This window comes from Amblyomma americanum, chromosome 1, assembly GCF_052857255.1.
Source record: "Amblyomma americanum isolate KBUSLIRL-KWMA chromosome 1, ASM5285725v1, whole genome shotgun sequence".
NCBI lineage: Eukaryota > Metazoa > Arthropoda > Arachnida > Ixodida > Ixodidae > Amblyomma > Amblyomma americanum.
Window position 1 is genome coordinate 44,294,375 of NC_135497.1, and position 144,179 is coordinate 44,438,553.

At 46.6% G+C, this 144,179-nt stretch overlaps 3 protein-coding genes, 1 long non-coding RNA gene and 2 pseudogenes across 5 annotated transcripts; 2 read left to right on the forward strand and 4 right to left on the reverse strand.

The window, feature by feature from the left end:
* Nucleotides 1–6,175: 6,175 nt before the first annotated feature.
* LOC144112710 (HEAT repeat-containing protein 1-like) lies at nt 6,176–27,482 on the reverse strand. The gene is made up of 7 exons (XM_077645538.1): nt 27,391–27,482; nt 25,597–25,723; nt 22,996–23,192; nt 19,829–19,957; nt 18,990–19,227; nt 10,726–10,771; nt 6,176–6,361 (listed from the first exon to the last, which is right to left on the reverse strand). The coding sequence occupies exons 2-7, from the start codon at nt 25,610–25,612 to the stop codon at nt 6,319–6,321; spliced, it is 669 nt and encodes a 222-aa protein (XP_077501664.1). The 5' UTR covers nt 25,613–25,723; nt 27,391–27,482; the 3' UTR covers nt 6,176–6,318.
* Nucleotides 27,483–32,835: 5,353 nt separating this feature from the next.
* Nucleotides 32,836–61,747, reverse strand: LOC144112711 (uncharacterized). 2 transcript variants are annotated; one of them, XM_077645540.1, is made up of 8 exons: nt 61,613–61,747; nt 61,069–61,175; nt 58,481–58,630; nt 50,966–51,155; nt 50,168–50,328; nt 48,191–48,329; nt 43,601–43,866; nt 32,836–33,002 (listed from the first exon to the last, which is right to left on the reverse strand). In XM_077645540.1, exons 4-7 carry the CDS (start codon nt 51,116–51,118, stop codon nt 43,744–43,746), a joined length of 576 nt encoding a protein of 191 aa, XP_077501666.1. In that variant the 5' UTR covers nt 51,119–51,155; nt 58,481–58,630; nt 61,069–61,175; nt 61,613–61,747; the 3' UTR covers nt 32,836–33,002; nt 43,601–43,743. The 2 variants fall into 2 exon arrangements, with proteins under 2 accessions (XP_077501666.1, XP_077501665.1); XM_077645539.1 differs by lacking the exons at nt 32,836–33,002; nt 43,601–43,866 and having other exon boundaries at nt 47,893–48,329.
* LOC144129228 (uncharacterized) lies at nt 38,170–42,429 on the forward strand (annotated as a pseudogene).
* On the reverse strand, nt 61,613–66,290 carry LOC144112712 (uncharacterized). Its single transcript, XM_077645541.1, has 4 exons — nt 66,156–66,290; nt 62,823–62,915; nt 62,262–62,347; nt 61,613–61,798 (listed from the first exon to the last, which is right to left on the reverse strand). The coding sequence occupies exons 1-4, from the start codon at nt 66,288–66,290 to the stop codon at nt 61,768–61,770; spliced, it is 345 nt and encodes a 114-aa protein (XP_077501667.1). The 3' UTR covers nt 61,613–61,767.
* A 217-nt stretch (nt 66,291–66,507) lies between these two features.
* On the forward strand, nt 66,508–72,489 carry LOC144112714 (uncharacterized). The gene is made up of 2 exons (XR_013310389.1): nt 66,508–66,630; nt 72,311–72,489. It is a non-coding gene; the product is annotated as an uncharacterized LOC144112714 (long non-coding RNA).
* A 17,113-nt stretch (nt 72,490–89,602) lies between these two features.
* On the reverse strand, nt 89,603–100,451 carry LOC144129300 (uncharacterized; annotated as a pseudogene).
* Nucleotides 100,452–144,179: the final 43,728 nt, after the last annotated feature.

Genomic DNA, 144,179 nt, shown 5'->3' on the forward strand with positions numbered 1-144,179 from the left:
CTGAGCACAAGTGCATGCATTATTTTGTTTGCTAGAACTTACACTGGCCATTGCCCACATTTAGCCGTTGTCTGTAGGAATACGGCTTTATGGCAGGCTCCTTACCTGCCCGCGTATTTTGGGTGGGAAGGTAAGGAGCCGTAACCTGCCCACCGTGTCAGGCGGCCGCTCAATTAATCGTGAGGGGCTGCCCGGGAAGAGCAACCTGCATCGCAACCCAAGTCCCACCGATGGCAGCACCTGCCATAGGTCCAAACCATTACGGTTTCCAGGACCAATGGTCGTCGGTACGAATTCCTCACACAAGTCAGGGTTCAACTCGACTAAAAACTTTGTGCGCAGACTCGCGCAGTTTATTTGAAATCGCTCCAAACCCTCTGCGCCAGACGGGTGAGCCACAATTTTGTCACCAATGGCGACACCAAGTGGCACCACTTTCGGCACACGCTCGTTTTTTTTTTTCTGTGGATCAATGGAGATTATTAGTGTATATTTTATCACTTAAAAGTGACTAAAAAAGTAGAAGAAAAAGAACCACATGCTGCCGGTGGGAACGGAACCCACGCCCTTCGTATTACGCGTCCGGTGCTCGACCAACAGAGCTAAGGCGACAGCTGCCAGACCTTTTGCTTTCTTCATCACCGTCATCATCAGCCTGACTACACCTACTGCAGGGCCAACGCCTTTCCCACGTCTCTCCAATTATACCAGTTCTTTGCCAGCTGCGGCCATCCTGCTTTCGTGGGTATTTAAGTTCACATGTGACCTAGCCTTGAGAGTGCTCAACAGCGTCACCCTCATCCATAAGTGGCTGACGTAGTACGCCCTGCATCACTGCTGGTGTGACATGGAACGTCACCGAACGGCGAGGACGGAAGCTATGCGAGGACCCTCTTATGCATCCTAGGGCATCAAGGCTGCCAAAACTGAGAGCCTCGTTAAGCCATTAAGCAGACAAGAGAACCAGACATGAGGGGCTCGTTATCCATATGATGGAAGCCAACAGCCACAGAAAACAAGGAGCATAGCATTTTTAATTTGTGGCAATGATCAATGGAGATTGTTAGTGATATTTTATCACTTAAAAGTAATTGATTAGAAAAGCAGAAGAAATAACAACCACATGCCACCGGTGGGAAACCCAAGACCTCTGAATTACATGTCCGGCACTCTAAAAGCTAAGCTACCAACTACATGTACCCACTCTATATAGTGCTCTACCAAATATACATATATATATATATTATTACTCCTGTACTCTCACAGCCGAGGTTTATTGGATGAGTATTTGACGAGCAAGGCTTCCAAGGCATCACGCTCGGCACTACTCAGAGATTTACTAATCATCCAACGCAGTCGTGAGTCACTGGCTGGAGCAGCAGCAACTTTATCAGGTGCGTGAGCACACAGAGCCCCCGAAGCAGGGCCATCTTGGTTACATAAGGCGATCTTCATGTGAACAGGCAAAACCACAGGTTGCGAAGAACAGTTGATGGCCCACAATTGTGCCCTGCCCTGGAACACCGTGACAGGCAATGCGAAACCAGAATGAGTATCTTGGCGCACTTAAACGAGAGAGGCGCCACTGTGGCATCGATGGTATTGGAAACATGGCTGTGGCATAAATCTGTCACGCACATTATAAAAAGCAGAGGCACATTGGTATCCTCGGATGTGCAAAAAACACATCTTCTCGAGCCGGCGGCTCCTCTAATAGTCCAGACGGAAGGGAACCGTCAACGCAGAGTTCCCGAGAGTGACAGTTGACCGGTGCATCACTCATTCGAAAAAAGTCACTACCAAATATAATATCATGCGTGAATCTTCAAAGCACTGCATACTCCACCGTAAAAACCGTTCTGCCAGCTCTGCATACCCCCAGAGTGCACAACAACTCACCGCCCGCGCCATGAAAGTCCACAATGCGGTCCCAGAGAAAGATAAATTTGCAGTCTTAGCAGGTTCTTAAACGACCAACTTATAATAGAGACAGCTGCACCCTTATCAATTAAGGCCATTGCGGGAACACCATCCACACACACATGAACCATATTCTTCAACATAACAACCGATGGAAGAATCATTGCACAAAGCGCACAGTCTTCAGTGGCCTCACCTCTAGGGGCTGCGCTGACTAGTTTTCCGGTGAAGGCAGTGAGGAACGTCGCCATGGTGACGAAAGATGGAGCGCAGAGGAGGAAGGTGGCGGTGAGAAACTTCGGTCGGAAACAGGAGAGTGGCTGCGTTGTCTGTCGGGCAAGGGATAATCGCTCGAGGTCGAGGGCTGTTGCCAAGGAGAGTCGTAAGAACGGTTATTTGGAGAAGCAGGAAAGACGGGACGTTCGTATCGAGGCGATGGACGGTGACAGCAGTAGCGAGCGATGTGCCCCTCGATGCCGCAGCGGTGGCACACGGGTGTCATGCGAGCAAGACATTGTTCCCTAGAAGACTCCGACGAGGCAGGAAGCACTGATTACCCACACGCATCATCAGGCCTTCTGGCTGGGCGCCGGAAAGAACAGGCAGGTGTTCGTAATCCCCATCGTAGTGCAATTAGAAGCCAGCCACGTGAGTGGCGTGAGAGCCACGACCAAGGCCAGCAAACCTAAACATTAGGTCATCGGGGCAGGCGCCAATGTGTGCAACATTTACTGAACTTAGACCGGGCATCGAGGGGACTAAGCAGGAAAACCCTTAAGAAATGCAAACGTCAGACGGCACGGATGGTGGACACCGTGCATGAGGCTCGAACCACAGGAGTTCTTCGCGAATGATCTGTCGGGTCGTCGATGATAGATCCATAAAGCGCTCAACGTTGGCTACAGGCCTTTGGCCATCCACCCAAATTTGGGCGTAATACGAGTCTTCAATGTCTTGAATGTGCGGACATGCTGAATTACATCTGAGACGGCTCCCAGGTCATCTTTTGCAATCAGAAAATTGTAAACGTCTTCTGCAAAGCCCTTCAGATGATGTCCTACTTTATCGTTCTCAGTCATATATGGTATTCGTTACTCTGCATAACTTGAGAACGTCCTCTATGTGGAAGTCTCTCCCGGTAACTGAGCCCTGCGAGCAAGCGTTAGTTTGGCCCGCTTGCGTCGCTCGAGGCAGTCGCTAAAACAGTCGCAATCTGCTAACAAAGCTGTCCGAGGTGGTAAACGAGTAATCGTGGTTGTCAAACCAGACCAAAGCAGTATGTGTCAGAAAAAAAAACACGTTGGCAAGATGAGAGGTGACGTCCCACCGGTTACAGCTGCTCACCCTTTGATAATGGGCCAACCCCTCATCGACGTCCTCGCCTGCTGCTCCTGCGAAACGGCAAGGCTCCTGATAGGGCTGCAAGGAACCGGTCACTGTGCCCACAGGCCGGTCTGCAGCTTGGATTGCAGCATCACGTCGTGCTGCGGATGGCTCTTCGGCCGGTTGCATGGTGCTGGTCAGCGATTCAAGGCTGGAAAGACGACTCCGGCGAGGTTCCAGTTGCAGCTGCACTGTTTGCAGCTGCGATCGTTACCCAGCAGCTCCACCACAATGTTACGGCTGTAATCTCCCAATAGAGGCGTTCTATCCGGTTCAACAGGCCAGGGACAATTCGCGAGTGGCAAGCACAGTCGAACTGGCCTGTTGTTGTTCGTCTTTCAAAAGATGGCACATACCCACACTGGGGGATCAGCCAAGAAACGAGAGGCAGAGGTTGCTATTCAGCTGTACTGAATAAAGGCAAATGAAAAGCACGCGTGATTGCAACAAGAGGAGCATGGAATGAAAAGGGATAAGAGTTTGGATGTAAAGAAAAGGAGAAGGATTAAGCCAAAATATAAGGACGCATAGAAAAGTAGGCCAAAACACCTCATCTTTCTCTTCTTTTCTCCATCTTTCCCATCCTAGCTCTTCAAGCCCGTAATACATATATGCGAAGGTGGCAAACCCTTCATTTAGATAGGGATGCCAACGCCTAAGAGAAGCAGGAACCGTGTAACTTCAGTCTTGAGAAAGGACAGGCTCTCTATAAAACGTCGACTCTACTTAAATGAAGTGTTTCAATACATATATATATATATTGTAAGTCGACATTTTTTTAATTTGAAAATCCGAAGTGGGGGTCGACGTACAATCAAAAGGAAAACATCGCACTATAACTAAAGGTGAGACAAACGAGATATCGGGCATGCTCCAGCAAGGCTGCATTTTTGCTGTGCGGCTCCGTCGCATCGTTCTTGGTGCTGGCCTTGAGCAACTGCTATGTTAACACGTAGAACTGGCATACCCTCGCTGCTGACTGCAGTTGTTGATAAGCAGCAGCGGCCTGATAACGCAATCGCATTCTATGGGAAGCTCAAGCGTCCAACAAGTTCTCTTTTTACTTTCAAATGTGCGCTCGGTGCTCAAGGGAGCGTTGATAGTTGATAAAAGACCCGCTGTTTCAATCGAGGTGGCACACCGACTCTGAACGGCAGTGGTGCTGGGAGTGTTGATAGCCGACGGAAGAGCCGGTGCCATTCACGCGTAGTTTCTTTGGCTCTGGAACATTTGACTACTGCCAGCCGTGTGCTGGGCCGCAAGTTTGACATTCGCAACGGGTGATACAGGAGTGGCAGCTGCTGCGAGGAATATTTTCAGCAGTACCACGTGATGCCGTGATGTGGCTGTTTGCGAAGTGCGGGATTTCGCTAGATGACGACGTTAGAACGACGTGCTCTGGGACCACAGCAGCGATCACGACAGCAGCGTTAGTGAGGACGATAGCGCAAGTGTGGACGAGTAGTAACTAATACCTTTTCGCTTTGAAATGTGCCCACGGGCATGCCCGCGCACGCCTGCCGATGGCGGCTGGATATAAACAGCGGCCGCTGAATAATGCTATCGTGTTCAACTATTAAAGGCCAAGCTTAAACAACCTTGGAAGTTTTTTTTTTATTTTTCGGAAATGTGATTTGGGGGGGTCGATTTAAATTCTTGTCGACTTACAAGCGTTTAAATACGGTAATATATATATGTGTGTGTGTGTGTGTAAGTAATCCCTATGATCCTTGGTATCTGTGGCTGTTGATTTCTAGCACGCTTCTAGAACGCCTAACTGCTAATTAAGAACAGCTAGCGCACCTAATTCGTATTTGGCCTAACAACATAAATCCACGTTAGCTCTCTAGCCTAGGATTATTCATTTGTGATGGGTTTGCAAATACTGGAAAAGAATCTTATGATATCTGCCTTCTAAAGAGGCTGTGTGGAATAGTGAGGAACTTCATAAAAAAAATCCCAACAAACCTCCCTTGGGAACATGTCCAATCGATGCAAACGGAAAAAGCCGATGATGTCTTGTTTGCCTCTGAAGCACAGCTAGCAAGAAAAGGTTGTTTCCTTTTCTCGAAAACAAAAACTGTGAAAAATTCTCGTAGACAGAGAAGCACAGAAGGGCAGCTGCACCGGTTTGGGAATCGAAAAAGGGGTTGAAACAGATATCAAAACAAATTGTCTCCTCTCTTAGGCTCCATTTGTGACCTGCATACTAGGCTTGCAAAAATTATATTCAGCGCTACTATTTATTTCTTGTAAAAAAGAGCAGTTGCAATAACTTTATAGGCCTAGCAACAAAAAAAAACATGTAAGCTTGTAATAAGGGAATAATTACTCATTGGCATCCACCCAAGCGTAGCCATACGGCCCTTAAGTATTTGACCAACATTTAGAGCCTCCTATTGCTTACCGAGTGTAGGGGAACCCTGAGGCACTGCAGCATTTCTGAACTCCCAACTTATCCCACTAGTACGAATTGGGTTCGTACCCCGGTGACCTAAACAATACCCCTTTGAAATATCAAAGTTAAGAGCCACACCAAACCTTGCAGAATTGTGCAGGTAAATGAAAAGTGGCAAGCACATTCTTTTTATCAGAACAGAAGTGGGCAAAGTCATCAGCACAAGATAAAATCGTAATTCCACATTGAGGAACTGAGAAACCAAAAATAAGTGTTTCCAATTATACAGAAATAAAGGGGCTCGAGGTAAAAGGTGTGTGGTTTTAATATGGAAGATAAGCACGTTTTCCCGCCCATTTAACCACGGCTGACACAGTTCAAAACCGCCGGACCCCCGGCCGGACCCCGTGATCGCGCACGCCTACCACGGCGGGCCTTGCTCTGAGGGAACAAAGGATCGACACATTGGTTGACACAAGCAGGCATTTATTGCTAATGAATCGAGGTCGTTAAACTCACCACCAAGGTTACGAGCAAATGTTTACCCACGCTAGGGCAGGGTATACTCCAAGGCCGGACGGGACGAGATGCAGGAGAACGGTCCTTCCCACGAAGCCTCAACCCGCAGGCGGTACGTCTGCTCCCGATAACGTTCTACAGCTGAAAAACACACAAAACGTGTAAACAAGCATTAATACTTGACAAATGACTCAAGATAAGCAATCTCATTTTTTGTCAAGGTAATAGATTCTTCTTCCTTTTTACGTTTTTTGTCGCCTGTTTCCATTTTACATTCTGTAGCGATCCCAATAAAATCCAGTTGAGAGAAAGTGCTCGTTAGTGCCCCCTTTCTTTCATCGCCATCCTTTTTGCACTATTTTTCCAAAATGCAACTCGGAAATACCTTCCATCCTGCTCTACTCATCCAATTAACCTATACATGCACTACATTACCTTAACCTATAAATTAACCAATATACATCCTACATGTAGCACACTGTTTTTTTGCGCAGTAGCTCTAAAAATTAAAAAGCTTGCCTCGGCTAACGTACATTCAAGAGCATCTAAACTTTTCTTGTGCCATTTCTGAAATTCGATCCCATTGACATTATATTTCTGCAAGAAAAACAAATAATTTTTGGGCGCTGCCATAAGAAAAGCACCATGCATGATGAGAAATGTGATTTTAAAGTCGGTGTCAAATTTTTGAAGCTTTACCACAAGTAACAGGTGGCGAATTTGCATAGTATCCTACATTGCAGAACGGCTCAAAAGTCAGTGTTGAGAAAAATACTATCGCCGATAAAAAGATTCTGAATTGTGGACGTGAAATAAACATTTTATATCGAAAACTATTTTAATTCTTTCAAATTTCTGAAGTTTTGGCATATATGGGTTAAGTGCTAATTGTTTATTTTAAGGTATCACATTTCATGTTAGCACGGTTTTCGGTTTCATCCAAGTTGTAGAATTACTGCATCTGCACAAATAGACCCAGCCACGAGTATATGAAGGGGAAGTCTGATTCCATATGAAAACGAAGGCGCTGCGTGAACACGGCATTGTCTTCCACGGCCTCAGTGTCATTTAAGAGGCAATAATGAAGAATCGTGCGCAGCTAAACCCCCCTCCCCTACTGCTGCTTTGTGCTTCACGCTGTCCAGTGCTGCTACTGTTCACCCCCCTTTTTTCCTTTCCGTTCACTGCTCAGTTGCTGCCTTCCCCTTCTCAGCAGCTTTCTCCACATTCATAGCTAGTTTTTCTTTTTCTGTGCACAGCACACGCATTTCCTCATGGCCTCAAGGCCTTCAAAAGTTGGCTTCTGCTTGCAATCCTGAGAATGATGGTTAAGCCATTTCAAAGAGCCCCACTGCACTGCAGCCGACTGTTAACCTTGAGATTATGCCGTTGCATGTCTTGTTCCAAGACGTTCTTAATCAGGGGTCTCAAAACACTCTCCCAGTTTCATTTTTTAGTGCCAGCTTCACGAGTCAGATTCACCACCAGACTTAATTTACAAGTGAAATCGGCCAAAAAGTTACGTCCGTAGACGGCCCTCATTCTTTTTTTACTACTACTACTACTGTGTGGAAAGGAAAAAAGGGCCCCTTTACGCAAGTTACCTTCTGGCAGACATCAGCTGCCTTCAAGGGGGCTTAAGGAGCAAGGTGCTGCACAACCCTTTCTCTCGGCAATAGCCTGCTCAACTTGTGTTTCACTTTTGGCACACCTATACAGTAGCCGACGGGTAATTCGGACTCCAATAATTCGGACTTGTAGGATATTTCGGACCTCGATAAGGCCCCGTCAGTCACCCCATAGAAGCACGTACATATTCGTTACGGATATTTCGGACTTCCAAAGTCCGAAGGTTCGATTATTCGGACTAAATTCAGTCGCCTGCTGGCCCAAATCGGCAATCTTATTGGCATTTCGCCGGCAAAAAAAGGCGCCACCATGGATTGAGGTGGATTTACGCTGCAGTTGGATTAGTTTGACATACTTTCGGTACCTCATTGTTGCCAGCGGACGTCGCTGCGATCTCTGACACTTCGAGGGGAAAAAACAACCCAACGACAAAACAGCACGTAGGAGTACGGTGCAGCACTGCTGTAGAGGTGAACTATCATAGCTGTAACCGCAAACAGCAAATCACAACACATGTGGCAGCGACCTCCAGAGTTAGCGAGTGCTCATTTCACAGCATTGACTAGGAACGCACTAGGGTAATAATTGCGATCTCAAATATTGGCTTTTTTATGATACGTAATGGAATGAATAACGTTTAAGTTGTTCTGGATGCATCGATTCTGCGGGTTGACCACCTTGGCACTGAATTCTGGCAAATATGCCCAACACAGGGCTCTGGGTGTACCAGAAGTTCTCATTCATCAAAATTTTTGGTGTTGTCAATTGAATCTTCAGCAATTTTGTTTGCAGTGAGCTACAGGGCCTTCATACACTCAAAATATCCGGTATGCGATGTTTAGTTTTAAAGAAAGCAAGATTGCCCGAGCCAACATTTTCAGGCTGTTTGGTGTTTAACCAGGACGCTGCCTACTGGTTGTACGAGGCTGACCGGCAGTTACTTTACTTTACGAAATGGGCTACACTGCTTACCAGAAAATTCATCCATCAACGTGCATTTGTTGAGTCTAATTTTATACTGAGGCCCTTTTTTTCACTTCGAAAAGAATTATCTCGAAGCATCAATTTTCGCCACATTTGAGCAAAGCTACTTTTTTCCCCCTAAAGCCAACCTTATTAAGACATCAATTTTCACCAAACTTGGCTCTTCTGCACAGGAACCACAAGAAACTCCTAACACCACACACTTAACCTAACAAACATAGGTGGGAGTCTAATGAAGCAGAGTTGTAGAATGAACGCAGGGATTTCGTTTCACAAAATGATTACTGCCAAATCGGGCTTGAAGAGTGGGAGTGTCCAGCAGAAAAAATAACAAGAATAACGAATTGGTAATATGCTACAGTTTGCTTCATTATAAACAGCAAGGAAAGCTGGTCATAATTATACCGATGGGATGGCTCCAACTCTGACAGTAGTAGTAGTAGCAGTGTGAGGCATTTATTCAGCCAAGAGCTACAAGCTGAGTATATTTCTTGTAGATACTCGTAAAAAGAGAAGAGCTGCCAACTGCAGGGCTTCTTTTCAGGGTATTTAAAAATTACCAATAAAAAAAAAAGCTGCCCGAACTAAAATACTGACCTGAGACGTTACTGGCATCATCGTTTCAACTACTATACAAACACAACGACTTCTTACTATAATGCCGTTATGTGTTCAAACCAAAGCTATGACGTTGCATATTCTTTCACCGAATAAGCACGGACTTCTCTAAACACATTACATCAGCAAGCAATATACAGCCAGCATCATGAAACCCATTCGAAACAGCAAGTGCACTAAGATAAACAACCCGGGGCATTTGCCCGCAGAGCGGATGCTTGGGCCATTTTATCTGTTTCCCAGATTCTTCTTACATACAATACAGAAAGAAACTAGATAGTTGTAACCAAGCAAGCAAGGACTACTTAACCACTACTTCTGCCAAATTCACCGTTCACACAATGCTGTTACTGACCAGTGCCCAAAGCTGTCCCATGTAGCAACTTTAGTGTTACAAATAAATAAATAAGCAACGCTGTTACTCAATGAATAAGCCTGCCCTGTTTCTTAATGAACCAGCAAAATGAGCTCTCGCTAACACCAAAGGTCGGTGCCGCATGAGTTGTGATTTACCACTTGCGGTTATGGCTGTGATAGTTCACCACTCCAGCAGCTGTACCGTACTCCGATGTGCTGTTTGGTCATCGTGCTGTTTTTCCCCGCACTCTTCTGTCGTCATGCTGTTTTTTCGGTTTGCTGTTTTGTCACTGTGCCGTTTTTTCTGGCATGCTGTTTTGATGCGTGCTGTATTTTCCCAGAGCTGCTTTGTCACCATGCTGTTTTTTCCCTGTGCCGTTTTGTTGCTGCATCCTTTCTTTCCCTGCGCTGTTTTTTCGTGTCCCAGGCAAGCATCACCAGCCAGTGAAGAGACACCAAACTCCAACATCTAATGAATGGTACCAAAAGCCCCAAAGTAGCATTAGGACATGAAATGCACTGCCATGCTGCAAACATGTGCTTAATACTTAATACACATACATAACTAGGTACAACCACTACCGATCACTTTACATATGAGCAAGATTAGATTAACAATAACGAAATGTACAAGATGGAACTGTTTGCGTTGCAAACAGACCACACAAAAAGAAAAACTATGCTAGCAGACTACATTCCAGAATAACAAGCCGTGCCAAGCATGCTTACAATCACAACACCCAAATGATAAAACTCTTGTATCGTCTGACGTACCCTTCAAGTCATCATAACCTCTGAACCCATATGCAATAAATCAATGCTGAACACTAAAGATTCACTGGTACACCAATAAACCCATCAGAAAGAGATTACGAATTTCTATGAAACTTTGAAAGACACATAAAGCAGCACCTTACCATGAGCACCTCAGGGTCAGTCTGAATTTCATTCTTCCACTCATATCTGCAAGAGAACATTTATTTTTTATTTAGTAACAAATACTAAAATCTCATGACATGGGGACATTGCGGGAGTGGGTACAGAAATTTTGACATAAAACACAACATAAACATAAGAAAGTATGTACACGATTAGGTAATTCTCACACAAACTAATTGCCAAGCAGTTGATGTAGCATGCCATCAAAATTGTTGTGTAATTAAACTGCAAAGGCAAAAGAACACGGGAGAAATAAATTTCCTGGTTGATAATCTTGTGAAGAAGGATAATGCGTTCACAAATGCGTTGTGAATTTCAGCAAGGAAGCTTATACTAATACAGAGAGACAGACACAGCAGCTTTTGTGGTCCTTGCTGTGTGCCATTTATGCACATACGAGAGTTCTTACCACCGTTTCAGTAACCAATGTCGTTTTGGCCGCAGCTCATATCCCGAAAGTTGCCACCACCACCGTAGCACCCAGAGAGCAATCGTTACAACAGTTTTCCTTTCCACCAACACAAGCTATTGCAACATTATGTAAACCTATTCAGTAAGATATCCATCAATATAAAACCAACTGCAGATTTTGTACAGTTATCACAGCGCTCTTAAAGGCACAAACTCCTGACTGAGCACACTACAAGCTCAGAAATAAGCTTTCTCAACCAAGAACACCACTCACATGTGCCAGGAAAGTGTGTGGGCATTTGTGGATTTAAAAAGTGACAGCATGCAGAACAGTTTTATGCAAAGGGGTGCCTGTGGAGAGAGCAAAGCAGCAGAATAAACGAGAAAAAAGGAGTAAGGAAGATTACTGTGAAATTTAAGGAGCATATACGGAAATATTCAACAGTGCTGTAGACATCACCGGCCCCCATTCTTTCTTTTTGGATGGTTATTTCTGAAAAACCGTGAAAAGATTCGGTGCAAAGGTGAACTTGGTTGCTGACACCACGCTGTGATAATATTTGAAGCAGTAGTGCATTTAGATTGCATTATTTTATTGACTGTGTTGATTGTTTTATTGTATCGGCCTGCGTTTAGCTCAATTTGATGCTTGAACCCACTACTATGTTGGTTTGGATTGAACCGACAATATGTAGAAATACAGTCGAGCCCACTTATAACAGAGCTGACGGTCATGCGCATTCCGTTCTTTAGATCCCATGTTCGCAGTAAGTGGACTTTCCGTATAACAGCCAAGAATAATTAGTCTGCCAAAAGCAGCAGTTCTTTTTTAAAAACTGCGTTATGCGCGCCTACTTGTTCAAAGCTGTCCCTTCAGCAACTTTTTCCAGGCTCTCCAGGGTGGTCATCTTCTCTTCGCCTAGACCACTGCTGCCAGAAATCAGCTCTAGGGACAGCATATTGTAGCATGCAGCGTTGTGCCCGGCTCCAGAAGACGACATAACCCAGCATGCCCGGCAGGCGCGCACAGATCGGATCTCGGCACTGCACCTTCTCCGCTTGCCGGTGGCTGCGCTCCCACCTGGCTGAACGAGTCCTCTTAATAAATATGTGGACTCCAGACACCTTCGGCTTGTGTGCCATATGATATTCGTGGTTGAAGCACCCATGGTAGCTGGTGGCAGATGAGCCAGATTTACCAGAATCCTAGTGGTAGAGGAGTGCTCGTCCTATAGACGTTCAGAGGCTTCGTCAGAGTACGCAGCTTTGCGATGATGTTGCCTGCAGGAATGCAGTCATCCATAGAAACATGAGGCCAGCTATACATCAACAGCGCATTGCCACAAATCTACATGCGTCTGATCATAAGTGTTTTTGAGCGCTTCATCCATCCTTCCTAGGTCCATGCAGTGACGGAAGTAGTGCAGCGTTCGTGGCACACAATGTATCAGCTACATTGTCCACTGTCTGACGCTGCCTGCACGTAGCAACAGCATAAGAAATGGAGCTGAATGGGCAGGAGACGCATATCATGTGACCAGCATGGCCAGCAAGGCATTCAAACTTCTGAAATTGGTGCGGTTAGTTGATCCGCGGCCATGGGCAGTAGCTTCACTTGCAACAATTCCTTTGTCTCGCGTTCACCGTGCTCTCGCTTCTACTTGAGATGCTTTGCCCATCCAGCAAACATGCAAGCAAGAAGGGTTTTCTGGCGGGCTAGTTGGTGCTTCTTGGTCATGATTAAACTGCATGAAAGAACGGGGACAGACACAAGAAACACGTACACACACAAAGCTGGAAGTCTGCACTCTGTGTGTGTACGTGTTTTTTGTCTGTCCCCATTCTTCCGTGCAGTATAATCATGAACGCAAGCAATGGTTGCCCTTGTAGGCTGTTGGTGCAAGCTTGGATGATGGTTACTTGCTGTACCAATGGCTCCTTTTTATTGCTTTTTTGGGCCGACATGCTATTTCTGAGGCACTGTCGAGAGATGAGAGATCTTCTTCGATCTCTGCTTGCTGGAAGTACGACCTCAACTTCGGGGAGGAGAGTTCACAATAACCGAGCGATAAGGCCAAAGTTGTTCATTGTACAGTTGAACATTGTTATAACAAACACTGATATAGCGAATTATCGGTTATAGCGAACTAAATTCGAACTTTGGTAGGCCACGCTTCATTTTTACGACATTTACTGTTTTATAATAAAACTGCAAAAGCGAGATGCACCGTGATATTGGCTGTGACAAAGAAATATTTGGGTTACGCGAGGCTCAAAACGATAAAGGTAGCATAAAAAAAGAAAATAAATATTGGAAGCCAATTCACAAGCACACTTTTTTTTTATCGTTTCAAAAGGTTGCAGAAAGTTTGGCGGCCTGGCACATAAATTGCACGTTTTACTCATCGTGCCACCTATGAACAGAGTGCAAAAACTGAGAGCTCATATGACGACAAAGGGCCGAAGGGCGGCGCCACTTGTCCAGCGGTGAAGGCAAGCACAGCAACACTGGCAACGAAGCGGAAGGTGGTCTCGCTCGAGAAAAAACTGCAGATATTGAGAGCTGTGGACAGTGTCCGCAAGAAAAAGGGTGTTGCAGTGGAGTTCAGCCTTCCCCCAAGTACCTTATCCACCATTTTGGCCGTAAGAAAGAAGATTGAAGGCAACACCAAGGACGCTACAAATGCTGACCGTAAGCGAGTTAGGCCTTGCCATCACCCGGACGTGGATGTGGCTTTGCTTTCATGGCTTAAAGACATAAGGGCACGAAACTTGCCAGTGTTGCGAGCACTTCCTCAAACTGAGGTCAACAGCGTGGCCTGAGCACTAGGGCATGACGATTTCCATGCAAGCAGCGGTTGGCTGCAACATTTTAAAGATGATGATGATGATGATGATGGATTTTTATGGCGCAAGGGCATCTATGGCCAAAGAGCGCCATGGCACAAGGTATTTTTTCAAATTCTCAAGGTGGGGTCGAAGACTCATTTCCCAAGCATTTCACCCTAAATAAGCCGAGCACCAGACCAGGGGAAAGCTTGTACCCATTGTATCACCGGTGGGTACCCGGCGGCACTGGGGATCGAACCCCGCACCTCCCGCATGCGAGGCGGATGCTCAACCACTTGGCCACCGCTGCGGTGATGTTTTAAAGACAGACACGAGATCGCATGCCAGATATTGTCTGGCGAAGAGTCTGCTCTCGATGTGGAGACATGTGAAAAGTGGCTAGAGAACTTCCGGCCTCTGCTCCAGGAATACGACGAGTGCAACGTGTACAACGTCGACGAAACCGGCGTTTTTCACGTTGTTGCCAGAGCGGTCACTGGCAGTAAAAAACGAAACCTGCCATCGAGGCAAAAAGAACAAAGACCGGGTGACGGTTGTCGTTGCCGTGAACATGGACGGCTCAGACAAAAGACGACTCACCGTTATCGGCAAGTCTGCACGTCCGAGGTGCCTGAAGGGCGCCCGTAATTTGCAGGTTGCTTACTTGTCTAACAAACAAAAAAGCCTGGATGATGGCCAAGCTTTTCGAAGGCTGGTTCACAGCTTTCGACCAGGACATGGAGAGGCAGCACAGGATAGGTCCTGTTGCTCTGGACAACTGTTCGGCGCACAAAGTCTTGATCGTGCTGAAGGCAGTTCATTTGGTGTTCCTGCCACCAAACGCAACTTCTGCTTTGCAACCAATGGACAAGGGCATTATCCGTTCGCTCAAGTGCAATTACCAGAAGCGTTTGGTGATGTAAATGGTTTTTGATATCTATCGACGCTGATTAACAACCATCAACATCAAGACGACACTTGAAATGTTGTATGGATCACGGAATGAGGTGAGGCAGTCAACAATAAGGAACTGTTTCGCGGATGCCAGTTTTATTTTGCCTGCCATAGAAGACAAAGTTCAGCCTAAAAACCTGGTAGAGCTGGACAGAACTTGGAATCGACTGGCACTTCCAGGCATCGCATTTGACGATTTCGTTTCGGCTGATGAGAACTTGGCCCTGGCACCTGAGCTGACAAATCAAGAAATTGTGGATCGCGTTGTGGTCCACGCGGATAACAGCAGCAGCGATAGCGGAGGTGACAGTGAACGTGATGGACCATCGATAAGCAGTGCTGATGCCATGGACATGGCCAGGAGGCTGAAAGGCTATTTAGAAAAACTGCGGACAACCAAAACTGCTGAAGTAGAAAAGGCCCTCTTGTGCTTGGGCACTGTAGAAAACTTTATTCTGCTCAGTGCTGTGAAGTGAAAAGCCACCAGACGAAGACCAGATCCTTCTTCAAATAAACGAACGCATACCTGTTTTGTCGAACAAACTTTGTTTTTTTGTAATTCGACTTTCCCATACTCCGGTCTATTTTATTTGAAATGCCACAATCCACAAGGAGAGAGGTAAGGATTACCTCGTTTATAGAGGGTTCGAAGCCCAGAATGGATTTTAGTATTTAGAACATTTTGCGCGAGTCAAATTGTAGATTTGTCAGAGGCGATATTTATGTATACAGTTACAACGAATATCGGACATAACGAACTAATTTACGGTCCTGATGCTACTTCGTTATAACGAGGTTCAACTGTCTCTGAGACGAACTGCCACTGTCCTAATGCATATTTTGACAGTAGCAATGCACTCGTTTTTAATAAGCGAGCACTCATTATATCTGAGCCGTTATAACTGAGCATGACTGTAAATAAATATCAAATGTTTACAATAGCTGTGCCCAATGCACATGCCAAGTCGGATTAGCTACACTGTACCATACACAAAAAAATTTCTGGCTACATGCCTGCCGTGTAGTGCTGGGATGCGCTGTCCTGGACAATGACGACGAGGCCGTGATTTCAATGAGCGTGCTGGTGATAGATGTGGATTACAGCTATGCGTCCCTTTCCTGGTGAGCAACCTCTTATTCACTTCTTGCCTTGTGTTTGTATACAGTTGTGAAGGAAGGCTAAATACCCTTACAGCTGTTGAGCACATCACACAGCAAGAATTCATTTGCTTTTCTTAAGTCAACGAAAAGCATTGTTCTCCACTAAAACGAGAAACTGACAATAAAGGGGCATTAGGCAATAATAAATCAGTTGGTCTGCTGTGGTATGAGGCACTTAGCATCCTGCATCACGCTTTAAGGGGGGAGACAGCTCTTGGAGGCAAAAAAATCACGAAAAAAAACGATTTTTCAAAAACGGAATTTTCGAAATCTGCAGCTGTTTCTTTACCAGCCTGTGAATTTTAAAATCTCCAGAGCCAATATTTGAGCTGTAAAATGAGTAGAAAACTTGCATCCGAGCTCTCTCTCGGCAGATTTTCGCTCAACAACAGGGCTTCTTCCGCGATATGCTTTATCGTTTCACTGCAGCGATCGGTGCCATCTTGGTCTCATTTGGAAGAGCTGCTTTTCGCTTTGAATTTCGCGCAGTTGCTCTCTTTTATGCTTATTGGATGAGAGAGAAAATGCCGCCAAAAAGCAGTTGCAACGCGCAATGCTATTCGCTAGTCGGTGCACGTGACTGAAGGCTGCTATCTAATTGGCTGAAGGGCTTCGTGTCGTATGCTGGAAGCATTCGTTGAGCGCAAGCGGTAGCCATCTTGTCAAGGTGTGTTCGCTAGTGTGTCTCGCAAAGATGTCAACGCCGGCGCCAAAGTTTGGCACGACTCACAGAAACGGGAAAAAGAGGAAAAAAATCGCTCGTTAGCAACCTGAAAAAGAGTGCCACGGTCACCTCGAGCAACCGCAAGCCCTGTGAATACACCTCCGCCAGCGGATCGGGAGGTGCCGACCGAGCTAGGCCTAACTGCGGCGCCGGTCGCGGAAGCCTCATCGGGCAGCGGTCGTGTTCGTCATGATACCCCAATGCTGCAACCTTGTGAGATTGAAGAAAAGGGCAAGAAAGCTCAGGAGGAACTTCAGCAGACGGCATCAGCAGCAGCAACAGAGCGCAAGGCAGCGTTCTTCAGTGGAATGGGAGACTCCGCAACTGCCCCACTCGGCGACAGCTTCTCCATCGTCAGGTTGCATTTGGTGAACGAGATGCTGGCATCAGTGAAGTGCAAAGTATGCAATGGCGACGTGACGACTGAAAAATCCGACAGAGAGTACGGCCTCGCCACCAAACCGACCCTGACATGTGGGAACTGTGGCGACATCTCATCGCAATGGAGTTCGCCGCGTGTGGAGACCGACCGGACAGTGAGCCCGTTCGTGGTGAACATCCTCGCCGCGCCCGCAATGCAGTCAACGGGAAACCAGCGTGCCGCATTGAATGACATATTTTCGGTGATGAATATATCCCACTGCAGTCTGCATTCAAAAACTTGGCAGAAATACGTCAAAAAAGTTGACGCCCGTGGTGGACCATGCGGCTCAAATTGACTTCCGAATGTGCGCGATCAGTTCGAGAAGTTCACACGGAGTTGAATCTGCAGAAAATCTGCAGTGCACACTGAAAAAGCGCCATTTTAATCACTCTGGTCAGACACCCTACATCCCAGGAGGCTATTACGTGTCTGCTAGTGCCAGTTTGTGAATAAAATTGAAGTACTTTGCCATAAACAACACTTCGTTTGATTTTGCTGTTTTTCTCAAAATGGAAATTTTGGACTCATAGCAAATCCTAAACTTCCTAAACTAACATATCTCGGCGTCTATGGCAGATAGAAACACAATTCCTTTTTTAGCACGTAGCCATATGTGTAGACTAGGCAATGTTGGGAGCAGAATTTGTAATTATTGTTCAGAAATTTTTTAATTTGCTCAAGTTTTTGACTGCAAGTTAGGCATTTTTCGTAGTTTGAGTTTCAATGTCTTTAAAAACTACCTATGGTGGTAAAATTAAAAAACTGTTTCCAACATTTCATCCCTTTCTGTTTCAAGAACCTAACCAAGTCCTATTTATGAACGTTTATAATGTGCTTTTTCTCTTAATTATTCTTATTAATGAGAGCATGTTAATTCAGTGTACCTCAGGAACTAATCAGCCTATCCTGATACCAATGACATTTTTGGAATCAGCACGAAAAACTAGTCAAGGTGGTTTCAGTTCATAAAATTTAGTGCAGAAACAAAAAATTTTTCTTTAAGAGCAGTCTCCCCATTGAATAATCAGGAAACCCCCCTCATCGGATCTGCTCTGCAGAAACAGACGTCCATCACGGACTTTTTCGCAAAGAAAAAATTTACTGTTTTGACAAGCAACTGTCTTTAAAGCTGTGTTCCACTTACTACGAACTTCGGGATATAACGAACTGACGCCGCGTGGCGCTCATGTTCATTATAAGCGGGCTCGACTGTATTGAAGCCCGAATTACCCATCGGCTACTGTACATCAAAGACGCTTGCAAGTGCTCAAGTAAACGTTTTCAGAAATATCGCTTATGACTAAACTCTGCACCCCCTCATGTTTTTGCTGACAGTTCTAATGTTAGGTAGCTTCCGAATATTTTCTTTAAGCAGACATGACAGACAAGACAGATTTCGGTGAGAGGGAGAAGAGTGTCTTTTACGTTTTTAAGCCCCTAAAGAAATGAAACCAGGCCCATCCCAAGCTGCGTCACTTTTCCACTACAGGTGCGAATATTGAACGAGTACATGTGTCTTTTTTTGCACATACGCACATTGTCTAAGTGGAAAGCGAGGTATCCAGGTGGGAAGCGCAAGACAGGTTTTCCAGCTGATCAGCACACCGACGGCATTGACCCCACCAGTCCTTTTACATATGGCATCAAGACTGCCAGAACTGAGACCCTGTTAATTAAGGTGTTGAGCAGGCAAAGGCATGACAGCATGAGGAAAACTTAAGGTGCCAAGAAGTACCAACATCTGACAAAAGTCACCTCGTCCACGTCCGTGCCACCCATCTTGGTGACTTGGTGCTCTGCCATCTGGGCAGCTAGGATCCAGAGGTGATCCCCAGCGCCAAGGGTTGTGGCTAGCTTGGCAAACAGTGACAGCCACCAGTGCTCAGGAATGTCCAGAAATGGGCCCACAAACACTCGCGTCACCGATGCCACTGCGCTCTCTGCGGCCTCAGCTGACTTGCTCTCTCCAGTGCAGGCCTGCACAGGCAAGATGGCACAATGATTACATAAATACTCACAAGGTAGAGCTACCTGCCACAGTAAAATACTCGACGCAGGCACCACCTCATTCATATGCAGATCTACTTGAAGTGGGTTGCGTGCTATGGCATGTTTTAAAAATGATTTCATGACACGGTCTATATCAGTGCAAAAGCTGACATTGCTATTACAGAGATGGTTAAATGCTCTGAAGTGGAAGTGTCTATAAACAAATGAGTTAGGCCTTCATCACTATGGGACAATCATTAGCACAACTTTGGTCTCACATCGAACTTTAACACAGAGGCCACTTTAGTTTCTGCCGACGAGCATAGTCCCACATATGACACCACAATGTCCACACAAATTTTATTACTACAGCATTCGACTTCACTAGCTGCAGACCAAGGTTACTAAAGCCCAACATGCCTGAACAAATTCAAAGTGAAGTAAGGTTATTGATATGCTATGCAAGCAGTGTCGACAAGAGCACAGTTGACAGAAAACATCAAGTGCATCCATTCTGGGACTAATCAACCTATTCGCACGAATCAGCTGTTTCAAGCCAGAGAGTCCCAAGTGGTGAGCGATGACCTACTTGCAGCAGGGCGGGCATGACAGTCTTGACGGTCGGCATGACCGTCTGGAAGCTGCAGTTGTCGACCTGCCACAGAAGGCTGGCCCCCTTGTAGGTGAACACTGAGGTCACGTTGTGCAGAACCTCCTCCTGTGGGTGCACCAGCAAGGCATATCATTGCTCAGACATCATAACCAGGGGCATGCAAATACTAATTTCTTTTTATGAATCAAATACAAATAGAAGAAGAAAAAGTCTTCAAATATAGCAAATTTTTCAGCGCGAAAAAATTTTAAGAAAAGTAATACCATATTTACTCGAATGTTACGCGACTTTACAAGCTGCTCAGCAGGAAAAAATGAAACCACGAATGTAACGCCAGGCTTAATGACGCAAAACAAAGTACCTTTAATAGACATCGTGGCCAACATGTTTATTCATATTCCTTGCTTTCGGAGGCCGAGTTCTCGGAAACAGAGTCCTCCTTTTCGCTATCGATGTCTCCTGGTAACTTCTGCCTTATCGATGTTATTCACCGCAAGAAAGAATCCATTCCTCTTCATGAATGTTTGGGCCCACCCAAGAGATGCTCTGAACCTCCCATTTCCCGAGCAACATTAACTTTTCAACGGATCAGCTCAACACTGACCCCATGAGACAGCTGCGCTGCTGGCTAATAAAGTACGCCACTTTTTTCTCTAGCTCGACGTGATGGCCGTGGTGAGGCCCACGAAATCCTTTGCACTTGGGCTCACATTTAAAAAGCCCCTCCCGCTGCAGCCGACCTCCGCGGATGGTTGACTCATTGAGGTCAAGTCTTCGAGCGGGTTTCGTAAATTATTCTCATGCGAGACGCAACTTCTATGCTTTACACAGGATCTTAATTTCATTCTTGACCGAGGTTCCATAGCTGACTGTATACAGTAGCCGACGGGTAATTCGGACTTGTAGGATATTTCGGACTTCGATGAGGCACCGTCAGTCGCCCCATAGAAGCGCATACATAATCGCGACGGATATTTCGGACTTCAAAAGTCCGAAAGTTCGATTTTTCGGACTAATTTCAGTCGCCTGCGGGCAAAAGTCAGCCATCTTATCAACTTTTCGGCGGCGCAAAAGGCGCCATCTTAGATTGAGGTGGATTTATGCTGCAGTTGGCTTGGCTTGACACACTTTCGGAACCTCATTGTTGCCAGTAGAGGTCCCTGCGATCTCTGACACTTCGAGGTGGCAGCCGGATTGTCATCGCCGCCTACTTGCGTTTGTCACCGACATCGTCGCGGGCAGTTATCGCTTGTCCGATGCATTGAAAATTGGTTGTTGGGAAGGAAATTGTGCAGGAGCTATCTCACATCTCGGTAGGAAAGGGTAAAGGAGGGACTAAGAGAAGAAAGGAAAAAAAGAGGTGCCATAATGGAGGACTCCGGAATAATTTCGGCCACCTGGGGATCTTGAACGTGGACTGACATCACACAGCACACGGGCGCCTTTGCGTTTCGCCTCCATTGAAACGTGCCCACCACGGTCGGGTTCCAACGCACCCCCGGATCAGTAGCCGAGCGCCCTAACCACTGAGCCACCGCGGCATGTCTCATACGTTCACCATTCGCCGTTTCGTCACTTGGGTTTTTCTGACCGCGTTGACCGAGTGACGCTCAGTCTTCACGAAGTTACATCTGTTCACCGTTTTGTGATTGTGAACGGCGGTTTCGCCGCTTTGAAAGAAAAGTGCCTTATCTTTGCGTGTGTTTAACGAGCGATGTGGTGCACACTCGGATTGTGGACAACATGGCCCCACCAGGTCCGTTAAAGAAGTGTGGGAAGTATTCCAACTAAATGCGGTGACCTTGCTGCCTAGCGTGTACTGTGAAAGCACAACCTTGGCGCAAATACGGGTGCAAATCGTCGCCAGCAAGAGAAATTTGCCGCAAGGTAAAATCAGCGACATTTTTAAGCCGATTTCATCTCAATAAAGTAATTTTTTTGTACTTCGCGGATTTTTCGGACTACAGTAAAAGCTTCGAATTCCACGGGGCCGCCAGGCCAGTTCGAATTAACCAAAATTTGAACTAATGAAAGTGAGCAAAAATGGACGCGTTTGATGCACGGAGGGCACAAAAAATATTTATTTAGCAAAACAATCTGTTATCTCCTGCTTTTTATCTCTGAGGGCTACCGTAGTCACTCGGTCTTCTAGAAGACAAGATTATGTCTGTCTCGAAAGCGGTGAAACCATCCTTCGGAGGCGACAAAATCTTCCACATTCATGCGCAGGACGAAATCGGCCGCCTTCGCCATGATAATTGGGCTGCTCAGTGGAATGCCTGCGCTTCTCATTTCCTTCACCCATGTGATCACAGCGGTCTCAATTTCCGGATACTTGGCTAATCGGAGCCTTTTTCTGTTGCTGGCGAAATCTTCGGCTTCGTAGGCATCCTCGATGGCCTTTCTATTTCGGACGTAGGTCAACAACATGCTTGGTGGAATCCCGTGCTTTTTCGCGATTTCCACTTTGCTGGCCTTCCGTTCGTCCACCTTGCGTAAAATCGCCACTTTCTCCTTCACCGTCTTGGACCAGTATTTCCCACGCGAACACATCTCGCGGACACAAGCTCACAGCAAGCGGCGTGCAAAACGAGGGCTAAAACACTAAAACGTCGTTCCTCGAAGCAGTCGCGGCAGGAAAGACTGGTTAGTACTTGTTCCAGCACCCTAGCAGCACCCCGATGATTGTGCCATCTATGGTTCTGCTGTGAAAGCTTCCAACGATGGTTTTCAACAGCGGCGCGCAGTTCGAATTATGGGTGGCGGCGCCAATTTTTGAGTGAATTAACGAGCTGTTACGCACATAGACTTCTATGCACTGCAGACCGGACCACGATGACTATTTCGAATTATCCAAAATTTCGAATTAACGAGTTGTGAATTAACGAGCATTCACTGTATTCAATTATTCGGACCATTTTTCGGGTCCCTTCGAGTCCAAAAAATCGGTAGGCGACTGTATTTGTCTACACACAGGGTTCCATTGCTATGCCCGGTTCCACTGCTATGCCCAACAAGTGCATGCAACCTCTGCTGCCGTCACAAACAGGCACTGTGGAATGTAGCCACTGGAAACCCTGTACTGCACAAAATTGTCAAGACAGCAAGAAGGAGCGGTGGCAGTGGCACTGCATTTCACTCACGGGGTAGTGGAGGGCGGCAAGGCTGAGCAAGCCCAGGACAAGCTGCTGGGTCTGGGCAGTCTGGGAGATGCGCAGGCACTTGACCAGGGAAGCAAGTTCCTGGCGGGGTGCCAACAGGCCATGCGCCTGCAGGGCCGTCAGCACGCACTGGTGCAGGTATGTACTCGGCATGGGGGGACATGCCCAGCTCCAGGCTTCTGCACCACAGGGGAGAAGGGAGAGGAAACATTTATTACCCCATCGCCCGTTACTGCCAGCTGTTGTGCCCACAAGATTTGTAAGATGTGATAGCAACACCCTGTTATTCACTCGTTGTTTCACAGCGATAGCTGTTAATGAGAGGACCCTCCAAATCCGCAATGTTGGCGTAGACATTCCCACAACAAGGTAGGAAAAAAAGGAAGAAGGAAATTGCAGCTGCTGCATAGCAAGAGCGAGAGGGAAGCACTGCACTGCAGAGGCACAGCGCAGAAAGTAAGGCACCTGGAAGCTGCACAGTGGCATAATGCAGAGGTTCACAGCAACAACATGGCATGGAGGGAGGGTATGAGGCCCCAAGGCATGCCACAAGACAGCACTGCACTCGCTTTGTTTAACTGCAACAGCCTGCGAAAAGGCTTTCCGAGGCCCAAGAAAGGCCGCTTCCCGGAGTTGGAGCGTCGCCATGCAGAGTTCATTAGCGAGCAACGTTCCCGACTAGTTGGAGTAAGCATTGAAATGCTTCAGTGCAAAGCACAGGAGCTTGCGCGGGACACGGTTTTGGCCTAAAACCAGTTTAAGGCATGACGAGGCTAGGCGCAGAAGTTTATGCGAAGGGCCGGGTTCTCCCTTCGACGCACGACTTCTATTTGCCAGAAGCTGCCCGGGGACTTCGAATCAAAACTTCGAGAGTTCCAGCACTACGTCATCGATCTTCGTCGCTCTACCAACATGCCACTTGGACATATCGGCAATGCCGACCAGACCCCCGTGTATCTGGACATGCCTATGTCCAGAACAGTGCACAAGTCTGGCGAGCATGAAGTTCGCCTTAGAAGCACTGGCAACGAAAAAAATCGGATCACCGTTATGCTGGCATGTTTGCCTGACGGCCGCAAGCTCCCTCCATTCATCATTTTTCGCTCGAAGACGATCCTGAAGAAAACTTTCCCGAAAAACGTTATTATGCGCTGTCACGAAAAAGGTTGGATGGGCTCGAATCTTGTCATAGATCGGATTCAAAGCGTGTGGGACCGAAGGCCAGGCGCATTGCTGCATCCGGAACCAATATTGGTTCTGGACTCTTTCCGAGGTCACCTGACACCCGGCGTCAAACAAAAGCTGCAGCATGACCAAACGCATCTCGTTGTTATACTGGGTAGCATGACCTCCATTCTCCAGCCTCTGGACGTTTGCAAGAACAAGCCCTTGAAGGATTGCTTGCGACAGTTATACTGGGAGTGGATTGAAAGCGAATCAACAACAACACCTGCAGGCAGGCTGAAATGCCCAAGCGCATCTACCGTTGCCCACTGGGTTTCAGCAGCCTGGTAAGGGCTGCCTCATGATTTGGGCTACCGCGCATTTAAGAAATGCTCAATTTCAAATGCTCTACACGGAAGCGAGGACGACCTGCTGTGGGAGGCAGCTAGTGACAAAGTAAAGTCAAGCTGTGATGATGACAGTGACGGCGACAACTGCCGTGAGGATGACGGTGTATAGGAATGCCTGTTTGGCTTGTATTTCAATAAAGTTGTCTTTGACCCTCAGAACAGTGCGATGTCGGTTCCTCGCGTCACATTCAGGTTCTTTCGGTTTTTCTGTCGCACGCCCGAAGTCTACCCTCGCGTTACAATCATAGTTTTCTTTTTCCCCTTTTCACACCCTAAAAGTCGACCCTCACGTTACAATCGTGGTCGTGTTACATTCGAGTAAATACGGGACATAGCACAGCATGACGGGTATTGTTGGGTTCTCGCGTTACATAGCATAGCGCAACTGTATGCCAGTTATTTCTTTCTCAAAACATTGACAGATCCCCAGCATCGCAGGGTGCCCACCGGTGATGCAATGGATACAAGCTTTCCCCAGGCCTGGTGCTCAGATTCTTTAGGGTGAAATGCTTGGGAAATGGGCCTTTGATCCCACCTTGAGTAGAAGGAAAATACCTTGTGCCATGGCGCTCTTTGGCCACAGATGCCCTGGCGCCATAAAAAATCCATCATCGTCAAATCACTAAGCACAGAAGCAGAGACCTCTTAAAAAGTTTCCCAATGTGTCCATTGCACAAGAACTCCTCCAAGCTACATGGTTTCAGGACACAAAGGGTGTTAACAAAGCAGTTCTCTGTCAATGCCAAGAGAGTGAGGGTTTATTGACTTGAAAGGCAGAGAGGTTGGCCTGAAAGATATCTGGACTGCTACTCTGCACTGGGGAACGCAAAGAAGAGAAAAAAGAGGGTCACGATGGAGGTGATGATGATAAGAGGAGGCAGATGAAAAAATATATTAAAAAATGCACACTTTCTAAGATCACGAACGTGAGACAAGATCCGTGTCACTTAAAAGCGTTGTCAATGCCAATGTAATGCAGCAAGTGAACAAGGATATGCAATGACTCTACCTCTTGAGCAGCGCATAAAGTGGCCCAACCAGCAGCATGACCTCTTCGATCGACTTTCGGCTCTGGATCCTCTCCAGCAGGATGAGGACGCGCTTCCACTGGGGAGACTCTGCTGGGTCCTGTTCTTCTGTAGCATCCATGAGCCCGCCAGCAGGCGAAAGCAGGAACACAGATTTTTGCGAAAGCAGTTGGGATTCAAACACTACGAAGTTGCTAGATGGAAGTTTCAAGATAAGCAAGACAGTCGAGCCCACGTACAATGGCCGCATTTATAATGAACATTCGCTTATTACGAGTGAGAGTGATGCTAGTGTCAAAATATGCTTCTCTAATTACACTGAGTCTTTGCTGAAACAAACAAACAACCATGGCTACAACACTGTTAGGGCAAAACAAGGAAGCTTACACAATGCACCACAAGCCCAAACTTCCACACGGTGTGGTTCCTCTTTATCTATGGCACTCCTGCTAGCATGACTCACGTATAACGTCAACACTCTGGGCCTCTCTACCGTGTCGGGGCATAGGATTTACTTATGCACAGCGGCACCCTCTACATGTGCCGCTCAGTCGCTTCTGTTGCGGCCCCTTCATATACAGAATTGTCGTTCTCTGCTCCGGCACCTATCCCTGCCACATACCTCTCCTTGCCCTCTCCCTTTCCAGAGCCTCCTTTCCAAATTTTTTTTCCCCATTTCTTGGTAGCTATTTTACAGCCACCGCTGTAAAAGGAAGTGAGGCCACAACCCCTAGCAGAGTGAAAGCCTTCTAAGGCTAATAGCTGGCCAGCAGAAAAGCCCACATAGCTACACCCGTGCCCTGCAAGGAATGCCTAAAATATCACCACCACCATCATCATCATCACAACCAACTTGAATATGCCCACTGCAAGGCAAAGGCCTCTCCCATGTCTCCCCAATTAGCCCTGTCCTTTGCCATCCACAGCCGCCGTATCCCTGCAATCTTCTTAATCTCATCCGCCCAACTAACTTTCTGCCGCCCCCTGCTACCCTTGCCTCCTCTTGGAATCCACTCCGTCACCCTTAAGGAGCAGAGGTTATCTTGCCTTCGCAGTACATGCCCTGCCCAGGCCCACTTCTTCCTCCTGAATTTGACTAAGATGTCATTAACCCGCATTTGTTCCTTCACCCACTCTGCCCGCTTCCAGTCTCTCAATGTTACACCTATCATTTTTCTTTTCATAGCTCACTGCAATGTCCTTAACTTGACCTGAATACTTTTGTTAACCTCCACGTTTCTGCCCCATAGGTGAATACCGATAAGACACAGCTATTGCATACTTTTCTCTTGAGGGATATTGGTGAACTGCCATTTATGATCTGAGAGAACTAGACACATACGCTCCACCTCATTCTTATTCTTCTAATTATTTCCCTCTCATGGTCCTGATCAGCAACCACTACCTGTTCTGAGTAAAGTATGCCAGTTAGAAAACAAGAAACTGAACCTTGGAACCTCCTTTTTGTTCACAAGGTTTGCCTTGAACACATGTCAGCTCTAAGAAAAAGCAACTGTTTGCATGTAAAAGTGTGAAACTTCTGCAACCTCAAATTTCTGGCGTCCAAAAAGCTTGCTTGGCAGTCTGTATTATCTTTATTACTAAGTGGCTAGTGGGCAGGAACTTGCATGCAACTACGTTTCACCAGTACGGCAAGCTCATTTACTTTAACACAAGCATCAGTTTAATTCAAAATCGCCAATTCAACTCACAAACAGAAGCGCTGGTACCGAAGAAATGAACCTCAAAGCCAACCAAGAAACCAGCCTAGTCACCTCATTTTCTTGGCCTCCCGAACCGTCCGGGCTGGACACTGCAGTGACACGCCAGTACGCTGCAGAGGTTCCACGAGAAGGCTTCCGAAGAAACACACCTGCAAGAACACACAGGACACGCTTGAATGTCATGAGTGCTACGAGGCAAAGGCGAACTCTCTGTGCTGTAAAACAAATGTTGCCGCTCGACTGCAGCATCGTGACTGTCACAAGGTGTAGGTGTCATCTCATTCTCCCCTTCATCTGCATTGTTTTCTGTGCTTCTCCTCTATGAGCAACTGCCCCCTACTGTACCTCCCAACTATCCCGCAGCAGCAATGCTGTCTAGATTCAATAAGGAAAACACCAGGAAGTCCAAAGGCCAATTTCAGCAAGAATATTCTTTACCTGTAATGGAGCTAATGATGCATTTACCAACCACCAAACATCAGCTTACGGATACGCCAAATCAACGCAGATTGAACCAAAGCTGATTTAAGCACTCTCCAGGAAAGCAGCTATCCACTAAATTTCACTCCAGATCAGGAGCTAAAGAGAAGTGAAGTAAAAAAAATGCATTTCACAAAAACTTAAGCAGAGGTGCCGAATGAGCAAGCAGATTTTCATGAAGCATTTGACTCTAGCCCCAGTCAAATTAGGAACTTCTATGAGGCGTCCATACATGTAATGTCATACATTAGATACCTGTGACTAACATGTGCAAGAAATGATGTTTATTTTCCAAGCCTGCACCACACATCCCAAATTAATGCCATTTATCAGAATGAAAGCTACTCATAAGCTTGAATCCATTCACACCAATACTGCAATACTAAAATCGCCTTGCACAGAATAAAATTCTTTTTAACCTGGAAAACTAGTTTTAAGGGGGGACGCGGGTCTTGAAATCGCGAAAAATGGTCAAAAATGGCAATTTTCAAAAATTGCGATTTTGAAGTCTTTAATGTCCCAACTATGCCTCTACAAAATATTTTAGCTGAATTCCAACTCAAAGTATGAAAAAAACGGCAATTTAGAAACGTCGGTGAGCCGAAATTGAACGCCAAGCGCGAAGGTTTGCCCCATATTCAAGCTGCCGTAGCTCCGCGCGACGCGAACCGATCGGCGCCATCTTGGTCTCGTTTGAAAGCTGGTTTCCCGCTCTCCAATTTGGCGCCTTACGGCAAGCTGTAGACCCTCGCACAGCGGAGCTATCAGCACCCGTTCGCAAGGGGGGAAAGCGTCGCGAGACGGCCGCCGATTGGGTAAAACGGGCGCTCCTCGAGGCGCAGCCCTCTGATTGGCCGTGACGCATGCTTTGCCCCCCGCGGCCGCGTTGTTCGGCTCCTTCCCGTCGTCTGCTTTCGCCTGCACGCCCGTCATTTTTCGCGCTCCTCTTTGTTTCCTAGTATTTTTCGTTCTGCCGTTTTCCTTATCGTTATTGTAGACATTTTGGCTATTGAATCGCTTCTTTTAGCCCCGAATTTCGTGCTTTTGCGTGTATTTGCCTGCCTGGTGTCTTTGTTCCGTGTGTCACGATGGCCCGAGACGCGCGCTTGAAAGCAAGCACGCGAAAAACAGTCGGCAAAAAGAGACACGCATGGAATAAGTAGAGCGCTGCATCGTCGAGAACTGCAGCTTCGGTGATGCCGCAAGCTGCTGTACCCTCGGTGGATGCGGCTGGACTGAGCTCGCCAACAACAGCTTCGCCGGTGGACGCGGCTGAACAAACCCTGTTGACGCCAGCATCGCCGGTGGACGCGGCTGGACAATGCCGATCGCCGTCAACTTCGGCGTTACCGCAAGTCTCTGCAGTGCCGGTGGATGTGCCTGGACTAAGCCCGTGGAAAATATCGACTTTTGATACGCTGCAAGCCGCTTCGAATTCCGTGTCGTCGGAAGCGGCCGAGCCGGCTGACCTAAGCCTAACGTCGACTTCGGCGTTTGCGCACGCCGCTTCGTGCCGACGGACGCGGCTGAACCGAGCTCGCGTGCTCAACGCTTCGACAAGCACGCGCAGCGCGGACCTTGGCAGCGCGCCAAGCCGCTGCCGCCGCTGATAACGTCATTTGTTTTTTTTTTTAATATATATATATATTTTGAGGAGAGCTCGGGGGGGGGGGGGGGGGGGGGCGCTCGGCGAACTTGGCAGAGCGCCAAGACGTTGTGCGCTCTAAGCTGAAGCTTGAACATTTGAACATTCGCATTAGACACTCCTCACTGTCCTGTTTTTAACCTCGCAAGAAGCAGTTTCTCGCTTCAACCAAGGAATGGCAACAACCAGCAGAGCTGTTGCAGCACAGCTTGGTTACAGGCCTGGGAGCTGCCTCATTGGTAGGAGCCTTGAAAAAGATAAACAGAGGCTGTGCAGGTCTGATAAGGGTCACACCAATGCTGAAAAGGTGAAGAAGAGGATGGCCAAGAAGCACAAGCCTGACAGCACCCATGACTACTGCCCAGGACTTTTGTGAATGTGTGGCAGATTCAAAGAAAATAGCAAGTGATTTTCGGAGCTTTTTTTTTTGTCAAGTGCCAATGCAATACAGAGGTTTTCATAATCTTTACATGAACAGATTTCTGTAAATTTGGTGTTATTGTGTTCAGCAATGACTGGGCGGCATGCTAAAGCATTAAATTTTTCCATATGATCAGTAAACAAAAATGGCAGAGTAAGCAAAACTTTGAATGCAATTTTCTCAGCTTTGCTTTTTCGATCAAATGCCTTTGCCTTACGGAACTTTTCATAATGTTTGCATCGACTGATTTTATTGAAGTAGGTATCATTTTTTTCAGCAACACCTCAGCTACATCCTAAAGCTTTCCAATTTTCATTAAACCCAATAGACTAGCAATTAGGTCAGATCTAAGCTAATTACTCCCACATTGTTTTTTTCTTTCCTACTTTGTTATTCATTCATGACCTATGTGATGACTTTTTAAAAATTTCTTTAGCTTTAGGATGTGCAATGGGCCCTTAAGAATGACAGCATTACTTTAAAACTAGTTTTTTTAATTAAGAAACCACCATAATGGCCCGTAAGAAAAGACCTAAGTGGCATAAATTATTTTGCCATATCTTCATTTCTAGATGAGATTTATAAAATCTGAATATATATTTGGGATTAGCATTCAAAGATATATCTGCATGCCAATTTTCAGCAAGATATGTTAAGAAATAAAAAAAAAGTTTTCAAGACCCTCATCCCCCCTTAAGCCAGTGCACTAGCAAAACAGTACCAGTCGGAGATGCAAGCAGAAACGGTGCCTATATCATCAAGTGTGCTGTGGAGATGCCTCATTTGACAGTTATGAATAAAATTTTAGCTGCTTGATAAGATGCTGCTGGAAATTGAATAATATGCTACTGCATGTAGGAGACTGCAACTGCAGAACAGTACTCATTCCATAAGCGAAAGAGCCGAGGTAAATTTATCAAACTGTAGATACCTCATGCCAAATGTCATTGAGCTTGCTCACGCAGCCTGACATCGAAAGGCTTTACAGCTAAGGGCGTGAGAGGGCTAGAGTCAACTGCTGCTAATCTGAACCCTCTAAGAGGACCAAAAGTTTCTTAATATTATATGTAGTTCGTGAAAATCTTTTTTTAGGAGGACAGTTATCATAAGAGCCGAATATTCGAAAAATAGTTTTTTCACTTTCTAGATTACACGAGTTTGAATTACCCAGAGTCCACTGTAATGCTGCTGTAGAACCTTGTTAACATGAAGCCCGTCAGAATGCAACATATTCTAATTAGGTGGGTTTAAGAATTGTCGAAACCTGAAGGTAAGCAAAGGAGGCAAGTACAAAATGTTGTCTAACCGCTTGTGGCACTGTTAAGAGTCGCTATGACTGCACACAGTAAAGCTGCGGCTGAAGTTAAACGAACAACTCTTCCTCCATCGGGAGCTCATTTCGACTCATTATGGTTGCCACATCAATGCCGGTTGCCCAAAATTTGGTCAGGCTGGTTTCGATATCTGAGGGATATTTTCGATGTTACCAGCGCACCAGGGCAGCGGCCAAGGTCAGATACGTCAGGTTAATGGTGCAGAGCAGCTTTAACTAAGGTGCATGCGCAAAACAGCAACTGTTGGTTAAAGAGAAGCAACAAGAAGAGTGTGTATGCAGTCTATCTCGACTATCCAGGCACTGCACAGCACAGCGTATTTTGTATCGATGAACTCGGTGCACCACACGAGGTGCAAGAGATGAAAACTATATTCTTTATTGGTGCCGGAACCTAATGCCACCAAATGCTGATCAGGCACCGGTGAACCACAAAGGGTCGCCATGACCAGCACAATGTCACCGTGCTGCGCACCAGTGCTGCCACTAATTGCACAATGGTGTGGGAAGCAGTGAAAAGTACAATATTAGACATCGCGCTACTTAATGTAGCCTTGCGCTCTAAAATAAGCGGTATGACATTGTGTTACTATAGCAGAACTCAGGTGTTACCAAGTCTGGGTGACGGCAAACTTGGCAGTTCCCACATAGCACGTCTTTGAATTAACTGAGCCAGAGCAAGATGCTGGCTCAAATTATTTGGTAGAACTTACATTACAATCTAATGAACCTTAGAAACGTTTTTAATTATCCTGGATCTCGAATCAGCCGACGCTGACTTATCGAGGTTTCAATGTATACTTCTGTGCCTGTGTGGCATGGTTACACAGCAAAGAGAACCACGAAAGCAAGGAAGTTTTGGGCAGCTCAGCAGATCTTGCATACCTTTCGCAGTGCTCCGCTGACAGCTGAGTGCTGAACAGAAGGTGGGGTGTCAAGGGCCAAGTCGACCAAGGTGTCCAGAAGCATGGCCTGGTTTTCTTCGGGCAGCTTCTTCACCAAATCCTTGCTGACCTGCACATTGTGGAATGCAGAAGTCTCACTGCGTGCAGAAGCACTTAACAAACTAGTCGTTTTTTATATAAGAGTAGCAATCAGGGATACCTAATCATTTTAACCTCTCAGAACTCCATACTCCAAAAGATGCTAATAAACCCTTGTTTCTTGGCTTAGATTTCTTTGTGCCTAAGATGCATGCAAAAAAGGGCACGTAGATGCATGACCCGTCAAAAAGAACATACTGGCTAGCTGCCGAATGCTAGAACCTGCTGTGAGTACTTGTAGGCACGCATGAATTTATAGGTGCTCCTGCTGTGGAGCACTTAAGAGTATGAACAGTCCTCAAAACGAAATATGTAAAAGAAAGGGGCAGAAACATGCATAGATTCAGGTGCTCAGGGAACCTAAAAAAGCACTCCAAGGAACCAAAAGGTTCTGCAGGAACCATTCTAAGGAGCCATGCTGCAGGCTCGTGTCTTCTGACAAAAATAAAGAACCCACAAGCGCAAAAAAAAAAAAAACCTGCTCAAAGATGAGCAGGTGTTTAGCAATAGGCAAGATTCAATGCTTGAAGCACCACGGTGGCTACCAATGCAGCACCTTTTCCAGCACCTCCACTGCTCCCTCCGCATCGGCCAGCCGGGTTACCCGGGGGTGTTGTACTTGGCACAGCAGGCCCTCAGCAGTAGCGCCTGACTGGAGGGCAGCGGTGTCGCAAGTGCGACGTCACGGTCTTCTGGACCAAGGGTTGTCGAGCTCAACTTCACAGCTGCTTACAAGGCAGCCTGGAATTTATTTATTTATTTATTTACTCAAATACCCTCAGGGCCCGAAGGCATTAAAGAGGGGAGTAGGAAGGACATACAGTGGGTCCGATACAGTGCAGCAGAAAAGCAAGATAGAAGAAATGAAAACGCGGCGAAAAATGAACAAAACATAACACAAAATAAGGCAAGAGAAGGCAAAGGGGAAAAAACAGCAATTCCCAAAAAAAGAGATCATTTCCGGCCGACAGCAAAAAGACAACGAAAACGAACGCAAAACAAAACTGACTAAAACCTACAAATAAAGATTACATAGGGCAGTCTTAAAAGAACTTGGATTAGAAATATCGACAATGTGCCTGGGAAGGTGGTTCCAACTGTCAGAAGTTTCAGGGACAAAAGAAGAAAAAGCGTGTTTAGTATGGAATGACGGAACACCTACTTTGCGAAGATGATCAATGCGGCCTGAGATATATGTAGGGGTAGTTAGTAGCCAGCTCTTAAGGAAGGGTTTTGTAGTAATAGATCTTATGAAATAGGCATGAGCGTGAAATTTTTCTGCGGAGTGAAAGAGCTGGCAATGATAAAGTAGTTTTCATAGCAGTAACACTGGAGATATGGTGATACAGTTAAAACTCGATTTAACGAAGTTGAGGGGAGCCGTGAATTATTTCGTTAAATCGAGAACTTCGTTAAATTGAATGAGGCATTTCTTGGGCACATAATTCAGTACATTCGATTACAGTAAAACCTCGTTAAAATGTACCCGCTTAAACAGTACTTTCATTTTAAAAGTAGTAAAGTCAAGTCCCCGACTGAGCACCCATTGAACATAATGCATCCGCATAAACCGTACCAGCTTATCGCGGTCGTATCGGTTAGCACGTACCATTTTCACTTTTCGTCGCACTCGCGCGTGACGAATTCACGCCGGTAGCACCGACCCAAAGGACGGTTCGGCTAGCGGCGCAACAATCTTCCCTAAATACCGCCGACGGGACGGCAAGCCACACAGCTAATGACAAATTGGCGCCAAAGTTGGTAATCATACAACTAGCGCAATCTTTGGGGGTCCGTATGGTCATCGTCATGACCCCCCGCGCTACTTTCGAGTGGGTAGCGCCAAGACCACGACCGGCGCCGCTAGCGCGTATGAAAAGAAACAACAAAAATTCTTACTCGACAAGAAAGGCCCGAGGGGACTACAAATTTATTTTCCGCCAAAGAACTCGGTGATCTTTGCCTGCGTGCACTTTGTGAGCAACGGCCGCACCGATTTCTCGTAGGTCTGAAGTGCGTCCAGCGCGTCTTCCGTCCCCTCGTGTGCGCCGGCAAAATGTCGCAGCAGATCGAGAGCATCCATCACCTGACCTGGTGTCGGCACGGGAGCTTCGGCACCTGCAGGGTCGTCGGCAGCGTCTTCAGCTGTCACTCCCTCCACGCTTCCTACAAGCCGCAACATATCGGCATCAGTCAAAACTTCCGTTGTGACTGCGTTTGCGTCGGCGTTCACGTAGTCTGAGAAACTTATGCCTGTGGGCACTTCATCCACTGAGCGAAGGTGTTCCCAGGCATCTTCATCCTCGTGCACGAGCTCGCGCAGTCCGGACCAGCTTCGGCAGTTTCAGGGCCTAGTGTACCGAAACCGGCAGTCCTGAAGCCGTTGACAATTATCGACGGCCTCAATGCTCTCCACACACCACGTCCGCGGTCACGATAGCAAGGCTAGACTGATGGAGGCCTAACAAGCTGAGCTTGACAAAGACGTGCGTTCAAAGGCACGGGGAAATCCGCACAAGAGCGAACACAGAGCACAACACACAAACACACACACAAAAAAAACACGCGAACTGCAACAGCGCCATCTATGAAATGTGGCACTTTTTTACTGCTGGCGCCATCTCGTGAGCGCGACTCAAAATTAAAACTCGTTTTGCGCCGCGCAGTTTGAAAAAAGCGACGGGATGAAGATGCTCCGCGCTGTTACCGCTGACTCGCAATCAATAAATTTTGGGGTGCTGTCTACAAAATAGACCAAAAATTAACACTTTTTCACCTTTATTTCTCGAAAAAAGGTTCGTTAAATCGGGACAGATCACGGAATCGGTTTCGTTAGTTCGGGTTAGTCAAAGCATTGAACCCTATGGGCGTCTGAGGGGGAATTAGGATACCTTCGTTAAATCGAGATTTTCGTTAAATCGGGTTTCGTTAAATCGAGTTTTGACTGTAATTGGAAAGTATGAAACGTGACACACGGTTTTGAACAGATTCGATTTCAGTAGCTAATGATGACAGGTCAGGGTCCCAGATAGATGCTGCATATTCCAATTTAGGCCGAACAAGTGTTTTATATAGGAGCAATTTTATTGAAGTAGAAGAAAGGGAGAAGTTTCTGCGCAGGTACCCCAACATGCGGTTAGCATTGTTAGCAATAAATTTCACGTGCAGATTCCAAGAAAGATTAGAAGTTATGTGCACACCAAGGTACTTATACGACGGCACAGTTTCAAGAGGGATATTATTAAGGTCGTAAGTGGCTATTCCAGTGTTACATCGAGAAAGATGCAAATGTTTACACTTATTATTGTTAAGTTCCATGTGCCATAATTTGCACCATTCTGAAACTTGGTTGAAGGACAGAAGTGTCAGAGTCACTGTTAATTTCACGGTAAATAACGCAATCGTCGGCAAAAAGATATACGGAAGAAGCAATGTTGTTAGGCAAGTCATTAATATAAATGAGAAAAAATAGGGGCCCTAGGACAGAACCCTGGGGAACGCATGAGCCCACTGGAGAGTAACGAGAGTTGGATTTATTAGCAGTCACGTATTGAGAACGATTAGTTAGGAAAGACTGAAGCCACGAGACGATGTTAGGGTCGAGATTGAGATTATTTAATTTGAAAAGTAGCAATTGGTGAGAGACTTTGTCAAAGGCTTTGGAGAAATCAAAGAATACAGTCGCCGACCGATTTTTTAGACTCAAAGGGACCCGAAAAATGGTCCGAATAATCGAACAGTCCGAAAAATCCGTGAAGTAAATCACTTTATTGAGATGAAATCGCCTTAAAAATGTCACTGATTTTACCTTGCGGAAAATTTCTCTTGCTGGCAACGATTTGCGCCAAGGTTGTGCTTTCACTGTACATGCTAGGCAGCAAGGTCACCGCATTTAGTTGGAATACTTCCCACGCTTCTTTGACTGACCCGGCGGGACCATGTTGTCCACAACCCGAGTGTGCACCACACCGCTCGTTAAAGGGACACTGAGGAGAACTCTATCATTTTTTTTTGTTAGCAAAATCTGATACTTCGGCATTTCATGGCTTTGTTGCCGCTTGTCCGGGCGCGAAAGATGCATTTATTTCAAAGATATTTGGATTCGGAGTTGAGAAAGTTTTTCCCGCCGCTCTGATTCAAACTCGAGAACTCTTATGACGACATGGAGAACTCTTATGACGTCACAGAACGGAGTGACGTGATACGTGACGTAAACGCAGACTCCGTGATTTCTGACAGCTAGCGGTGCGGTGCGCAACCTTCCTTTGCCAGCCTCAGAGATTCGTCGCTTCCATGAAGTAAGGAAAATTCCTCCAAGGTGGCGCCTCTTGTCCTAGGAAGTCATCACGCTTGTACTTGCGAGGTTGGCCTGTGGCGGCGACACCTGTATTTTGGTTCTTGCTATTTTCTACATTACAAGAGCTTTGTTTTCAGTAAGAGTGGCGTTTTTGTGATTAGGAGCTGCTATTCTATCGATACAAGCCAACTTCAATTTCTCCTCAGTGTCCCTTTAAACACACGCAAAGATAAGGCACTTTTCTTTCAAAGCTGCGGAACCGCCGGACGCAATCACAAAACGGCGAACAGATGTAACTTCGTGAAGACTGAGCGCCACTCGGTCAACGCGGTCAGAGAAACCCAATTGACGAAACGGCGAATGGCGAACGCATGAGTCCCACCGCGGTGGATCAGTGCTTAGGGCGCTCGGCTACTGATCCGGAGTACCCGGGTTGGAACCCGACCGCAGTGGCCGTGTTTCGATGGAGGTGAAACGCAAAGGCGCCCGTCTGCTGTGTGATGTCAGTGCACATTAAAGATCCCCAGATGGTCGAAATTATTCCGGAGCGCTCCATTACGGCACCTCTTTCTTCCTTTCTTCTCTCAGTCCCTCCTTTATGCCTTCCCGCTAAGATGTGAGATAGCTCCGGCACAATTTCCTTCCCCTCAACAACCAATTTTCAACATATGGGACAAGCGATAACTGCCCGCGACGACGTCGGCGACAAAAGCAAGTTGACAGCGATGACAATCCGGCTGCCACCTCGAAGTGTCAGAGATCGCAGGGACCTCTATTGGCAACAATGAGGTAGCGAATGTGTGTCAAGCCAAGCCAACCTCAGCATAAATCCACCTCAACCCAAGATGGCACCTTTTGCGCCGGCGAAAAAGCCGATAAGATGGCCGATTTTGGCCCGCAGGCAACTGAAATTAGTCCGAAAAATCGAACTTTCGGACTTTTGAAGTCCGAAATGTCCGTCGCAAATATGTATGCGCTTCTATGGGGCAACTGACGGTCCGAAATATCCAACAAGTCCGAATTATTGGAGTCCGAATTACCTGTCGGCTACTGTATACAGTCAGCTATGGAACCCCGGTCAAGAATGAAATGAAGATCCTGTGTAAAGCATAGAAGTTGCGTCTCACATGAGAATAATTTACAAAACCCGTGTTGGCAATGACTGAAAAAAAGAATTTGACTCAAGAAAATTGGCAAGGTGAGAGCAAATGACATGTTCCATGATCTTACAAGAGATGCTAAGAAGTGAAATGGGTCGATAATTATTACGAGTTTGTTTGACACCAGCCTTGTGCACGGAAACCACCTTGCCCACCTTCCAGTCGCTAGGAGTACAGCCAGACACAAGAGATTGTTGAAAGAGTTCAGCAAGAATAATAGCACTGTACACTTTGGTATTTTTCATAATTTTCGAGTTTATGCTATCCACTCCGCATGATGATGACGTCTTAAGCTGATCAATTATTTTTTCGATGCCAACAGAATCTATTATAATGGGGTTCATAGACAAGAAGTCGTGGGGTGGGTAAAGAGGAATTGTGGTAATTAAATCGTTAGGAAAAGAAGCTGTAAACACATCATTAAGAACATCAGCAGACATTTCACTGGGAATTACTTGATCGTCTAAAGTTTTAAGATTAATTGTAAATCGATCAGTTTTCTTAACCACGTCCCAAAATTGTTTGGGATTATTTAATAGCATCGACGGGAGAGTATGACTAAAAAATGACTATTTAGCTAGTTTTAGTGCTGACTTATATTCAGATGCAGCGGAGTGATAAGCATCCAACCAGAGCACAGAATTGGACAGTTTGGCGGAACAAAACAGACGTTTCTTTTTGTTTGACAGCCTTTTCAGTGAAGAACTAAACCAGGGCAAACATTTGTTAGTTAATTAAAAAGGTTCCATTTAATTTCGTTTGGACACTCGTGAAAAGACGGTAAGTACACATCGATAAAACCAGCGAGTTCACGATTTATGGCCCTAAAGTTGGCATTTTTGTATTCACGGATGGATGTATTTAGAATCGTTATTTTGGCGTGGTGACACGACGTTCAATGAAAAATGAAGCATACAATGATCACTTAAGCCCGGCAAACAAGATATTAGAGCAACAAGATCAGGCAACATGGTAAGAATAAGGTCTAACAAGTTCGACGATGAAGATGTAATGCGGGTAGGCTTAGTAACAAGTTGGGAGAGATTAAAGTCGGCACATAAGCGCAAAACACCATCGCACTCCGTAGAAAAAGGGTCGGCATAAGAACGTACATTGGACCAAATAATAGTTGGAAATTTGAAGTCTCCAACCAAAAGAATAGGAACATTTGGAAAGCGAACGGTAATCGTGCAAACAGTGTCATGAAGTTCTTCAATGAAAGTGGCAATGTACGAGGGAGGGCGATAGCAAACGCCCAAAATCAATTTTTTCACGCGCGTGCGCAGTTCAACCCAAAGAAGTTCTAATCTAGTAACAACATGAACAGGAGAAGAAAAAAGTGTGTCAGCAACAGCTAACAAAACACCACCACCGTTTCTGTCGCCCCTGTCATACCGATAAGTGGTAAAATGTTTGTGGCAATGGAATATTTCCGAGCTATCAACTTTAGCTGAAAGCCACGTTTCAGTAAAGCAAACGATGTCGGCATCACATGCGTCGATAGTCGCACAAAGCTCATCACGTTTAGGCAGAACACTACTAATAATAGTACTATACAGAAATGATAATGAGCGATTGGACAGTGACGGGTGCCCACTACGCCTCGCGCATCGTTAATCTGCGGGCGATTCGGATGAAAGGCATCCAACACCGTGAACTTCAGAAACCCTGTCGTTAAGCTGATCGTAACAGTAACACCTACCGTTCATGTAAAGCTTATTATAGCGCAGTTTGAATTTAGACTTTTGAGCGATACCAAATTCAACGAGTTTTTTCCACGCCTGCCGAGTCATGAGAGAATAATCTTCACCTACACTAATGTCATTATCTTTCAGTTTAGAACTTCAGAAGAAAATTTTTTGCCTTGTTTTAAAAGATGAGAACTTCGCAATAGCTGGCCTGCTTTTCTCTTCAGAAAAAGCTCCAAGTCTATGACCCCGTTCAATCGATAGTTCCGACGGTGGCAAATTCAAGGCTGATGAAAGTACATTCACTAGTTTTTTTTCAGTCTCATCCCAGGACTCAAAATTGGCATCAGAAAGGCCATAAAACAGAAGATTATCAAGGCACTGCTTATGTTCAAGTTCCGCCTGATTAGCCCTCAGTTTCGAATTTTCACTAGCTACGCTATCAGCAATACATCGTAATCGTTGGCACTCCTTCTGCAAAGATCCACTGGTAGCAGGTTTGCCTTCAACCACAGTTAGCCTACTATAAATATCAGATAAACGATTCTGAATTGCCTCCTGACTTCTCTTGATTTCATTGACAGTACTGATTAAGGGGGGACATGGCTCTTTGGCACCGAAAATCGGCCCAAAAATCAGATTTTCAATCTTTTCATTTTCGTGTTCCTTGCACCATTCCGCATCTGTATGCAAATTTTCATCATTATACCCCACGTAATTAAGAAGTTATAGCAATTTAAAAATGCAGTACCACACCCACTGCCCTTTAAATTGTGGACAAACGACCCCCAATTTCGATCGCCCGGCGCATCGAAACTACGTGCTCTACAGCGGCCATTTTGGTCTCGTTCGAAAGCGCGGGCTTTCGGCTTATTTTTTCTTGCGAGCAGCAACCCTGTACATGCCGCCTTCGCCAAAAAAACGAAAGAAAAAATAAATAGCGGCGCGCGCTGCTATTGGCCGGTTTAGGCACGTGATCAAAATTGCGTCGTCTGGTTGGTTCCAGCAAGCTAGCCATGGAAAACGGACGCCTGGCGACGCCATTTTGTCTTTTTGCCGACCACGCTAGTGCAATGCGAGAAACATGCCAGGAGGCGCGAAGAAGTACCGCTCTGTGCACAAGTTCGGGCGAAAGCGTGCAAAAGGAAAAAAAACGTGTTAATGACGCGACATTGTTGAATACTGTGCAACAAGCAAGCGCCAGTGGTACGGGATTGCGTGACGGCCACGTTGTGGACGGCGACGCTTCTCCGTCTCCGCTGGATAACGGCGGTGTTCTTGGTGCCGATTGTAGTCGCGTACGAATTGACACCGCGCCTGTCACTAACAGTGACATAACTCAAGCGAGTGCCCGTGAGCAGTCTACACTTGATCGACTGGAATCAATGCCGGCGACGGCACGAAAGACCGCGCTGTTCGCCGATGCAAGTGGTGCGTCCGCAGGATCAGACGCAGACGGAAAAGCCTCCTATGCAATAATTGACCTCAGCGTTGCAAACGTCCTCTTGGATGCCATGCGGTGCAAAACGTGTCACGGATGTGTGCGGTTGATTACCAGCGATCAGAGCTATGGCCTCGCCGTGAAACTGATCGTGCTATGTGACAACTGTGGTGAGATTGCGGCCGAGTGGAACTTGCGGAGGGTTGACGATGAGAAAAAGTGCAATCCTTTCGAGCTCAATATTCTTGCTAGTCAAGCAATGCTGTCCACCGGTAACGCCCAGACAGCAATGAACGATATCTTTTCGGCGATGGGATTGTCGCGGTGTGGCATGCACAACAAGACGTTTCAACGGCACTTGAAAAACACACTGCAACCTGCTGCTACTCAAGCAGCCGCGGCAGCTATGGCACAGGCCGCGCAGGCAGTGGCGAAGGTATATGACGACTTGTGTTTTGGACACAGGGGGAACATTGCCATGTGTTATGACGGCACATGGATGACGCGCGGGCACTCGTCACATATAGGCGTCGGTGCCGTAGTGGAACTCTTCACTGGTTATGTGCTCGATTATGTGCTGCTGTCAAACTTTTGTCTGGGCTGCGAAACTGGCCCACAGCTAAACACTGACGGCTATGAACTCTGGAGATCGCGCTACGAGTGCCAAAAGAACACCAACTGCAAGGCTAGCCAAATGGAGGTAGAGGCAGGCAAAATTCTATTTGAGGGGTCTCTACAGCGCCACAACAGGCGCTACACAACGATGTTATGCGATGGGGACAGTCGCACGTTTAATGCCCTTCAAGATGCTAAAATCTATGGCTACATTGAAGTAGTCAAGGAGGATTGCATAAACCATGTGCACAAGCGTATGGGAGCAGCTTTGCGCAACCTCTTGCAGAGGCACAAGGGTGCAGGAAAACAAAGTCTTGGTGGCAGAGGAAGGCTCACAGCTGATCTAGTTGACAAGCTAGCTATATATTATGGCCAAGCGCTAAGGTCAAATGTAGGTAATGTGGATGCCATGAGCGCCGTGATGGCAACATATTACCACATCACGTCTACTGATGACTGCCCCAATCACACTTTGTGTCTCACTGGTGAGCAGTCTTGGTGCCGCCACAATGCTTCAAAAGCAAAAGAGGAGCCCGAACCGAAGCATAAGTACAGTCTGCCAAGCGATGTGGCTGAAGCTCTTTTGCCTGTGTACAGTCGCTTATCAGAGAAGAGCCTGCTGCAGAGGTGCATTCGGGGGAAGACCCAGAATTCAAACGAGAGCTTCCACTCGACCATCTGGACCTTGATCCACAAAGAGCGGCATTCGTCACTGTTTGCTGTGTAAGCAGCCACAGCAGAAGCTGTGCTGCGCTTTAATGCCGGCTGCAAGCATACAACAACAGCAATTCTGCAAGAATGCAACGCGAACGTGCCAGCAACTGTCTCCAGGAGAGCTGAAGAAAAGGACTTGCGCCGTAACGCGTGTTCTGCGAAGAAGCGGGCGGCTTCGCTTGGCTTTGCTAAAGCGGAAAAAAAGAAGCGCCGCGACAGCATGCACCCCGACTATGCTCCTGGTGCATTTTGAAAGCATGCAAAGGTCCTTGGGGTTTTCTTTCGTGATTAAATATGCTGTGAGGCTTGAGTGCTTCTCACAATCCTCCAATTTTGGTGGTGTTGCATTTTTGAAAGATTAATATCTCCGGTCTTGTTCTTGCTATTGCTATAATTTTTTTTTTTTTTGCTAGAAAGAGAACCTAGTGAGTCACATGACACCAAGGTAAATGCAATGACCACAAGAACAAATTTATTGAGAAGGTTATCTGTCTAGGGTACCTAAATGGACCTTTCCTTTCAAAAGTTTCCTATTGCATAACTTAGGCTGAAATTGGCATAAGCCACTAATTTTTGCTTTAGTTCACTTTCCACTAGTTTCTGATCATGTTGACATATCAATCATTGGCATAATTTACATGTAGATACTGTGAGATGTTTTTTCTCGTTTTCTCAAAACTGCAATTTTCAGGGTTCTGCAATTTTGGAGGAGCGATATCTCTTAAACTATTTGTGCTACAGTGCATTAAGACTAAAATATGTTCAGTTATTACAAGGCAACATTTACAAAATTAATTATCAATCTTGGGTGCCAACCGGGGCTTTTTGTCACTAAGGTTTTACTAGGTGTAACTTTGGCTGAAATTCTTCTAGCACATTAATTCTTGTCTTGTTGCACTCTATGATCCTTCTAGATCACTCTGGCAGGTCTATTCTCATCATGCCATAGAGTATTTAGTAATTAGCCCACCTCCAAATGAGCAACATGAATTAGGTGGAATTTTGAAAACTATTTCGTCTACAAGAAAACTAATCAGATATTTGAAATCAGCATGCAAAACTACACAAATGGTGCAAGCTTCAACCAGATCCACCTATAAATAAGGAAAAAAAGTTCTAAGAGGGGTGTCCCCCCTTAAGTAGACTTGGTCTTTCTCCATTTTGTTGGTTCGAATATTCATATCCTGTAGCAACCCAAGCATATCACTTAGCTGCCTCTGCTGTGCATCGTCGTCATCTCCTGCATCGTGGAAACCGGTATTCCATCGCGGTCCTGGGTTTTCTTCCACATCACCAGACAGCAGAAACTGCTCTTTAACAACAACGCAGTCACATAGCAAAGACAAAAGTATTCCCGGGCGTGGGAGCAGCAACAAGCAGGCATTGTCCGATTTACTTGCGTAAAGACAAGAGTCATGACTGACCTGGGCAAAGAAACGGACGAAATTGAAGAGCCGCATCACGTAGCCGCACCACTGAACAGTTCCGGGACACGCCAGCAGTTCTTATCGATGAGGAGTGTTGATGACATAGTTGATCCGGATGCCTTGATCCACGAGGAGGCGGTCTAGCAGGGTTGCCAGTGATGGTCAAAGTCTTCACCGTGAAAGCTGGCGAAACTTGTTGGCGAGTCGTTGCATTCCCGTGCTTCCGAAGTGTACAAGGCGCCAAGCTGGAGACATGAAGTAACCTGGGCAAAGAAACGGACGAAATTGAAGAGCCGCATCACGTAGCTGCTCCCACGCCCACTGAGGGTGGCAGGGTGGCAGTCAGTCATGCACCTATGAAGCAAACAGTGAAAGGAGGCAGGTGCTTCTGGCAAGAAGAATGTGATGCACCCTACCCCAAAGCAGGGCCACTGTCACTTGTGATGTAGCAGTGCCATACTCTACTTGAACACAGGGACCCCGTGATCAGTACCTTGCGCACTTCAATTCAATTTTATTTACCTTGGAACATACACATTTACAAAAGTGGGCAACAAAAGCATCTGGACCCTTAACCAGTTGCTAGTTTGGGTCCATGCAATGAGTGCACAAAATAGCATACCTGGGCACTAGTAACAAATAATTGTAAAACTTACTTGTTAGATCAGCAAGCCTGGTCCCATTTATATAATCACTCTCCTTTTTGTGTCTTCAGGCAGTAAGCACTCATAAAGAAAAAAATACAATGTTTGTTCATATGCTCCATAAGCATAGCTTGTTGAAAGTCCACTCTCCAATGTCATGGGAATGCAAGGAAGATGATGAAGACCATGCAGCCAAGCCACATTTCATCACCATCACTGGTCGCCTCCGCACGAGACTCAAGCTTAGGCTGCTGGCATACGTCGGTGGTTCCTGCCTACACTACCTTAACTGCTTTGTGCGCTAGTCTATTCTCCCCCGTCAATAAGTCCCCTCTTCAGAAGTTGCAGCCCGTCAAAAAAAGTCCATTTAGCGGGAAAAGAAGACTAGTAGCCATCTTGACTACAAGCAATACAGATGTACACAAACACACAGTTGCTCAATGACAATCTCACTGTGTCTGTACCATACATATGCTACACCCACTTCAGGCATGCTCAAAACAGACCAAAGTATCCACTAATGATTTTCTTATACTGAACATTAAACTCTTTTTCCACTAGGTTAATAAACTGCCAAGTAAAGGTAGACAATGCTGCTTTCTGAATAGTTCCTGAACTGCATTTGCCATTTAACTCAATTTACGCAGCCCTTCAACATTTCCAAGTATTTGAAGCTTCAATACCTTTCAAAATTAAAAATATCTCTGTTCATCCCACCTTGTAGCCAAATGCTGCGGCATTTAAAGCATCTTGCAGCTGTCACGTCTATTAAAAGAGTATAGACAACGCATTTTGGTGGCATGTTGTGTTCTTCGCAGTGATGTGTAGGACATTACTATAGATGGCTCACCACGTGGTATTTCCGTTCCGCAGCTAAATAACTTATAATATAATTTTCCTCCCATGCTCCCTTGGTTTGAGTTTCGGCAGCTCTGTGATGTCAGTTTCGCATGCGTAAGGCATAAAAAAAATGCAAGATAACTGCTGCTGCTTCATGCGTTGTCATTCCAGCTCTTGAGGTGGACTGGCTTTAACGTATTGAATTAAAATGATGAAGCAGTGATTACATCGCATTTTTTGTGATGCCTTGTGTGAACTGAAACTGCAAGTTGGCATCATTCAGCCACTGAAAGTGAAACTAAAACAGCATGAGAGAGAAATGAGATTTTAAATTATTCAGCAGTTGTAGGTGAATGCCATGTGGTACTCCACGTATACAGTAAAACCTCGTTAATTCGAAATCGCTTAATTCGAACTGCCGGTTAATTCGAACTGACGGCCGGGTCCCGGCAAAGCCCTGTGTATTTCAATGGGTCAAAGCTCCCGATAATTCGAATATGCCGGTATCCACGTCGGTTAATTCGAACTAGGCGCCGATGGCTGGCATTGCTCCTCGCATATAGAAGTCACCTCGTAGCAAATACAATGCGCTGAAAATTAAAAAAAAAAGCAGAATGATGAGAAAAAAATAAGCCAGCACGCATGTCAGCACGCACGAGGCGAGACGTGAATTTCGTTGCCCGAACCAACCCTCCGGTGCATGCCGTAGCAGGTTTTCGCTGCCGGAGCGTCGAAGCATTGGATTGGCTTGTCTATTTTTGGCTGACGCGCGGTCACGCGGGTAGCCACCCTACCGCGGGCGCCGCCTATGCTCCGGCCACGGTCGCTCCGGCGCAAGCCGTTGCAGGTTTCCGCTGCGCCGAGGCGGTCGTGACCGTTGGCTGTGCTGCAGCCTATGGACCTTGGGGTTATTAAAAACCTCAAAACACTGTACAGGCGCCACCTCCTAGAGCGGATTCTTGTGTGTATGGACAGCGGCAAATCGTACGACGTCAATCTCCTCGGAGCCTGCGACATGCTGGCAACATCGTGGAATGCTGTCAAGGCGGACACAGTCGCGAACTGTTATCGAAAGTGCGGCTTCATTGAAGGCCCAGAAGCCTGCAGCACGGCAGAGCTGGATGCTCAGTGTGATGACTCCGTCGCGCTGCACCCTGCCTACGCTGCTTTATCGAAGGGTGTTGACTTCCAGAGCTTCGTAGACGTTGACAGCGGCGTGGAGACATCGGGGTCGTTAAGCGATGCCGAGATTATTGAAGCGGCCTGCGGTGACCAGATGCCGCACAACTCCGGCGCGGCGAGCACAGCTGACAGCGACGACGAGTCCGACGGAGGCGACGATCCATTGCCACCCCCGAGTGCATGTGAAACAGCGTCAGCACTCGATCTGGCTGCGCGCTACTTCTCCGCCGATAATTCGGACGCTGCGTTGGAGCTGTTGGGCAAGTTGCAGACGATGCTTGTCGAGTCACGGCAAAGAAAACGAAAACAAATGCGCATCACCGATTATTTTTCTCTTTGATATGCTTTGCCAATCTGCTGTTAATAAACATGTTTTTGAAGCATAGCGTCATATTTAATCATTAAGCTTGCTGCTTACGCGAATGCATTTTGATGTTAGCTCCAACCGCATAAACAAATTAACTTTATTTCCTTCGACATTCGGGCTCTATGATTTTAATTCGCGCAATCGCCCGCCGCAAATGTGTAGTAGCGCGTAGTAAGAGATAACGATCTCAGATATGCCTGTTTTAGCTTCGGCCCATGCTGCCGGGCGTGATGGCCGCTTTTTTTAGCACCCGCTCGTTAATTCAAACTCCGCTTAATTCGAACAATTTTCCGGTCCCCCTCGAGTTCGAATTAACGAGGTTTTACTGTACTAATGCCTGGCGCATCATTAGAAAGAAGAAAACACACATCCAAAAATTAGCTGTCTATACAGCTTTAATTAACTAAATTAACCAACACAAGGAAGCAAGTCATTTGTTCTGACCACCAAAATGAACCAAAGGCAACCTGCACCCACATCTTGTAAGCAGCAACCAATGCCACTATCAGTAGTGGTGCGAATGGCGAAAGCTTTTACAGCGAGCTTTGTAGCAGAAAAAATGTCAATACAAAGCAGCTTCCCAGTGTTTTGCAACAACCTAAAGCTGAGAAATAAAATAAAAATGCTAAATTATACCTTTAATGTGAATGTATCTATTCACCACAAGCACAGATACCAGAGTGCCTCACTTCTGCTGAAGTATACTGTGTAATGTCAGCACCAGCTAAGGAATCTCCAGGTAGTCAAAATTTATCCGGAGTTCTACACTGCAGTGCTTCTCAGTGCTCGGGTGGAGCTTCAGGACATTACCTACTCTCACCAGGCCAGAAATATGCTAAACAGGCAGCTCAGGCACACAGATAAAAATTGACAAAAAAATTTGATACCGAGCTTTGCCTGCACATTCTAAATGTTCAAAGACTGTGACACTTCCAAGTGGCATTTACTGCACCTTGCTGCATACAATTGATTTGTACAGTTAAACTGCAAAAGGGGGCATGCCATTTGCTTTGACTGGCGATATGAATGGAAGGCAACTCACACCTATGTCTTGTAAACTACTATCTGAACCTTTATCTCAACGCAACCAATGAAAACTACTTTTGAGACAAGGAAGTAACGCAATGAGCAACTCAACCAATCTCAAAAGAAAGCTGTCAAAGCAAAGCTCTCTTACTTTCCATTCTGAAATACTTTGCTACACAAAAGACATTACATCAGCCTTAACACACGTGGCACAACCAAAAGCCCTCGAAGCAAAATAGGTAAAAAAACCAACACTGCAGTGATGGCCTTGACCATCTGCTTAGTACGGAGGAGGTGCAGGGTTCGATACCCAGTGCCACTACCCATCAGTTTTCTAGCAGATACAAGTTTCTCCTTGGCCTGGTGCTCAGCTTTCTCTGGGGTGAAATCTTAGGGAAAAAAAAACCTAGTCTTTGACTCCCACATCGTGCAGACCAAAAACATGACAGCCACTGTGCACCTTTGTCGCAGTGGCTTTCTGCCACCGAAATCAAAGCCCCCCGTCGTCATCATCAATAGTCCACACACCTTGGAGTCAACGTGCGTCACCAGTTGGAGTATGCCATTCTGCATCGCCACAGGAACCTGAGGGTGGTTCAAAAGCACCAGGAGTGTATTCTGCTTCTTCAGGCCATGACTCCATGTGACTATCAGCTCCAGCAGCTCCCTGCATGCAGGCACGACACAGAGCAAGGCTTTTCAGACACTTCATCAACAGCTACTGTTCATAAATGATGGCCAATTTTTCAAGCAGCTCCAGTCGGGGACTGCGGAACACTGTGCTGTCCTGGCACTAATCGACGCCTTGCTCGTTTGACATATATACTTGTGTAAGGGCTGTGTTAGTGCAAGGGCCGCAACCACGGCTTGGCAGCCAATAATTTAGAAAGAAATAAAGTCAGCCAAAAGAATTCCACTTCACGTATGTGTCATTTAAACACATGGTGCATTCCACCCGGAGCCAACAGATGGTGAAACCTGCCTACGACACTCTGTACAACCAGTGTGATCATGCTGATGACGTGTTGTTTCGTCAGACTGCCTCACTTTCTACTTGTGAGCAGGGTGTTACACCAAAAAAGGCAGAACGTTATTGGTATTATCTCCAGCAGCACAAAAGTCGGAACAGGGTGCTCCCATGCTAGTGCCGTACTTCCCTGCACTGCCCGCCTGGCTCAGACGCTAGCGGTTGGGCATGCTTCGCATAGAAGTCGCAGCAAAGATGCTTTGAAACTAGTCGCCGTTTATCATAAAAGGCATAACCATGCTACCAGTTAAGCACAACACAATACTCTGACATTAAAATGAAGGTACCACTGACGTTTTTCATGCCTTTGCCAGTGAAGCGATCAGAAAAGCGACCCAGGTAAGGCCAGCTCCCACCAATGGCTTCAGATCGCACAAGCTAAGCATTGTATCGAACCTTTGGCCAAACCATCATTACTCTCAGTAAGGTACTATGGCCCAACAGTTGTATGCACATACCTCTGCCAAAGAAGGGAAGGAAACTTTGGCCAAAAAAGTGGCCTACCAGCATCTTATTTTAGGTGGCTCGTGCTGGCTATCAAGTAATATAGCATGTCACTGTGCACTGTACCGTCCATACCTTTAATTAATGCACTATGTACTTAAAAGATTCATCACAGAAGTGCTAATACGTCATAAAAAAACGTGCCACCCCATAAACAGGGCACGGGTTCCATGTAATGGCTGCACACCGTCAAAATCGCAAAGATAAAGAGCAGTCCTTACACGAATGCCCACGGTACTTTTTACCTTTTTTAGTTTCTTTTCATTCTGGCACCTTCTTTGAATTTCAGTTTGATCATACTTCAGCACAATGCACCTGCAGGGACCCTAAAGACAAGCATTGTAACAAGCTACTGTATAAGAAACTTGTGTAAGGGCCGAACTTTTTATTTAAATTTGGGAGTGAATTTTGTAGATGCGGCTCATACACGAATTAAAAAAAAAGTACAGCCACATTTTTTTTCTCAATTATATAGTTCAGAACAGAGGGTGTGGTCCATACATGGGTGCAGCCCTTACATGAGATTATAAGGTATATATTTGTGGATCATCATTCTAAGAAATTTGTCACTCTACATAGGAACAATCGTCCACAGACCAGAAAAAAAAATTCACATCAAAGGCAAGTGCCAAATTAGGAAAAAAAAACAACAAATGCTATTTCACAAAAATGTGCTGGTTAAACTGTCCCTTCCAATAAAAACATTTCCCCAACTTCATCAATTTAACTCAACTTGGGGTAGGCATGATGCTTACGTAGCATTGCTCCTCATAAAAATAAAATGAAAAGAACACGTTGTGAAGGCAATGTCCCTTTACTAGCTGCAATTTAATGTAAAAAATTCTACCAAATTCTTGTCGGGTAATGGAGCAAGCAACCAATTACTTGTTTGGGGTGGCGAGCACCACCTCTGACCTCCCCTTGTTGTCATCACTGAACCTGAAACACCAGCATTCGGGTTAGCAAGCACGTACTCCGTGTCAGCGGCCACTTCTGCAGCATGCTGGTCGATCTCCTTGAAAAGAAGATGGGGCCTGCTGCACCCCTTGTGAGACGAGTTCAATGCCACCTGTGCAGGCTGACAGACAGCTCTCGGATCCCTTGTACTGGCGACAGTAGTGACAGCACGATGGCACTGCACATGCGGACAAAAAAACAGAGTTGTAACTCTCGCTAGTGGTGCTCGTAGTCTACTATATTCGGCTGCCATTCTGTGCTAGATAAGGTCACATGGTGTGGGAACGCAGGATGGCATCAAACATTTTTAGCTTCAAAAATCGAAAAAAAGAGTAAATAAATGAAGAAGAAGCAATAGTGACCTACACACGCAGAGAATAAGCCTCTGCATTCTGTGTTCTCCATACCTATCCACAATTCTTGATTATATTTTATTTCAGCAGAGTTGACTACCAATGTCTTCCTTTTTTGCAGAATATTTCTGCCAGACTTCTTGTGCACCATACAATGCACTGCTTCTGACACCCTCACTATGTAACTTCTTGCAAAAATACCGATCAATGACTTTCGCTGTTTGGCCCTGCGCATCACGGGAGTTAAAAGGTGTGCACTGCAACCAGCCACCACTTTTTCATTTCTCTGTAAACATTTTACTGTGCACAACATTCTTTTTTTCAGTCACAAACCGCCTAGATTACAAGAAGATCCTCCAACCACCGAGTGTATCCCTTAAGCACTCCCATGATTCCCGTCCCTTTTCACAATTCAAATATGCTTCCTTTATTTTTCTTTGCTGTACAGGCCACCATACCCACCAAGATTCTGTTCGGCCAAGATCCACTTGATGTCCTCGGCTGTCTGCAGCAGCTGGGCCGAAACAGCGAGAGCCAGAGACTGAAGCTTCTCCTTTGGAAGGGAGAGTGACGCCCCCTGGCGACCGCTGCTGGCGACGGCACAACAGCTGGCATCCAGGTGCAACAGCCACAGGCCACCCAGGAAGTGCACCTGGGGAAAGCAGGAAATTGAAACAGAACAACGGGCTTAGCCAGAAATGGCAGAGGAGTGCTAATATGTTCTCTGTTCAAGCAAACGGAAGTCAAATATAATGACAAACTAAATGACTCAGTTCAGCATTTAGAGATATAGTATATCTGCTTTCAACTCAGAACAATCACGAATGCCAGCGTGGCCTTTAAGCAACATACCTGTTTCTTTGTTCAATTATTCATTTAAAGTAAACATTTACATATGTATTCTTTTTCACCATGAGTGGTGAACCCAGTTGTGCTTACGGCACAAAATGCCCTACCCCCCATTTGCAAAAAAAAAACAGATAGAGGGAGAAAATAAAAGGCATCAGAATGACCTAATTGCATCATATTACAAGGAGCATTGCCAACACTGAAACAGCAAAACTCTCGGTTCAACGAACTACAGTCAACTCCTCTTGAAACAAACTCAGTTGGGATGAATTCTCAGATGAGGTGAACAATGTGTGATCATTTGGTTGGTTTCCCATAGGATTCAATGCAAAAGAAATCCGCATAAGACGAACTATTGTGCATGTCCTTCAGTTAAATAAAAAATAGTTTCACAGCAACTGTGAACCACAGCGATTCTGGTTTGGTTTATGGCGGTTTAACGTCCAAAAGTGACTCAGGCTATGAGAGACGCCGTAGTGAAGGGCTGCGGAAATTTCAACCACCTGGGGTTCTTTAACGCGCACTGACATCGCACAGCACACGGGCGTCTAGAATTTCGCCTCCATCGAAATTCGACCGCCGGGGCCGGTATTGAACCCGCGTCTTCCGGGACAGCAGCCGAGCGCCATAACCACTCAGCCACCGCAGCGGACACACAGCGATTCTGCACAACAGTACTTACAGAATGTCCGCGCAAAACCTCCTAGGAGCGGAAAAAAAAAAAAATGTTTCCACGCCAAAAAGCGCAACTCTACAAAGTAGCTTCTGTGCAGTACCTTCACTCCTGGCTGAGCACGGCGCAGGGATCTGATACGGCCAGAGCTCGGCATCGCACAAGCCACATGACGCAAGCTGCCCTCCTGCTGACTAAAAGGCGTGTAGGTACGAAGTGGAGCTGCTCATTGATTCAGGGCTGAAACAGTTGAGAGGTGAATTTTTCAACTGATACGGAGCCGCAACACACATTATCAAGGTGCTGAGGCGGCCAAATACTATCGGCATCACCGGGGCATTGCCTGACCCAGACGGAAAGGCATGTGGTGCAGCTGCTCATAAAATTAGCTGTACAACTAGGGAAGGATTGAGATGTCAGACACATGTGCATGCCTAATCATGCAGTTGTGCTTTTGATTGCTCAGAGCTAGGGGGAAAGCAAAAACAAAAAAGGACAAAATATCAGTCGCTGCGGAAGAGAGAGGAAGAGATGCCGCAAAAATAAAACTAGACTGGTGCCGTTTTCAAGTACAATTATCAGAGCTTATTTCATGCCCTCACTCATCTGCTCACTTGATCCCACAATAAATGTTGCATGTGTAACGGGGGCTTAGGTTAATGCTGAGGCGGCGGCGACCGAGTCTCTCATCTGTTCAGGTCAGCAGGCGCTCGGTCTGAGCGATGGCAGTGCGGCTACCTCTTCTTGTTGTTGTTGTTGTTGTTAGCCTATCAAAAGATGGCACATACCCACACTGGGGGATCGGCCAAGAATCTGCTTCTTTTCCTCAGTAAATATAGGATGATGCCCTTCTTCTTCTTCACAATGGCCCCGGGGAGAAAAGGTGCCATCCTGGCGACTCAGGGTGGCGACAACACAACCGGGTCATAGCATGGCTTCAGTCGTTGGACATGCCCAGTCTCGCAAACACGTCGGCGAAGATCGGAAGACGGTGTGAGGGGCTCAATAAGGTAGTTCACGGAGGATGTGCACTCCAGGACGTGGTAGGGGCCATGGTATTGTGAAAGAAGTTTCTTTGATAGGCCGGGATCAGTGGAAGGAATCCACAGCCAGACAAGTGAACCAGGTGGGAAATCCGGATCAAGCTGACCGTCGTCATGGCGGTGTTTCTGGCACCCCCGAGTGTCTGCCGTGAGCGACCGTGCAATCTGGCGGCAGTCTTCGGCGTGCTGGGCAGCTTCAGAAATAGTTGTACACACAGATGAGGCAGGGCGGTATGGAAGAACTGTGTCGACGCGAGCGGATGGATGTCGGCCGTAGAGCAGAAAAAATGGGGAGAAACCGGTAGTGGACTGAGTAGCAGTGTTGTAGGCGTACGTAATATAGAGTAGAACGAGGTCCCAGTTCGTGTGGTTGGCAGCAACGTACATCACCAGCATGTCGCTCAGAGTGCGATTAAATCGTTCAGTTAGACCGTTTGTTTGCGGATGGTAGGCTGTACAAGTCCGATGAATGATATTGCACTCGGCGAGTAGAGCTTTAACGACATCAGACAAGAATACGCGTCCTCTGTCACTGAGGAGTTCACGAGGAGCACCGTGGCGAAGTATAAAGCGCTGCAAAATGAAGCACGCCACTTCACAAGCTGTAGCAGCTGGGAGCGCGGCGGTTTCTGCATACCGGATCAGGTGGTCAATGGCAACAATGACCCAGCGGTTGCCAGCAGCGGTGCATGGCAGAGGGCCGTATATATAGATGCCAACACAGTCGAAGGGGCGAGGAGGACACTGCAGTGGCTGCAACTGTCCAGCAGAGTGATGAGGCAGTTGTTTACAGCGTAAGGCTATAGAGATAAGGTTGAAACTTTCCAAGGGCCCAGACAATGGCCAAGCTCTCTTATTCCGACACAAAGTAGTTGGATTCAGATTTCGTGAGGGTGCGGCTGGCGTAAGCAACCACATATTCCTCAAATCCAGACTTGCGTTGGGCGAGCACAGCCCCGAGGCCAATGCCACTGGCATCCGTGTGTACTTCACTTGGGGCTTGCAGGTCGAAGTGACGCAAGATAGGTGGTGCCGTGAGGAGACTGCGCAAGGTGTTTTAGGCATCGTCGCAGGCAGGCGACCAACTCGAAAAATCCACATTGCTGCCGAGAAGCTGAGTTAAAGGGGCAGCAATGGCCGCAAAGTTGCGAATAAATTGTCGAAAATAGGAACAGAGGCCTAGGAAGCTGCGCAGTTCCTTAATGCAAGTAGGTTTTGGAAACGCAGTCACAGCACGAAGTTTGGCGGTGTCGGGGCGGGCGCCCGCTTTTGACACAACGTGGCCTAAAATTGTCAGCTCACGAGCAGCAAATCAACACTTTCTTAAGTTCAGTTGAAGGCCAGCGTCCGTAAGGCATGTTAAGACGTGCTTCAGCCGGGATAGATGAGTGGCAAAGTCGGGCGAAAATATTGTGATGTCATCGAGATAACACAGGCACGACTTCCATTTCAGGCCACACAGAATGCTGTCCATCATGCGCTCAAAAGTAGCCGGAGCATTACAGAGGCCAAAAGGCATGACGGTAAATTCATACAGGCCATCAGGGGTGACGAATGCGGTTTTAGGGCGGTCGTCAGCTGCCATGGGGACCTGCCAGTACCCAGAGCGTAAGTCGAGAGAAGAGAAGAGTTCCGCTCCTTGAAGGCAGTCCAGAGCATCATCAATGCGCGAAAGAGTTTCATGTGACCTTATTCAGGCGACGGTAATCAACGCAAAAACGAATAGAGCCATCTTTCTTTTTCACGAGGACCACGGGAGAAGCCCAGGGACTGTGTGAGGCCTGGATCACGCCACTCTGAAGCATGGTGTCAACTTGGTCTTTAATAACTTGGCGCGCTCAGTGGCTGAGACACGATATGGGCACTGACGCAGAGGGGCGTGGTCACCGGTGTCGATATGGTGGGCGACAGTCGACATGCGGGTCAAAGCGGGTTGGTGTGAATTGAAGGAGGAACGAAATTCATGAAGCAGAGTGAGAAGTTGAGTTCGTTGAGGTGCAGGAAGAGAGGCGTCGATGGAGGGAAGGAAAACGTCTGGAGACGAAGTGTCGGGTGCAGGAACCGGCGGGCTGAGGGCATTGACGTCAAGGGACGGGGAATTGTCATTTTCATCGCGGTGGAGAATGAAGTCAATGATTTGCATGGTACCCAGGCACTCACCGCGACGCACAGCAGAAGCATATGTAAATGGATTGGTCACGAACAACGTGCTAAGGCGAGCTGACAGAGTGAGGTCGGCATAAGGTATGGAGCGGTACTTGCGGCACAGAAAGAGGGGCGATGGTGTAAAAAGTATGTTGCCGTCGCGAACAAGGTTAGAAGTGAGGGGCACAAGAACAGAAGAACAGGCAGGCAGTTCAGTGTCTTCGGCAACGACGGCTGTGGCAGGAGTAGCAGAAGGGGCATCGAGCGGCGAGGAACCGCTGAGCGCAAAGAACTCAAGTTCAGCACGAGCACAATCAATGACTGCGTTATGGCGGGACAGGAAGTCTCAACCCAAGATGATCTCAAGACAGCAGGTTGGTAAAATGACGAATTCAATCACCTAGAGGATTTCCTGAATGACGACGCAAGCCGTACACGCCGCTAACGGCGCAATAGCCTGCGTGCTTGCGGTGCGGAGCGAGAATCCAGAAAGTGGGGTCGTCACTTTTCGCAAGGAGCGGCAAAAGGAGGCGGCCATGGCAGCCGGTGTCGACAAGCGCCAGAACAGAAACACCCTCTACGGAAACGGCGATCAGATTGGCGGGACATAACTGAGGCCTTGGACATTTCGCTGGTGGCGCAGTTCTCGCCTCAAGAACTGCGGCGTCTAGTTTTCCTCTTGCGAAAGATTCGGGTGCCGACACATGGGAGAAAGGGAGCGGCGACGAGAAGGTGACCGCCGGGTGGAGAAGGTGGTGCGATCAGGGGAAAGCGGGCGACTCTGTGGCATCTCGGCTGGCGGCGAGTAGTCACTGGGAGGAGGCCAGTAACCGGCAACTGGGGAGATCAGCGCACGACGATGGCAAAGCCGGGCCACATGACCAGGCAGTCCGCAAGAGTAACAAATAGGCCGATTGTCACTAGTACACCAGAGACTGCCAAATTGCCGAAGCGGTCGCAAAAAAGGTGTCGGAGCATGAGGAACTTGAGGCACAGACGCTTGAGGTGGAGCGTAGGTTGGGCGGTAATTAGGCGGCCGCGGCCGTGCGACGGCGGCAGCGTAGGTCAGGGGTGCAGCGACAGGTGCGGGCGGCTGTGCTGGTGCGGGCAGAGGGGCCGGTGGAAGGGCCTCAGGCACTTGTTCGCTGATGGCAGTGCGAAGGTCGGGCGCCAGGAATGGAGATTGCACAGAGGGGGATGGCAGAAGCAACAGCTGACCTGCAACTTCCTCACGCACAAAATCTTTGATGTGCGCCAACAGTTGCGAGCGGTCAGGTGCAGCCGACAGGCCGGCAAGCGACTCGACAGCCGCTGCTGCGTGCTGGCGAGTGATGAGCCTCTGCTTACGCAGCTCGTCGTAGCTCTGGCAGAGACTGACGACTTCAGCAACAGTGCGGAGATCTCGCGACAGCAGCATCTGAAAGGCGTCATCCTCGATGCCTTTCAGAATATGCTTGATCTTGTCCGCATCGGACATCTGGGGGTTGACACGTGAGCATAGGTTGACCACGTCTTCAATGTAGCTGGTGAATGTCTCACCCGACTGCTGAGAGCGCTCGCGCAAGCGGTGTTCGGCACGTAGCTTGCGCACAGCAGGACGTCCGAACACTTCGATGAGGTTCGCCTTAAAAGCAGTGCACGTGGAGAAGTCTGCTTCGTGGTTTCGAAACCACAGGTTGGCAACGCCAGTCAAATAAAAGAAGACATTGTTCAACTTGGTGGTATCGTCCCAATTGTTATATGTGCTCACCCGCTCGTATGATGTGAGCCAGACTTCAGCGTCACGATTGTCAGAACCGCTGAAGAGTGCCGGGTCCCGCTGCCGGATGGAGCCGGAAGAGAGGCCTGGTGAGCCAACCTGCACGGCTTGGTGGTGGGCGGCATCAGGCATAGCGGGCATAGCGGGCGGCCGGTAGCGTGCGGTTGCACAGGTCCAGGGTGGTACGAGGATGCTAAACCGAACCTCCACCGAATGTAACGGGGGCTTAGGTTAATGCTGAGGCGGCGGCGAAACCACGGCGGTGACCGAGTCTCTGGTCTATTCAGGTCAGCAGGCGGTCGGTCTGAGCGATGGCAGTGCGGCGACCTCTTCTTTTCCTCAGTAAATATAGGATGCCCTTCTTCTTCACACATGAATGAATTTTTATGGCGCAAGGGCAGCTGTGGCCGAGTGCCACGGAACAAGGTTTTATTTTTATTTTATTCACGGTGGGGTCAAAGACCCATTTCCCAAGCATTTCACCCTAAAGAAGCTGAGCACCAGACCAGCAGAAAAATTGTACCCATTTTATCTCCGGTGGGTACCCGGCAGCCCTGGGGAACCACAATAAATGTTCCATTTGCAATTGTCCTCTCATTGCATGGCCACTTTATTCAATCTTTCATATAACATATATTCGGATACACTTAGCATTCTCACATATGCCTTTTATAGTGGTACATCTGCTAAAACAAACTTCTTATAAGACCCCAGACTATAGTCAGATGATGAAACAGTAAAATTCTGCTTCCAGGTGAAGGCCGAAATCTGCCAAAATGGTGGAAAAAAATGTGGTCCTTACCCACATATATACAATACTTCCAACTCCCTCTCAGGATACTGTACAATATAATGCAACAAATTTTCTTACAAATGAACGATTTCTGAAATGCGGGTTCTGCTTCAAAGAAGCATTCGCAAAACGAAACGAACTTGAAAGCTTATTCTGCAATACAACTGTTAACCAATTCTTCAGACTTTAAGATTGGAATGCATTTGATTTTTCTGACTTCTCTGTACCTCTGTGAGACATTGCAGTAAACTGTGACTGAAATTTCACATGCGCCACAACTTGCTGCTTGACTTTTCGGAATGCCTTCATGCTCACCTGCACGTCGCCCCAGCAATCATGAAGGCGAATTCTGAATCCTATTTGAACTAAAAAACTTAAAGAATTTGTTTAAATCAAACTCGTTAACATTGGTTTAGATGACCAGACTAACACGTTTCCTATGGGATGACACACAGCTCACTAACTGCACATTGTGCGCTTTTTTTTATTCTGCAACGCCTCCATTCTTTCATTTGTGCGAAGTGCCACACATGACCCTGTATTAAGCTTTATGTACCCACAGTTCCCAAAACTGGCTAAAGCAGCCTCTGAAACCCTAAGTAATTGAACACTTGCATTTCATCTCATGAGTGTGTTTCTATGTAAAATGAGGACACATACACACAAGCATGCAAGCACGCATGCACACGTGCAAGGAAGAAGGTTAGGAATGCACCTTGAATAACTTCTGCATCAGCTGCCGAAACTGATCGGCTGCTGCCCTTGCTGACCGAGTGCTCCACAACTGTACCAAATATGTTGGCAAGAAGGTCCAAAGTACTGCAGATGGCATCGCCTTGTTGCCTTAGAATCCACATGGGGCTTTCTGCAAGGTTTCAAATAAAAACGGTGCAGCACACGTCATACACAAAAGTTCACAGTAACTAACAAACACTCGCGCATCAAAGCAGAGGCAGCAGCTGTGAAGCAGTACGCTTGCTTTCGATCACTTCCCAAAGTGATTCAGACAATAAAGGACACCGTAATAGAGGGCTTCAGATAATTTTGACCATCTGCGGTTCTTTAATGTGCACTGACATCCCATGGTACACGGCCCTCAAGCATTCTGCCTCCATCGAAATTCAACAGCGGCAGCTGGAATCGAACCCACACCTTTTGGGTCAGCATCTGAGCACCACAACCACTGAGCCACCGTGGCAACTTTAATGACAACAAAGGATGGCTTATGTCATTAGTGAACTAATGAGAGTTCTGTCTAGAAAGCAGGAGGCAAGTAGCTGTTAGTGGCATCAGAACTGTAAACCTAAGCGGTCAAGTCCCATGGGTAGCATTTCAGCGCATCTTGTAAATCATCTGTGCTATGCAGTCGAGACCGCTTATAACAAACATGAGCGTCACACGGCGCCCGCTCGTTATATCCCGAAGTTCATAGTAAGTGGACCAGAGCTTTAAAGACAGCTGCTTGTCAAACGAAAAAAATTTTTCTTTGCAAAAAAGTCCGCGATGATCGTCTCTTTTTGCAGTGCAGATCCGATGATTTAGGTTTCCAGATTATTTTAAGCAGAAGCGTGCTATCACCGAGGCCCTTGGCATAGAAGAGTTGTCTGAGGCTATCTATGTAGCTCATTGCTACAGGCGCGCTTATGGGTGCTGGCTCCGAAGCTTCATCCTCATCTGAATCCTCTGCGTCACTCTCGTCCCGCACTTCAGAAACGATGCTCTCGTTTGTGCACTGTTCCGTGGTGTCGGCGTCATCAACAGAAATAAAATCATTCCAACCAATGTCATGACCCCCCATGTCGGAGTTGGTGACACGCCGCCACAAACTGCCGCTGGGCTGGTCATCTGCCGAAGAATCAGGCTCGGCATCAGACACTGTGTCGACGAAGCCGCCCTTGCGGAAGCAGTTTTGCTAGCCAGTGGCCGTCACCACCGCACAGGCCGCTTTCATAATCTCTACCGCTGAACACAATGGAAGTGGGCTCGGTGTTCCCGTCCGCCATCCCGAATTACAACCTGGGCCCAAGATTTGAACTAAGCCAACGAAACGTCCGCACCGCAACAAGAGTGACAAAAGCGCGTGATGGGGTGGGCGTGCAACATGCACAGGTGGCAATCAAGCCAATCAAGCTAAGGATACACACGCACAGCGCCATCGGAGAGACCAATGAGGGGCGTCCGTGAGTGTCAGTGCGGCCACCTCTTGGCTCCCACGGAAAGCCTGCTTCACAGTGCGTGGCCTCCGCGATCGATACTGGCGGCGGCGTGGTTGATCGCAGAGGCCACGCGTGGATTTGGAAGAGGGTGAGGATAAAGGAGTGGAGTTGCGAGGAGGGGCGGGAGGGCGATCTTGGAAGTCGCGTCAGCAACGAAAGGGTAGCTCGCTCAAGTGCGGCACGAAACAAGGCGGGCAGTTCGCTCGTGATGAGGCTTGGGAAAGCATACCGCACGCTGGGCGCACAAAGGGGTTGGAGGCAGGTTATCCCGCATCACAGCGCCGGGTTTTAACCGTCCGTTCGCTGTAACCGATCAGCAGGGCTTAATGACGTTTGTTATACATGTGATTTAGTGCCATTGAAATAATGTATATTTTGACGGTTGCGCAGGTCTCGTTCGTTACAACCGAAAGTTCATCTTAAGTGGGGCCGTTATATGTGGGCTCGACTGTACATGCAACAACTTTTTTAAAACGAAGATTTCCTGGGCCTGGTTACATGCAACACTGCACTGTGTTTTGCCGCTTGAAAATTCGTCATGTGGTATGAGATTACGGTGATCGTTGATGTTGCCAGCTTGCAGCTGGCTGTAATTTGAAGGCAACACCGAGGCTACCAGACAACCACGCCTGCACTCTATCACTCGTTCTGGAAGCAGCCAGTGGCAAGCTGCACTTGGAGCTGTTGCTGCATGCTGGCATTAACATTGCAGAACTCCATGAAACTAGTGCAGCCAAATCAAAGAGACCTTATGCTGTCAAAGTGTTCTCTGATATGAGGCCACCCGTTCGTCGTCCTGCCTGCCATTGCACGCCGTCAGAGGTAAGCAAGCGACTATGCAGCATGAAATTCAGGTTTGAGTAAAGCTATTTCGACGATCTCCTTCCGCACCATTCATACCTGGACACAGCCTCCATTCGGAAGTCCATTTGAATTAACCGGTGTGAGATCCATTGCGTCTGAATTAGCGAGCATCCGACACTCGCTGGGACCGAGCCGTCAGTTTGAATCATCCGGATTTCCGAATTAACGGAGGCCAAATCAATGAGCTTTTACTGTACTTGGGAAAAAAAAATTGTTAGCTCACCACAGTAAGAGGTTGGTCAATCTTTCCAGCAGCCTCCCCAAGATCAGCAAGAAGCAACTCCGCGATGGTGTCCACATCCTCAGTCTCCAAAGCGGCCGTTATCTTTTCTGCAACAAGAGTCAGAAATGAAATGGCAGGTGCAGCTTCCTTGGAACAGATCCTTCTCTGAATGAAGGAACAATGTTAATGAGCTTGCACTGCAAAACAGAGGGCATTTCCTTCCTTCTGTTGCCTCCTGTTAAGTACTATGTTCAAAGTCGTACAGTTTGGCACATTAGTAGACTGTGCTAGGTGCCAAACATGAGCCAAACATGTTGCACTCAACAAAATGCACAAGCAGAAGCATAAAAGCTCGGCAAATGCAGCAAGGCATCACACAGTGTCCTTGTCATGGGAAGATGGAAGCACTGCCAAGAACCAAGAAACCTCAAAAGTTCTACCCCAGTTCTTGGAGCCCTTCATTACACACATCAACAACTACTGCAGGTGATAATCAAGACCTCGCAGGTTCGTAACCGTGGCAAAGTAAAGCACTTGCACTCACTGTCAGCAGTGACGTTGGTGAGCTCTGGCAACCGCTGCAAGAACGTGCTCGCGTACGCCAGTCGAGCAAGAGACACCTCCGAGGCCTCCATCAGCATCAAGAATGGAAACACCGTTGTGAGAAGTTGCCCCTCGTCCAGTGACGAGCACAGGTCATCACACACAAACACCAGTGCGCAGGTCAAACCTACAACAAGCACGATGGCAGTTGTTGAAAAAAAGAATGGCTACTTCAAAAAATGGGCTCTGACTCGTCAGTTATGTGAGCCACTTTGATTAACTTTCTCCTTGCTTTCTTTCAATCTCCTTCTCCCCCATTCATGAAGAAGTGGGGTGAATGTATCATATTTGAAACTCCACCTACGTGCACACCTCAGGCATCAAACACACCACAAGACAAAGCCTGTGAAAAAACTTCTTAAGCTGGCATAAGTTATGCCTTACGCTAAGGCTCCATCCCAATCAACCCCAATCGAATGAACGTGTATGATGCCATTCTGACAACCCCTCATGAAAAAGAAAAAAAATGTGAAAGGAACCAGAGAAAAAGAAAAATATGCGAACCAGCAAAGGCCATGCGTCGATTAAATGCAGGACAATTATAAGAATACACGCATGCTAGGAGCAGAGAGGGGACATTCTGCACACACCATTTCTTGCTCTGCTCTGTGGGCTCAAACAGGAGGCGCCTCAAGGTGCCAAGGACAACTCCTTGCTCCAGAAACTTGCACAGATCCTGAAACAAAGAACCACTGCAGATTGAAAGAAACTGCAAAAGGATCCCACAGGTCAACTGGCATGTAGACATGACTGAAACATTACCCAAAAGATGAAAATTTACAGATGGGTTGTAATTCTCTTTCCTGGCTAGTTCTACCACCATGCAGCCACAATCAAAGAACCTGAACCGAGGGGCTACAACACAGTATTAAGTAGGGGAAAAGGCACAAACAAATAAAAAGAAAATCGGACTTGAATTACAGAAACATTTCTTTTTTTACTGTTTTGCCAACTGCTGTCACACTTATCCCTCACACTACTCCCAGTGCATATGTCATTCATAATAAACTGCTGTTAGCATGTTTTCTGTAATGCTTTTATGCAGCAACAGCAAAGCAAAGGTGAGTAGGCAAACAGTGACAACAATTCAAAGTGAAATCAGTGACAACTATTTAATGCAATGCATGTAACAGCTGACACAGTGCACTCACCTTGCCAAGTGCAAGCACTGCTTGCACCAGCTCTGGTTCAGTGCCAGCTAGCCGAATTTGGAGAGAATCCCGAGCAAATTTTTCATCCACGTCCTGCACAGTAAAGGCATAATTCTGAGCCAACCACAATAATCAAATGTGCTCGAAATGCACCCATCATGCTAGCTCAAACAAATAGTGGACATTTTTATCCACATACTATACATTCCCCCAAGACTTGTAATGGGGTTGGTTCATAGCCCTGAACAATCTGGATCCATGGTTATGCCAAATATGACCAGATGTACCAGCTGGCAGGTAAGCTTGGTCCAGCCAAGGTGAAAACTTTGCTGACAGATCGAAGGATCTGTGCTGACTAAATTAATTTACAAAAGAAACAATTGTTGGAGAGAACAGAGAAGCACTGAGAGAGGAAGAGAGGTGGGCACGGCGCCGACAAGGCAGAAAATAGTACGACACATGGCCCCAGTTGCAAAGGCACTCACTGCAGAGAGCTTAGTTGGAAATTGGTACCGATGAACTGAACATCACAGAAGAGGTGAAGCTCTCGTTGCAGCTAGCACTTCTAACGTACCCTATCATCTTTCTTCAGTAGCCATTTAAGGTTCCAGTTAATAGCTCTGCCTTGGTGTCCCTTGTGGGTCTTGAACTATGGTCACTTCCCAGAAGGATGGTACCAAAAACCCAGAACTCTGAAGGTATGAATGGAGAGCTGAAGACTACTACAGAAGCTGCTACCGAGAACACTGAAAGTGTAGAACTTTACACTGCCTGCAGCCAGGACCCGACGTCCTTGAAGAAGAAAACCAGTTTCTGCACTAGAGCGACAGAAACACCGAGCACTGACGGTATTTCGTACCAGCATTACCTGTGCACTTTTCTCTTCAACTTGAAAAGCTTTGTCGTGCACGGCACTCAGCTGGCATTGCAACAGTAATTGAAATCTTGGCAACCCGCCATCCTCCCTATCCAAACCCGTAGTTGAGCTGCATGTTAATCTGACCATTCTTTTGATAGAGGCATCCCCGCCCAATGCGGAATATGAAAACAAAGAGCGCCTGATGACTGGGAGCTAGGAGCCAAGCTCCAAAAGCAGCTGGAAGCTGCGCCTCCATCTGTTATAGATTAATGTGATGCGAAAGGGATGCGGAACTGCAACATGCTACCAACTAAAATCCACGTGCATCAGTTCGCTATTGAAGCTCTCAGGATGCATCAGAGAGAAGCGAGGCCAATAGGCAAACTTTTTAGACCAGAAATCAGCAGGTTTGATGGAACTATGCTCATGACTATAGCTCCTGGGATCAGTATGAAGCTTCAATACATAGCAATGAAGCTCTATCAAAAGTCATAAAAAAGCTACTGCACTGGAAAAGCAGGAGATATGAGAAGTCTTTCCTTTACTGAAGAAAATGACCACAGTGCACCTGACCTAGTTAATGAGCAGTCTAGGAGAAAAGAACTTGCTCTAAATGATCACAACTCACCTGTTATGGCTAGCAACCATTCTGTTCATTGGCGACACAGAAGCATTACAGCATTTAATGATGAAGTCATTAAGAATGTAAGATGCCATGGGTGTGGAGCAGTGGAGCGCAGTGCGTCACTCAAGAAGCCTGTTGAGAACTTTGCCCTGAGAAATGATAAAACAACAATGCAAAGACACAACCGAAGCAACCAAGACCGGTTTGAAGGGTATTCCGCATGGTTAGACTCTGAACAAAGAAGTTCACAGCAAAGAATAAATGCAAGAAATTGTCGGACTCATACAGAACCAAATAAACTCGGGTCAAGTCATTACAGGCATTAAAGCAGAGACTATTGCACTGCACGCACTGCATCTCGGGTATTTGAGCATCCTAACAATTCCTGACAGAATGAATAGGACTCCAGGCACGCTTCGTCATATATATACCGAAACACATTATGACAGATGCTGAAGGCTACATATATACCCCGCTACCCACAATGAAGTGCCTTCATTGTGGGTAGCGGGATTGATGATAGCGCACCTGCCTTAGAAATTTGTTTAATGTTTTTTTTGGTGTCTTCATTGTGGGTAGCAGGGTTGATGATAGCGCATCTGCCTTGGAAATTTGTTTAATGTTTTTTTTTTTAGGGGGGGGGGGTTTATCGCATTTGGGTGATTACAGTACATCTGCGTTTGACGGGACAATCTTACATGTGTGTGTGTATTGTATAAATTGACTTCTTACTGTCGAATAAAATTCAGTTGTAAGTTCAGCGCCTTCCGTGTCTCTCGTCTCGTCCTCTTGTGTGTGTTTTAACGCTGGTTTTTAATGCGATGGATAACCACCAACTCGCCCAATCCTCAGTTCTTCTGCAAAGGTGTGCATGCAACCTTCCAAATCCACGCAGATTTTTGTTTTTGCAGCCATACTCATTTTTGTTATGAAATTAAACTTCAGGGCCTATGTTTACGAACCGGTGTGGACAGTGGTGGTCCCCGGTCCGGCGCACCCATATCCCACATGCGGACGCTACAAAAACGGGCACTTCTGACCTCTTTCAAAATTTCAGAACCATTTTCTTGACGCTGCAACATGATGGCTTTATAACTTGGTAGGGTGGCTTCACCATAGAGCAGTGGTGTCGCGTGAAGAAGGCACACGCGAAGCCGAAGTTGAGTTTTTATTTTCAAAACAAAATAGTTGTCAAGGAAGTTGCCGAAAAGACAATAACATGCCTGACTAAGCGTAAACTTCCTATAACGTCGCACATCACAGAATGGACGGCGACAGATGCCACACAATATACATACAGGTTTATTGTCATACATGTCTGCCATATCCCCCCCCCCCCCCCCCCCCCCACCTTTTTCTAGCTATGCTCAGACCTGCTACTACATTTCGCTACATTTCGATGCATTTCGCATAGCGCAATCAAGAGGGTTATGCCTCAAAGAGACAACTTTAAATCTTGGCCGTGCACCCTAGTGACCACACTGCCGAAGCCAGCGTGCATCCAAGAATCAGCTTACTATGCATACATAGGCATGGAACAAAATATACAGAAATTAACCCACCTTAGTGCTATGCTGCTGTATTGCGCGTGCTTTACATAATACTTGGATCAGGCCTTTTGTTCTTAGATGAGAACTACTCTCGGCGAGCTGAGCGACCGTGCTTCCTGCGGGCTGGGATAATTGGGCTCTCGAACCTATTCTCTTGTGGCCTCTCGTGCTGAACGAGCAACCTGCGAAACGGCATCCTGAGTCGTGCAACTCTCACTGAGCACCTTTCCAATGCACCGTTCCCTCCTCGCGAAAGAAAAGGAGCGCGCCACAGACCTTATGAATGGAACTGCACTTACCGTTTGTGTCTGCCGAGCTAGCGAAGTAAAAAGACCGTGCACAAGGTGCAAGTCAACCGAGCGGCGCGCATTGACCCTTGGCAGAGCGGCACCATTTGCAAGCAGGCGCCTGTGCTGGCGTCCCATCGTTGTCATGACAACAAGTGCTGTACTTCAATGTCTGTGCTTCGAAATTATTTTTTTCTCGTAGAAAACATCACTTGTAACAACAATCTGCAACATTCGCTAAGTTTTCTTGACAAACGCGACACATCGCCGAACATGACGTACGGGCGCTCACAGCCAATCCTGCCTCGCTTACAACCAGGTCGAAATAACGCAAGCATTATTTCAACCCATGACGTCGAATCTGGTTTGATCAAAAAACTTCACATCGGCTTTTTTTTTTTTTTCCTGTTCATGTTTGAGCCGAGTTGAGCATTGCTTTAGTAGCACTACGGCCGGTCGGCGGGAGGAGTGTGCGATCGTGTTGCACGTGAGTAATTTGTTCTTGCTATCTGGCGTTTGCAAGTTGTTTCCATATTTTTGTTTTCCATGGGGGTGAAGTTTCATGGCATGTCCAGTCCGTCAACTATTTCTTACCGTTCTCAGATACTTTGTCCCCTTACACTTGAGCATTGTGGAAGAGCCGCAGCTGCTCTTAAGATGCTTTGTGTCCTTGCCTTTGTGCAGGGCAGCAGCGGCGTCTTCCGCAGTGCTCAGGTGCGTGTGGGCAAAGCATCCAAAAATGATGACTAGCTTGGCTGGTATTTTCTCTTGGTCTCTGAATGCATCATATGGTCACAATTTGGCAAAATTATGGACATGTATACCAGGGAATCGCTTCGAAAAGTTATCCAGAATTTGTATTGTGAATAAAAATAGCACAACACGCATAATTTTTCGTTTTGTGATACTGCAGATTACACGAACCAAGAACAGAACAGCAAGGTTCTACTGTATTTCTTTGAAGGGCTGTGACGGTTTTAAAGGGTGTCTAGCAACCTAGAATTGTCAAGAGGAATTTCGTTTACCTGGAAAAATCGGCGAGTTGTGAGGGATACCATCAAGAAAGTGGTCAAGTCTCGGAAAAGGACAGGCTGAAATTAACGCAGAGGTCTGCTGCGAGTTTTAACGATACTGCGAGTGTCCAGCACACGGTCCGTTCTTATTGGCATGACATATTTTTGCTTCTAATGAGTATTAGGCATGGCAGCCTGTCTGTTCTAGCTGTCTTTTTCTTGTCTTCAATTAAGTGAGCATTGTGTATACTGGTTCACTCTGTACAGGTTGCCACACTGCTCATTAAATTTGGTCTGGTGCATATGAATAGACACAGCTACATTCAAAAGTATTTTCTGTGGAATAAGCCGTAGTCATAGTAATGTGCAGAATTCATGCACTTTCAGTATACTGATGCGAGGTGCCACGCCACTCCAGTGTGGCATCAAAATCGATCTGTAAATCTTGCTCTCAGGCCCCGTCAATCTTGTAGGCTGTTGCAGAAACAAATGGAGGCTAGTTTCTCTGCGGTTCGAGCTGTGATGACGAGGTCGTAAAAAGCTGTTTCTTTTTGTGGAAATCGCTTGATGCTTGTCCTGTGGCATTGCTGCTATCGAAAGGGATGCCAGAGTGTGCCTTCATTGGAAAGGCAGTAAAAGGCAGTGCTTCTCAGTGATGAGCAAACCAACCTTTCAGCCCTCTTGTTCAAGGGTTCCTTCTTGAAAGCCTGAAGTATTCTTTTGCAGTACAATGAGCAGTGTATGGAGCCCCTGAAAGCATGCAGTGTGTTCCGTTTAGAAATTTTCCAAAATTTTTTCAAAGTAGAGTTGTTTGTTTCTTTTGTGAAAGCACATGTAATGTCAGCACATATGGCCACCACTCTTATGAACCATTAAAAGAAAGCAAGAACTTGTGAGCATAATTTTAAGACTTCCAAATCTAGGACTCCGGATCGCCCAGGCACTTTTCATCTAGTGAGAAGGGAAACAGCTGCTGAAATTCCTGCACGGATTCCTAGTTGAAATGTGTCAGCATCTCTGGGTCCGTTACGGCCAGGGATTCCAGTGTGGTGAAACCCATGCACAAGAGTTAAGTGGGCCATGTCCCATCAAGAATGCTGCATCTGGGGCAGCATTCCACAGCTGGAGGTGTCACAAGGGAGAGTGGAAGAGGTCGTCTTGTTAATGCTCTCACTCTTGTTGTAGCTTAAAGGGACACTGAGAAGAGCTCTATCAATTTTTTTTTTGTTAGCAAAATCTGATAGTTCGGCATTTCATGGCTTTGTTGCCGCTTGTCCGCGAGCGAAAGGTGCATTTATTTCAAAGAAATTTGGATTCCAAGTGGAAAAAGTTTTTCCCGCCGCTCCGATTCAAACTCGAGAACTCTTATGACGTCACAGGACGAAGTGACGTGAAACGTGACGTAAACGCAGACTCCGTGACTTCTGGCCGCTAGCGGTGCGGTCTAGCAGCTGCCAAAATGAAAGCTACCGCCGCCGCACGTTGAAGGCGTCTATCAGGGGTTGCTACCGTCGCTTCGTTTACGCTTGCACCGGTGTCTTGCCAGCGTAACGAGTGATCCCGTTCCCGAACCCGACGACGAAGTTCTCGCAAAAACTCCAGCCCACATTTCAGCGACCTTAGCCCCAGAGAGCGTGTGATGCTTTTCAGGGAGCACAGTTAGGTTAGGCACCGGCGGGTCGTTTCCCCCTTCCTCAGTGAGCAGCCGTTGATAATCAGATATCATAACCCCAGTGCGGGGAGTCGTGAAGGGCCAGGACAAGGTCGGCGCGTTGCGCCCATCGGAGGCTGACCGGGGCTTTGGGGACAACGGATTGTGATTCCTTTAACGGCGCGGTTGCACGGTGCAGCAGGCTGCATCGAGGTCTCCCACGGTTGCAAGGGCCAATTAAAGTTACTTATTTATTGTTTTGCCACAAGAAACGGGTGGGTGCTCAAGGGCGCTTGCGTTTAAAGTTGGTGGCTTGAAACTAAAGCCGACGCACTACGCTTCAACGGCTTCCGCTAGATCCAACGGGTCCACTGGATCGGGCTCTCGCCCACTTACATGTACCTTCAGATGTGTACTTTGAATGGAATAATTTAGCCGAGAGCTCGAAAAGAACAGCTCCGCCCAACTGCCGAAACTATTGAATTACGTCACAACGCGCACCTCGCCACGGAGCCGAATCGGTCTAGCCGGGCCGGCGGCGGCTGACGCATTCGGCGCGAAATAGAGACATGCTCAAAGCACTCCGCCAGTGCGGTCAGTGTGCGCCGAAGCCGCTGAACGCGTCAGCGGTCAAGCGCAGTTGGAGTATAGAGGGTCTCGCTTTGGCCAACGTAACGTCACCATGCAGCGTGTGCGCGCATTACGCCGGCGTATAAACGTTCCTTAACAGAGCCTGCGCTTAACCACTAACCAACGTATTCGGTGGCGGCATCTATGGGAGCCACTGAAACCCCCCGCCCACTCATTGAATAAAAAATAATCCTGCACCGAGGTTCGGGATCGAACCAGGGCCTTTAGCGTTTTCAGGCGGAGATGCTACCACTCCGCCACGACGGCTCAAGGTTAACCATTAATAAAGGCGCTTCTAGTGAATGCACTCTTCCGATGCAGAAGTCTTCGCACTTTCGTTACGTACATCCTGGCCTAACAGCACTAGGCCGTCAGCAATTTTTCTTAACTGCCTTGTACCTTATCTCCCGTCCCTAATAAACGATTTCCGTTAAGTAGTTTGAAGTTGCCTGGCACAGCCAGGAATGTTTCGCCGAGCGAGCGTGCGAAGAGCACAAGTGCTCTTTATACTGTGAACGGCCTTCTACGATCACCGACCATCGTGCCATCATAGTTTTTCATCGGCTGTGGCGATCACCTGACCAGCCTTAACAAGCTCCTTCAAAGGTTAACTAGCACTTGGAGTTCCTCTGCTGTTCGGCGCTTGTAAATCGAGGCGCGTCAAAAACAAAGCCTCGGGGCACGCAAAGCGCATAGACGCAAAGCGCCATATCAAATCGAAACTCTCCTGGCTGCCTGTGGCGCCGCCAAGCATCAGTTTTCTTTGCTTCCAACATTCAGGTTGCCTTTTGTCTGTCTTCCTTGTGTGATAAAAGTGCACTGTTGGTTTTAAAACAAAACTTACTTTAATATTGAACCGTGCAACCTTCCTTCGATAGCCTCAAAGATTCGCGACCTCCATGTAGGCAGGACAATTCCTCCAAGGTGGCGTCTCTTGTCCTATGACGTCAGCACGCTTGTACTTGCGAGATCGACCTGTGGCGGCGATACCTGTATTTTGGTTCTTGCTATTTTCTACCTTACAAGAGCTTTGTTTTCAGTAAGAGTGGCGTTCTTGTGATCAGGAGCTGGTATTTTATCGATACAAGCCAACTTCAATTTCTGCTCAGTGTCCCTTTAAGCTGCTGTTCATCGATTTTTTGTGTCATTAATGTTTCTCAACAATGCCACATCACGTCATACGCCTTTTCAGTGTCTGAACTGTGACAAGAGCATCTCCACCGCAGCCGTGGGCTCGTGCTTGAGTGCTCGCCTCGACTATGGGAGGTCGTGGGTACGATTCCCGCGGCCTCCGGTCCACCAGCCAATTAATCCAATGGGAACAGGCGGCTCCCGGCCTAGTGCTCGGCTCTGCAGGGGTGCACTGTGTAGGAAGGATAGCCTGCGCCTCAAAATTCCCGTCAAATGCGGACACAAAAATGTCACCACGTGGTTAAAACCCGCAGTCCAAATCTCTCACCTTGTGCCAGTTACAAAACTTAACGTTCACTTCTCTAGCCTCAAGACAGATGTGCCATAGCTCTCTCCGCTCACAAACCTCCTTCGAGCAAAGTGCAGCGGTATTTTCTTGCTACCGTTGTGGCTGGCTCACACGCATCGGCAGGTGTGCATGACTGGTTTAAAAAAAAAAGATGGGACTTCTACCGCACCAGATGGATTTAGGGTTGTTTGACGCCGGAACTTATCTCTGATCCGTCAAGGCAACGGTTTGGTCGAAGACCCTTCTCCCAAGCATCTCACCCTAGATGAGCTGAGCACCATGGGGGCGAAATCTTAAAACCGGTGGGTACCCGGCGGCACTGGGAATCAAACACAGCACCTCCCGAATGTGAGGCGGATGCTCTACCACGAGGCCGCGCTTCAGTGCTATGATCTTTGCCAAAAGGCCGAGAAATGAACAGTCGAAAGATTGTTGTTCAGCGACTTACAAAGTCAAGCTGTCATGTTTTTTCCTGAACACAGTTATGGCTCAGACTAATTGTACCATTCTACATGATTTTTCCTCATTCATTGAGATGCTCAATAAGCTTTAGGATGCGATAAATTATAGAGAGGAATGACATGTGTCTTTTCATCACTGCATTTTGTGGAAACATGTTTGCGTTGTAATTTCAAATATCTGTTTTATAATTTGAACTAGTCAAAAATAAAGCATATCGCAGTACTGGCCGGCATTTCGAAAGGCCCTGATATGCACAGCATGTGTACGAGACCAGACGATGCAGCGGTTCCTGTGTCACTACTATTGGAGCCCACATGACCAGGGTTGCTGCTCTTCCTTGGGAGTGACGTCATAATGCACCCCGACACTCAGAAACCGAAATCGCTCAGTATAAATAATGCGATAATATTTAATGTGCATATTTGAATTGCAGAGCACGTATCACATGCTGGGTGGGAGTATGCAATGTTTGAAACTAAGAACACTCCAACCAAAAATTTGATGTCTTCACCCCGTTTAAGGTTTTGGGTTTAACATATGGAGCTTGTGACCTCCTGTGTGCCAGCTTCAGAAGCCTTTCAGAAACTCTTTCATTGTTTGTCTTGACTATTTTTATTCATTCTTGGTCTCTGCATTGTACACACTTCTTTTTGTGTGTGGTTTCTCTGGCACATCTTGAACAATGTTCCTTTTATCCTTTTTTTTTTAGGATCTTTCTAGTGTCCATATGCAAAGCCACTACAGGAGTGCGTGGGCTGCTGCTGTAGCCTGTTGGGAGATGTCTTTATCTTTTTTCCTTCATATGCATTCCATTACTTGTGTATTTGTTTGTGGGTTTCTCTTAGTGGTTTATTAGTTGCATTTTATTGTTCTGAGCTTGCATACTTTTTCTCTTTTCATGGCATCCAACCCTGTGTATGACTGATACTAGTGGAGGGACTGCAGCAGCTGACCTTGCATGGCGCGGCATTCTCTGGTCCAAGGCTCCTATTCCCCGTTCCAGGCTACTGGCTCAAGAATGTGCCCACAAGTCTGCACCTTGGCGTACAGGCAGTCGCATTAGGCCCACGTCGGCCAGGACTTCCTTGCCAAATAAAGTATTCCTACTGACACGCCTTGTTAGTAATTAATGAAGTGTATGAATAAATGAGTAACAACTTCGTTGGCCGTATGGAAAAACCGTGTTACAAAGCAATTTTATTTTTTTAAGATTATACCCAACCACCACATTGTTTCCTCTGAGTAACCTACTCATATTTGAGGTAAGTGCTTGCCGTGTGTCACATCACAGTCTGAAGTGTTCCTGCAGAACCGCATAGTGCCTTCCTGTTTATGCCATTGCAGCAGAAAATGCTCCACAAAGCTAATGAAAACAAAGAAATTTCACTAACATACTGCTTTGAGACAACTTAAACGGGTGCTGAAGCCCACTGAAAATGTAAATCAGGGAATGAACAGGATGATTGTGGGCACTGCATGTGCCTACTTTTATTGCATAGGAGGGGCCAGTTTCAACTTTATTACAGGAGGGTAGTGACTTTTCTAATTGCATCATCACCGAGTGGGATGCTTGTACCCATACCACCACCTCATTCAGCACTTGAGCGATGACAGTGCTAGAGAAGCTCTTGCTGAACATTATAATCTAGGCCCTTTGAATTGAATGTTCATCGTAGGTATTTTACAAAGATAACAGCCCTAGCAGTGCTACTGGGATTGCAACTCGCTGCAAACGAGGCGGATTCTGTAGCGCTGGGCTCTTGCTGGCAGTTTGTGAAATTGGCATTACCCGAAACTGCACTGTAAAAGAGCATAAAGAAAACGATGTCTTCCGCAGTAATTCATGCCATGCAACATGACATGGAAACCATCACACGGCCAGTTAATTTATTGCCTTCAGGTTCAAGACGTCTGCCAGTTTCTATACGGTAGCTTCAGACTGTTGGACTGGAAAATTACATTCTCTTGAAGGCACTTTTTGAGCAGGAGCTGGACTTGACCTGATTTTCATGATTTGTGCTTCGGGTGCACAAACTGGGTAATATCAAGCTTTTATAGTCTTTTTTATATTATAGTCTTCTCTTATTATAGATTTATGGTCTTCTCTTACTGTTGTGTCCTATCTTTCCTCAAGCAGAACAGTGGCTTGAGCTATGTGGTTGAGTGAAGTTGCATCACCTGTTAATGTCGGATTAATTTTTTTCTTCTAACTTATCACAGCTGCTGAGGGCCATTATTGCCAGAGGGTTATGTAAGGTGTGTACTGTACACAGACAGGGAAATCTCTTAATTCCAACCTGCGGTATTTACAAACTGGCACTTCGCTTCCGTCAAAATCGCGTATTTCAGTGCGACAAAGCTGCGCCTTTACCCTTTGTTTCTAATCAGCATAGTTTGAACAAATTTTCGGTCACTTAATAGTTTGAAGTATCGAGACGTCGAATGCCTGACCAGAGCCGCCGCGGTGTCTGAGTGGTTATGGCGCTCGGCTGCTGGCCCGAAAGACGCGGGTGCCATCCCGGCCGCGTATTTTTTGCGGCTGGACAGGAATGCGCCGCGAGAAGGAAAGCACTGAAACGAGGTGGAGAGACGCTGCTTGGTTGGCTGAGCGATTCTCGGGGCCGGCTGTTACCAGCAGCGGGCAGCATCCCCCGCGCTGCCTGTCGCTTGCGCGGCAGCGGCGGGGCGCGCGTGCGTTTGCTCGACGCCGCGGCCACGCGGGGTACGCATGTTTGCTACCCCGTAGGTAATCTGGGTAACATATGGTGCAGCCCTAAAACCACTATCATTGATCTCAGCCAGAAAATTTCCCTAGCCCAGCCTCTAAAGCCTGTATGTTATAATGAACATGGGAAGTGGGGCCAAATCATCGAAGCTGTCAAAATCATCTGTGGCTTTTAACAGCTATTGTCCATAGATGACATGCGCAGACAAACTGCTGTATGGATGCTGGATATTTTTTCGATAGATGGCTCTTTAGTGTATCTGTTCCATTTTGATTTTTATAATGCTGCAGATATGGCTGTCAAAGGCAGATAATGGTCATTTTGTCAAGCATCATTTGTCAAGAACAGTCTTGCATATTGCACACATTTGCAAAAATCCATTTTTTTTTTTGTGGAACAGACTCCTAACAGTTCTATGTAATAATAGTAAGAATACTTTATTGCTCCACAGTAATAATACATCTATTTGTTGAGTCAGCCCAAACTGCAATTTCTTGTAATGGTGTGTACTCAGCAGTCAGTACAAAATAGTTGCAATAGAAATCAGTTAAGCAATTCAGAATGAATGAAGCATGGTCAGTGGATGATCATGATAATAATGGATTTCTACGGCCAAAGAGCGCCATGGCACAAGGTATTTTCCATTTCTCAAGGTGGGGACAAAGACCCATTTCCCAAGCATTTCACCCTAAATAAGCCGAGCACTAGACCAGGGAAAAGCTTGTACCCACTGTATCACCAGTGGGTACCCGGCGGCACTGGGGATAGAACCCCGCACCTCCCGCATGCGAGGCGAATGCTCAACCACCATGGTCAATGGAGGTTATGTTTTTACTTAGAATGCTTTCAGTGAACTATTCAAGTGCACAGACAATCTATTAGTTGGAAAAGACAAAATTCTGGAGACAGAATTTGGAACAAGAAAAGCAAAACAAAACACCATTTGATGGAAAGATTTGGGATGTCTTAATGAGTGTGCAGGTATGTGACGTGTTAAGTTTCCTTGACCCATAAATGAGCGGTTACCACTGCATTATCTGTTCAAAATGTCTGGTTGTTTGCTAAAACAGAAGACCGGGCTTCTTGGTAATTCATCTTCTATGGAACCGGGCAGAAAAGGACACGGATGCAGAAAAGAACACGATGCCAAGTGTTTGAAACAGGTCATTTCTCAGCAATGTGCAAGAAGCAAGGAAGTTGCTAAATTTGTCACACTTTCACATTGCTGGACTGTGAATTTGTGGCATACCTTTTCCATTACTGTCCATGCAGCCTTCAGGGAACTGCACTATGTGCTACTTGTACCATATGGACAAATTGTCCATGTGAATGAGAATGCGTGCGGTCATTACGCAGTCACTAGAGTATTTGGCTGCTCCTCTTCCTCAGATGCACAGTCCTCTTCCTATGAGCACATCAATTCTCAATGTAGCCCCTAGCAACAGGAGTACACTTCCACCACTTGTGCATTAAAAGGATAAGAGCACGTGCTTTGCTTCACCCACCCTATGCTCAGACCTTGTGCCAACGGGCTTTCGTCTGCTTCCCCAGGATGAAGGAAAGTTTGAAGGCTACGAACTTTTCATCTTATGAATAAGTCACCTATGCAGTGTGCACTTAGTGTAGTCAACAGATGCACTAGTAACAGTAGTTACTACCACTAGTGGAGACTGTCGAAAAGTTGGGACTAAATTCATTGCAAACTTACTTTTAAGTGTAACTTCCTTCAATTTTTTCAACTAGTAAGTTGCAAGGCAAGAAGCGAAATTTATTGATTACACCTTGTATTATCAACACGTCTTTAATTTGCAGTTAAAAATATTGCAGTTAAAAAGGTGTTTTCCACAAATGGCCAGTGGCTGATAAGGTCATAGCAAACATCCTTGTTCTGTCAAGACGCACAAAGGACTGACCATTTCCATAGGCACAGTGAAGAACATGATGGGCTTTTGTGCTTTCTATGTTGCCACAGAGCATCAGTTGGTGCCAGCATATGCACTACATCCGGGGTTTATGTAATCAAGTGCGGGTTCTGACTATTCCACAGAGAGCTTCCGCAGATATATACCTGTATCTTTTCACTTTGACATAAAGGCGCAGGCGCAATTTCACTTCTTTAAAAATGAAACTGTCAAGAACCACCCCCTTCCAGTTTCACTTCACTTGAATAACACGATAGCCAGCAAGCTCTGGTGTCCTTCTTTCAGGAATAGATTTGAATAGAATAGAAGCTTTATTGTCTGCAATTTTACATATAGATTTTTCTGCCGCACCTAAACACCTTGGTGCTTGTGGGTGGGCCGGCAGAAGCAGTGCACACCATACACCGGACAACGAAACGCTCACAAATATACTAAGTTGACTCATAAATCAACACTATTAAAAAAAAACGGGCAAGTATATCCTCAAAAAAGTGATGCCACACTCTTGTACAGAGTTCAAAGACGTAACAATATGCAGAAGTACAAGAATAAACCATCACAAAAGTAGTGACAATTTTCACACGCAGTTCTGCCGAGTAATAGAGCCAGAAAGCAGAAAACAACGATACACTGCCCCTTAAATGCAACAAATTCTATCAGTGCACTTTTCATTTTCTAAGTAACTGAAGACAGTCATGCTCATGAGACTGATAAGGAAAATGAAATAAACGAATAAAATAAGTACAAAAGAGCAACATAAAAAGATTGGCAAAGCTTTAAGAAACACGAATATGGCAAGCAGGAGTGAAAGAGAAAAAAAAGTAAAAGGAAAAATCCCGTTATAAAAGCACCCAGTTTCTTAACGGGAATTTTTATTTTTTTCTGTCGCTGATACACAGGAGCTCGTCAAGTAAGCTGTTAAACTGTGGTAAATAATACCTACGAGTTCTTTTCCCATAATTAGTATAAACTCGCGGCACCATAAGTCTTTCCTTTGGCCTTAGTGTTCTTTGCTCACAGGTTCTTTGGAAACTTATGTCATAATAATTTGTTGTTAGAATTACATACTAATATCTGTCTTAAATTCAATAGGCTTAAATTATTGATGATATCTTCATTCTGTCTATTATTGAGTTGTGTCACGTACACACTATTTCTGGAAATCTTACGCAGCAGTTCATTAACTTTTGTTTGCCGAGTAACAGAGCAGCTGCCGTAGATTGTTACAGCGGATCATAGGATGCTTCCGCCTACAGACTGAAACACATTGTAACATGTTTTGACAGTTGCTCCTCGTAATTTGTATATATATGCCTCAACTTGTCTTAACCTTTTACAAATGTATATGACATGTTCATCCCAGGTAAAGAACTCATCTATGCGCAGACCCAGATATTCGACAGGGTGGGTATAAGGAACTGGGATGCAACAATTGTCACATCGCAGTCCATGAAGCCTTAATTCGCCATTAAGTTCGACGCACTTGTGAGGATTCCTAATGCACATGTTGAAATCGCCTGCTAGACACTAAATTGTCCGTATGGTCAAGTTTTCCCAGAAGTTTTTCAAACTCGAACAAGAACTCACCTATTGGCCCGCTAGGCAGATGGTAAACTGCACAGATGACAAAAGTGTGTTCATCAGACGTTATATTTACAATCACTGTTTCCATGTGTTGTGTAGGTATGGCGGTGCGTTCAGTATTCCATTCGTTTCTAATGTACAGCAGAATGCCGCCTCCTCGACCAGTTTCACGGCAAAAGTAATATGACTGATAAGCTGACAACTCATGTTTCACATGTGGGTTCATCCGCATTCATTTCTGTCAACGCTATTACATCTGTTTGCTCTGGCTTCTCGGATAAATGTAAAAGAAATTCATTCCAATGCTTACGAATACTTCTTATATTGACATGAAGTAAATCGACGCATTTCTTATACCCTTCTTCAAACGCAAACTGCTTTGCATACACGTGCCATCCGTATAGGTCTGTAAAATTTGTGCACCCATTACACTTCCTCTAAGTCATCAATGAATGAATTCGAATGACTTTGTCTCCCTCTTTCTTTCTCATGAAGACCTTGCCGTTTCTTGTCCACGTGAATTTGAAATCTTTCACGCACTTTTGATTTTGCAGCCCACCACAACTGCCGAACATGACGAGTCATGTTGTCGATGATGTATAGATGTCTTCCGATTTTAATTAATCTCTCTTCGCGGCCCATGAATTGCGAACATTTCGATCATTGAAGCGGACCAATACTGGAATTTTTTCTTCTTTAGCTTTTAGCCTGTGAGCAGCATTGACACTCTCGGAATATGGTGTGGGCAAACCAATCTTTTGTGAAAGGAATGCCCAAACACTGAAGATATCTTCATTTTCCCTGAAAGGGATGCCGTGTATATTTCAATGTTCTTGCGCCATGAATACTGTTTAACATCATTTACAGCTATCTTTAGTTGTTTCGTCTCATGGCCACTTTTATCCAGTTGTTCGTGAAGTTCGCACATGTGTTTACAAAGCTCTGCAATGTTTTTTTTCATTTTCTGCAGTTTTTTCCATGATGTAATCGTACTGCCCTGATAAAAATTTACTCAATTCTTCTATGCTGGCAACTGTTACAGCTTGCTCTTGTGCCGTTTCTAAGATATCGTATTGTCTTGAACTGTGAATGCTCTATCGACTCCATCCTGTTGAGCATATCAGCAAGTTTCTGCAATGTCTCTGTTCCGTGTTGCACAAGGAGTTGAATATTGTCAGCTTCTGTCTGATTGACCTGTTCTCTGGTTCGGTAAACAATGGTCCTCTATACTGTTGTTATTGTCAGGCAGAAGACTCTATGGTACGGTTACTGTGTCAGTAAGGGTGAAAAAAAGGTACAAAATTCTTAGCATAGTGAAGCTATTATTTAGAGAATAAACAATATTGGAACATTTGCACCTCACAACATTGTTGATTTATGTCGTGCCCCATCTTTGTTGTCAATTTAAAGCACAGCAAAAAGTACAACAGCATGAAATGTGGACCGCATATAAACAAGGCGGCTTTTTCGGTACCTGTTGCAAGTTTGTTCTCAGTGACTCGTGAATATAGGACATGAAAAAATAGTTGCTGTCACGCGAGGACACCAGGGTGAAAACGGTTAAATGGCTCCGATACTTTCTTGCATGTTCTGCAACCTGTGGGTACAAAATATAAATCAGTCTTTTTGTGCCGGGAAAGCTGCATAAGAAAAGCAACGCGCCATATCTTTTTCTTTCTAGTGCTGCACCAAAGCCAGGAGGGCCCTTTATACCATCCTGGGCAGAATTTCTGCAAATAATTTCCTGACTCAGGGTGTAGGCAGCTTAGTGTGGTAAGGTTGAAAGGGCCCCCTGCATTACTTTGGAATGTCTGTTGGGTTCGTTGGTAGCCAACGGTTGTGATGGGGCACCATCAAGAGTGTTGCTGGCTGGTGTTGATGGAGAGTTCTGGGGCTCTTCAACACCATTCTCAGGAGTTTTGCAAGGGCTGCAATCACCCTCTCCTTTGTAGGACACCTCTCCTGTTGGCTGCTTGACTTGGGACACCTGATGATCTACAGCATAAACACCATTGGCGCAGCATGCCTACAGCTGCTTCTCTTGACAGTTCATGTGATCTAGACCTTGTCAAATACACACAGAGTATGTGACGCATGAGTCATATGCATTACAGAGTTGTCCTCAGTATGATATTGTCAAGCATCCAGAACCTGCATGCTTCCCAGCACTCTACCTGTCTCTCAATCTGTAAGCATGCCAACAACTGAACTTTAAACATGCAATTTTTCTCATCACAATGGAAAACGTGTTTCTAAGGTACTCAATTTCACAACACTTGTCAGAAACACTGTAGAAGATTGTAATTGAAAGCTTTTTGATCACCGAATACCAGTTTTTATGTATCATGAAGAAGCTGGAAACCATGATCAGTGAGTGAAGATCACAACTGCCAGACAGTAATTTTACCATTTTCTTCTATAGAACAGCATCCATTTCAGTTTCCGTACCAAAAGCTGTTATGGCGCAGTGATGTGCGCCTTCTCGACAAAACTTTTTTTACTGCTTCAACCAACAAATGCAGAACACTTTAGCGGCATCTGGTGACAAAAGCTTGAAGCACCTCATTGGCAGTGCGAAGGGAGGGTTCCTTTCCATCGAAGGACGCATTCGAGAGAGCGTAAACTAAAATAAAATATGACGAACACTCCCGAGAGAGAAAACAAATTCTACGCTCAACAAATATAATATTTTACTGAGATATGGTCATATCGTGGGATACACTGATATAGCAGCAAGGTCTAGCTGCAAGTGGCATTTGTCTGTTTTATGCAATTTTCAACAAAAAATTAAAATTATAAATCTTTGTTTCATATTGCAAAGCTCAATTCTACTACATGAGGCAACACATCATTTCCACCACAACCTCAAGACACGTTTTGGTTAGTCTTCAGTCCCTTCAATGTGAATTATGAAGAAACTACCCATACATCTTTCACCTACTCGCTCTTTTGTGGCTCTACTAAACACAAATGCAATAATGCAAAGCTTATTCGGCTCGCAACTGCAGCTGTGTGTTTCCTTCTTTCGAATAATGCACCAAACATTAGTGTATATGGATCACCATGTGGTGTTTGCCTATGACTGCTATATAATATATAATTGATTTTCTTCTGACATGGGTTCAATCCCTGCTGCGGTGGTCACATTTCGATGGTGGTAAAATGCTAGAGGTCCATGTACTGTGCAATGTCTCTGCACGTCAATAAACTCCAGGTGGTTGAAATTATTCGGTGCCCTCTACCACAGCGACCCTCATGGCCTGATTAGCTTTGGGATGTTAAACCTATAAAACCAAACTAAAACCACATTGAATTTCTACTCTCACCTGTTTCAATTTCACCGCCGCGATGGCTCCGTGGTTATGGTGCTCTGCTGCTAACCCAAAAGATGTGGGTTTGATCCCGGCAGTGGCGGTAGCATTTCAAGACAAAACGCTACACTCGTGTACTGTGCAATGTCGGTGCCCGTTAAAGAGCCCCAGGTGGTCGAAATTATCCACAGCCCTCCACTATGGTGTCTCTCATAGCCTGAGTCGCTTTGGGCTGTTAAACCCCACAGTCCAAACCAGCGCAGCTAAGCATCTCAGCTGCCGTAAGCAGGCAAGGCACCCATCGTCTTAGCAGCAAACGCGGGAGTAGTCATGCATAACATTGGTTCGGGCCATGGAAGATGCGTGACAAGTGACCACTTCATTCGAGCGTCAAAACTGTGAAAATTGGACAAGGAACCTGACAGCCCTGGGCGGCTCACCACCACATCTGTGCAACCCAGGCTACGCTAAGGGACTTCAAGTAATGCAGAAAGTTGAGCGAGTAGGTGATTCATTATTAAGCTTGGCACCAGCTTAAGTAAAAAGACACAGAAGAGGCACACGGGTCAGCGATTGTCCTGCAAGCCTCTTCTGTGTGTTGTCTTCCACTTACGCTGGTGCCAAGCTTAATGATGCTAGGCGAGCCACGTGCGTCGTCGGCCGTGGCAATAATCTCATCTCTTCCATTGTCAGCAAACAACGAAACAGCGAACGAACGTAAATGTCTGAGAGCAGATGTGAACATGAGTACATAAGTAGATGTTAAGGCAGGTAGGCGTGAAAGTGAGTGAGCTGAGTGAGTGAAAGGACTGGGATTGAAATCCCTGTGCCGCGCAATTCTCGATCGGTTTTTTTTTTAAAAATTCCGCGTGTCGATGGAATTGCATTATCAGTCGTGGGGTGCGGCCTGACCTCGGTGACCAGAACCGACAACGCACTCCATCACCAGAATAGGATTTCGCCACCCTGGTGCAGTATTTGGCCACAACCTCCCATATGAACAAACCAATTGAAGGCAAGCACAGCAGGGGGGCGGCAGAAAGTTAGGTGGGCGAATGAGATTAAGATGTTTGCGTGGATAGGAACCGTGGCCCACAGGACAGGGTTAATTGGAGAGACATGGGAGAAGCATTTGTCCTGCTGTGGGCGTAGTCAGGCTGAGGATGAGCGATTGTAAGTGGACAAGAGTCTGAAGTGAGTGAGCCACTTCTCATGATGCTGTGGTATGAGGGAAATACAAAGTCGATGGAACTGCCATATAATGACAGCATTAGAAATGTTAGGTTCATTGGATAGAAACATTTTACTCCCGCAGTGGGCCTTTGCTAAATTTCCGGTTTATTGACTAGATACGCTGAATCGTCGCTGAGGTATAACTCGTTCTCTGAATTAACTGGCCTCTAGATTTTGACCTTTAACATGCAGGAAAGTTAGACGAAAAAATAGATTTGAACAGTTCAGTCAGCAGCGTAAAATTCAAGCTTACCTCGAGCGAGTAGCCACGATAGCAAATGGTTTCGTTGTGCTCATCGTCAGCTTTCTGTCTGCGAATTTTGAAATGCAGCTTTTCAAGACTTGCTCAAACCCATGGCAGCACTCGCGCCTCCGCTAAGTGTCGCCAAGAAAGAAAGTCGCAGACATGTGAAAAAAAAAAGCACAATCCCCTTCTTCCAGCCCAGCGGGTACCTTCAGAAAGGTTGGGTTATCTACAGTCTCGTCAGCAGACGTGTTGAGTCATGAGCAACGCTGATGTCCCAAGCGATGGGCCATCTTTCGTTCTTGCTGTGTGGAGCGCATCGGGCCCACGCTGCTCGTTATTTTCGCGTTCCCTTCGAAGACTCGAGCCATGATCCACTGCCGAGGTTTGAAGCGTCTCTGAATGTTGAAAGTGCTGGCTCTATATCTGTAATATTAATCCTGAGCGAAGTTTCAAATGCCGAAGTTTCTGCCAATGCAGGCCGCCATGCTGCTGTTGTCACTGCTACTGCCGCTGCCTCATTAACTGTGAGACAAGTGTTGATTTATCTTGCGTGAAATAATTATTTACTTTCAAATTTTTTAGATTTGTTTTATTGTTAACTTCTTATAGCACACTACACAAGATGAATGACTGCTTTTAGTGCGTTTCGGCAAAGTTGCACATGACTAAATTCGGCGGATTTTTTTTTTTTTTTTGATCAAGCGTTAGTTTTTAAGATGGCCGCGCCCAGAAGATGCGTTTGTCCGTGGAGCTGCGGACCAGGCGATGGTCTAGTTTGGGAACGTTTGTTTTACTTCTCCCGAAGACGCTATTCTTTGAAATTGGTGTGGGTATAGCTGTGCTACACGTTAACATTTGTTTAGCAATGTTTCTTAGTAGCAGTGCTGGTCTTCTGATGCCAACTTTTTATTTGAAATGTCCGATTACAGGACAGACATATGACGGAAGCAACAACCACTGAAACCAAGGCGCATAGGGGAGTGTTTCTATTTGTTTTAAAAATGAATTTGTGGTGCTGGTCAATGAGAGATTAATAATGTATTCTATCGCTGTAAGGTAATCATAAGAAATCAGAAGAAAAAAAGCCACATGCCGCCGGCGGGATCCAAACCCACGATCTACGAATTTCGCGTCCGGTGCTCTACCAAGTTCGGTTAGTTCACTTTTTTAGCCATTTCTTCAAACCTACGAGGCGTTTCGTCACAAATGTGCTTGAAATTAGCCTCCGCATGCTTTTGTACTCTTAGAAACGCACCACTAAGATTTGTGTTGTGAACGCATATTGATTTCACCGACGTGGTCCGTTGCTGCCGCTAGACTCGGTTCTGGCTAGAAGCCAAATTTTGCGCCGAGCGTTTCTTCAGGTCTGTCCAGTGTGGCTGTGCTAGTTCCGCAAAGTTGGTGCCGCGAAATGTGGAGCTTTGGTTAAGGTGAGGCAGCCTCGTAATACTGCTTCGACCTTTGAGCACCCATGCTTATCACTTGGTAGAGAGAGGTTGGTCAGATGGTTCTTGATAATCACAAAGTGAACACGGGAGGGAAAACATCACGGTGCTTGCCAGTGTTTCAACAAGAGGACTGTTATTAGTGACTTTCTTATGTTTCCTTACAATTTGTTATTATCTATGTACAAGCGGTGACTTACATCAACAAAAGGTATTGAATATCATTGTGAGCTTGCTCATGCCCTTCATTTTTTTTTGCTCCGGAGGCGAAACCCGGTTGAGGTCAGTGGGCTAATGTGTAGCTGAAACAATTTTTAGGCAACAAAACATGCAGATTCTTAACAGGAGAGGTGCAAGAAAAAGTTGAACATCTACATGTTACTTAAGGTTTCAAATCTTGCTCAACATGAAGCCATTGCAAAGATGCGCACATGGTGTTGGAAAGCACGATCTTGCATACTGCACAAACCAAAGCCAGCTGCTAACTGCTGGTCATAATAAATGTGCTCACACCAGTTCAGACAGAGGATGGTTGAGGTCATCAAAGGGCACATTGCAGTACTCATGCTTCCTGCCGGCTTTTGAAAAACCTACTTACTATGCATCTTATTTGATGTTTCATTTGTCGCATACAGCAGGAGCTAATGCTATCCACATGTGGCTATGAGGGTAATGCCAGAAGTAAGCTGACGTGCAAACACTAGGGAAAACTCTGTCCAGTAATAAACCAAGTTGGCTGCTCTGTGATGCACTTTGTGTGTATATGTTAATGCAGGCCAACATTACAACTCTGTATGCAACCCATGTACAACCGATATACAACTTGGTGTCAAAAGTCTCTCTGCCAGCAGTGAGCATATTGTTACGTGACGGCAAGCCAATGAAAACAGGACTACATGAAAGATGGCGATGGAATGATTTAATGGCGGTGGGCCTAGCGCGAGTGCTCCGTGCTGCGCCACTGCCCACTTTGTCGTCTAGTCCATGACACTACCCAGGGCTCCCGAGCGATCGTCCCGATTCTGCGAACTACAACCTTTGTCCGTAAAGTCCCGAAACCAAGTGATTAAAAAAAATGCATTTAACATTGAAATCATTTGTGCAGCACCTCTTCGACATAATCTCCCTTGCAGTCTATACACAGCTTCCAACGCTTCTTGAGATCTTGGAAACAGTTGGAAAACGCTTCTTTTGGCAGGGCTGTCAGCTCCTTTGTCGTCGCGTGTCGAATGGCCTCCACGCTCCCCATCCAGCGACCTTTTAGGGCTCTGTTCACACGAGGAAACAGGAAAAAATCATATGGGAAGAGGTCAGGCGAGTATGGTGGATGGGGAAGTACAGTAATGCTGTGCTTGCTGAGAAATTTTGTCACGCTGAGAGCAGTGTGCGGCCTTGCGTTATCGTGGAGAAGGCTTCATTGTCCAGATGCCCATAAGTCAGGGTGACGGTGTTGCAGTGCATCACGCATGTGTTGGAGCACGCGGATTTCAAACTCCTGATTCACCGTCCGCCCTTGTGGGACGAACTCATGATGTATGACATTTGTGGCATTGAAAAAAAAATATCAGCATCGTCGTTTTGGTCTTCTAAACTATCAGCATCGTCTTTGTTTTGGTCTTCTGTCGCCGCACCTTCCTCTACGCCGGAGAGCTTCTGGACTGTCATTCGGCGCTCTGCCTTTTTGTTTGAGGATCATTTTGAAAACACCATGTTTCATCTTCTGCAGTGATGCTCTCGACGAATGCAGCATCTTTCTCTACCTCGGAGAACAAATCAGCGCTCACTGATGCCCGCGTGTCCGTCTAACGTAGTCCTGTGTGAGGGAGTGTGGCACAAGTCTGGCATTCAGCTTTCGTTTCCCCAAGTTCTCACCAAAATTTGGTGGCATGTTGTCTTACTAATGTCGAGAGCATCTGATAGCATGTGGACTGTAATGGTGCAGTCTTCCTGTACGATTTCCCTGATCCGAGCCATGTTGTTTACATTCCATGAGGTTGAAGGGCACCCCTGCCTTGTGTCATCTTCCACCGATGTTCTCCCCAAAACAAACCTCTTGTGCCCGCGATAATGTCTCGTTGCCGTAAGCGTCACGAAGGAGCTCATACGTCTGTGTGGCTGTCTTGCCAAGCTTCACACAGAATTTTATGTTTAAATGCTGTTCGAGGTGGACGTCTATCTCTCCACATTCACTCACAGTAGAATGCACAGACTAGCGACAACGTATTTTTCTACATGTAGTGCCATCTAGTGGCCGCCACAGCAACTAACATAAATAGCTCAGGTTAGTCCAAAAAGATGGCGCTACACATACGCATCAACATTTGTTTTGGGGATCATTTATAGAGAAAATAAATCAGTCTCGAAACTTTACGGACAAAGGTTGTAAAATACAGTGGCGATGAAACGTAAGACGTGGCGATGGGCGTGGTAGAAGGGATGAACAGAGTCCGTGAGAATATTTTGTATGAACTAGCCAAAAAAATTTGTGCCGTTCTTGATGCCGCATGAAAAAAGTTAACACTGATTAGGAAATAAATGACTTATGTGCAGTAAGAAATGGGAACATTGGCTGTGCCAGATGCATGCATGTTGCATCCCCGCAGCAGCCATAGCTTGAGCAGTGGCAAAGGGAAATGGAGCTGACAAAACAGCTTATTTGGGGTCATCCATTCTTTGGCTTCCTTTTAAGATACAGCTGTGAGCAGGTAAATCAAGGCTCAGAATGTCAAGTGTTTGGGAATATTGCTCTGATTAAATGTACTGCCAGGCTCTGGGTTCAAAAATTCAGCTTGGGAGGTATGCTTCTTCATTGCGCATCCCACTCACTGGACACATGTTGGATGACGCAATACTAAATGTGCCCAAAGAAAAAGACAACAACTTCTCATGTCACTTTGCCATACATTTCCGCATTTCTGGGTAAACTGCAAGATTTTGCCCCCACTACATTGGAAAGGCATTCAGGTTGAGAAAGTGAGTATTCCACACACCGTCACATGCCAACAAGCAATGAGTACAGCAGCCTCTGTCGTTTCTCTTCCGTCACTGCAATGGTTTCATATTCGGTTGTATTAGCCACGGTCTGTGTTTCTGCATGCACCCCAGGCACATTTTCAGCACACGAGTCAGTTATTTCCATATCAGTGCTCATTTTTGTAGCGAGATGTCAAGAACAGTAAAAACTTTTCTGGTTACCTTGTGCAATGGTGGTGCATCTGCCACCAGTTCAGTTATTTTGGTCAAGCTTCAGCAGTGGTGGATTTTCGAAACAAAGGTACAGCATCTACAAGCGAGTGACAGGGTACAAGAACAAAGATAAAACTCGGAGCCAGATAGCTCTGCTCTTACTAGTTAGACAGCTGGAACTCCAACAAAAGTATGAGACCTTCACACTTCTGTGCCGCAACAAAAAATCTAAGACGTCCTGAATCGCTTCGATCAGCATTTCACAAGGGACTGCAGTACAACATATGCATCGAAGTATTGCACCACATGAAGTAATGACAAGCCAAGCTTTTGACAGATTCGTGCAAGCTGTTAACGTACAAGAGGGTCAAATCAGCACTATGCACAACAAGATGATTACGAACCGTGTAGGCATGGAATCGGTGACACCGCACTCTGCGAATGTTTTTTTTTGCATGAAAAGACACTTGTCCTATGGAAAGCAATCAGCCACTGCATGGGAGCACAGCTATGTTGTACGTCAAAGAAATGCAAGCACCCAGGTCGGAGGATCTCGCACCACATTGTAACCGACCAAAAGCTTCTGACCTCATGCTAGGCGAAAACTCCGAATGTGTGCTTGCTTGCTGCCAACCGTTTCAAAGTGTCCTCATCGACAGAGGCCCACATCAGTGCCAGCTTTCAAAGACCAATGCAACACGTGTGGCACACCCAGCTGTTACACTGTGTAACAACGAAGATTTGTCAACGCGGTAGTGGCAGTGCTATCGCTGAGCGTGCGCTACTGGCTGGCTCTAGAACAACCGCCGACGGCCAGAAGAACACCGTTCAGTGCCTGGTTCTTTCAGGGCCATTAAACCCCTTTTCAACTGCATCATGTTGCTAGCCCTTGAACATTTGCATATGGTGTGAACATTGTTCAAAGGTGCACCCCCCTTCGTTAGATGCATTCACTGTTTGTCCTACCTGCCAGTGCTAATTAGCCTTAATGACAGTGCAATCACTTGCACTGATGCAGTAGCACGATTGCAGGGAGAGTTCTTTCTAGTGGATTTCACCGGGTGCATCAAGACTGAATTCTTTGTTGTTAGTCTGCCAAGTGCAGTAACGTTTGGGTAATGTGACTCCCAGAGACTGAAGTTCATCCCACACCTCGACAAACTTCACTGTGGGTCAGCTGATATGAAAGCCAGAAATGAAGAGTTGGCAAGCATAATTGAGCATTACAGCGATGTACTTGTTGAAGGGACAGGTCTTCTGCATGAAGAGTACACAGTAGCACTGGACAAAAGTTCGGAATATTCATTTTGGCGCCATATGGATTCTCATCAGACATGAATGGTGAGTTAAATCAAGAAATGCAAACCCAGGGAAAAAAACAAGTGTTCACACAAGTTGCTGAACCAGCCCATTGGCAATTCTGAATAAAAAAAGATGATTGTGTTCAGATCTACCTTGACCCATGAAATCTGAATGAGGCAAACATCCATAAACATCCATACATCTGAATGCTGACATTTCATACCTTGCTGTCAAATTTAAATGGTGAATCAGCGTTACTCAGATAAGCTGAAGTTAGCAGGGACCGGCTACACTGGCTCAGAGGCTTCGGCATTTGGCTGCTGGCTTAAATGGCTGTATTTCAATGAAGGCAAAATACAAAAGCACCTGTGTGCTGTGCAATGTGAGAGAACAAGAGAACCCCAGTTGCTCCAAATTAATCCGGAGCTCTGCACTATGGCTTCCCTTATTGTCCGAGTGACACTTCGGGACATTAAACCCCACAATCTGCAATTTGAAGCCAGTAATGGCAAAGATCGGTTACCTTGGCCATGTGGTGTCTGCTGATGGAGTCAAAGCAGATACAACACAGGTCAAACCTTTCATGCAAAACATTTAGCCAACTGGCCAACAAGACCTACAGTGCTTTCTGGGTATGGCTAACTTCTTGACAAAGCTTACACCACAAGGAGACCTCTAGTTTGGGCTAGTTGGTTCATGATTCACAAAGAAAACGGCGTGAAATACGGGGACAAAAGAGAAACAAATATGACGGGACCATCGCCAACTTACAACTGAGTTTTATTTCGCGCAAAGCCTGCCTTTTTATAAGCCAACACGCCGTAACAACCGTGCACTCACGCATTCGCAAAGTCACGAAGCCAACTCACGCCGTACAACAGATCACTGAAAGGGATCTAATACATGAAGCAGGATAAGTAACCAAGTAACATTTTATCATGGCCATCTGGAAGAAAAACCCAAGGGACGTGAAGAAAAATATAACAAACAGCTCTGCACAAGTATGAACATCAAACGATCATGACCACGCAAACCCTTAACCGAAAACTATACAACTACATGAGGAGTGACACCAGATGACCAACAGGACACGTGGAAAAGAATGAAAATTTAAGACCAAAGCTGCGTCAAAGGTTAAAAAGACGGCGAAAGGCGTGATGAGTGCGAAAACCTTTAACATTTGGAGCCGGTCAACCGGCAACCATATGAATGATATCCGATGGCCAACAAGAACATGGAAAAAAAGGGAAGAAAGTCAAAAACAGGTTCAGACCAAAGTCTGCGTCAAAGGCACAAAAAGCAGACAGGAATTTGCGCAAACAACGGCACTTCGTCAGAAAGAATAGCACCCAATGCTGTAGGGAGTGCACGAAAAAACAATAAACCTACAAAATTCCTTCTAGCAAAGTGAACTCCTCGTTGCTAAGCGTAATGGATGGCTTGCTGACGCATCTGCTCCCTTCTTTCCTGATATAAAAGGCTTCCATCACCTCTCTCTACTCTGTCCTTTCCACTCCTCAAGAAGATAGTTTTCTCGAACTCAGGACGGCAATTCCTGCAAGCTTTGCAGGGATCCACTGGGAAGCTTCCTTCATTATTTCGCAGGTCTCGGCAGTGCTCGCTGGCACGCTCATTGAAACATCGACCTGTTTGGCCAATGTATATGAGCCCGCAGCATAAGGGAATCTGGTAAACGACCAGAGTTCTGCACTGTGTGAACTTGTTTTGTTGTTTCACAGTACAAGCCGGTTGTTTTTCTCAGTTATTCATGGCGCAAAGCCTAGAAAGTTTGCATGGGGCTGAGAATGTGACCTGAACGTTATGTCTGCCTGCTACTTTAAGGTTGTGCAAAACCTTGTGGATGTACGGTATTACAGCCACACGACGAAATCGGATCTCTGCTTTCAGGACCTTGCTTCAACTTCTGCAGAATGGCTTCACACACAGAAGAAACCACACAAGAAGGGTACCCTGCTTCTTTTAACTGCTGAACTTGAGCGCTGAAACTTGACGAGGTCATATGGGGGCATGATTTGTTCAAAGCCGCTTGTAAAGAGTTCGAAACAATCGCCGTTTCACAAGCTTCGAATGAGCACTGTTAAAAAGGGAGCAAACCTTTCTTTGAATGTGGGCTATACATCCAACACAAGTCATCTTAAGAAACCGTATCCTAAGATCGAAGAACTTGAGTTCACCATTTGTCGGGACCTTTTTTGTCACGGTTGTTACGGCGTGTTGGCTTACAAAAGTGCAAGTTTTACGCAAAATAAAATTCAGTTGTAAGTTGGCGCTGGTCCTGTCGTGTTTGTTCCTCTTTTGTACCCATATTTCGTGCTGTTTTCTTTGTGATTTACACCACAGCTAGCCCAACAAACCCAATTCAAGTGGCTGTTGCACAAGAGCACCCTTTTGTTCAGTGTCCAGTTCCATGCGATTTTGCATGAGGAACCGCATCCTTGACACTCAGATGCAAGCTGTGAAGGCGTTTTGTTTTCCTGCTGCCAGCTGTTTTCAAAGGCCGACCGGCATGAACTCTAGCTGCGCCTCGTGTGACACCTGGACAGCGCCTTGCTAGTCCAATTGGTTGCACCTTGATGATGCGGCCGCACCTCAGTGAACTTGCTTTTGCTGCTGTTGAAGCAAGATGCATCGCAACTACTTGAGGCTCTGTGCGCGCTCTCTTCAACAGTGCCAGGTCTCTTTGGAGCAGGGTGAGATAAAATGGGTTATCTGCAGCCAAACTGTAATGCCGCCACAGCTCTTCTGTGATGTTCTTGAGTACCTCAGCAGCATCCTGTGAAAAACCCAAAATAGCTCAGAGATCTGTGAAGTGAGGCACTAAAGTACCAACTGTAATGACTTTTGCAATGTACCTCTAGCACCCCACTCACTTTTCTGTACTTTTTGTCCTTTCATCTTATTGTTTACAGCTGCCCTTGGTTATAATGGCCATGTGTTTAGGTTATTCCGATATGGGCACTATAATTTACAAAGCAAATTGCACTGTGGAAGTTTGCAAGGTGCCAACATGATGGATTGTGGAAAAGTAGAACATCAATGCACTGCATCAAGTGAGAGCGTGGGAAGGATAAGCTGGAGCATATCTTGCAATAAACCTGCATCCTCATATACTTGGCACTACTAACGATGCTCATGTCATGAAAGTTATATTACATACATCAAGTACATAAATGTTTAATGCGCAAACACAGAGAAGTAAGCTGTTTGTCGATCGTTTTTACAAATAAACAGTTTTTTGGACTCGCTGAATTATTCAACATGCCTGTGAGGCACGGTACCACAGAAAACTTCCAATAAGAAGCAAGAAATACTGAAACAGCTATGCACTCTGGTTATGAGGAAAGTTTCACATTACACTTCTACGCTGTGACCAATGCTGCCTTTGAAAGCTCTGTTCATTGCTGAAATCGGTGTAGTAGCATAGTGAGAGGGTTGGTTAATGCGAGTCCAGTTACAGTTTTGAGCAGGACAGAGAGAGGTTTCAGCTCCTCTTAAATGAGAACCTTGCATACTGCTTTAGGGAACTGCCATGCAGCCAGACTTGAAACTCATATATTGTAATGCACAAAAAAAAAAGAATGTGCCCCAGACCTCACGGCATTGATGATTGGAACTTGGCCCTGCAACAGCAAGCTGCTCCTCAACTTCCATTGTGTCTTGGGGCAAGCTTGTAGCATCTTGCACCAAAGGCTGTGGCTGTGGCTGGACAGGGTCATTGCCTGGCTCGCCTGAGCCGCTCCCTGGCTGGTCCCATGCAGACTCACGGAAGTCACGGAAAAAGGCAGGATTTTGACACTTGTCACCTAGGGCAAGCCATGCGAGCTGGTGGCGGTCTTGAGTGCTAAGTATAGGAGCATTCGGGAATCCTCCCCCATAGGTGCTGTGAACGAGTGCCTGGTGCTTGCAGAATGCCCCCTGCTGGCCAGCTCAGCAGGTGCAAGTGCCGACATCCTGCCACACTTCATAGATTTTGCCATCCTCTGTGCAGCTGGGAACTTCAAACAGATTGCTGCCAAGGGTGCGGATGCTTGCAGCAGCATTTTCAGGCATCCTTTCGAGGAGTTTGTCGTATAGGAGCTTGTGGCTTGGTACACGGTTGTAAGCGTGCTTCAGCAGCCTCTTCTGCAGGTGACCTTCCCATAAGCTTCTGATAAGGTCCACAAGGGCGACAACATTAAATGCTTTATGCCTGCCCAGAACCACATCCTTAAGGACCCGTATGGATGCTTCAGCGAAATTATTGGTGTTGTGGCCCCTTGTGAGCATTCCAGAGCGGTACAGAAGCACCCATTCTGCCTTGCGCTCCAGGAAGCCAAGAACACGTGCTACATAGCCCTTATGAGACTTGGCCTTCATTTCCGCTATGGTAGTATTCAGGTCATTAGCAGTTGATGCATACATAATCTGCAAATGAGATTATAAAACACATGTCGAATGCACACCAATATTTGCCTCCTGTAATGGCACTATTTGTGCATAAAAATTTATATTGAGTGATCTGTCTCTGTGTCATCTGAGACTTATGCTTCTGATGTTGCAAGGTAACTAACATTTCTGACGCTACTCAATATCGGGCTGCTAAACATGTAGCAATGACAATTTTCCATGAACTATCACCTTGTCCCAAATATTTCACCAAAGTGGTGTTTCCATTCTCATATTCTGAGTTTGTTTGCCCCCTTTTATGCTATAGGAGATGTGACTTAACTATCTGATATGTTAATTATCGTACGTTGCATTTTTTACAATGTCTAAGATTGTGTGGGTGTTTTGGGCGCTTTACGTCCAAACCTCACTGTTACCTTCAAACTGCACATGACTGAGAACAGCAGGTATTTTCAATCCATATTGCACAAACTTGTTGCCATTATAGCTATTGATTCATTATTTATTTGTGGGCACAAGTTTGCCTAATCAACAGTTTTCCGCCAAAGCTTCCTTTCACCTTTCTCCTTGCCACCACCGCATGACAATTTTATATTAACAATAGCCTGCATGGCCCCATTCTAGAATGTAAATACTTTAATACCTATGCTACCAATAACCTTTTCTGGAAAACTTATGTTGACTACATAACATAGCACCATATGCTCGCTTCACACAATTGCTCACATCAACATCACTCAAAACAATGACAGCTATAGTATATACTGCGTCCAACCCTGTTTAGAATCCTCTTTCTAAAAGCTACGCAAGCAGATTTTCACTAACTAAAGCTGGAGTGAACACACAGAATCAATTACTTTAATGTGTGTAATTAGCAGCATAGCAGAAACATTACAAATATGCAACAAACTCTAAACATGGTATGTCACTATGTACGTTTTTCTCACGTTTTTCTTAAAATCAATCTTTTCAGAAGATTTCTCACTCTATTAAAACCACCTAAAGGTACCACTGATCACTCATGGCACTTGCATTCATGTAATGTTCATCATCCTCACAAACTTGATGTACCTCTTCAAGTAATAACACGTATACAGTTATTTCTGTCAGAGACATTCCGTACTTGGAACTGCTTGCCAGGCACATTAGCCACTATCTCCAAACACACTAGCTATTATTCATTTCAGTATGCACTGAATTTATGATGGGTGTTGTGTTCAATGTGTTGCGTCCGATTTTATAGCTCTGGTGGTTCGAAAAGCATGTAGTTATTGATTTCATTTAATTCTACTTGCAGCACGCCTTGTATTATACTCGGTGTTTTTGACTTGCCTCTTCTCTTGCGAACCCAGTGGCTTTGGCTGTCAAACGTAAGCTTGCAAGCTTGATCATACCCGCGGTGCCTTCCGCATAGGGATGACCGACACCCCAACCTGTGACCACTGCGGCCATGAAGAATCAATTGGCCATATATTGTGCTCCTGCCCGCAGTACAGTCCACAGAGGGCATGCCTTAGCCACGAACTTGACCAACTGGACGACCAACCGCTATCCGAAAAAAGAATTCTACAACATCGAAAGGACCTACCGTCGCAGAAGAAGGCCGTGCAAGCGCTTTTGCGCTTCTTACAATCTACCGGCCTGTGTGAAAGACTAACTGGAACGCCTAGTGTGTGTGTGTGTCTCCATGTGTGCACGTTCCTTTTTTTTTTCCTCTCTGTCATCTTTCTAACCCCTATCCCCCATCCCCAGTGTAGGGTAGCAAACCAGAGACTCATATCTGGTTAACCTCCCTGCGTTTCCTTCTCTCCCTCTCTCTCAATGGAAGTGAAATACAAAAATACCCATGTGCTATATAATGTCAGTGCATATCAAAGAACTCCCAGGCGGTATGAAATAACGTGGAGGCCTCCACTGCAGTGCCCCTTGTAGTCCATGTGTCACTTCAGGACATCCAGTACCACGATTTACATTTTTCTTCTCATCTCTGCGTCTTTGTGACATTTGACCAATTTTATGCATTCTTTTCCCTCCTCTCCACAATGCTTCTTGTAAGCTGTGACGGTGAACTATAAATAGACATGCAAGCTTGCATTTGTAATGAGTGCAGATAATCATTATTTTATGACTACATAACAGAACACAATGCTTGAATGCTTGACAAGTCAGCCTTAATTATAGACCAGACCTCCCAGCTCAAACTTTTGGCAGGACGATGAAAAAGTCGCAGAATGTTTGCTACCTTCTTGTTACATATTTTAGTTTATGTGGTACTGTGCTCAAATAATCCATTTGTTACTGCACTGCCATCGTTTACGAGCTCTGCCTATCCCAAATGTAGTAGGGATTTGATGGATTACCCTTGTAAAGTAGAAATTTAAAACTTGTTTATGCAACTATGACATGGAAGCCATCATATCTTCAGTGCAACTGTTTCATTACTTGGATATAGTATACCAGTTTCCTCTATTATAAAACTGCATTGGGGCAGCTAGGTTTGTTTGTTGGTATGGTAGCTGCTGACAGTTGTAACCCTCCTCAGTGAAGTATGAACAGAGAGCAGTGGTAACAACTGAAAATACTTTATAATAATTTCACATCATAGTGATATGTGCAAGAAGGGCACGTGGCTAAGAAAATGGGGTTCTTTGGTACCGTTCCTTTGGTGCATGAAAAAAAATCCACAATATTCGCTACATCTACAGCATGTTTTCACGGCAGTCACAATCATTCAGGCGCACATGATTGCGAGAGCATGCTCATTTAATTTAATGAAATCATTATTTTCCTCTAGGGGCACAAAGAAATGAGACAACGGCCCAGTGCCCTAGAAAATCTGCTTCGTTCTTATGCTTTTAAACCCTGCCCCCATGCCAAGAAATGATGCTATACTACTTCTGCTGCAGATCTGTCACTGATTTTAGCACAATAGCGTGTTTAATTTCATCTTTGATATCATGAACCACAATGCTAATGCCAGAAATTTATGAACTTGCCTTGCCTTCAGAGTTTATAGCCATCAATTCTACAATTCCACCATCTCTCTATGCCTTAGCAAACCAAAAAAGTATGAGTCGAATTCTTTTAACTTCACTCTGTAATTGACATCATGTTTATATTACGTTGCAATCCACTTTCACAGACCACAGAAATGTTTCTTTTCTGGGTTTTTAAAAAAAATCTGTGTAGAAGGGAAAGAAAAACTTGCCATGTGTAGTGTTCCAGAAGCCTAACACCCTACAGTGTTGCAGATAAAATGTGCAACTATTTCATACTGTTTCAGAGGGATCATTGGCACGAACATGTGCTCTTTGAAGCTCCCATGATGCAGTCATGTGTTGCTTTGAAGGCACCCACCGAAGTACCTTCACTGGGTTCTCCGAGCCATTCATGCACATTCCTTTAATACTCGTTACTGGACATTATATGTCTGACATAGTTCATGTTATTTTATTGTAAGAATTCAAACAGCCGGCATTTTGCATCACTCATCACTGACCAATTATTTTCTAGAAGAAATTGACAAAACTAAAAGTAATGCATGCTTCATTTGCGTTCACCTTCTGGAATGTAGTCATCAAATCTCGCTTGTCATCCCTGCTGGTGTCGCGTGATGCATGTAGCCAGCGCCACTCGGCTTGAGCCACATGAAAGTGGCAAAGGAGCTGCTTGCCTTCAGGCCATGTTGCTTGCAAAGCAGCTTTCTCAGCTGCCGAATTATCCGTCATAAATGCTTGCGGTGCCTGCAGAATATAAGCAATATTTTGCACCTTTGTTGCTGTAAGTAAACAACTTTATTATTCATTCTAAATGGTATGAAGTCTCGACATTGCTTTTCATTTGAGGCTTTTGTGTTGCAAAGTTTGAGGTGCAAAGGACACAGAGACTTTCTGTAAAAATTGAATTTGACTGCCCAGATGCCCCTTCTCATGATTTTATTAAACTGTATGCCTAAAATATTAGCACAGCGGTAAACTGGAAAAGTAAGATTTGTTATCCATTTTTTATTGATGAAGCTTTTAAAAAGGTGGCATGAAAATATGGTGCTAATATTTCATTATGCCAGCAGAAAGAGCAAGAAGTTTAGTGGTCATAGCTTATGCTTAAGACACCATTCCTTTTGTCCTTGACTGGGGAGCAAACAGCCATTCATCTTATGTGCGGCAAAAACACTGACAAGTAGTTGGGCTTTGAATGGTGTAATGAATCGGCATTTTTGAAACTGAGCAACAATGACAACTAAGAGACACTAATGTTTGTATGTGCTTTTATCCTCTCCTATCGAGCCATAAATCAAGCGGCCAAATATCGCAGTAGAAATGATAATGAATAAATATCAACATTTTTATTCTTGAACCTTAGCATAGCACTCTATTGATATGGACTTGACCTTGATGCTTTAACTTTTGTTGTGCCATCTGAAGTAACATTATTTTATGATTTATTCTATTAATTATGCACATGGGCAAATGACAGCTTTAACATGTGGCCACTGGGAACAAAAGCATGCAAATGTCATTCTGCCCCCCCCCCCCCACCCTTTTACCAAAGATGCCCCTATGTGAATACAACAGAAAGCGTAAACAAAATGCATGTGATGGGCCACTCTTGTTTATATCCACTGCTGTAATTATAATTTGTTAGCTCATGAATGTCCTGAGTATTATTCTTTACTTACATGAGTGCCACGAAAGCAGGTTGGGTAGCTCAGCTTCAGCAGACCAAATGCAGCTTTGTAGCTCACGCTGCTCTGAGAACTATGTAGTAGTACAGCAAGAGGCATTGCGCCAACTGCAGTTGCTGTAAGTACCACCGTGAGACTGCTTTGTGACTCATCACATGAGGCTGTAGAGTCTACAAATATTATCTCCTTAGCAGCACTCAGTCCTTGCGTCCTTTTCATGACCTGCGTCACCACAAGAACTGCCCAGCAGGTACCATCCTCTGACCTTGTGGTTCTCACATCAGCCCCTGCAAAAGGCAATATAGGACTCCTACTTTTAGCGGCATTAAGCAGAGAAGCAAAGGTAAATAAGGGGCTCGTTAAGATATACATTTAAAAGTTGCCAGCAGTCAAAGCAAATCGGAAATTTCAAAAGATAAGTTTCATGTTCTTATTGATCAGATTAGGAGCAGCAGAATCATTTGTTAGATGTTAGATAATTCAACGCAACGTAGGAGAAAAGGCAGCTACATGCCTCCAATGGAATCTGAATCAAAGACCTCCACGTGTTGCAGATGGTGCTCGACCAACCGAGCTATGGCACTACTACTACCAAGTGTACCTCTGCTAGCGTGCACTTCGCATGTTGAACCTTTTTATCCCTGTTTATGGCATCAAGGGTGCCAAACTAGATACCTTCTTTATGCTTTTTAGCAAGCAAGGGAAGGGAAATGATTGGTTCATTAATATGTACACAAGAAACGATCAATAAAGTCCAGGAAAGCATAGGGGAATACTGTTCTAGTTATTCTTTTAATGTTGTAAACTGTATTGAGAAATTAGTGACAGCGTAATTATTTTTTGGATGTAGGATAACTGCGTAACGTAACGTGACAGAACGCACAAGGAAAGACAACCACATGCTGCCGATGGGGTCCAAGTAGGTTGCACCTGCATGCCCATGTCTGTAATGCTATGCTTCGGGCTTAGGGTGAGGCAAATGTATCACTGGGCAGAGTAATGTTGGCATGTATGGATATTAAATCTCGATATTACAGATAATGAAAAGTAGACACTGTAGCATACTCAGTTTCACAATGCAGGAAGTATTCATCATGGATGGGATTTTTGTTGTAAACCACACAGCTTTAGCAATGCAGACCAGAGAAGGTTGCTGTAAGCTGATTTAGACATGCGTATGGCTTTTCATCCTGCTCTATTTTCACCGAAAAGGGGGCCACTGTGGCTTGAATGAATATACTCTAAAGCCTCAGGTGGTCCCTCTAAGGGGAAAGAAAAACTACTGCTAGCCGAGAGGTTACCTCTGTTGGCAGCATGATGTGCTACAACATTTGGTGATTATTCTGGTGAAGCAAAAGGTAAATATTTATGAAATACCTAGACCACAAAAAATAATAATTACACAGATATGTGCAAATGCAAACAGTTAAACACCCAAAAAACCTTTGCAGTTCAGTCTTTTCAAAAAGTCGCAGGAATTTCAAAGAAAAGAAACTACACTGCTCAGATATATTGCAGCTTACCCTTGTCAAGATAGCATGGCGCTTTCTCTGAAAGTTTGCTGACAGGGTCCACTTCACTTCACTTTATTCACCTTAAAGACCCCCTTCAGGGGGTATTACATAAGGGGTGGGTTAATATGTTGATCAACAAGTACAAGTCATTTCTTTGAAATAATTGCTTAGCGTATCTGAAAATGCAGACAGGTGTGTGATGGCAGCGATATCGGTGGGGAGGCCATTCCAGTCCACAACAGTTCGGAGAAAAAATGAACCTGAAAAAGTTGCAGTACGCGACACAGGGCGGGCGATCTGAAACGGATGGGCAGTGCGGTGAGATATGCTGTAATGATGATCCCGCCACAGCCGGAACCAGTAATAAACAGTGCCTGCGCTTGGATTCACGGCACCACTGGCAAGCTTCTCGGCGGCGTCATCCTCAGCTTCTAGCTTCTGCTGGTGCATAGCTATGGCCTGTGCTGGTGTGAGGCCATCATGAAAATAGCTATGGAACACAGCTCGAGTGTCAGCTGTGGTGCGCAGGAGACGTAAGGCATCAGCACAGTCTAGCGCATGATTATGGTCATCCCTGACCTTCACAATGGCACGCAACGGCGTAGCCCTCTTCAGGAATGGGTCCCGCTTCCTTGTGTCCCTAGTAATGTTTTTTATTTTGATGTCCACAAAGGCTGGGCAGTTGGTGGCCGTTTGGCCAGTAATCTTGTTCCTGTTCGAGTGCTGGCATTTCCACTTCTTGTGGAATGCGATCCTAGTAAAAAACAAATGCAAATGATTTTTCTTAGAATGACACTCATATTTTTCCGTAAGAATATTTTACATTAGAGAGACACTAGTAACAATAATGTAAATATTGTGCAGTGCTCTGTAAGACATTGCTTCCGTGCGGTGAAGCCAGCCTTACAAAACTGATAATTGGAATCTGTCACAATGCAAATGATTTCACTTCTCAGAATAACGCTCATCTTTTCGCTTTAGTCTATTTTACATTAGAAAAACACTGGTAACAATAATGTAATTATTGCGTAATTCTCTGCACTACATTACTGCCATGCGGTGAAGCCAGCATAGCAAAAAGCTGAAAAATTGGAATGTCACAGTCCACAGTTATATATTTTTTCCATGACAGGCTTCAGAACTTGCACACAGCACCCTGAAGCGCGTGAATAGCTATGATACGAGAAGCAAAGTACGCTCGGCTTCAGCGTCGCGCGCCTATGTACTTTTTTCACAGGTGGCCTCACATTGCGAAACAATTATGAATAGACGACCGCTCTTTCGAGTAATACATCAAGAGCATGGGTGAATAAAATGCAAAATCTCCCATACCTTTTAGGCTTTGCAACTTCCCAGTCAACGATCCACGTGGTTCTCGTCGCAACACCGTAGCTGGTGAGCCACTCGTACGCGTTTCCGTCGGTGTTCAGAGCCACACGAAAACAACTCACGTTCTCGACGCAATTGTCACTGTCCAACTCGCATTCGAACGGCAGCGATGATGCCGCCATAATTCACGGATGGAACACGCTACTCGAATAAAAAAAGTCCAAAGCAGCCGCGGCGGACTCAAAACTTTTATGGGGCGGTAATGTGGAGAAAAGGAAAGGCGGGAGGGGGGGAAAAGGGGACGCTGCCCACTGTATTGTCACGTGCTGCGCATGGGCTCTGAGGAATAAAGAAGACGTGCGGCGGCTGGAAGTAGAAGAGAAAGTCAAGTATCCTGCCGCCGGCGCACCAGGCTCCTCTCGACCTGCCTTGTAAATATTATTTGTAAATAGAACCTGTAACAGTATGTAACAGCCGACCGCGAGAATCGCGCAGCCAATCAGGCAGCGTCCTCTCCTCCTCGCTTCAGTGCTTTCTCTCTCGCGGCGCATTCGTGTCCAGGCGCCAAAAATACGCATCCCGGCCGCGGAGGTCGAATTTCGATGGAGGCGAAATTCTAGAGGCCCGTGTACTGTGCGATGTCAGCGCACATTAAATAACCCCAGGTCGAAATTCCCGGAGCCCTTCACTACGGCGTCTCTCGTAGCCTGAGTCGCTTTGGGACGTTAAACCCCCATAAACCAAACCAATACCTGAGCATTGGTACGTGGCCATATACAGTATTGTGCGTTTTTATCGCTGACACTTTTAAAAATTTCCCCGCCTCAACCGCTGGCTCGTTTGCGGTGAAACTGCACACAGAGCTTGCGTATTATGGTAACTTTTGTATCGTAGCAAGTTTGACAATGGTACTTACTTAGTTCAGGCGCACATGATGCGAAAACGTAAGCGTCTACGAGAGATCGACGAGCCAAAACCCGCAGACGACGCTTTTTCGCTGAAGGGCGGCAGTGGCGCCATCTGTTCGCGGTAGCGCAAAGCGTCACGACAAGGCCGTCGAGGAAAGCGTTGCAAGGAGCGCGGGCCGTTTGAATATGCCGTTCCTGTCGTTTCGTCTGCTTCTACTGAAGCGCTTACAACATTTTCGACTAATTAAGCGGAAAAATATCAGAACAAATGATTTAACGAGGCTTTACCTTTTAAAGAATATTGTTTGCAATGCTCGCCTCGGCGGCCTAGTCGTGACGGCTTCCAGTGCCCAAAACAGATGGCGCCACTGCGGCCATTCAGCGAAAAAGCGTCGTTTGCGGGTTTTGGTTGCCGATCTCTACGTAGACGATTACGTTTTCGCATCATGCACGGCTCAACTAAGTAAGTACCATTGTCAAACTTGCTACGATACAAAAGTTACCATAATACGCAAGATCTGTGTGCAGTTTCACCGCAAACGAGCCAGCGGTTGAGGCGGGGAAATTTTTGAAAGTGTCAGCGATAAAAACGCACAATAGTGTATATATTTCCCACCCTTTGCGCGCGCACAATTTGTCCCTAAACGTAATAACCGTTGGATATATTGTCTTCATCTTCAAAATACTTGTCGCGAATCTCAAAAGTTTATTATAACGACAAATTTATATATAAGACTGCTCAAAGGGAGCACGGCTACAACACAACCACCGTACACACGCGCTCACTCTTCGCGCTCTTAATGCAGTTCTAATAGACTGACCGAAAGTTTGAGCTATAAAAGCGAGTACGAAGCAACGAGAATTCACTGTGTGAGCGTGTGTTCGAGGAAGGATCGCGCATAAAAGGTTTTGTCACCAAATGCACTGATCGTAGTGCTTGTATGCGGCACAGCGAAACAGTGATATCGATATGAGATGGAATTCCGCATCTGGCGCTTCTAGCCCTCGCAATGAAAAGAGGCAGGATTAATTTTCCCTTTGCAGAACAAACATTCAGTAGAACCCGCTGTTACGTTCGCGGTTGCTCAGTTTTTCCCGGTACGTTTTTTTTTTTTCATATGAGCCAGATAGTCCAGCTGCCACAGAAGCCCCTACAACTGAAACTCGATCGCCTATATCTGTTGCATAATGCAATTGTTGCATAATTCCCTTGTCGTACGTCGTGAAAGTCACCTCACGATGGTAGTTTACACCGTCCCGGAATTCGTTCAATGCGCGCGTAACGGCGACGCCGACCAGAAAAAGCGAGACTATACACGTACTCTATATAGGCACTAGTTCGCAGCTGCGTTCGGCGACTTCTGGAAGCACCCAGGCCAACGCCAACAGACTTACAAACCACGTGATTTTTTGTGCGTGTGTTGGCAGAGTTACATCGACGCTTGCGCGAACGATAGCACAAAAACGAAACCATGCCGGGGCAGACGGCACAAACAGCGCTGTACGAAATGCGCTTGCGTGGGTTCGCTCCAACAATTTTGTTTCTGCCATCCGCTTTATTCTTGTCGCCTGCACCTTAAAATACACAATTTCTAGATTCAAATATAGCGATGATTCTATGGGATTAATGAGGCCACCGCGATAGCAGCGAAGAAGCGCGCGCGCGTACCGCATCTTCGCACGCTAGAGGCATGCTCCCCTTTCATTGCTAAATTCCTTCCACAGACAGCTGCTCAGGCTAACCGAGACTCATCGCAGTGCGTTTCTGAAGGACGGTATTTGCATACGTCCGCTTTGTCCCCTTTTCCCTTGTATATCATGTTCATTATACTTGATCGCCATTCATTGGGGGCTTTGCCATCCACTACCATTTTGTTCACTACCTCTATTAATGTTTGCTGGGGTTTTGGTCCAAGCTTTTTTATTAATATAATCGGAGTACCATCTGGTCCTGTCGACATGTCACTAGCAACCTTCTCTTGTAACGCGAGCGCATGGTTGCGCTCTCTGGAGGGCCACTGCGCCCGACACGGCCGCGCATCGAAGCGAAGTGGCAGATGACGCGAAGCGTTCGTCGCGTTTTTAGCGCTCGTTGAGAGCTGCCAACCAGCAGAGGTGTCCCAACTTCAAGATGCACTTTGACAAGTTCGTTATTGGCAACAAGGTGTACATTTATGACGGTGTCTCCGAGTCCGTGCAAGAATTAAAAGCATAGCAGTCACCGCGAACGAACCGGCGCCCGGTCCTGGCGTTGTATACATAAGTCCAAGCTCCCATCAGTGCGTCCGCGTATGTTTTGAACAATGCCTGTAGTGCTCGCTGACGTTCGCGGTTTCATCCCAAAGAAGGAAACTGTGGAAGCTCTTTTAAAAAACAATCAGAGTGATATTGCGGTATTCACCGAAACATGGCTGACTCCGGACAGCAGTAATGACGAACTGCTTGAAGACATGTCATCTTTCGCCATTCATAGGCTCGATGGGGCTCGTCGTAGGGGCGGTGGGTTTCTCGTGCTGGTAAAATCGGGTTCACCTTCCTTCACTTGTTGATATTGGCTACCGCAGTGAAGTCCTCTGTGTAAATATTTCGCCTCCTGGAAGCACAAATATACTGATTGCCTCTTACCGCCCACCGAATTTTGATGCCTCTTTCACCAGCGATCTGCACTAGGTCTTTCTTGAATTTAATTTTCGCTTTCCTCACGACAATTATATACTTTGTGGCGATTTTAGCTTTCCTGATATTGAATTGATCAGCTTATCTGCATCCCCCTGCCGGTCAAAAGAATTTTTTTACCCCGCTTTTACTTTTAACATTTCCTGAAAAGTCAGCACGCTAACTCGCAATAATAACACATTGGATCTAGTCTTGTCCACCCCTCGAGATTTGGTACAGTCAGTGCAATGTGTCAGTGGTGTGAGCGATCACATAATGCTGTTATTCGACTTATCCTTCCCCAACCCTGTCCGACAACCATCTGTCCGACAATACATGCGCGACTACAAATGGGCAGACATTTCTGGTATCAACTAACAGTTAGAAATATTTTCTCATTCTTTTCGCGAACCTGCCACTAAAATCTGTGAACAAAAACTGCTTGTTATACAAGCACAAACTTTTATCTCTGATTCACAAGTACGTCCCTCTCGCTTCTATTGATAGCAATACAGGAAAAGCGTGGTATTCGAACGCTTTGAGAAAGCTATCCCGAAAGAAAAGAACGCTTTTTTCTTGCAGCCAGGACATCACATTCTAAGCCCAAATGGGAAAAATACTTGCGTGATGCAGTACACAAAACTTTTAAGACGCTCAAAGGAAAAGTTTCATCAGCAGGACCTACTCTGCGTCCTCCGTACCAACCCCCTAAAGATTTGGAATATACTTACTCCTCACGAAAAGCCACAACATTTCCTTATTTAATCATGACAGCTTCCCTGTACCAAACGATCAGCGTTCTGATGCTATGAATTCATAGTTCTCTTCTATTTTCACATCTGAACCTGCCCTGAGCAGACCTACCCTGCCTCCTTTAGACCTCATCCAGATGCCCTCCATTCATATCAGTTCCGAAGGAGTCGTAAAACGTATTGACAGCCTTAACTCTCAAGTAGCCCCGGCCCCGACAATATCCCTGCAAAGGTACTTCACTCTACTAAAATTATTTCCAGCAATATCTTAAAGATCATATTCATCCAGTCCTTAGTTAGCAATTCGATTCCGGACTACTGGAAACTAAGCAGAGTAGCTTCTGTGTTCAAATCGGGAATCCATCCAATCATCGCCCTATTTCATTAACTGCCTGTAAGATCATGGAGCACATCGTTTACTCCAATGTTGCAAACCACCTTGAAAATAACTCTCTTGTTTTTTGCAAGTCAGCATGGTTTCCGCTCTGGCCTTTCATGCGAGACCCAACTTTGTTAATTCACTTCTGACCTTAACTTTAACCTTGACTCGTCTTTCCAAACCGAAGTAATTTTTCTGTAGTTTTCGAAAACACTCGATGATGTCTCCCACTAAAGGCTAATGTTTAAATTGCCTGCGTATTCTTTAAATGCCTGTGTATTGGTCCACTAATCTTATCCTGGATTAACTGTTTCCCCACAAACCGCTTCCAATGCACAGTCTTCGGAGAGTATCATTCCGCCACTGACGAAGTAACGTCGGGCCGTTGCTTTTTCTAATCTTCGTAAATGACCTCCCCTATATCATAGCATCATCCATTGGTCTGTTCGCCTTTAACTGCATGTTGTACCGTCACATTTCTTTTCACGATGACCAGCTAACCCTGGAGAACAACTTACGTAAAATTGAAAATTGGTGTTCAGATTGGATGACGGAACTGAACGTAACTATAAATTAAAATTTATGCACGTCTCAGGTAAAGGTTCCAACGTTTCCTATGCATATTCACTAAACTCAGCTATCATATCACAACTTGAGTCTAGGAGACCTGATCGTCAATAAACTAACATGGAATGAGCATGTCACAAAACTAGCTGCTGACACTTGAACGCCGGGCTTCTCAAGAAGGTCACTTTCACAATCACCGCCATCCATTGGTAAACTTGCGTACGAAACTTTCATTCGCCCGAAGCTCCAATACGCATTGGCAATGTGGTCTCCTAATCAGGCGCACCTCATTAACGAAATTGAATCCATCCAGAATCGCGCTGTCTGTTTTAAATCTTCAAACTATGACATTCGCTACAGCATCAACAGTATTAATTGAAGTCATCTCTCGGTATCAGCCCACTAGCCCTTAGATGCAAATTTCCTGCCTCTGTCTGTTTCATAAACTTTACCACAACTGCCCCAATCTCTGTGATTCTTTACTAGTGCCACCAGTGCACACGTACATCATCTCGTCTGTTCAACTTTATCAGCATCCGGCGCTTACATGGATCTACACACGCATTTAACAAATATTTTTTTACCAGGAGAAATTGGGACATGGAAAGAGTTTCCTGAACATGTTGTAATCGAACGTGTTCCTGTTAGATTTAAACAATGCCTGATGTGTCATCTGAAGTCATAAATTGTTGCTTCCTCTTCGTTTTGATTGCAGCGCCTGTATCATTCGAAGTGTGATTTTGTACTTGAGCCTTTTGAGTTTTGTGCTTCTATTTTGGTCATCAATTTTAGTGTTCTTTTCATTCGTAACCTCCCCCTCTTTATCTAATACCACACCCGAGTTAAGGGTATAATAAATAAGTATGATGATGATCTGTTTACATTTGTGTTCCCGGCACAGTAAGCGCTTTAAGGGAACTAGTGGAAGCCTTTCATATTTATGAGACTTACACCGCGTGCATTAGTGAGCTATCCATCGCGCTGCAGAAGCATGGGATTGTGCCCTAGGTGAGCATTTTATGAGCATAGCCACATATGACATCATCATTGTAGCCTGTATATACTGTTAAATCTCGATATAACGAAATATTCTCGTTTTCTTAACTTCGCATTCATAGAACGTCATGTATATTCAGATTCTGTATAACGATGTAGATTGTACTGCACTTTCAATGTGACGAAATTTCATTGCTGGCTGAAAACGAACCTGCCGAAAAATTATCGCAGGCGCTCGTGGTTGAGCGGAGCCTGTGGTGAAGCGCGCATCATCAGAGCGTGTACGCAATATATGAGACCTGCCCGGATTTCCCATACAGAGTGCATAGGCAGACGCACTGCTGGCCACGGCATCTGGGGTAGCCGGAGCAAGGCTGGCCGAGCATCTCCGCAACCTCGGCAGTCTGACAGATCAGCCTGTGGCCGTCACTGTCTCACCCAAAATTGAATAAAGAAAGACTGGCTAATTGGCGCTATTGATTCACTGGCTGAAATATGGTAAATAGCGCTAGAAAATGCAAGGGACAAGAAAAAAATAAAAATGAGACATGCTCGACGTCAACTCTATCATCACGTCGATGTCTAGCGTGTGCCCCATCAGTATCTTTTCGTTGCCTTTGTATTTTTTAACGCTAGTTACGATGTTTCAGCCCAAAACTGGCACCGAATGCAACAAAACGCTGCCGGTGCTCAATGGGAGCGCACTGCGTTTATCGCGTTTACAGCTGCCCAAAGCTTGGTAAAAAGGACTGGAACGGTTAGTGCTTGGCACACCCGTCAGCTGTAAAGCCAGTTGTGTGCTTCACACCTGCCAACCTCGCTGCTCACTCACACGATGTGCGTATGTGCAAGAAGACACACACACGCGGTTACGGAGGAAAACATAAGGAGCAGGATCAGCCTGATTTTATTTCAATTGTTGGTGATTCAAGGACAGTCTTCTCGCTCTTGGCGACATGGAGAAAAAAGGAGAGTAAGGAGCGGTGGGGGTAGACGACTTGGCCTGCCGCAACGCTCCCGTCACCGGCAGCGACTGAAGACGTCACTGTGTCCGTGGTGTGGTCGGAGCACTTACAGGATGGTGATAAGAGCAAAATTCGTTGGAGGCACTTAGATATAGCTTAAGTGCGGGAAGGCGAAAGCTGTTTGCGACTCATCGCGCTGGTTTGAATTTGCCGTGCTTGAATTCATTTCACGACAGAGGAGATGAGCAGCTGGCGCTCTCTCACGTGACCTAGGCGGCGATGTAACGAACGAACGGTAACAGCAAATAAGTCACGTGGCCTAGGTGGCGATGTAATGGACGGACGGTCACCGCAGTATGCGCCACTAAAGGCTATTGGCTTAGAACCAAAACTCAAGACGGGTGCGTCGCCCTCTTTGGCCATGCTACGATGGTAGGCGAGATAGACGTGCTGAGACGGCTTGGGAACTCGCAACATAAGCAAGACGCGCATAACGCTGTTGTTCCTGGTGAAGAAAGGGCAGAAATAAAGGACCATTTTAATCGCAAATAGTTGTTTTCCCGTGAGCTATCCTCAGCGCGTTTTTGGCAGATTCTTAGCATGCTAAGTGACTAATTTCGATGTAGCGAAATTTCAGTACTACGATGTAAACTGCCAGTTTTACCCACTTTGATAAATCGAGGTTTAAATATATTTCTTTCTCTTATGGGTAAACGTTCTGCTAAAGGTTAGCGCCCATTCTACCTTAATTTGTGTTACCCTCTTTCTTCTGTGCTATGTTCTCTAAGCAGAAGGAACTTGCCCAGATTTGCATTATTCTTCAATGCACAACCACTCTTCTCAGAGGCAAAGCGAAGTTTTAGGATGTACCTTCTTTGCCCAAAGTAAGCAAGCTGTCTTTACCACCTCTCATTTTATCAGGAGGCTAGTTTTATTGAGAGCAGAATAGTGGCAGCACAAGTTCACGTCACGCAGGTTATCCTCGCAGATGCCAAGGGCTGACGACCGCTGCAGGGAGTATCCGCTGGTAGCCAGCTGCTTCCATGGCCACAGCTTCCTGGTTAATTTTAGCAGAGGGGGTACAGTTTGTTAATACTGGAAAAATTAAGGTAGATTCCATGAGAAGTTCTAACCTTGTGTGCATTCTTCGTTTTTAATGTTTGCCAACCTAAGGAATGCTTAGAGTTGGATGGTACTTTGTAAATAGCAGTCAATAAAGACAAGTTGTGCGGCACTATTAACCTTGGAAGTTTTGAATTAACTCTTTTGCAAATGGTGAGGTCTTTTACAAAAAAGCCGGTCAGGCGCCTTGCAATCATTATTGAAATGATTATGTGCTGGCTTCGCAGTTCTTCAGCAATGAGCTCACTAAATTGAGAAGTGTCAGCTGCTGCAGTGTGCCTTCCTCTGATGAAGAAAAGAGTGGAGGTGAGAATGGCTGCCACTAGAATGTTTTACCCTTACCGCAACAACCACCAGCATGAAGCACTATGCATGGTGTCTGTGCAACAGTAGTTTCATTTCCGCGGCGCCTCGGCTGTGGTTTGTACTGAATCTGCCTCCTGAAGCCTTGAGCAATAGTGGTTAGGGCGCTCGACTACTCATCCGGAGTTCCCGGGTTCGAACCCGACCGCAGCGGCTGCGTTTTTATGGAGGAAAAACGCTAAGGCGCCCGTGTGCTGTGCGATGTCAGTGCACGTACGTTAAAGATCCCCAGGTGGTCGAAATTATTCCAGAGGCCTCTACTACGGCACCTCTTCTTCATTTCTTCTTTCACTCCCTCCTTTATCCCTTCCCTTACGGCGCGGTTCTGGTGTCCAACCATGTATAAGACAGATACTGCGCCATTTCCTTTCCCCAAAACCTATTATTATTATTAATATTATTATTATTATTATTATTATTATTGAGCAAACACCGTTAGCGATTTCCTCTCATGTGCTTCTTTGGAACGTTAAGAAGCCACTGTAGTACTGGCTGTGTGCTCTGTAGTCATTGTCAAGAGTAAAGTTCCAGTAAAAGCCCGAAAATAATGGCTGTTGTAAAGGGGCTCATTATCTAATGCCACTAGCTCCTACATGTGGTCATCCTTGTGATGCAGTACGCCACACTCACAAGGGCTGATCGATGGTTATTTACCGGAGCCGCAAGCACCACCACTACCACTTCTCGGTGGCCACTGTCTGGCGGTGCGGTGTCTATGCCACACCAGCCATGCCTGGTAAATGTTAGTTTCTTTGTTTTGAAAGGATGAGAAAGAGATGCAACCATGAGGCAAGCTTGCTCTGTGTGAAGGGGTTTCTTTCTAGTTGTTTCTTTGACCAGTCTGGAACAATCAGGTCTAGTCTTGGACCTCACTTTCTTGTCAGGCAGAAGGAAGTCTGGCACAGGATCAAACCCGCATTTGTGCAACATCTCTGGGTGGCTGGCACAATCTGGGGAACCAGCCCAATATTTGCGATCACTTACATATGTGGTTGCTACTCGATAGCAGGCTAGGAATGTATGAAAACTTAATGCACCGTCTTCATTTCGACATCAAGCAGTTCAGAGACTAGGCAAAGGCGACTCTGTCAAGTGATATTTTCATACAGCATAGATGGCATTAAGTCAAGGGGCATGCAGATGCATTAAAGAAGAAATTGTTTACTTTGGCAAACGTGTGCCCTTAGAATAAACTGGACTTGGCTGCAGCAGTAGCAAGGTGCATGCTTAGTGGTCTTTGGCCAAAGAATGGCCAAGCTTGTTGGCCCTGCCATGTTTAAAATGACAATCATGGGAACATCTTGTGCTTGCTTTGTGTTCGGACATTGAATCATCAAATGACCAAATCTCATGCAGTCAGAACATTGAACGGCCGCAAACAGGATCTTGCCATCAGCTTTTGTTCCCTGTTTAATTTCAGTTGCATCTGTGTAAGCTTTATCTTTTCCAGCTGAATTAGGAATTTCAAATTCTCGATTTCAAGCAGCTTTTCTGCCTCCTTCTGCTGTATCTTTACACGTCGAATCTTTCCTCCTGATCATCGTGCGGCAGTCATATCCGTTTTCCATGCTATTGTTTCTAGCATGTAACTGTTACCCTGACATGGTGAATTTTAGAAAGCAGACAGGTCTCGTACCTCACTGGTTGCTCTCCTCCGCCATGACGATCTCGCCGTCCTGAGTGACAACGACAGGCTCCTCGATGTGGGTGAATTAAGCCCTGGCTCCCAGCAGCTCTCTCATTTGAACCTCCCCGATGATGCCGCCTTGTTCTTCCAGCAGTTCTTTAACTTGAACTTTCTCGATGCAACAGGCTGGTCCCTTCAGCAGCTTGCTAACTTCTGCCTCTTTTGACTTGCTGGTTGCTTGGTTCTCGCCTTTAACCTCCTCAACTTGGACACCTAGTTCCTTCCGTAGCTCACTGACTTAGCACCTCCACGACTCACAGGTCACCTATCTTCTTCAGCTGCTCGCTGACTTGAGCCTCCTGCTTCCGGTTGATCTCGGCCAGCATTCTCCGAAGCTTTCCTGCGTCAATAAGAACAGAAAGTTGGGCTAGTTGGTGTGGATTCATACTTGGCTGCGCAAAAAACCGAGGACAACAGCGAACGAGGAGACACAACACAAGCGCAGACAATCAACTGAACTTTTATTCACTGAAATGAAGCTTTATAGGCGTGACAAAACACAAAAAACAACAAAAGGAACCGCCACAACCGATGTACAAAGAAATCTTTCCGCTCTCCGTCGGATGTCTCGAGCAGAAAGACGTAGCAAATCCTGTCTTGACCGTGGCAGTTGGTTTTCCCTCTCGATCGTATAGAGGGAAAGAGAGTTTATGATTATGGTTAAAGGAGGCTTGTCATCTTGCAGATTCGATATTGCTCAATCACGTTGCTCAAGGACACTTCTGAAAGGTTAACTTTTTATTAATAAACAAAGAAAGAAGCAAGCAAGGAGAAAAGTTGTTTCATTCGACTGACTCGTAGTGTTACCTGAAGAAACCTGCCCTTTATTCCCACCGAGACACCTGGTTTTGAACCTTATGTCTCCACCGTCGGTGGGGACAATAACCACTTAGGTAAATTCACAAACGCCCACCCAATAAATTATTGGGGAACGGAAAACATAACCAGTGAACGATTGGGGAAAGGAAAACACAGCCAATCAATGATTGAGAAAAGAAGATAAGTAATATCGACAAGCACTGTACAAGTATGTGCACTCTTCACCATCAAGATTTCAGAGGATTCTTTTTCCTCCCTCGAGCTTTGCGAACGCTCTTGCTTTCCCATGGGTGCAGGTTGCTTCAACCTCTAGTAAACTCAGTTTCGAAGAAACGCAACCTTCAAGGCCCATCTGTTAGGCACTTTCCCTCACATATACTGTCATCATGTACAATGGACGCATGGAGAGCATCTCTTGTACAAAGCACTGCTCGCAAGTTCCTTCCCTGTGCCCATGAGCTGAGGTTGACTCCTGCTAACGAGCAGTCATTCTTCATATCTGCAGCTAGCGGGGCAATGTCTTGTTGAGCGCGTTGTAGGCTATCAACGAGCTCCGTCATAGACACCCTATGTTTTGAGCAAAGACGTCACAGACATGGGACAAAAGCCACGTCAAACGACACGAATTAAGGTGGTTCGTCGCCGCCCGTGTGTACCCGCCTCGCCGCAAGAACGTGCGCAATGAAATGCAACCTGACGTACACACCATTCTACGAAGAGCACGCAGGAGAGGGTGAAATACTCTCACACACGTGCACTGCACGACACTCCACTGTTGGCACCCTCCCCTGGACTGTTAACCCGGCGCGTGGAACAATGTCCGGCTGCTTAGCCACCGCTGAAGTCCGTGTTTGTGTTTGCATAACACAAGCTGCAATATTGTACGCAATGCCAGCGTCCTCTAGACATCAATGTTGTATTGCCGGTAGCGGCAGTAGTCGACGAAAGTAGAAAAAAACGCCACAGGTATGTACGCACACCATGTTCTGCGAAGGTCTCAGTGCGTCTGCGATGTCTATTTCTCCACCTCATTGCCGGCTCCGAGTTGCATTAGCAGTTTGCTTATTTGGTGAACAGAAAATACTTGCGCCAACAACAATCTTATGCGTCAACGCACTTTGTAAATGAAATGCAGACAGAAAGAAGCCTACTACCTATGCTTAATTGCAATGTGGAATGAAGCACGGCACCTGGTTTACAAACTATACTCTCCAAATAATTTTAAGAGATTAAGCTGTTGAATTGTTTTGGCAAATTTGTTTTAATTGGGGAACACACGGTGCAGGAGTTCACAAATTTGGCCACAACTTTGTTTCGCCACCCCACAGGCTCAGCAATATTGCGAGCGTGTAGGCACCACAACCTGAAAAAAAACATGCCGTTAGTACAAAAATACGAATCTTATTTGCACGGCACGAATTAAAGCGGCAAGACAGACTTTTACCCAACTGCAAAGCGAGCAAAGATGCATCCAGAGCATTGTAAGAAGAAAGAACGCACCTCATGCACGGGACTGTAAACTTTGGCATGCATTGTAGAACATCGCACCACTGAAATCACTTCCAATGCACTGTAAAAAAGTCAACTTATTTAAGTGATGCATAACTGTGCCAGCGAGAACAAACGCTAGGACTTAAGGAGTGCCCCTCTCCGACTGAGGTTGGAATTCTCAATGCAGATGCAGCTATTCGGCCTGCCTGCCATTAAGTGGTAATAGCATTTCATTAGCGTACCAACCTATCAGTTCGTGTAATTACACATTTTCTGGCATTAATAAACCAGTGAGTACTGGCGGGGGTGGAGTAAGTATGAATGCGTGGTGCTTTGAGTGAACTGGTTTGCGCCACTCGTAGTGTGAACAGACCTACACGAGCAGCAGAGAACCGAATTTCAATGTCATCGTTCGTACTGTAGCAAACAAACGTTGCAATGATCACATGTTGATTCGTTTCGGTCACGTAGCTCGCTATTGTCTCCCTAACGTTCAGTTTGTGAACGGAGTGCTCTGTCAGTCTCTGCATCTAAACTGTCAAACTCGCCATGTCCAAGCAGACAGCAAAAGCGGTCATGAGAAACTATGCTCCCCGAAAAACTAGATATTCGATTGCTCTCTCCGATCTTCAGTGCCGGCACATTTTGCTTTCATTTTTTCATCATGCATAACAAATTCAAATCTTTGTTTACATCATTCAGATGTTAGGGGCGTAGACATAAAGCTCAAACTGCAGCTTGATTGTGCGCCTGCCCCCAGTACAAGGTTTCAAGTATTGGTACTTAGCCTTAGCATATACATTGGCAACAACATAAAAAAAAATTAATTTCACTTGAGGAGATAATCAGCTAGACACTGTTTACAGAAAAAGAAAAGGAAAAATGCACAGCAATATTCAGACATAAAAATTGATGAGATTAAGAAAATGAGTTTAGTAATGATGGAAAAACATACCAGAGCATATGAGCCATTCTTCGGGAATTCGTATGGCATGAGTGTGTTCTCAAAGTTCTGGCTGAACCATATTCATAAGGAAATGTTGGTCGATAATGCTTTTTTACCGCTTTACTAGACTGGTACTGTATTGTTGAGGTATTGGAGTTATTCTAAGGGATTAAAAGAAGGTCTAGTTGTGACTTCTCGTGTGATGTTAGCAATACTTCATCTTGCTCTTTTTTGTATTATATGCAGCCTGCTTAGTTTAGGGTGTAAAGTATTTCCCCAGATTGCAGAATAATATTTTAGGACCGAAGCAAACATTGAATTATAAAAAAAAATTAGTTTTACCTTTTGCAGAAGAAGAGAGCGTACTTTGCTTAAGATACCACATATTTTTGATAACTTGTCAGCAGTCCTATCCACATGTGATAATCACGATAAATGCTTTTCAAAAAAGACTCCAAGTCTTTTCACAACAGGGACAACTTCCAAAGTCGCTGGCCCAATTTTAAGTAGAAGCTCAGCATCGCACACTAATTTATTTCTTTTGTTTCGTTTATGTCGGCAGTTGATGAGTTTAGCATGGGCCAGGTATTTAAAAGGTTGAAGAACCTGTTTGCTTCTTCGGTCAAGCGTTTTTGCTGGTAGAGGAGAATATAGGCTGGAGTCATCAGCATGTATTAAGAAAGTTGGTAGCAGGCCAATGAGAACGATTTCATTCATGTAGACGATAAAACGTAATGGTCCCAGTACACTTCCCTGTGGAACTCCAGCTGGAGCGGATTTTATGTCGGATAGTTTATTGTTCATTATGATTTGTTGTTTACGAAATGATAGGTATGACTTCAATATATACAGAAAAACGCCACGGAAGCCATCGAAATTAAGTTTAGCAAGCATTGTCTCAAGAATAATGGAATAAAAAGCCTTTGAGTAATCTATAAATGTACTACCTCAAAGTGCGATTGCGGCGTCCACTGCCCGCCGACCGTAGCGGCCGCGTTTCTATGGAGGCGAAACGCAAAAGGCGCCCGTGTGTCCTGCGAAGTCAGTGCACGTTAAAGGTCCCCAGATGGTCGAAATTATTCCGGAGCCCTCCACTACGGTATCTCTTTCTTCTCTCAGCCTCTCCTTTAACCGTTCCCTTGAGGTGCGGTTCAGGTGTCCGCCGAGATGTGAGAGATACTGCGCCATTTCCTTTCCCCAAAAACCAATTTTCATTTTTTTTCCCTTTGCGTTTCGCCTCCATCCAAACGCGGCCGGGTGCTGTGCGTTGCCAGTGCACGTTAAAGATCCTCGGGTGGTCGAAATTATTCCGGAGCCCTCCACTACGGCACCTTTTGCTTCCTTTCTTCTTTCAGCCCCTCCATTATCCCGTTCCTTACGTAGCGGTTAAGGTGTCCGCGCAGTGGTGACAGTTACTGTGCCATTTTCTTTTCTAAAAAAAACAATTTTCAATTTTGTTTCCATTGCGGTTTCGACTCCATCGAAACGCGGCCGCCGCGGCCGAGGGCTATGCGTTGTCAGTGCACGTTAAAGATCTCCAGGTGGTCGAAGTCTGTCCGGAGCCCATAGAAAGGCATCAAAACTGCCCTGGGCCTCGCACCGTACACTTCCACCCAGAAAATTCTTAACAAGGGGATTTCAAACACACTAGACGAGCTCATTAGACTACCAGAGTAGCACAAAAACAAGGACTCCTGCGTAGCCATTCGGGGCTAAAAATACTAGAAAAGTTAGGCTTCGAACCTCGAGCGCAGCTCAGACACAGACATAAGGAACAAACAGACGTTTCCCAACAGACATAAGGAACAAAAATTTGACTGTGCTTTAGCTCTGGTTAACCCTAGCTGAATTGCGAGTTTCGTTTCCTCTGCACGTCGTCTACACAGCGTCTCATTCCGATGCTAGAACTCAAACCGGTCTCCCGCAATTGAAGAGTCACTCCGGGACGTGGCACGACTTCTTCTAGCCGCATCTTCGTTACGACGCTTCTCGAGTCGCGCGGCGCGTTCTTCTGGCATCTCTTGAGCGCGTTCTCTCTTCCTCGCTTCATTCTGTCGTTGGTGCGTCTCTTTCGCGCTCTCCATAGCGGCTACAATACACTGAAAGCGCCCATATATATATATATATATATATATATATATATATATATATATATATATATATATATATATATATATATATATATATATATATAAATTCCCCGCGAGGCGACACCTCATCTCCCTCTACCCCAGCGGAGCACACCTGGTGGAGCGAGCGGCGACGGCAGCATCGTCGACGGCGGCGCCATCTGTTGGAGCGCGGCTGCAGCGTTGCTAGGCGATGGTGGCTCAAGGTCGTTCGTCCGCCACCGCACAGGGCGCGACGAGCCGAAATGGCTCGCTGGCTGGTGTAGTAAAGCTTTCGCATTAAAATCAAAATCCCACCAGAACCTAACCTAACCTAACCTAACCTGCGTCAGCGCACCTACTATGTCGCTCCGAAAAGAAAAAGTGAAATACCTTGGAGGCTAGGAGTGCTTTATGCTGTCCTTTGTCTTGTTTTTATTCATTTCACTCGTCACAATCAGCCACTCTGTTATGCAGGCAAGAACTCGTCATTGTGTGATGTGATCTTAGTGTCGGTCATGTATTTTTCGCGCCATCTTTCTTTCCATCCTGATATTTGTTTCCAAGTGCTCCAATAACAATTATCAGCCGTTAGCCAGCGCGATTCCGTGTCACCTTCTTCCCGTCCTCGTTTATTGTGCGCCGTTTCCCGCCTGTCTTCTTTCCGACTTCTGTGGCGAACCGTGACCTGCCTAGAGAGTCTTACGTCAGCTATGATATCGCTCTCCATGTGTCCTCGCAATCGTCCACTCGCTCCGTCAACGACGACGAAGGTCTCCCGGTGCGCTCGGCGCCGCTCGCAGCTATCTCGGGTGCCGTCATCTTTGTTGCTGTAAATGCTTGTAAATATATTTTTTTCGCTCCAGTAACATTATTATATATGATAAAAAGAAGAGGTCGTAAGATGCTACCCTGAGGGACAATCAGAATTACCTGCCTCACAAATTCAAAACATTGCTGAAAGATAGATAAACACATGCAAAATGTAATTCCAGAGCCAAAACAGCCTAAACTCACTGCTGCCACAATACGGCAGTCAGTTTTGCCCTTGACTACTCTCTGCGCCTGCGTATTTTTCCCGAGTTTTATAGTTCTTAGACATTCAGAAAGGGTCAAAATTAAGTAAATGGAATTAGGAAGTAGCAATATTTTTCCTTGATAAGTTTTTTAAGTTGCTGGAATGAAGAGATCATTAGTGATGAAATAGTTGGAGTTGATAACTTTGAACAGATGAATTGAATGCAAACGACGAAAAAGTGAAATAATATGCTACCGCTCCCCGGTAGGTGTGTGCCTTTTCAAGGGAAGCGATAACAGCAAGTATCCGTCATGTGACCATTAAAGTTGCTATTGTTGCCAGCTTCGAGAGACAAGCTGGTGTTTCGTCTACCTACGGCGACAAGTCAACCTTTCTTCGCCGTCGACACGGTGCCCTCTCAGGCCTCCTTGACCTCAGCCCCGCGTTCTTGAGAACACGACATCAAGCCGCACTCAGCATTTTCGCCGAGAATGAGTGAGTGTGGGGACGCGAGTCGGGACCCACGAGAGGAGGGCGACAAACAGCACACAGAAGTCAACGAGAGGGACCTCAATGACACCTCCCATCAAACGCCAACGTGGCTGAGCTCTGCCCGTGAGTTCGAGGGCCCTGAGCTGCTTAACATGGGTGTCGACGAGGCTGGAGGCCGCATTAGGACAGGCTCACTGCTCTTCGACAGAGAAGTTCCAGTCGACCGGCATCTTGAGGGCTCCAAGCACATACAAATCACTTCGCGCATAGACTTGCCCGTGCCGCCTCTGAATGAGGCTTCTGCCACAGACGGCACCCGTGATGGAACTCAGCCACAGTCTGCTGATTCCACTGATAGCCGAACAAAGTGGTACATAGACCTGAAAATTAGGGCTCAACAGGTGAGAAAAGACTGTGGGGAGTGGGGGATGCCTCTCGCAGCGATTATGGAGAAGATGTCAGACGAGAGAATCAAGCGAGTGAACCTCACTGCAAAATGTGAAGCGCTCGAAGAAGATTTAAAGGAAGCCTGGCGGCGAATAGCTTTTCTCAAGATGGCAGCAAGTGCAAGACACCATACTGAGCAAGGACAGCCGGTGCCAGATGAAACCTGGGACCGGCAGCGTGAAATTAAAGAAACTCGAACCTTCCCACCACAGTCAGAAAAGAAGTCTGAGCAGACTACAATGATCTTCGAGGATCTTGAAAATCAGTTACTGCGTGGCATCGAAGACCTAAAGTCAACTGAACGCTCCCGTCGCACTGCCGAAGCAGAACGTGATGAGCTTAGAAATGTGGCGTCCTCTGCTTCCTGCATGCTTAGGTTTCTTCAGAAAAAAAGAACGTAAGCTAGAGTGCATCTTGCATCCTGCCGAAGAAGCGCTCAAAGAGGAGAAACAAAACAGTCAGACAGCGTGCGAGGAGCTACGTGAAGTCACAGCAGTGGCGGACAAGTTGCAGGTTGACCTGGAACATGAAACCTTCACGGCCAAGCGCCTCCAAGCAGCAGCTGTTTTTTATGAGCGCCAGAATGAGCAGCTGCGCCGTGAACTGGACGACGTGAAAAAGACCTTTTGCTCACAACTGGGGTCAGCTACAAACCAGTCAGAAAGCTGCTCGCGCGACAAAACATCGGCGCAGGGCGCACATGCGCCTCAGTGCGCTACCACGCTGCGTGACCCGACCTTCAACAGAGCTGCCCTCCGCGAGGCCTACGTTGATACCACTGAGCCCATGTGCTCGTTTGAGAATGTGCCAGGCTGGAAGCTTCAGCTTCACGTTGAGGAAACTTCGAAGCTCCGCGAGAAGTGCACCAGTGCCCTAGCCGGTGCCCGTAGCCGACTCTTTCTACCTCGTGCTGGCCCAGTTGGTCCTTGTAGCACTGGACACTTCACTAGCACTGCTCAAAAGCCGGGGAGCCATTCTCGCCTTCCTGTGGACGAACACCCTGATTTGCCGGACGATGAGTTGGGCGAACAACTGGATAAACTGCCTTTGTGAATAAAGCTTCTAGCGTCGCTGAGTGAGGAGTAGACTTTACAAAGAGCCTTTGATAACGCTTAGTGTGGACATTGTATTCTTGTTGGCCACTTAAAGCGGGGGTCAATTCGTTGTATCTGGCATTTTGCCCTCACCTTTGGGATGCTCTTTAGTCACGCCCACGCTCCTCCGTAGTGTACGACGATGGCATCGGCGTTGCGCATGGAGCCCGTGTGTTTGAACGCCCTAGCCGTTTTTTGCGTCACGAAGCTTGATTTCTTTACCCGCCGGTAACTCCTGTTTCCTAAAACGGTAACCATAATGCCCACGTGTTTCCCTAATGAAATTTCGGTATGCTTAGTCTGTCATCCTTGCTCAGCTTCCATGCTCTCAGCATCGCCTTAGTCGTGTAACCTGCTCCGGAGGTTTAAACGCAAGCTTAGTAGCTCTAAGACAACGATAGTAGTTCGTATTGTCTGGTTTTTCTTTGAGAAACAGGGAACCGAAGCTCAGATCTTAGTCGGTGAAGAGCCATTTTGGTACTGTATAAGGCAAGAGGTTCTATTCTGTTCCGCCTTGCCACGCCAAACTCTCTATATACGTGCACTGTTGTGTGGCTCTTCCTACGCGAAGTCTTAAACTTTCTAGCCTCTTCCGCATTTCTATCTCCAATTTCACAGAAGTGGATAGTTACGGTGCACTGGGCGTCGTTGAGGTAGACTTAATTAACCTGAATGGTCGTTAGTCAGTCAGCATCGGCCAGGCAGCCGACTTCATGGCCAGGATTCTGGTTCATCCGCTCCTAGTTCACAACGCCGCCACCACGGGCCGCATGAAGTTGAGCTCCTCCTCCTTCTCTTACATTCTTCCTCCCGGTATGAGAGAGAGACGCTAGTAAGCTTCGCCCATTGTCCGCTTTGTGGGTCCTCCCCTCAAGCCAAGCTCCTCCGGAGGGGGGCACCCTTCGCGTTTCTGTTTTTTTTTCCACCCAGCGTGTTCGAAACGGGCTGACTGTGCGGCTCCCCTAGTCTGTTCCTTTACTGCGGTGCAAGAAAAGAAAGAAGTCGGGTTGGGGTTGAAGCGGTGTTGTTGCAAATGGGTTGCAAGCCCCAAGGGTAGCGTTGGCCTGGCGGCCTGGGGCAAAGCTGGAAACATCCGAAGGTCCCGGCAAAGGATGAGTCGACTGGCAACAGAACAACTTGTTTATTCTGGCATCGCAAAAGAGCAGCCGGTCAGGGCGACCACGTTACTCGAAGGGCGAAATCGAAGTCTCTCTCGGCGTCCGGGGCAGCGGCGTTTTATACCCTCGGAGTCGAGGGCAAGAAGGAACGGCTTGGGAAGAGGCGTCCGATACGGCGACGCTTGAACATGTCCAGACGTGACGGGCGCGTCCGCCAGGCCGGCGCCGGTCAGACCTCCTCGCCTCCCAGTTGGGGAGCTCCTCTCCCCGGCTGCCGCGCTTTGACAAGCGTGGGCACCAACATGCACACACACACACACGCACGCACGACGACACGTGGCACTGAAACCTGCCTGGACGCGTTTGGCGGGAGGCGTTGCGGCAGCGATGAACGGGTCCAAATGACCGCCGCTTTGAACAAAGCCGCGGCGTCCGTTGCATCCGCGCCGGCTATACCGCGCGTCGTAGGCGAGACGTAACAGACCGCCCCGCCGGGAGAAGGAGATCCCGATGGTCAGGGGACTGCATCCGCTGTCCAGAGGGATGTCGCTCGATGATGCTCGTAATCGAAACCGGTCGTCCCTCGACGTTGCTTGAGCGCAGCGCACAGAGAAGGCCTCGTTCTCGGGTTCAGGATCACATAGGACACTGCAAAGTCACTTCGGGAGAGTTGCCATTTTTGTGCTCGTTCCCAGCAAGCGTTAGAACTACGCCGAAACGCAACCGCTCAGTCAGCAAGCACGAGACAACCCTCACTAAGCTCTGCCAGGCTCTTTCCCCTTTTGTACTACTGCCTAGTTCCTTACAGTAGTCAAGCAGCACTCAGAACGCGTCCACAAATTGGAAAATTGCACTAGAAAGCACATAATCACTTTGAAACACTAAACAAAAGCAATATGTTAAAAATCCTGCCTCAGGAAGAAAACATCAGTAACCAACAACTTTGAGGCGGATTCCTACGTTAGGGGCTTCGACTTAAGCCATCGGCGTTACCGTTGAGACTCCCCTTTTTGTAACGCACCTCAAAGGAATATTGTTGCAAAGCGAGGCTCCAGCGCAGGAGGCGGCCATTTTTGGGAGAGATGGTCTGCAGCCATTGGAGAGGGCAGTGATCCGTCTCAATGATAAACCTCGAGCCGGCTAGGTAGCATGACAATTTCTGAACGGCCCACACGAGACACGCACACTCTTTCTCGGTGGCGCTGTACGCCTGCTCACGACAGGTCAGCTTACGACTAGCATACAGGACGGGGTGTTCCACTTCTCCATTGTCCCTTTGGCACAGTACAACGCCCATGCCTCGCTCACTAGCATCGCACTGAACAACGAACCCTTTTGTGTAGTCTGGCGATCGTAGCACAGACTGGCTTGTTAGGGCGCTCTTTAAGGCGCTAAAAGCTCTTTCCTTTGTCTCGCTCCAGACGACTGTTTGGGGCTCTGTTTTTCTTAGAGCATCCGTCAGGGGAGCCGCGATATCGGAGTACCTGGGGATGTACCTCTGATAGTAGCCGGCGACACCTAAGAACGACCGAATATCGGTCTTCGTGCGCGGTTGCGGGAATTCTCGCACAGCGGCCACCTTTATTTCAGAGGGGCGGCGACGACCCTGTCCAATCACGTGACCGAGGTAGACAACCTCGGCCTGTGCTAATTGGCACTTGGGAGCCTTGATTGTCAAGCCCGCTTCGCGCAGGCGGGTTAGCACTGCCCGCAAGTGTGCCATATGCTCAGACCAGGATGCAGAGAATATCGCTACGTCGTCTAAATACGGTAAAGCGAATTCTTCCTGTCCCCGCAACACTTTGTCCATGAGGCTTGAAAAGCAGTATGGCGCGTTCTTCAAACCAAAACTCAAAACTTTAGGACGGAATGTTCCCATTGGTGAAATGAACGCCGCATACCTACTAGCCTCTTCTGTAAGTGGAACCTGCCAATAACCCCTGACAAGATCTGGGGTGGAAATAAACTGAGCGCTACTAACTTTCTCAAGGCGCTCCTCGATGTTAGGGATCGGATAAATTTGATCCTTAGTGATGGAATTAAGCCTGCGGTAGTCGACGCAAGGACGAGGTTCCTTGCCCGGTACCTCAACTAAAATCAAAGGGGAGGTATAATCACTCTCACCCGCCTCAATAACTCCGAGCTGTAGCATTTTCTTTACCTCGGCCTCCATAATATCGCGCTGGCGGGGTGACACCCGGTACGCCTTGGATCGTACTGGCTCTGGGGAGGTAAGTTCTATATCATGAGTAAGGACAGAAGTCCTACCAGGCCTCTCAGAGAACTGACCTTGAAACTCTTGTAAGAGTTGGTGTAGTTCGGTTTTCTGCTCAGGTGACAGCGGTGCTTTACTGAGTAAGTCACTAATGACCTGATCAGTGTCTTCCCTGTTCGTCACTGAGCTTAGTCCCGGAAGCTCGACCGGAAGCTCTTCTAACTTTCCCTTGTCGGGCATTTCCTCTCCAGTACCTGGTGCCTTCAACGCTACAGGCTCAATTTTATTCAGTTCGGACGTGCTCTGAATATCAGCTTGCTGCGCCTCCGACCCTTTCTCATTGTTCGACAACGTCGGCCCCGCAACCACCGCCTTTGCAGCGAGCTCCCGAACTCTCGGTCTGGTTAAGGCCTGAACGCTAGCCTCACCAAACAAAAGCCCCTTCTCGCGCAGGAGGTGATCGGACCTGTTCGAAAATAGGTACGGGTACTGGGGGGGCAGCATAGATGACACTACGGCCTCCGTCTCAAGTGCTCCGAAAGGTCCTTCAATAAGCACTTTTGCTACGGGCAGACACACGCTATGAGCTTCCAAGGCTTGCTTGATCCATGCGCACTCGCCCGTGAACATATCGGGTTCTACGTAAGAGGGGTGAACTACATCCATTGTAGCTGCGGAATCACGAAGCACTCGGCACTCTTTCCCGTTCACGAGGAAGTCTCGCATGTAAGGCTCGAGAAGCTTCATGTTCTCGTCAGTGCTACATAATGACAAACACACGACTTCTCTTTTTGTTTCTGGACACTGCGCCGAAAAGTGACCCGGCTTCTGGCACGTATAACACACGCGCGCTTGCCTCGCCTCGAACCGCTTTCTGCGTTCGGCTTCGGCTGCCGCCGTCTCCTTACGTTCGGTCGGACTGCTTTCACTCGCATCCGCACTACGCGTGTCCCCCCTTGCTCTCATGGGTGTGAACTTCGGCCTCTCAGACTTGGAGCCAAATTCACCCTTTTGACCGTCCTTAGCTCCGCGAGCCCGACGCGTCACAAACTCCTCGGCCAGCTCGGCGGCTTTAGCCACTGTACTAACGTCTGGCCTATCCAAGACCCAGTACCGCACGTTCTCAGGTAACCGACTATAAAACTGTTCCAGCCCGAAACACTGCAGAATTTTCTCGTGGTCACCAAACGCTTTCTCTTCTTTGAGCCACTCCTGCATGTTTGACATAAGCCTGTAGGCAAACTCTGTATATGACTCATTTCTGCCTTTTTCATTTTCCCGAAACTTCCGACGGAACGCCTCCGCTGACAGCCTGTACTTTTTTAGCAGACTCGATTTCACTTGGTCGAAATCCTCTGCCTCCTCTCTCTTCAAGCGAGCGACTACGTCGGCCGCCTCGCCGGGTAACAAAGTGAGCAAGCGCTGTGGCCACGTTTCCCGAGAGAACCCCTGCTTCTCGCACGTTCGCTCAAAGTTAACCAGGAACAAACCAATGTCCTCTCCAAGCTTAAACGGCCGCATCAGGTCAGTCATTTTGAACGATACTCGTTCTCCTGCACCGTGTGCCTGACTTCCATTACGAGCGCGTTCCATCTCTACCTCGAGACGCTTCATTTCCAAAGCGCGCTCTTCTTTCTCTTTTTGCTCTTTACGTTCGCGCTCCTCTTTCTCTTTTTGTTCTTTACGTTCGCGCTCGTCTTTTTCTTTTTGTTCCCTCTCCTCAATGGTCTCAAGGCATTCCGACAGCTCGTCATCCTCAGCCTCCAACTCAAGAATCGCCCTTAGCAGTTCTGGTTTTCTGAGTTTGTCTGAGACATCAAGACCCAGCTCTCTTGCAAGCTCCAGCAATTTCGGTTTGCGCAACGACTTCAAATCCATGGCTGCTCCGAATGCTGCTTTCTCTACTGCCTACTATTGTCTTGCCGCAAACTAACCCGGCAGCAACGACAACCACAATTACCAGCTCTGTTTCTGACACTAACAAAAGCCTGGCAAAACTCAGAAGAAGAAAGTCCCGCACTCACCAAACCTCGCAGCCAAGAATTCAGCGCAGTCGTTCCGCTGCAGGCAACCAGTCATCACACAGGGCTCGTTGCACTGCTCCCGGATGGTCGTTGTGCTGCTCAGCATACAGTTGACCGCATATCTTCGCTGCTGGCCTCCGTTGTCGGGATCTCACCGCTGGCAACCAGTTGTTGCAAAAGGGTTGCAAGCCCCAAGGGTAGCGTTGGCCTGGCGGCCTGGGGCAAAGCTGGAAACATCCGAAGGTCCCGGCAAAGGATGAGTCGACTGGCAACAGAACAACTTGTTTATTCTGGCATCGCAAAAGAGCAGCCGGTCAGGGCGACCACGTTACTCGAAGGGCGAAATCGAAGTCTCTCTCGGCATAGTAGTAGTAAGTGGATGAAAGGGGAAGAGGAAAGGAAAATGCACGGGCCTGTGACTGGTGTTAAAACACCACCACCACTGCCGGCGTGCAGATAGAGAGAAAGATAGGTAGGGTTTCAGAGGAAGAAGGAAGAACGCGCGCGCAGGGGCGCGCGGCGTCTCCTCTCTCGGCGTCCGGGGCAGCGGCGTTTTATACCCTCGGAGTCGAGGGCAAGAAGGAACGGCTTGGGAAGAGGCGTCCGATACGGCGACGCTTGAACATGTCCAGACGTGACGGGCGCGTCCGCCAGGCCGGCGCCGGTCAGACCTCCTCGCCTCCCAGTTGGGGAGCTCCTCTCCCCGGCTGCCGCGCTTTGACAAGCGTGGGCACCAACATGCACACACACACACACGCACGCACGACGACACGTGGCACTGAAACCTGCCTGGACGCGCTTGGCGGGAGGCGTTGCGGCAGCGATGAACGGGTCCAAATGACCGCCGCTTTGAACAAAGCCGCGGCGTCCGTTGCATCCGCGCCGGCTATACCGCGCGTCGTAGGCGAGACGTAACAGTGTACACGCCCCGTCTTTGTCCGACTTTGAGGGGCCATTTGTCAAAAACTACTGGCGGTATATATGCACATCACACAAGATATGGCTAAACGTTCCAGAATTGTGCCAAGGCCCAGCTATCGCTCAGTGAGTCCAGAGCATAATGCGTGGAATAGAATTTTTTTAGCGCTGCACCCAACTTCTCCCCGTGGGACGGTCTGTGTCTTCATGGTAAATGGTGTTTTTTAATTGGTTTTTTGGGGAAAGGAAATGGCGCAGTATCTGTCTCATATATCGTTGGACACCTGAACCGCGCCGTAAGGGAAGGGATAAAGGAGGGAGTGAAAGAAGAAAGGAAGAGAGAGGTGCCGTAGTGGAGGGCTCCGGAATAATTTCGACCACCTGGGGATCTTTAACGTGCACTGACATCGCACAGCACACGGGCGCCTTGGCGTTTTTCCTCCATAAAAACGCAGCCGCCGCGGTCGGTAAATGGTGTTTTGCTGTACAGAAAATCTGATGACTGGTGACAGAACAGAACTAGCGGCCGTATAAGCATCAGTAAGAACCTTGTGTTGCGCATTTCTTTACACGTCAGTGTTTTTATTTTTTCGAAAGAGGTTGCAGTTATAACCTGACTCACCATAATTGTCAAGTTTTTTCGCAACGGGGAAAAAAATTACGGACAACAATTAAGTCTACTGACGAGCTGTGAAGGAGAAAGCTTGCAGCGTGGTGTTCGGCTGCGGCGATGGCGTGCTGCTCTAATGCAATGGCCAGCCAAGCGGATCAGTTCACGCCGCCCGAATGGAAGTTGATGAAGGCGACGATACCCAAACCCAGCTCGAGCCCCTGTGCTTCCTTTTTCGAGTTGAGTTGAGTTGTCGACAGAAGGACGAAAGGAAAAGCACGGGCTTGCTTACTGGCTCAATGCGGAGCCACGCCCTGCTGCCTGCGTGCTGATAGTAGGAGGTGAAAGATGGGAGTAAAGAGACAGAAGAAAAGCGCGCGCAATAGCCCGTAGGCCACGGGCCAATCCCGGAGGCAGTGCAATACCGGGCTGACCTGTGCCAGAGTGCGTTACGCCAAGCACTCCGCCATACTTTAAAAAATATGCGTAACACCCAAGCCTCAAGGGCCCATATGAGATATTAAGCCAGGTATGTGAATGGCATCCCCCTTCGAAAGCGGACCGGAGATTGAGCCACACCCGAATACTCGATCCTGTGCTTCCTTGCTATCGCTCCCCTTTATATTTCTCCTCGATATCATTTCCTTTTCTCCTCCGCCGGCTGCAGCTCGGGTGGTTAAGATATTAGATAGCAATTGCCACGGCCGGCAACATTATTTTCCTTCACTTTTGATGCGAAAGCTTCACTATGCTACCTCGTAACGATTTCGCGGTGCTTACGGTTTTGACCTTCAAGTGGGCCAGAGGTCAGTCCTCTCACGGCGTGGTTCGAGCGTCCACCGATATATGTGAGACAGTTACTGCGCCATTTCCTTTCCTTAAAACCAATTTTAGAAACTAACCTTGAAAGTAAAAATTGAAAATTGGTTTTTTGAGAAAGGAAATGGCGCAGTATCTGTCTTTCATATCGGATGACACCTGAACCGCGCCGTAAAGGGAAAATGGAGGGAGTGAAAAAAAAAGAAGAAAAAGGTGCCGTAGTGGAGGGTTCTGGAATAATTTAGACCACCTGGGGATGTTTAGCGTGCACTGACATCGCGCCCTATCCACTGAGCCAATGCGGCGGGTTCCCTTCGTGGGTGCGGAACCCACTTCGGAAAGTATTTTATTTACGAAACTTAATTTTTCTTTTTCTGATTAGGTCGCGTGGTTTTTCCAAACCTCTGGGGAGGACAACGCCTGATTTTCCTCCTTATGAGCTGCTATGCTTTCGCAAAAATAAAAATATGCTGCCTTCTACTTACGAACGGCGGTGATCATTTTACCTAGGCTGCTTGCACACAACATGTGTTTCCTGCATTTATACACAAGTATGGTGACAGGTTGCTCAGCGTACAAATTATTGAATAATACCATTTAAACGTGTAACCATTTTCGGGATGCGCTTGTATAGGAATTGTACCTGCATGCACGTGACTTTCTGGCGCCCTAGTTCACTGCCTTTTTCTGCATGTGTGTGTGTGTGTGTTGGGCTGAGTGTGTGGGAGTGCGCGCGCGCGCCACGGTAGAGTCCATTGCATGCAGTGGCGCAAAAACGCGGAGCTCCCACTTGGCTTGTCGCAAGTTTGGCTTGGTTAGGAGGGCGAGGGCCGGCTCAGGATGTGAAGCTTTTAAGTTCCATGGCTGATCACCGGCCTGTCTTATGACGTAGGGATAATGTAAACAGGAAATTCGAGAATGTAACATGCAACCAGATGGAGAGTTTTTCCGGGCGATTCGCCGGCGTCGGCGGCAGCGGAGCGCTTTTTTGCCGCCGTCGACTGCCGCACCGCCGCAGCCGAACATTCTGCGTCATAAAATACCAGTCTCTTGCACTGTATTTTGGATATCGTCGTCTTCATCAGCTGCATCTAAGCGCAACGGAACCGAACACTGAAACAGCACTGAAAACCGAAGTGCTAGCACTCCTAGTTGCAACTGGCGTAACCACGCTAACTCGACCGAAATTGATTTTGGTGGCACTGTCTACCTGTGCCATGCGCTGTGCTTTTAACAAGGCTGGTGGAATTCCTTAGTTTGGCGGAAGGCAGTAAAGAATCTTCTGCAGAAATTCTGATGTCTTTTTTGGGAGATTTTTGTCTGCGTGTGGAGAAACCCTTTGCCAGGACTGACACATTAGCGGTTGTAAGTTTTTTTTTTTTTGTGACAGCCTGGAGGCAAGAGTGCGTCCATGACCTTTCCGGCCCGTTTTCGCAGAGGCGCCGACTATGTCGTGCAGCTCGTGCTTCGCACCATAGGGAACAGAAACATAGCGCATCCAAAAAGCAACCATGGACTGCGCTCCACGATTCGAGGAAAAGTAAAAGGAGAAAAAACAAGAAAGGCAGGCAAAGGCACAGCAGGAGACCCCTCCCCACTGTCCTTTTCTTCCTCCCTCTTACCACCCTGCCCATGTAGCTCTTGAAAAAGAATTTCTCCGTACCTATGCACCTGCTCAAATCATCCTTGGCCCTTTCCGTTACCGCCTCTCCACGTTCTTCATCCGTTTGATGCTGCGTGTTGTGCGTCTTGTTCCCGTAGCCTTTTTGGGAGGAACAGTGCTGAAAATTGTGCCCTAAGGGTAGGGTGGAATTCAAGCAAGTTTTGGTTAAGACGATTCCCAATTCTTGCATATTTGTTTTAAAATCAGCGACAACAGCAATGACACATCGCTTTGAGCATGAGGCTCGAGGACGGTGTGTGATTCGTTCCGCAGTGTCGCCGTGTACCCACTGATTTCCAATGGGTAGAAGTTTTCTCGAAGCCTGGCGCTTGGTTTCTTTGAGTGTAATGGTTTCGCTAGAGTGTGGAGCTTTACTTTTTAAATTTGAGCATTTCTCATAACTATTCACCCTGTCCCTATTATTTTCAAAATATAGTCACCTTTTCTCCCTAGCATACAAGTACTTTGACATAGATATTACAACCTTTAACAAAAATTCATGGAAGTCTAATATTGACTACCTAACATGAAAATCTAGTTGCATGCTGCTGCATTTATTACACAATTTTTTCAGTGAAACTGAAAAGGCCTACCTATACCTGGCTTAAGCTACGATGTCCTTGTTCTATGTGGGCCATGGCTGGTCTCCTTATAAATTCCCTCAAGAATTTACAAGAATTTATAAATTTTATCGCCTTATAAACATCATAGACATGAAAAAGCCAAATATCCTCCCTCACTCTTTGCCATAAGGTGTCTTCTGTCTTTTTCAAAAGACCACAACTGGCTCTGATTGCTCTTTGTCATACCTGCTACTTCATACCTGCATGCACCAACCACCCTCCTGAAGTCAGCATACGTCACCCAATATGGTGATATATGCATGCTCATTCCTGCTGAAAGCCTGCTGTGATTAGCACCACTGTCCCACTGCAGTATTTTTGGATACGGCTTAAGAACGAAGCGACAGATGTCCCTCCATCCAAAGGCGGGGATCGATTATTATGCCAAAGTGGTTAATCCCCTTTCATCTACGACGTCACACTAGCTGGTGCAAATGGGGTAACACCCATGACATGAGAATCTGTTAATGCTAGTGGATGGAGGGCCTGCTTTGAGAAGGCATTTGCCACTTCATTCTTGAGTTTTATCCGAATGCAGTCGCCAGCCAACATTATTCACTATTGCTCTGCACATTCTAATTTCATTGCAAAAGTATGGTCTCATATATGTACTTGAAATTCTTGGTTGTCGTCCTTGTGTTTGTTTGCTGAGGCTTGGGTTTCTTTCTTTATGTTAAGCATTCAGGCTATTGCATGTGATCTTTGTACTCTAAAACCCCTGTCTGGATTTAGTCTTAGCTCTGGTAAGGCTAAAGGTTATAGTGGAGGCACGTTTGTGTACTTGGATTCTATCGCATGCTTTTTTCTTCATTACTTTTCAGAAAAGATACTAAGCCAGTTGGGTGAAACATTAGCTTTTGCATATTCTTGTGCACCCGTTTTTGTCCATATTTCCTGCTGTGTCAATAATACTGTTCAACAGAATGCACTGTTATATTCACAGGCCTCCGAGGACCTGGAGTCAGAGAATGAACAGCGACAGATGGTGATCATTATGGCTACTGGGCAATAAAATATGGCTGAGGGCAAAACAAGTGATTGAATTCCTTGGCGTTCTTCCGTACTCGAAGCCTCTGCCTGTGCATACTCCTTGCCCGCGTACTGCCTTGAGGTGCAATATTCTGAAGAAACGAGAACTGCAGCTGTTTGATTAACCTTTGTTATTTTATGCGCTGTACAGCTGACAAGAACACAATGGGTATGATGAAAGATCACAAAGTCACAGAGAGCGCAAACTAATGACTGTTCTATCTTGCACATACCGGAAATGACAGTTCAAGTAACTTGCATAACAGAAAATGACACTTCTTTGTGACATGTTTATGTTCTTGCATTGATCAAAGCCCAGTGTGTAATTTTCTCATAATGCACCTGTTATTTGAAATGTTATTCCCAGATCATGTACAAAATATCGAAGTTTCCTGTGTAATGAGCAACTGTTGGTTTTTGCTTTGTATCTCTCTGTCATATCTTGCATCATATTTGTTTTGTTGTAAGCTGTACAGCGCACAAAATAAATGGCACAGCATCCAGCCCCCAACCTGAAAATAGATTGGCAGAATATCTGGTTAACATCCTCTGAATGTCTAGGAATCGTCACATGTGGGCACAATGAGTGTTATATGGACATCCACAGTGATCAAAATGAACATTGTATGGACATTACATGGACATAATATGAGCATTTGTGAACATCTGATATCTTGTGGAGGATATTATATGAATATCAACTGGATATAACTTGCTTTGCTGAGTGCTGTTAGTGTTTTTCTGTGTTCATCGCATCCGATAGCTGCGATCTCTTTGGTATGCATGGCAGCCAGTATATCCATGATGCTGTCTTGGTGGAGCTTGTTAGAGCTGAAACACCCTGTAAATATGTCCTCAAGGTCAGTAATAAACTTAAAAAGTTTCACGGAGGGATACAGTAGGCCACCGAAGTCACAGTTCCTCCATTCTGAAGCAGGGAGTAGAAGCTCGTTCGTGCAGTCAAGGCACTTCGACTTTAAAACGCACTTCCTTGCCACATAACCAGCCACATAATAGATGAGTCTTGAGTCACTTTTTTGTAGGTTATCGTGGCTTTGTACAGGCATATCATTAATTGCAGATTACACTCCGGTAAATCCAGGGAACTCATGCAGCGCCCAAGATTTCGAAGGAGGTGTGAGTCCACGCAGGTCGGCGACATTAGCAACTTTGTCCGTTTCGGCAACAGCTTCGCATTCTTCGTTGCCCACTGCAACGTCCGCGCCATGATCTCTCTCTTGATCGCGGTCCGAGCGCCCAACTTTACATCTGGTATCGCATGGCTCCTCTTGCTGCCGTCTTTTTCTTTGGAGTCGGAGTTGTCTCGCTCAAATAGGCGGGCAAGTTCGGGAGAAGGGTTGGATTAGGGGGCGAGCTTTGCAGTCACCCTCGGGTATCTGACTTCCTTTCCATCTATAACGTGGACACAATCCCTCAAAATGAGGTGCGGTTCAAAGTAGAGTTCGCAAACTGCACAATCGGGGCCAAACGGCCTTTCAAGCCTGCGCAGATTTCTCTGCCAGACAAGCCTTTGGGTTTCATCTTCGGGAGCCTTGAAAAGAGAACTTCCGCTCTTGGGCTGTTCTTGCGTACCCAGTTGTGCAGCCTGGCGTGTAACAGTGGTTTAACCGCCGCTTGGGCGGCATCATCAGGACACTGACGCAGAATAAGGCACGAAAGAGGCGAGGTGCCGCGACGAAAGCAATGCGAAGCGATGCGCGGTAGCAGACGACGAGCGCGCTCGCTTCAAGTGCGGGCGACGACAGCGCCGCCGCTACTTTCTCCCGAAGGAGGCACGCGGCGAACGGTGAGCCGGGGGCCTCCGCTCGAGCCACTGTATATGTTATAGTTCGCTGTAGCCGTGATGCTACATCCTAGGCATCAATCACAAAGTGAACAAGGGAGGGAAAACCTCAGGGAACTTGCCAACGTTTAGACAAGATTTGTCTTCGTCTGGGCTGGGCGACGAAGACTTACGTTTCCCTGGCTGAGCTTGTTGTGCATGTTCACTGTATCTTTAGCAATGAGCGAGACGTATAGGGCTTCGGCTCTATCTCGGTGGCTATGTGCCGTCTATTACGCTCGACAGTCTGGCATCTCCGTTTGGCAGGACGTTCCGCTCTCTGTTCGAGCGTATCCGCTGCTCTCTCCGCCTTCTGATGCCAAGTGCCAGGCGACAACCGCATGATCAAAAGAGTTAATATTATATTGTCTATACCGCCGCTTAGCAGCGGCTGTACTCTCCTTCTCTGCATTCATGTCAAACGTTGTGATACAGCCGCACATTACACCTCCGCTTTTTACACGCAATACTGCGCATGCGACGCGCGGTACGGGTGCACGATAGAGCGGCCGGCATGCGGCGAGTAGCGACGAATCGCTCGGCGCACCTGAAGCTGCTTCTCTCCGGCTGCCATGGTAACGGCGCATGCGCACAACTGTCCTCTCCAAGTCGCCGCAAAATGCTCGACTGGTAGGTAGCCCATGCACGTGTAGCTCTCGCTGAAAAAAAAAGGAAAAATGTGGTGGGCACCGGTGTAATTGCTTTCCTGCTATAATTATGCTATGGGCACTCATACTGCACGAATCTTAGCTTGCAAGAACAGAACGAAATGTTTCGAAACCAGCATTCGCATACAAGAGCGATGAGAGACATTGGGCTGCATCTCGATGGTGGTGGTGAAAACTTTATTTAAAACGGGGGAGTTTAGGGCACGCAGGTCCTTGGGCCCCCGCACGGCCCCACTGCACTCAAACGTTCCTGTCCCGGAGGCTCATGACACTGGCAGCACGGCTTGCGGCGATGGCTTGCTGCCCGGGTCCTCGGAGCGCAGTAGGGTCTCCCAGGCCTCCCAAGTGGTAATTAATTAAGGTGCTCCAGGCCCCGCGGGGGAGGATCCGCCGGGCAGAGGAAATTTAAAGGATATGGTGGAGGGTGGCTTTGGGGTGGTGGTACGGAGCGAGCGTTTGTGTGGACTTGGTGATAGCGCGAGCGTATAATGGGAGGAAAGGTGCGTGTTTGGAGCCGCCTCCAAATTAAGTGTCTGGTGGTCATTTTCGAGGGATGGACGGGGTGTGGGGTAGAGCCGACGCTCGGCTTAATTTGCAGGCCTGCGTCAGTTCACTGAATGAATGCATATGCGCTCCCGTGAGAACCCTAGATCGGAGGCCGCCGGTGCCCGGTTTACAGAACCTAAGCGTTGGCAGCCTCGTTTCCGGGGTTCCCGCCCAGGTAGCACCGAACATTAGAATAGTGTTATAAAAATGTTAGGTAAGTTGCAGTAATGTTACATGTTCCATTAATTGTAATGTTACTTAACGTTAAAAATTAACATATAAAATTGTGTTATAGAAAACGCTATTTTACGCTCTAAAAAATATCTTTTAATAGTCTTCCAAACGTTATTTAAATGTTAGACGCATAACCATACAACAACATTACAAATATATTTGGAGCACTGATTTCCAGAACCTTTCCCACCCTTTTTACAGCAAAGATGTTTTTCAACTGGCAGTGCTTTAAATTGGAACTACACCTAGTACTCACCATAGATTGCATGCACAGCGCAATTATTTTTCCAGTAAACTGGTTATTACACATTCGCCACTATCACTCATGGGACATCCTTTAGTAACGACTATATAAGTTTGACTCCATGATATCCGCTCGGAGGTGAATGAATACGAGTTAAGTTGTGCTGTTGAGTGGAGTCGAAGTGTCGTCCTCGTCGCTGGTTCTTGCAAATCGTTGTAAGGGGGTATGTGCCAGCACAATTAATTTTAACCGGCGGGCCTGCATGCTTGTGCAGGGCTGCTTCACCGTTTTCGAGAATGTTACATTTATGCTGTTTACATGTTTTATTAATGTTCTGTGAAGGTTATTGTAATGTGTAACAGTGCTATGACATTAGAAAAAAGGACATTAAGCACATTGATATAACATTTGACCATAACAAGTTTCGGTGCTGCCTGGGGTGTGGGCAGGCACCCATATGCGCTCCATGTGGCGGGCCTCCCGGTGCGCGGGATGGCTAGGGCAATGACGGCCTCTTCAGCCTCCTCCATATGGCAGTGGGGAATGTGTGAAGGGGTGGCTATCGGTTGGAGGGAATGGTTCATGATGGCTACAACCGCGTCCTCGCCTGTGCATGCGGTATCCACCCACACGGCATACGGTTCCGTGCCAGTGTTTGTGGAGCGCCCGTGCGCGAGCTCTGCGGCGGGGTTCGTGGTAGGTGGGGTGCATGTTTTTGGGGAGTGGTTTAATAGCCAGTTCGTGGTAAATGTGGTGGGGGACCGGGAGCTGTGTGTGATCCGTGGCTGGTATGCGGATGCCGAGGGTGTGTAGGATGTGTCTGTCTGCCGGTGGTGGTTCTCGCGAGATCGACGTATGTATTGTGCTTGTCGGGGGGCCTCGATGAGTCGATAAGCTCCCTATCGTGTTGTGTAGGCCCATGGCCAGTTGGGGGAGTTTTTCGATTCAGGTATTTATAGGGTGCAGTACTGTTTAAATGCTGTTCGGATCATGGCATAAGGGTGCAGATTTCTCTGCCCTGGAGTTTCAGGTAGGGAAGCGTGAAGAGAAATCGGCTGAGGACGAAGGCATGAATGAGACATAGGCCATGCTCCTTCATGCCCCGGTGGTGTCCAGAAACTCGGCGGATTAGGTGGGATATCGCCACCGCCGTCTGCTGTGAGAGTTTTTCCCGTGGTTCTGGATGTGGAGGCCAGTACCCGGACAGTGTACCTCCGGGATGTACCGGTTTTCCAGTGTCACGGTTATGAGGGCTGTGGGGTAGTTTCGGGTTGTGGGGCGGAGTATGAGGAGCTCCGACTTCTCCGGGGAGCATGAGAGTCCAATACTCCGCGCATGTGTTTGGGTGAGGGTAGCTGCTGACTGCAGAGTATTCTCTATAGGTCTCCACCACTGCCATGGGTGGTCCATAGCGTGATATCATCCGCATAGAGTGTATGTCAATTAAAGGTGAGGGATGGTATATTAGTTTGAGGGCAAGGGGGATGAGAGTGACATTGAAGAGAAAAGGGGAGAGGACAGATCCCTGGGGGGTGCCAACACCACGGGTGTATGGGCAGGATGTATGGGGACCGAAATGAATTTCGGCCGTGCGGTTAGTAAGGAATGCTTGAATATAGGTTCAAGGGGGAGAGATCCAAAGCGAGGACAGCTTTTGTGTGGCCGGGTATTAGGGGGTCGAAAATGTCCCGTGAGTTGGAGCATGGCGTCCTGTGCCGACAGATGGGGACGGAAGCCCACCATGCTGTGCGGGTATAGGTCTTGCTCCGCCATGTGTTGGGTGAGTTGGGCGAGTGCGACATGCTCCAAAAGCTTGCCCAGGCATGACGTTAGTGAGATGGGACGAAGACTTGCAGGTGTAAGTGGTTTATGGGGTTTGGGTATGAATAAGATTTTGGCGTGACGCCAGGATTGCGGAGGGTGCCCTCCTGCCAGCACGTGTTGAAGTATACCCGTGAGCTGGGCGATCGACTGATCGTCCAAATTGCGGAGCATGCTATTGGAGCGGTCAACTCCTGGGGTGGAGTTAGAGCGCAGAGTCAGGAGGGCCACTCTGACTTCTGCTTCCGTGATCGCCGCATCGAGATTGGCATTCGGAGTAGGGGGGCAGGGGGATTCTCAGGTACCGGCAGTCTCACGTGTGTTCCTAAGTATATCGATGAGTGCGTCGGGAGAAAGGTCGGTCTTGTGTGTAAGGCATGTGACACGTACGTGTGTTGTGTGGCCGTTGGATTGCGTGGGGTCAATAAAGTGACGGAGGAGTTGCCATCTGCTTTTGGGGGCAGATTGCCCTATGCGCCGCCTATTACGCTCGGCAGTCTGGCATCTCCGTTTGGCAAGGCGTTCCTCTGTTCAGGCGTCTCCGCTGCTCTCTTCGCCTTCTGATGCTCTTCCATTTCTTCCATTTTCACGCAGGCCGGCATGTGGCCGCGGCCACAGCTACAACGAGAGTGTCGGCCCCAAAAAAAACGCTAGCACTCCCCATAGCGTCTGCGCTGCATAGCATGCCACGTACATAGAAAACGGTTTTGATAGCCTAAAGGCATTACCTTCAATGACAAATGTGTAATCCCGTACGTTCGATGAACTGCATGCTGCTTGAAGTTACATTCACAAACAAGGCGGAGTGCAACTCGCATTTTCTAAGAAAATTGGGACACCACAGCAGAAAAGAATGAAAATTTAGGCCTCTTCCGCGACGGTTTTAATTCTTCAAGCTTTTTTTTCATCTCTACCATAAAGCACTAGGTCTGTTGCGAACTGCAGTGCGCTAGAGCTGGCGGAAACAGAAGATAAAGCAGCTACACTCTCTTAAGTACCTTTAGCGTTTCATTGCCAAATAGAGAATATCTGCTTCAGCGGTAATGCCTAGAGATAGTCAACACAAAAAAGTAACGTTGTGAGCCAAATTTCAGGTGAGCGAAAAGCCAAATGAGTAGCAGATAATCCACACCCGAGCGCCAGGCGGAGAACAGCAGTGCCAGATTTGGTGTCATGAGGCGGAGGCGCACTGAACTACGCTTTATCTCATCATCATTTATATCATTCCAGCTCCTATAGGTGGCGCGGCAGCAGCACGACATGGCGGACAAGGCCGGCGGTGATGGCGTTGATACCATAGCGTGCGTCTCTGTTGAAGCAAAAGCGGCTTCATTGACGTTGTGGCACTTTTGGTGCGAATTTTAGAGTCTAGATAAGCAGCAGTACATGATTGTCGGTTATTAATAGGACCATCCCAACACAAAACCTCAAAATTTCCCAGAAATATCCCATCAGGACGTTTGGAATGTCCCCAGGAGGTCCTCATTTTTCCCGAAGACATCCAAAAAACGTCCCCACAACTGGCCGTGTCCAAAAAGTTGTGCGTCCCAGGGACGGCCCCAAAAGGTTAATTCTAGATTTCTCGGCTCTGGCTCAATAAAATTATTTCTTTTTCGTGCAGACATCAGGCATCTAAGCGCACATATGTGCCAAATTTCAGGCACATGCTTACGTTACAGGTGGTGTAATACATCAGTCCACTCGCGTGAATGCTTGCTGGCTAGGCTATTCAGACTTACCTGTTTGCATGAAATGGGCTTTAACAAGGTGAAAATTTGGGCTGGTTGGTGCATGATCTTGTGACGGGAGCAGCGCAGCACGAAACAAAAAGAGAGAGGCGGGACATGACGCTGAATAACAACCATATTTTTAATGCACGTTCGTCGAATATATAAATCTCGCTCGTATAAGAAGAAAAAGAAAAAAGCATGAAAAACGCACAAGATGTACACGTGGTGAAATATTAAAACATCGCACGCAGATAATCAATTTCTCTGTCACGAAGCGCTATTGAAGGTATGCAGACGCATATGTCGCTCTTTGGTCGGATGTTAAAGGCTTCTTCAGTCTCCCTGATTCGTTGATCAAAATATGACGGGATGACCATAGTGTTGATAAGCTGCGGAGCGCATTCATGCTCTCTGCAATGTTTTGCTAATTCACTGCTGATGGCGCCCTTTAGGGATCTTTTGTGCGCTCGAAGCCGTTTATTCAAACAGCGCCCTGTTTGACCAATGTAGGTGCGTCCGCATGACAGACGTATTTCACAAACCCCGCTTTTCACACATTTCACATGTTTTTTCAGGTGTTCTTTCTTGCACTGATTTTTTTCTTTGCTCGCTGTTCACTTTGGCGCACAGGCTCCTTAACTTGTTGTGTGCTGACATGAGCACTTTTACACCAGCTCTTTCTCCTACCCTTTTGAGCCTGTGGGAAATGCCATTAATGCAAGGAATGACCGCGTACGGCTTCCTTTATTCTGATGTGATTGTGACATATTTTGTGCCTCTAGGTACTTGCAGAATCCCTTCTGCAACACTGGATAGCAGTCTCGTCGGGCAACCTGCTGCTTTCAGCCGACGGTTCTGGGTGTCAAAACTGCCGTGAACTTCATGATGACAGGATCTCGTCAATGCGACTCTCACTGCTGTTTTTTTCTACCCCCTCTTTATGATCTTGGAGTGCGCAGGTGTGTAGGGGAGCAGTCCCTTCTAGCTTCGTGGTCCGTACCGCCAGCATATGTGAGTGCCTAGAAAGGCTAGCGTCAAGTCAAGAAATTGCATAACGTTGTTTTCTGGGAGTTCACTTGTTATTTCTAGTCCTAGTTCTTCTAGTCCTTAGCAAAAGTAGCAATGAGAGCCGCATTGACGAGATCCTCTCATCATGAAGTTCAAGGCAGTTTTGACGCCCAGAACAGTCGGCTGAAAGCAGCAGGTTACCCGGCGAGACTGCTATCCAGTGTCGCAGAAGTGATTCTGCAAGCACTTAGAGGCAGAAAATATGTCACAACCACATCAGAAGAAAGGAATCCGTACGCGGTCATTCCTTACATTAATGACATTTCCCTCAGTCTCAAAAAGGTAGGCGCAAGAGCTGGTGTAAAAGTGCTTATGTGAGCACCCAATAAATTAAGAAGACATGTGCGCCAAAGTCAACAGCGAGCAAAGAAAAATCAATGAAAGAAAAAAGCACCGGAAAAAAACATGTGAAATGTGTGAAAAGAGGGTTTGTAAAATACCTCTGTCATGCGGACGAACCTGCATTAGTCAGACAGGGCGCTGTTTGAATGAACGGCTTCGAGAGCACAAAAGATCCCTAAAGGGCGCCATCAGCAGTGAATTAGCAAAACATTGCAGAGAGCATGAATGTGACCGGCAGCTTAGCAACACAATGGCCATCACGTCATATTTTGATCCACGGACCAGAGAGATTGAAGAAGATTTCGAGAATCTACAAAATAGCGACGTATATGCGTCAGCATACTTCCGATAGCGTTTCGTGACAGCGAAATTGATTATCTGCGTGCGTTGTCCTAGTCTTTTACCACGTGTACATCTTATGCGTTTGTCATGCTTCTGTTCTTTCCTTATCGGACGAGAAAGATGTATATACTCGATAGAACGTGGATTAAAAATCTGGTTGTTAGTCAGCGTTGATTCCCGCCTCTATTCTTTGTTTCGTGCTGCGCTGCTCCCGCCACAAGAACATGAAATGTGCCAAAATTTTACACACAGAGGAAATATGAATTCAAAAAGTCCCCCGATCGCGCCCATATAACAGGAAATAGCAGCGCAATACTGATGTAATTTCAGTTTATTAGATGTGCTCTTTGCATTTAAATGAACTCAAACAGGAGACGCATATGTATGCGCCATTTAACACAGAATGTACGGAGCACTACGGCACCAGCATATAATAATGGCCAAATTTTTTTCTAGCTCTGAGAAATCTGAAAAATAAAGCAATAAAAACTTAATACAGGCTGAATGTTGTTGCACCTCAAGCAAACATTCTAAAGGGTACAAAAGCATATATGCGCACGCAAAAGCAAACGCATGTAAAGAGCAACCTTCCAAAAGAAAAGACGATATGGGCGTACGATACAGATACGCGGTTTCAGGTCACGGATATTCTGCAGGGTGAAACCTCCCTCTGGCTTTTCCTCTCGCACGAGCCTCGGAGTAATCTTGAGCGTGTTATCAAAACAGATAAAAAAATAATTCTACGAGGCGAAAATAAAAAAACGAGCATAAACCAACATACCTTGACGACGTTGCCAACGGAAACTCGGGGACGAAATAAAATGCTGCAACTATATACCTGAATTCAACGCAGCCTTCTGTCCTGCGCCTTCTCACGGCACAGCGAACGCTCAAACATACGCGTTACATCCTAGTTGCACCTCCGTTTTATTTTCTTGTGACTAAGTGTGGAGATAAGACTGCTTGGAGCCGGATGGAAAGGGGGACGTCTTGAGGTAGGAGCCCTGGCGCGCCGCACCCATGGTATAGCAGACCGCGCGTGCGGCACAATACGGCGTGGGAGGCGAGATCAAGGGGATCAAGGCACAAGTAATCCGGTGGGGGTGGGTTGAAAGTCAGCGACGCGAACATAACACAAACTATACCACTGCGACAGGATGGCAATGTAGGTAGAGAAGGTTAATCCATGGGCACTCGCAGCAAGTCTGGTGGGCTTCCGAAGATCTCTCCCGCCTATGACCGCAGTGGACGGCCACGCTGTCACCAACAACACGCCACAGTCGTCGGAGGTGCCGAGGGATGCAGAGTGCGTACTAGGAGTCGCCCATTGTCTTGAAATCCGCTGCCGCGAACGACGCCTGTAAGAGCGCCATTGTGGTGTAGGGCCGTGAAGCTGCGCTAAAGACTTGCGATGCGCCGCGCGCCGCTGCATCAGTTCCAAAAGGAATTATGTGGGCACGCCGAGGTGCGCGGGAAAGCTGCCATGAATCCGTAGCTACGAAGTTCACGACAGCCAAGTGATGAGAGCAAGAGCTGCCGCGCGCTGGGGATTGCGCGCGAGCGGCTAGGGGATGCGCGAATACGTGTGCGCAAGATGGCTTCCATCTAGCGAGGAAGCCGGGCGAGCGCAGCGAGGAAGCCGGGCGAGCGATGGGGGCAATTACTGCGCCTCTGCTAGACAGCGGCGCAACGAGGACTGCTGGTAGTTGGAGATGCCTGCAGAGACCTCCGCACCGTGCTGAAGTTGGAAACACTATAGAAGACTGGCACGTTGGTGACCGCCGCTCCCGGCGGTGCGATGAAAAGGCAGACCGCCGTCGCCTGCCTGCCTGCAGCATGGAGCCGACGGCACACGAGAGAGATGCGGGGTGAAATGCGCTTCTTCGGCTGTTCGAACAAAACTGCTTGATCTCTCAAAACGGCGAGTGCAAGAGAAAAACCTTCTCTTCCCGTAGATTTTGGCGCGAGGGAGAGAGAAAAGGGAGCGAGGAGTCAATTAGTATTTTTTGTTGAAAAGCATTGGTCCCAATAACGTGTTCCCGGTTACCTTTTTAAGACCAAAATGGTATTTGTTTTCGTTTCTGCTTAACACCCTCGAAAAAACGTTTCTAGGACATTAGTGGGCGCACTTCTCTTTTGCTTGTGTTTCTGTGTCCTGCCTCTACGTCCTGGAAATGTTCGATAAATATTTTACTGGGACTGGGACATTCCATTCTTTCTGGCCGCACCTGGGGAGGTACGTTGTTTGCTGGGATATGCTTAAGTTCGGCTGCATTACAAGCGCGAGTTAAATTTTTATCGATATGAGCATGGGCTCGCTACTTCGCAAGTGCTGCAAAAACTCCGAAACTTACGAACTCAACATAGTAAACTGCGACAAACACTTTGAACTCTAATTTTTTCGCGCGTTCAATTTCTTGTTTAGGCACTCACCCGAAAGCGGAAAAAAGCTGCTTTAATGACCCAAACAGTCCGACGCCATATTTCGTGTCTACACGAGCGCGGCCCTTACCCGCACAATTACGGTATGTGCATTTATTGCGAGCTGATCTTATAAAGACACAATTGAAAACAAAAAATCAGCAGTTGGTTACGCTGTCCACGGTCCATGGCGTAATATAACTGCACTTACCAATTACAACAGTGATCAAAATCAACTTAAGCACCAGCGAGGCAGGCAGACGATTCCACTCTGTTGCTGTTTTAGGGATGAATGAATATTGATAGGATGTAGTGCGGAAGTGGAGGACGCCTGCTTTGCATAGATTATCGATGCGCGTCGTTACATATGTGGGTGACGTGATCAGTTCATTTTTTTAGAATTGGATTGGTGGAGTACATCTTAAAGAACAGGCACGAGCGGGAAATTTTTCTGCACATTGACAGGGGTGATATTGATTTTGATAGTGATATTGAAGTTCCTTTCATGAGTGTGACGCTTGATAAACGACCATAGTCACCAAGAATAAAATGTGCGGAGCGATTTTGTACTGCTTCAAGGGCATTGGCTAATTCGGCGGTATGTGGGTCCCATACTGATGAGGCATATTCGAGTTTAGAGCGAACAAGTCTTTTATAAAGAATTAGTTTCACAGATGACGGTGCGATAGAAAAGTTGCGTTGAATATAGCCTAGCATGCGGTTAGCGTTTGTGATAATAGAAAGAATGTGTTCAGTCCAGGTCAGGTTCGATGTTAGAATAATGCCGAGGTACTTATAAGACCTTACTGATGTTAGTGGATGATGATTAAGGCAGTAAGAGGGAGGGCATATAATTCTGCGGCGTGAAAAATGCAATAGTTTACATTTTGTCGTGTTAAGTGTCATATTCCGTGTCGAGCACCAATCGGAAATAACATTACGATCACCTTGAAGTACAGCTGTATTGTTAGTAGTCCTTATTGCCCGGTAGACGACACAATCATCAGCAAAAAGTCTGACTGAAGATCTAAGATTGTTTGGTAGATTGTTAATGTAGATTAGAAATAAAAGAGGGCCGGGCACGGACCCCTGTGGGACACCTGATGTTACAGGTAGTGACGACGACATGTAACCATTAGCGTGCACGAACTGGGAGTGGTTTGTTAAGAAGCATTCAAACCAGGCTAGTACATACTGGTCAATACTTAGTTTACTCAATTTATAAAGAAGAAGCCTCTGGGGCATTTTATCAAAAGCTCGCCGAAAATTCAAATATATGCAATCAATTTCGAACCCCTCATCAAGTAAATAATGAATCTCGTTTGTAAATGCAACTAATTGAGTTTCGCATGAGAAACGCTTCCTAAAACTGTGCTGACAGGAACAGAAGAATGACGTCGATTCTAGAAAGCTTGCTATGTGAAAGAAGATGACGTGTTCCATGATTTTGCATGAAATTGGTTAACAAGGTAGTCTGAATGCCTGCTTGAAAATAATGTCCAGCTAATCGCCTTTCCCATTTGTAGAAAATCATTATTTTCCACTATTTCTTGATTTGTTGTTTGCAGGTTCAATGAAATTGGGGGGTCGTTGTTGAAGAGGCTGCCATCAAGCGGCTTCAACGGACATGCAATAGCGGCCCGGGTAAGTTCGCTCGGGCCCTTTTGAGGTACCTCTTCACTGACAATGCGCTGAGGGGGAGGTCCCTCTTTGGACAGAACAACTATGTTCAAGGAAATCTACCAGTCAAAGAGGCCCTTGACTCTGTACGACTCAGTGCAGTGTTATTCAAGTGTGCTTGCATTCTATCTGCATGTGCTGCTTTCATTTGTTTTTATTATTTCACCTCATCATCACAACTAAGCTTCACTCGCCTGTTAATATTTTATCTAGAGCTTGCAAATGTGCTTAGCTAAGCGAGGTTTTAGTGCAGTGCTGCTGCCGAAAGAAAAGAGCAGTGTGAAAAATTACCAAATTGTTTTAGATAACACAGAATAAGACGTGAGAGGACATCCATTTGTCTTCCAGCATCTGAAGTGTTATGTGGTGTCTCTTATTTCTGATTGATGGTATTTGTCAAATTGTTAAATTTGCGCTGGCAAAGTCATATCATCTATTTTGTGTGCATCGCGGTCATTTGTCAGTTGCCTAAAATGAGAGCCTCATATTTGTCACATGTATTGAGGAAAATCAAAATTTTTAACCGTAGGGTAAGTTTTCAGTGCAGACCGCATTGTATTGTCATTCTTGGTAGATTAATGTCTTTTTCTTACACACATGTTTCACGTGTAAAATTACATAAAAACAGCCTCTCATCGATGCTTGTCCGGGAAATAAAGTTAATGGAGTATTCAATTTCCCTCTGTGCATCCTCTGGTCATAATTCACAAGCAGCTCTTAAGGGAGTGACAGCGTTAATGGCTGCTGTCTGCAGCTCCGTTTGTGGATTTTAGTTTGCATACTTGCTCTTTAGCATACAGTCATAATCTACCGCATTATGCGCAAGACTAGGCGATAACAGTATAAAGACATGCTTTACCCAAGCCATACGAACGTTCCTGCATGATGGTAGCGTGTCTGACTCTCGATCAAAGCGTGCCAGTTGAATTCACATCATACCCTCCCATGTCAAAGTAGCTACTCGACCATGTCGTGCAGTTTCTGGACATCACACAACAAACGCCATGTCGCCTGTCAACTACCACCTGCTAGAGGCATGCGCGTGATTTTTCGCTTGCAACACCAATGCCGGATTTTCTGAAGAAATGAGTCTTTAACGCTGTCACGTTAAAAGCTGCTGGAGGGCAGCGAAGCAAGTGCTTT

Excerpts from the sequence above, each read along its gene's own strand:
- LOC144112710 (XM_077645538.1), bottom strand. Across the intron at positions 19,228-19,828 it reads TCATGCCCGCCCTGCTGCAA|GCCTGCACTGGAGAGAGCAA; the intron begins GTAGGTCATCGC and ends TTGCCTGTGCAG. Across the intron at positions 6,362-10,725 it reads CTGACCCTGAGGTGCTCATG|CTGTAGAACGTTATCGGGAG; the intron begins GTAAGGTGCTGC and ends TGTGTTTTTCAG.
- LOC144112711 (XM_077645539.1), bottom strand. The coding sequence starts at position 51,118 with ATGCCAGCTGTTGTGCCGTCGCCAGCAGCGGTCGCCAGGGGGCGTCAC. Across the intron at positions 50,329-50,965 it reads CTTGGCCGAACAGAATCTTG|TGCCATCGTGCTGTCACTAC; the intron begins GTGGGTATGGTG and ends CCGCATGTGCAG. Across the intron at positions 48,330-50,167 it reads GAAGTGGCCGCTGACACGGA|GGAGCTGCTGGAGCTGATAG; the intron begins GTACGTGCTTGC and ends GCCTGCATGCAG.
- LOC144112712 (XM_077645541.1), bottom strand. The coding sequence starts at position 66,290 with ATGACAACGATGGGACGCCAGCACAGGCGCCTGCTTGCAAATGGTGCC. Across the intron at positions 62,348-62,822 it reads CAGTGCTTGCACTTGGCAAG|GATCTGTGCAAGTTTCTGGA; the intron begins GTGAGTGCACTG and ends TCTTTGTTTCAG. Across the intron at positions 61,799-62,261 it reads ACAGAGCAGAGCAAGAAATG|GTTTGACCTGCGCACTGGTG; the intron begins GTGTGTGCAGAA and ends TGCTTGTTGTAG.